The sequence below is a fragment of the Adiantum capillus-veneris genome, chromosome 29, assembly GCF_014529385.1.
Source record: "Adiantum capillus-veneris isolate H3 chromosome 29, ASM1452938v2, whole genome shotgun sequence".
In the NCBI taxonomy this organism is placed as follows: domain Eukaryota; kingdom Viridiplantae; phylum Streptophyta; class Polypodiopsida; order Polypodiales; family Pteridaceae; genus Adiantum; species Adiantum capillus-veneris.
The window spans coordinates 52,988,884-53,133,062 of NC_140959.1; the positions used below are offsets into that span (position 1 = coordinate 52,988,884).

The window sequence follows — 144,179 nt, forward strand, 5'->3', positions numbered from 1 at the left end:
TGTACGAGAAATCCCTTCCAAAGGTTTTGACACCCATTCCACATACACATAGACAGTAAAGCATCTAGACGTAGGTTTAGTGCTTAGTAGAGACTGGAGTCCGATACTAGCCAGTGATACTCCTTATGAGCAAAGAAAGCTGTGAGTGAGGTACAAGAGAGTATTTCATTCTTTGATTTTCCCATGCTTGGAAAGGACCGTTTCACCACACACTTAGCTTTCTTTTCTATATAGTTAAATTCATTTATGTTTGTGCATCTAATTCAATTTATAGGAGTAGGTTAACAATTTTCACCATCAAATTGGACCAAAAGGATCTGGAAAAAAATGTCAAAAAACCTTATTTTGGTGCCGAAGACCATAACTCTGAAAAGGTGAAAAATTTGATGGTCAGAGCCTCAAAGCTGAACCAAACCCAACAAAACTTGCAAAAAGGGGATATACAAGCTTGCTAGAGACAAACTGTGCATGATTTTTCCAGTTTGCTTGCCCAACATGGATCGCGATCCATGTACCTAAAATTGTTTTCTTTGCTTAGAACAGACTCTCAAGCATCAGAACCTTGAGTTTGGCCAGAAATAGAGTGCTAAAAGCTCATTTAAATCAAGAAATTGGGCTAAGCAGAGCAAAACCTTGAAAATTGAGAAAATTTGGGGAAACTGAACTTTTAATTGTCCACATCCAAAAAGGGGTAAGAATTGGGATCAACTAGAAGCAGGGAACCAGCAAGACAAAAAATCATGACCAGATGCTGCCCAACATGGATCGCGATCCATGTACCTGGTAGACATTTGCAAAGGAAATTTGACCTGTGTATTCCTCATTACTAAGGGAACAACTTTTCCAAAAGGAGCCACAACAAAAATGTGAAAAACCCTGATCAAAATACCAAAAAAGGAGTTGGTTGCAAAGAAACCGCAAAGCAGACACAAAATCTTGCTTTTGAATGGGAAAAAGTTGGTCAAATCCAAAAAGATTTGGGGAAGAGCATCACCATACCCTCTATTATAAACTTACAAAAGAATGTTGCCAAACATGGATCGCGATCCATGTACCTTTTTGGAATTTTGAGCTAATAGTTGAAGTTGGAAAAATGATAACATTTGAAGTACTTTCTCCCAAAGAACTCTTATAAAAAAACATCAAAAGGTGGACCAAAAGGGCAAAAAACGGATAAAGGGGAAAACCACTGGAATAGACCCTAAACTTAATTTTTGGTTGACCTAAAAAACTCCAACACACTCAAAAACCATATAGCTAGCATCAACAGACCAAGGACTAGCTGTGTGTCAAGTTTCAATACATTCTAACACTGAGGTACATGGATCGCAATCCATGTTCCTCTGACACAATTTGATACAAAGCTTGCACCATAGCTAGAGGACATCACAGGGAGTCTAGTGGCCCTTTCAAAACTAAATTTGGATATAAAAAAACCAGACCAAAAGCTCAATCTTGTCAAGAACTCTGACAAAGTGTCAGAATTGACCTAATTTCCAATCCAGAGGTCCATTTCCAAAAATTGTGATGCCATAGTACCTACTAATCATGTTGATCCTAATGGTAACAAGAAAAGTCAATTTGGCTTCCAAACATGGATCGCGATCCATGTTCCTCTCAGTCAGAATAAAAGCAGAATTGTAGCACACAGAGAGGTAGCCCACATAAACCTGGTGGCTTTTTCAAAATTGAAATTGGACTTGAATTGTTGATGTGTGAGAAAAATTGTGTGCTATTGAAAAACCTCGTAAATTTTGTCGACTGAAAGCTAGAACTAATAGGAACAGTTGTAAACTCACAGCTATCAAGAATTTTTTGACAGATTGCAGGTACTGAAGAATACTACCCATCAAGTAAGATCAAAGTGGGGAATTCAGACTAGCTAATGAGGCAACCCGGTTTGGATTTTGCAATACCAATTCTTCATGAATTTGCGATCAGGAAGATTGTACCAAATAGGAATCCCAACATTATAGACCAAGTGAGCAATCATTGAACTGAAGGTAGCGTAAATCAATGACCACTGCATCCTTTAGAACCCGTTGTAGAGGAAAGCCTTTCTGACACCTCGTCAAAAAGATCATACAGCTAATGGCTGAGGACTCCAACAAGTTGAACCCTCAATAAACAACCTCCATGGGGGCAGGTCCTTCTCAACCTACATCTAACGTAAAATTGTTGTACTTGAAGTTTCAATTTGAAAATCCACTTAAGGCCAAAATCTATAAGGATGGAATGGACCGCTATTGTGTTAAGTTGGAAAATAAGCCAAGCGAGTTCAGAGACCTTGTACATGTGGATTATAACGGGGATAGGTGTTTTGACAGAGAGGGAATGATATACTTAGTGGTTCACAACCCCTTTATTGTGGACAAATGGGGTATGACTGGCACCAAGGATAAGATAGATGAAGAGCTAGCAGATGAACCACCCAAAATGGACAACAAAATGTGGTGCTGAGACGCATCAATGAGACGGAGGAGCTTACTACAGAGAACACTTATGTGGGGCTATATAAATTCAATAATGGAGAACAAACACTCTGTTATAGATGTGATGAACCCCGCATCAAGGAACTGACGAACTACAAAAAATTGTACGTTTTCACGTACACAGAGGGGAGAAGTATTCAGGTGGTCATAATGGACAAGTATGGCCAAAAATACTCTCCTATGGATCGTAAGGAGCTAGAACACTATACATATTTTGGGGGACCACTCCACCAATACTATGTAAATCCAGAAGAAGTAAAAACCACGACTACTCATACGAGACCAGAAACTGAGCATGTAAGCCCAGTGAGAACCAGAGTGAAAGATTCTTTTGGACATGAACAAATTCCAAACACAAGGCCTATGGGATCAACGGGATCTAGGGCTTCTATGAACACACAGGGGCAATGCGACACCTAATGTGACTTACACCACTAAAATTCCTCTGACTATTACATGAGATTGACTTGATGAACGTATAGCGGATAGGATACGAATCCTAGTGTCGAGGGAAGATTATGAACCTAGAGAGACCACACCAGGAGGACCTGGGTTGCAGAGACCAGACGCATGCGACCATCTCAAGTGGAAAAATGTGTACCCAAAAAGTATAGTGGATCGGGAGATCCGTACACCCATGTTTCGATTTTCAAAAAAGTGTTGAGGGCGAAACAGGTAATTGATTTCCATACTCAATATGAAGATTTTGGATTGACTTTAGAAGGGACTGCTTTGACCTGGTTTCAACCTTTAAATAGTCTAGAAGTCCCAAGTATTGAGCAACTTCTTCAAGAATTCGTTGAGGAATTCTCAAAAAGAGAAATTAAGCATAATACTGTCTCCCAAATCTATGCATTTAGGCAAAAGAAAAAGGAAAAGGTGAAAGAAGCTTTGCTTCATTTCAAGAAATACATAGAAAGATACCCTGCTAGAGAACTACCTTAGGATGAGAGACTGTCAGTTCTTTTCATAGAAGGATTGCAAAATGACACTCTCAAAAAATACCTGCACTTAAAAGCATGTGTTACTTTTGAGCAAGTCACGAAAGAGGCGTTGTACCTAGTACACAATTGCAAGGCGTATGGAGAGGTGATAGACGACACAGATCAAGCAATGAGTAGCACCTCTTCAACTACTAGTGAATTCACAATGAAACTGGGTGGACAAAACCCAACTGTGTCGGACGTTGATCAAATGATCGAGGAAGTGATTAGAAGGATGAACCAAGGAAACAGGAAGAACCCAAACACACGTCAATCGCCCATTTCAAAATGTGACACTTGTGGAGAAAATCATCTAGCTCAGTGGTCCAACCTTCAACAGAGAATAGGAGTAAATGTACCGCGTAAACTGAAGTGGTGTGCAACTGAACAAAAATGGACAAACCATGAAACCCACGAATGTTTCTATAATAGAAACTATATTAGAGAGAGACAATACGGGCCATATGGAGGGTAGTAGTTGCCGCCCCTTCCAAGATACCAAGTAGGGCCAAATAACGCAATAAGGGCAGAAAAAACCTCAACCTGTGCTGGGACATCAACCTCCTTTTTCTCAACCTATAGAAGCACCTTCCGATCAGAGTATGGTCCAGGTTGTTTCATACCGAGAAGATTTAGACAATACCTATGAGAGGGGGTTTGACGGGAATGCATATTCTTTGGAAGGACAAATTCCATGGATGGTTCCTGAAGAGATGCCAGATCCCCCATACATAGAACAACCAACAAAAAATCATTACTTGGTCAATGAAAATATTCTTATGTTCATGGGAAACCAGAACTACAAACCTCGGGATATCCTCCTAGAACATGACAACTGATGGGGGCTCCACAAGCTTCTCCACCACTTGTAGGACCATGCTGTGAATGCAGCTGTGATCATTGGGCAATAATTTGTCAAAGGAGAACAAATCAAACTTTTTGGGTTTTGTAAAGGGTGTACAAATGACCATCTCATTCCAAAAATAACAAAGGGAAAGAAACCATGAACAAAATTGGAATTATGCCAAGCTCAAGTGGATCAGAAACAGAACCAACCATTCCGATCAACGCGATAACAGGAGCCCAAGCACATGAGGCTGCAACGAATGCCCTAGCCAGTCAAACTGTGCGCTCCTTGCCGCACTGTCGAAGCAAGGACCTTGCCTAACACTGTGTGCGAGCCACAGACGGCTCCAAGCACACAACTAGCTTAACTAGTAAGCTCAAAAGAGGGCAATGGTGTGTCACTCACGGCTCTATGCTCCTGCCGTGGAGGATTCCTCGCCGCGAAGAAGAAGGAGCCGCCGCTTCGCCGCGCTCAACCGCTTTGCTGCCGCCGTGCCGTTGTCGCAATGCTCGATCGCACACACACTCTCTCTCTCTCTCACATACACACACACACAAGGAGGTGAAGAAGAAGAAGATGGAGATGGAGATGGAGCAAGAGCACTCTTCTATTGCACAAATGAGAGAATAAGTGAATTTTAGGTTTAGTTGGCTTTTATATGAGCTCACCCCATTCACACTTGGGCGCCCATGCTTAGCCAACTAATCCCTTGAATGTCCCAGTTAGAGTGCACCTCTCATCGACGATCACTCTTACCCTTTTCCTATTGGTCCGACAAGCCCGGTACCTGACTCTACCAAATACATTATACACGTCCGTCGTAGGTGATGGGGTGTCCGTGAGCCGTGAGGGTTAACATGCCCCCCTTCTTGATGTAGATTCCGTCCTCGGAAGCTATTGAGTTGAAGCTCGTTCGTCGAGGTGGAAGATCATTTGAGATGAATGTCCTTAGCCTTCTTCAGTCACTACAAAATCAAACAACATTGGAATAGTAATTGCATTCTCATAAGTGATTAAAAAGCATATGCAGTTTTAGGTAGACAAATTGATTGGTAAAAGAATTTTGAACAATTTGTCAACAATAAGCATTAAATTGCAATGTAATCAAATGCATAAACAAATGTAAAGGTAAAAAATTAAACAAGTCTGGGGTCGCTAATTTAACGGTCGAAAGGCACTAGAGATCGACTATTAATACCATGGGTAAGCTTCTTAATTTTCTCTGGTTAATTAAGCTGTTTAATCGTGAGAGCCAAGTATTTCATGTTCGAGGGCTGACTAGAGGCTATACCTAGAGGACCTTGTAGTTAAGCTACGATAAAAGGAATTTCTCATGAAATCATCGCCTGACTGATTACCTTTTCTTTGACCCCCCAAAGTCTTTTCACAGTGATTCAATTTGATGTGTGTGCTTATTTTGTATGCCTTGGGTTTTTTGCTTTTCAAGGAAAAGCGCCCACACTGGGAACCTCTAGGGCTCTAGTACCATAGGCAATACATGTGAGTGAAGTACCAAATCAAGCTGAGATTTCTCTTCCACCTTAAGATTTTACATTGTGGCACTTTGATTTTTTGTTTGTTCATTTTCAGCATTTTAATTTTGTAACTTTGGGGGGTCATATAGCACTGATACACCTCCCTAGGCTCATCACACTAGTAAACTCCCTTTATAATACTTAAGCTAAAGGTCAATAGGGTCAAGCCCACTAGAAAGCCCTAGTACATTTCACACAATGCTGCCTAAATCGGATTAAGAACCTAAGTAACCATTGATTATTAGGAAGCATTCCCCATGGTATTAAGAGAAGATCTCTAACAACTAACTTGGTGAAACTAGCTTAGTCGGACTGCTTGATTTTTAAACCTAGACAAGTGATTATGACAAAAAATTACATTGAATTAAATGTTTGATACTAATCAAATGCGGTCAATATTAGGCTACCAATCACAATTAAAGAAGACAATCATAGATGCAAAAAAGATAAGGGGCAATGCTAATGGACAAGAAACACCTATTTGTGTCGATGGTCGCGCTTGATTTGAAGAGTGAGTCGAGATAAAGATTCCATGAAGGTCCAAATCCTATCAATAGAAACACGCTCCTGTACACACTAGGAAACAAAAGGAATACCTCCAGGAGGCACATTAGTGGGAAAAGGTACCAACACTTATTGAACACAACAAAAAACATAAGGAACTCTAACCTAATTATTTGCACTCCCCCTAGAGAGTCAAGGGAATAGGATATTGATATTGTCGAGATAAACAAAGTCATCATCCATGAGACCATACGTGCCATCCGTGTAGTCCTGTAAATTTTCTTCTTCATCATAGGTGCCCATGTTTACTAAGAAGGTCACTAGACGCCTATAGTCATCTTGGTCAAAAGGGTAGGCTTGTGCAATGGGAGAAACGCTCTCTACTAAGTATGGATCAGACGTGGTCAAGAGACGTATCAACCATTCTAACTCCTCAAAATTCCTCTCACATGCTAGCGTACCTATCAAATCACATTCACATGCAAGCATTGGAAAGACCATGTGAAATATTTGTGAAAAGTAACGAGGGTACCTCTCACCCAAGGCAGGAGTGGATGACTCTAGCGTACTAGCCATATCTGTACACGCAAATTGATGATGGTTAGAGTAAAAATATTACAAGGGTCGTGTTCTTGTGCATAATTTGTTTTTATGATTTTGTGTTATGGCTCTTTCTCTTTTACTTTTTTATCTCGTTTTTGTGAGTATAAGGCTTTATATATACATTCCCTAAGATTGGAGATTAAGAGGTCAGGGAGAAAGGTTGAGAGGGAAGCAAGTGAATAATGGATGTCCACAAACACTCCCCCCTTCCTTGGGTAGATCATACCGTTTGAAATGATGTCGTCACCCTTTGAAACCAGTTGTTCCAAGTTGTTATAGGTGAAGATTTTTGCCAGTAGTTTTCTATTACCTTAGGTGCCTCGTCGAGTTGCAAGGGTGGTAAGGTACTCTCCCAGGATCGAACTTGAAGTGGTTCATCAGGTGGTTCTTGAACACTGGGAGGTGTGGATTCTTTTGTAGCTTCATGGAGGTCCACTACTATAGATGGAGGCTGTGTAGAAGCTTTTACCTCTATGGATGAATTACATGAGGAGCTAGAAGCTTCATGGAACTCCCCCCTTCCTGAGCTAGGTGGAATAAATTGGTTTTTCCTTGGAGCTCAAACTAGCTCTGGACTAGGTGTGTAGCATTCTGTGATCTTTCCCTTCCCACGGTCTGCCATTGGCTTTAGCGTTACACTGTTTGACTCATATGGGTTTGTTGTCGATAGGGAAGGACACATTTTACGTTTAGGTACCCAAATTTGCTCATTTTCATCATAGTAGCCTTGTGCTTCTAATAGTCGTTTTGGAATCCATCGTGATTTGGTCTTGAATCTTCTAGAGCGTGCTCTTGGTTCTCTAGGGAAATTTTTTCTTGAAATGGATGGGAGGGTTGAGGTAGTTGGAAGTAAGGCCTTGGGGAACCATTGATATGTACTCTTAGGTCGTGCAGGTTGAGTACTTGCAATATTACTGCTTGCTGCAACTACAAGTGTTGAAGTGCTAGGTTCATGGGTAGTCGGCAAAGACGATTTAACCACCTTGGCTTGTGAATGTTGGCTATCTTTCAACTTTGCTAGAGTTTGCAGCGTAGGTGACTTTGCTTGAATGATAGGGGTAAGAGTCGGTGGTCGCGTCATGACACTACTAATATCCCAATCAATAGTGCATTTGGTTGCCAACATCCATGTGCGTCCCAGGTTTACGTTGCCTTCCATAGCTCCCGCGGGCATGACTAGAAACCTCTGCACTATGCTTCCATTGTCATAGACAACAGGGGTCTGAAGGACTCCAAGAATAGCATTTTTCTTTTTATTAATTTCCTTGACTTGCATCGTACTCGGGGATAGGGTCGGTTTCCCTAATTGACACCAAACTCCATATGATAACAAATTGTGTTTAGCTCCCGTATCTAATAAGGCATTGTATAGTACTTTCCCATAGGGGCTATTTAGCTCAATTGGGTATCATAGGGGTGGCTCAGATTCTAATGAGTCATCATCTGTGTCCTCGAAAAATGCTTGCGTGATTCCCAGATTAGCCTCTCGTCGGAGTCTAAGACATTGTTGTCGTTCTCGAGCCTCAACTCTTGCTTGGATTTTTCTAAGCTGTGCTTGTTCCTTGGCAGCCTTCTTTTGATGGATGGCTTGCAACTCTTCCTGGCTTAGAGGATCATAATATCTTTTGAATTTACTCCCATTAAGGAATCCAATGGTTTCAAATCCATCTAGAGTCTCCACACAAATGGTACCTTGCGGGGTAATTTCACACACTCGATATGGTCCCTTACCAGTGTCTTTCAATTTTTTCTTTTCATTACGTACCCCGTACATAAGAACTTTATCACCAACCTTGATGTATTTATCCTTTAAATGGCTATCAAACCACTTCTTTCTCCTATCCTTCTCCACTAGAGCATTTCGCACAGCTAATTTCCTCTCTTCATCTAGACTTTCCATGATATATAATCGCTCAACTAAGGGGTTACCATCCCAACCTTCTTGAGAAGCTACTCGAAGACTAAGAATGACAAACTCCCATGGAATAACTGCTTCTTGGCCATACACCATCTTAAACGGTGTGCAATTAATAGCAACTTTATACGCAGTACGATAAGCCCATAAAGCTGATGTAAGCTTTTGGTCCCAATCAGCGCGATGAGCCTCAACTGTCTTTGTCAAAATGGAGATGAGAGTTTTGTTGGTACTCTCAGCTTGGCCATTTGCTTGGGGATAATAGGGTGTAGACTTGTGGTGAGATATCATGAAGTTTGATGTGAGTTCTTTTATTACTTCGTTTATAAAATGAGTTCCATTGTCACTCACAAGTTCAAAGGGGCATTCAAAACGTGTGATAATGTTCTCAAAGAGGAACTTAGCTGTTGTTTTTGCATCTGCCTTTCGTGTTGCTTTTGCTTCAGCCCATTTGGTTACATAGCCGGTAGCCACAATGATATATCGTGATTGCGTGTTACGTGCAGCCGGACTAATCGGTCCTACAAAGTCTAAGCCCCACTTTTCAAATGGTTGGGTTACCTTGATGGGATGTAGAGGCATCCTATCACTTCTTTGTGGCTTCTTGAAGCGTTGGCATTCATCACATCCCTTTGCAAAAAGTGATGCATCCTTAAACAGAGTGGGCCACCAATAGCCTGACTGTAAGATCTTTCGGGCAGTCAACTTTCCTGAAAAGTGACCACCAGCTACGCCCATGTGTGCCTCTTGTAGAATATATAAATACTCATCCTCGCGGGCACAACGTCTAAGAACATCATCTTTTCCTCTCTATAGAGAGTTCCAACCAGTAAGAAATAGGGTTCGCATTCCTTGATTAATTTTCGAGCTATATCTTTTTGCAGCTCTTTGGGTGGAAAACCATTAACTAAGAAGTTAACAATATTTTCACTCCATTTAGGCATTGTCTCAACAATGAACAAAGGAGTATCAGGCAATTCATCATCAACCCCCGTAGGAGCTTCGCCATTAGGGATACGAGATAAATGATCTGCCATGACATGTTTTCTCCCAGGCCTCACAACAACGGTGAAGTCAAACTCAAGAAGAATTAACAACCATCGTGTAATTCGACCTGTGGAACACGGCTTGTTTACCAAATATAGCAATGCTTGATGATCCACATAAAACACAAACTTGGTAGCAAGCTGGTAATAGCGAAATTTCTTTACTGCGTAAATCATAGCTAGACCTTCACGCTCTGTAGTGTTAAGTATGGAGCCTGATTTACCCTTGTAATTTTCTGTGGTAAAAGCGCACATTTGTAAGGCCCCCATTATGAGGAGAAGCCATTGTATGTGAAGGAAAATCACTCACCGGAAACCAAAATTTTCATGGACATGAATCAGGGGCAACTTTAAAGGCCGGAAAGTGGCCGGAATATTCTTTTTCGCCGGAATATTATGGCTGGACGGCGGCCGAAAAGTGGTCGGAAAACAACCTGTCGGTTGGCCGGTGGCCGGTAGTCAATGGCCGATGGCCGGTGGTCGGAAGTCAATGGCCAGTGGCCGGTGGTCCGAAGTCAATGGCCGGTGGCCAGTGGCCGAATTCAAAAGCGGACTTGTCTTCTCAAGGGCGGCCACACATGGGCGGATTGGAGGGTCCGATTTGGACTTATTCGCACAAGGGCGGCTACACATGGCTGTCTCTCATAAGAGAGGGCAGCCCTTTTGGCCTATAAAAGGAGGCCATTTCTACACACATTTCATAGTGTGAAGTTGATGCAACAAGGTGAGTGTGAGGTGGTGAGAGTGAAGCAAGGTGGGAGCTCCATTAAGGGTATAATCCCTTTGTAAACTACTTCTTGTTTTGAAGTACTAAAGCCATTGAGTGGCTGCTTTCCCGTGGACGTAGCCCACATTGGGTGAACCACGTATATCGTGTGTACTCTCTCTTTCTCTCTCTCTCTCTACTCTATAATCTCGTGTATATAAATCTGTCTCTCTCCATTAAGTAATCTACTCAATTATCTATTTAGCTACGTCTTATTTCCTAACAACTGGTATCAGAGCAAGGTTTGCTCGTAGCTAAATTATCTCAATGAAAGGATTCCTTGAATTGAGTGGGAGTTATGGCGGAGGAAGGGAAGCTCAAGATTGAGAAGTTCAACAGAAAAAACTACCAACATTGGAAGATGCAGATAGAAGACTATCTCTACCAGAAGGACCTCTATTTGCCACTAGGCGGTCTTGCGAAGAAGCCCGCAACAATGGCAGATGAAGCATGGATTGTCCTTGATCGTAAGGCACTGGGAACAATCCGGTTAAGATTGGCGTCAACGGTGGCCTTCAATGTTTCGGAGATAAATACCACGGAGGACTTGATGAAGTCACTTGACGACTTCTACGAGAAACCATCGGCATCCAATAAGGTATTTCTTATGAAGCGCTTGTTCAATCTAAAGATGGCAGAGAATGGTTCAGTTGCAGAACACCTAAATGACTTTAACACAAACATAAGTCAACTTCGATCAGTGAAAATCAATTTCGATGACGAAGTGCGAGCTCTCCTTATACTATCATCTCTACCGGATAGTTGGGACAGCCTTGTGATGGCTGTAAGTAATTCTATCTCTGGCACAAATACTCTTAAGTTTGATGATGTTGTGGGTGTTCTCCTAAGCGAGGAAATGCGAAGGAGAAGCACAGGAGAATCATCAAGTGCTGCACTATCAGTGGAAACAAGAGGAAGGCTTAAGGAGAGGTTCAAAAACCAAAAGGGTCGTGATCGCTCAAGGCGGAGCAAGTCACGCACAAAGTCAGTTCTTGAATGTTGGAACTGCGGCAAGAAGGGCCACGTCAAGAAGGATTGCTGGTCCAAGAAGAAGAAGGAGACAGAGTCTCAAGACAACAAGCCAACATCGGAGGCCAATGTGGCAGGTAAAGTAGAGCAAGATGCTCTAATTCTCTCATTAGACAATGTGTCTAATTCCTGGATAGTAGATTCCGGGGCTTCATTCCATGCAACACCACACAAGCAACATTTCCAAGACTACACCAAAGGTAATTTTGGGTATGTATACTTGGGAGATGATGAAGCTTGTGAGATTGTCGGCAAAGGTACAGTTTCTGTCAAAACTGCTAATGGAAATGAATGGAAGCTTAAAGATGTTAGGCATGTTCCTTCTCTTCGCAAAAATTTGATCTCTACAGGACAATTGGACGATGAAGGTCACAACATTGCATTCGGAAACAAACGGTGGAAGATCTCAAAGGGATCTTTGGTGGTTGCCAAGGGTGAAAAAGTCGGTACACTTTACTTGTGTACTGTTAGCACGCAACCTTCAGCTTGTGCAGCAACTACACACTGGTTTGAAAGAAGTGGACTTAGAGTTCTATGAAAAAATAAAAAACTTGAGTTGGTTCATTCTGATGTTTGGGGTCCTGCAAGTACACCATCACTTGGTGGCTCATTGTACTATGTAACATTCATAGACGATGCGACTAGAAAAACATGGGTTTATGTCATGAAGAATAAATCCGATGTATTTTCCATATTTCAAAGGTGGAAAGCCTTTGTGGAGAATGAAACAGGTACCAAGGTTAAATGCCTCAGATCCGACAATGGAGGCGAATATTGCAGCCAAGCTTTTGAAAGCTTTTGTGCTAGCAATGGCATTCGGAGGCAAAGGACAACCCCAAGGACACCTCAACAAAATGGGATTTCGGAAAGGATGAACAGGACAATCATGGAACGAGCACGAAGCATGCGGCTACATGCAAGCCTACCGCTTGAGCTTTGGGCGAAAGCTATAAGTACGTCTGTGTACTTTAAAGTTGCCCCTGATTCATGTACTTATGGACATGAATCAGGGGCAACTTTAAAGGCCGGAAAGTGGCCGGAATATTCTTTTTCGTCGGAATATTATGGCTGGACGGCGGCCGGAAAGTGGTCGGAAAACAACCGGTCGGTTGGCCGGTGGCCGGTAGTCAATGGCCGATGGCCGATGGTCGGAAGTCAATGGCCAGTGGCCGGTGGTCCGAAGTCAATGGCCGGTGGCCGGTGGCCGAATTCAAAAGCAGACTTGTCTTCTCAAGGGCGGCCACACATGGGCGGATTGGAGGGTCCGATTTGGACTTATTCGCACAAGGGCAGCTACACATGGCTGTCTCTCATAAGAGAGGGCAGCCCTTTTGGCCTATAAAAGGAGGCCATTTCTACACACATTTCATAGTGTGAAGTTGATGCAACAAGGTGAGTGTGAGGTGGTGAGAGTGAAGCAAGGTGGGAGCTCCATTAAGGGTATAATCCCTTTGTAAACTACTTCTTGTTTTGAAGTACTAAAGCCATTGAGTGGCTGCTTTCCCGTGGACGTAGCCCACATTGGGTGAACCACGTATATCGTGTGTACTCTCTCTCTCTCTCTCTCTCTCTCTCTACTCTATAATCTCGTGTATATAAATATGTGTCTCTCCATTAAGTAATCTACTCATTTATCTATTTAGCTACGTCTTATTTGCTAACATGTAGTAGTGTAGTTCATCTCGGCATCATTTAATTGGCGACTTGCAAAGCTAATAAGGTAGTCCAATTTATGTTCTCCTGGTTGAGTTAGAACACACCCAATATCAAAATTTGATGCATCAATATGCACATGAAAAGATACATTCCAATCAGGTGTTCACAGGATTGGAGCACTTGTTAGGGCCTTCTTTAATAACTCATAAGATTGATGACATTCTTTCGTCCAGTGAAACTCGATAAGAAGCTTGTACAATGGACGCGCTATCTAGGCAAAGTTTAAAATAAACCTTCGATAATAACCAACATGGCCCATAAATCTTTGAACTCCTTTATAGTTCGTAGGTGGTGGCAAATCGGCAATGGCTTTAATCTTACTCTCATCTGTGGATATCCCGTTCTTGGACACTATATGCCCTAGAATGAATCCATGCTTAACCCAAAATTGGCATTTGAAAGGGTTCAATGAGATGCGATAAAATCTGCACCTTTCAAATATTTTTCGTAGATATAACAAATGCTTCTCCCAAGAAGAATAAACACAAAGGCCGTCTAGGAAATCTTCACAAAACTCCCTTAGAAATTCTTTAAACGCAGTGTTTATTAATCGTTGGAATGTAGCAGGGGCATTTGTTAAGCCAAAAGCCATAACACGAAATGCAAACACTCCAAACTCTGTGATAAAAGCAGTTTTAGCTTGGTCCTCTAATGCAATTGTGATTTGATTGTAACCAGAGTACCCATCTAAAAAGCTATAAGCTTCCTTGCCCGCAACTCTTTCAAGCACATGTTCTGAATATGGCAAGGGATAATGATCTCTCCTAGTGGCTGCATTAACTTTCTTGAGGTCCACGCACACTCTTAGTTTCCCATTCTTTTTTGGCACAATGACTATTGGAGAAACCCATTCTGAGTGCTCAATAGGGTATATGAATCCACATTGGATAAGTTTTTCAATCTCCTCTTGTACAATTTTGGCGTACTTAGGATTCATTGGATATGGTTGTTGCTGGACGGGTTTAGCAGTGTTGATCATGAGAATTGTATGTTGCACCACAGAAGGTGGAACGCCCTTCATGTCATGATATGTCCAAGCAAAGATATCCTTGTATTCCTTGAGGAGCTCCTTAAGTACAACCTCTTCAGTTTCGGTATGGTCTTGAGCAATAAATACTGGTTTAGACTCCTCACCTGGTTCTGCTAATTCTATCTATTTAACTACCGCTGGACCATCATAGATTCCACTGCTTCCGTTGGTAGGTATTCATTGGGCTTTGGCATACACAACCTTTCGCTCTCCCGTGGTATAAGATTTAAAATGTTCAAGAGCCGTATGTAAGTCAGCAGGCTCTTGTCCTGACGGAGACCTTTCTTTTAGTTCTGCCTCCTTTTGTTGTTGTGCTAACTCTCGGTTTTGACGTCTTCTTATAGTTCGACTCAATTTCGTCTCTGTAACCTCCAATTGAGCGAGGTCAATTTGTCGCGGGCTGCACCACATGACACTTTGGAGATGTTCACCCCAATTGTCTACTAGCCTTCGATGAGCATCACATGCCCCTAGATAGCTAAGCCATTCTGTAGTAGATCTTTCCTTGTTTATCCTAGCTCTCACATTTGCTCGATATCGTTGTCTCTTATATGACCTTTGTTTCTTGTTAAGGTTTTGATTTTGGTAAATGTTTGAACTCGACTCGCCTGATAGGTCTTCGCTTGTATCTTCTTCACTCTCATATAAATTACCATAGATGGTCGTACTAGGCCTTGAGTGTTCAGTTTCTATACTTGGTTCACTCGATGTTTCCTCAGATTCTGAATCCATTTCTTCCTGAGATTCCGTTTCCGATGTGTATTGGCCTGAAGCCTTTGAGGAATCATCAGTTTCACTCTCAGGTAGGTGTGCCTCTTTCTTATCATTGGATGTTACATGTGCTACACCTAACATGTTTACTGGTGCAATGTGTGGTATCTCTTCCCCATCTGGTGTTACCCAGGTTGTTCCTCTAGCTCCCCATGTATCTATAGTTGCCGCTAGGTGTACCCAATCGACATTTTCTGACTCAGCCATTCCGGGTAGGATATCCATATAAGGAGAGTTCTCCCCAATATCCGTGTCTTCGCTACACGTGTGATCGATTATCAATGATGAATTTATTTCCTAGAGGATGCGTTCGACCACTTAAAAGATCAACTCGAATGACAGAGTCTTGGAACTGTAAGTAGACGTGGTTTTTGGACCAGTCATGCACCATTTTTGCTTCCCTCATGAATGGACACCCTAAGATCATCTCAAATGACATAGGATGCTTGGAAAAATCCATAACAATGAAAGTCTGCCTTACCTTGTGTCCCAAGACCTTGATCCTGAGATCCTTTAGCATTCCAATAGGTGTTACAATAGATCCATTAGCCATTTTTACCACTACGCTTGTGGCTTCAAGGTGAGGTCGCCCCATAGACTCCCAACAACTCTTTGTCACCATGCTGACTCCCGCACCACCGTCAAGGAACCCCTTTACAGTTAATCCTTTAGTAGTGATTGGTAGAGTAGCATTAGATTCATCACCTTCAAAGTATTGCCCCAACTTGTTAACGGGTACTTCAATTACAGATTCATGTCCCGCTAGGTCAGATGGTGGTGCTAAATGTTCCTCATCATTCATTACCGAGTCAGGTTTGTTCATATGTGCAAACTGTGGTAATCCGGCCTGTAATTCTCCATTGAGGAAGGCTCGAAGAGCTGAGACTAGCTCGGGGTCTTTATATAGTTTGGACATGATGGTGGTTCTAACTTTTGAAGACATGAAATCCATCAATTTGGCAACATTTAATGGCATCTTGTGGGACGTAGGACCCTGACAAGAGAACGGTGAAGATGGAATCTCCACTTCCTCAAGGGGGTCGGGCATTCCCTCACCAAACATTCTCTCTAGTAGGAAAGGTGTGTGTCCACTTTCAGATGTCCTACCCTCACTCTCTTCCTGAATGATAATGGGTATAGCTAACGGACTGTAGTTCTTGTGAGGTTGAACTTGTGTGGGAAACACTGTGTCCGACATCTGGATATGTTTGGGTTCAGGTTCTAATGTTCGTTGAGTTTCTTCCACCAAACCCCTCAGTTTTTGGACTCATTCAATTTCCACTGTTGGGTTTGGATAGGTTCCAATCTTTCTCTTGCAATCCTCATTTTTTGTCTCTCGTGGCTTATCTTGGGGGTTTGCAACTGGGTGGTTTAACTTTGAATACTCTTTTGGTGTTCGTCGTAATTCCCTCTCGTGATCCTCCTCACTGGCTTTTTCCTTTGTAGTAACAGTTTTGGTCTCCGTGGTCTCTATCGAATCTGAGTCATCCTCAGGGTCATTCATATACACGGGATCCTCTCCTGTCCCTATGTTAGTCTTTGAACTAGGTTTTAAGCTAGAAGTATTAAGGGATTTCTTCTTCGTGTTTTCTTCTTTCTCGCTCGGCCAATGGATGCAGCATCTCTCTCTTCGAGGATGTAATTTTGCTTTTGGAGCATCGACCGTGTGAGTGCATTCACTGGTGCTATGTCTATAGTTGGTGGTGTCCCATCAACAATCTCTATTAAGTTCAATGGTGTGATTTTTGGCGCGTTTGGATTGTTAGGACACTATGCGATCAAATGATCTATGCCACAACGATTACAAATGAGTATTGGCATTGCCAATGCACTCTCTTGACTTGTTTGCATTAGTGCAGCATTCTTTTGCATTCTAATGGGGCACTCAGCTACTCGATGTGGTCCACCACATTCGTAGCACTGAAGAGGTGGTCTCCTAGCAAAACTATTAATGTTTTGGCCTCTTGCTGCTAGCGCAGTAGCTTGATATACCGGTTTGATTTGTCCCCAATGGTCTTCCATATAGTACATGGGACACTCCTCAAGCATGTCGACTCCATAGGTGATACTAGAGTCTATGTCCTCTTCGCAATCTACATAAGTACTAGATGACTCCCAACCTATTTGGTTCATAGGTGTAACTCTTGGATGAGGGGGTTGCGGTCCTAGCACTGGAGGTGGCAACGGTGTGGTTTGGACCACATTTTGGGTTCTAGGGACCATGTGCTGTAATGGCAACTGCTGCTCCATGGGTGGGGTAGGCATCAATGCAGGAACTCCATGTGAGTCTGCCCAAGCTATAGGCGGTCTATTTTCCATGATGCGTTTAAGCATTAGGCAATCCTTCGCTTGATAGCCATACCTACCACACGCGTTAAAAGTCCCGTTAAACTTTACTCTGAAAGTAGGGCATTCACTCGTAGTATGTGGGCCCAAGCAAATTGAGCACCATTGCTGCTCCCTTCTTGGATACATATGAGTGTTTTGTGGAGCACGATTACCCCTAAGGATTTCTTGGATGGCCTTGGTGAGATCTGCCAAAGTCATCTCAGATATCGTTTGCTCTTTCACGATTGGCTTTATCTTCATTGGCTCATGCCCTGACGCTTGCAAGCTACTAGACTTCGGCTCGGCGGACACTCTTTCTCCTGCAATCATTAAATTATCCTCCAATTGGATTGCATTCATGATGACTGCTTCCCAAGTAGTGATACCTCTAATGAATAGGCCATTATAGATACTTTCATGTCGTAGTCCCCTAATGAATCTATCGAGCAATTGGTTGTTGTTGAATCACTCGTTTGGATTGCATCGAGAATTCAAATTCTTTAGGCGACTAATGAAGTCTCTCACGGATTCACCTTCTTCTCGTTGGGCTTTCTGGAGCTGAGAGGCTACACCCCAAAGTACTCCCTCTCGTATGTATTCTTTTAAGAACAGTCTCCTAAGAGTAGAGTAGATTGTTTTCTCTTCTACTCTTAAGGTTCTATACCAATCTCCAGTCTTTCCGCTTAGGGTCAAACTCAAAGCCTTACACTTATGTAGCTCATTGTGCTCTTCCAAGGAATCGCACACATGTTCAAAGACTTCCATATGATTTCTAGCATCTCCGTCTCCATTGAATTTCTGTGTGAGCTTAGCTACTTGAACTGCCTTGCTCCTAGGCTCTGTATCAGGTGCACTACGCATGTTTTCCGCAATAGAGCGACCGATAGTTTGAGAAAATGCTGCCAAATCTCTTATTTGAGCAGGTATAATGGGTGTATGTGCTCCTGGAACCACATGTGAGATGGGAGTTGGCCTTGGCTTTGGCATACGCGCGGCTCTTGGGTCCCATATTTCGTATGGTGGTGTACCAGACGGTGGTCCAAAGTTTACAGGCGTGGCCCTAGGCATAGGGGGTGCCTGATATGGCATGTTATTATTAAATGGCATGGCTCCACTTGTATAAGAGCTTGGATAATGCCATTGTGGATTGTAAGCTCTTGGAATAATCGGAGGTGTAGGAGCTACATGAGGCTGAGGTACGACAGGTGCACATGATTGATACATACATGTAGGTATAGTTGGGGGCACTGTGCTACTAGGCATCGGCGCAGTATTAACAAATGAACTCCATGGTGTACTTCTTGTCACGCTCACCACTGGGATATGCATGGTAGCCGTAGTGTCATTAAGAGAAAGATGAGCTAGATCTGGGAAGGTAAATCTGCCACTTGTGGGCTCAGATTGTACTGAGGCTCCTAGCAAAACAACATATGGAGGATCGATGGGGCTCACTGAGGGAGTCTCCATTTGTGATAGGGTTGGTTGGTTGGCCTTTCCCGTATCCAAGAATCTCATTAGGCCTTTTGAAGGCATGTTGATCCCTGTGTTCTATCTTTCTAACTCAACAATCCTATGGAGGACATCACAGACTTTCTGTTGTTGCTCATCTATGCTAGTAGCACCCGATGTGGATTGTAGAACATCTAACCAACCCACATGATAGGTGTGTCCTGTGTACCGATCAGTTAAAGATTTCGCTTGTAGGTCATACTCCCAATTTTTGTCTTCCGTGACTGCTACCTTGGGAGCACTCGGTTGCTCGGCTGGCATGATTGTTGTCATAGGAGCCTTTGCTTTCAGGGCTCGACTTTGTTCTAGCCTTCGTAGGTTCTCAATTTCCCTCTCCCTTGTTGCCTGCATATAGTGTTCGATCTCTTGTACTTCGGCAAGACTCCTACCATCGGGTAGTAGAACCTCAGAGGGAGATAGTCCTAAAGGATCAGGAGGTGCAGTGGATGGAGCATTCACATGCACACTCTCAAGAAGCATAGGGTCTATTTTAGGCATGAATGACGAATTTACTTCCCCACTCCCTTCATTTATTTCATTAACCGCATGTTCGGAGCAAGTAGCTCTACTAAGGGTCTCTTTTAAGCGGCTAAACACGCTGGACCCGGGCCGTGGGCCCATGGCATGCATGTCTTGACTTGAACTATCAGGGTTTGGTGTAGGATACCCCTCCATGACTTCGTAGTCAGAGGAAGAATCACTAGACGCGATATGAGGATCTTGGGTCGCGCTACCTTGAGTCCCAGCCGAAGGTCCGGAACCTAGGGTGGAGGAATAATGGGTGCCCGCATAAATGGAGTCACTACCAATATGCTCGTGCTCTAACACTCGTCCAGAGCGTAGGTTCATATGACTTGGATCCCCTAGAAGTGTCAGTGAGTGCCCGTGAAGGCTGCTCACCTAGTATTTTTGGGTGTTTTGCAACCCAAGTCTTTTCTTATTTATTTATTTTTTGATTTTTTGGTCCTTTTTTTCTGACCCAACTATAGAATAGAACGTATGATAGCTCAAAACGAGCGTCTCGGTCAGAGGGACATGCCGTGTTTTGGAGCCCTCTGTTTGGTCACTTTATGCCCCCGAAATCCCTAAAACCGTCAATTTCTAGTAGGGAACTAGGCCCAAATTAGAAAGTCTAAGGGTGCAAGTGGGAAGAGAAGGGAGGAGAGTGGAGGACTTGCCCCACATGCTCTCATTCCTTCTTGAGGGGGTAGGGTATATATATAAGAGTGAGTCTAGTATATATCATAAGACTGAGGACTGAGGCCTGGGCATGGGCTTGGGCTTGGGCTTGGGCTTGGGCTTGGGAAAACAATCCCGATCAAAATTTTAGTGTAGCCCCCCAGTCACTCACGCTTAAATATTTTCAGTTTTTTTTTTTTACTTTTTTTTTTTTTTGAGGCGACGACCGCGCGGTTAGGTGACCCTTTCTTGGCCACACACACTGTCAACACCTACCTAACCTCTCTGTCAACAGCTCACAGCTCAGAGACAACTCACTACCTTATCTACTTACTAACAGTGCTATTAACCACTAACTAATCTACTAACTAATCTGTTAACCACTCTGCTAGCTGTTTACTGACAGTGGGCTAACTGTCCACCTACTTCCTCTCTCACTACCTTACTGTGCAAAGACTGTGTGCAAGAAAACCTTGACAGAAAACTGTGTACAGACTGTGTGCAAACAGAAATTGCTAACTGTCTACCTACTTATTCATTCACTGCGAACAAGCTAACGACTACTAATTGTGCAAAGACTGTGTGCAAACAGAAAACACAACATTATGCAGAAATCACAGAACTTGCAGACAATACAGAAATTAACAACCTGCAGAAAAATAACTCATTCCTCTTCCTCTTCCTCTTCTTTCCTACTACAAACAACTCATAGGAGAAGCACAAAGTACCTCTTGGGCTTAGTGCAGGGCGATTCCCTGGTAGCGGCGCCAAAAATGTGTGCTTCTTGCCGCACTGTCGAAGCAAGGGCCTTGCCTAACACTGTGTGCGAGCCACAGACGGCTCCAAGCACACAACTAGCTTAACTAGTAAGCTCAAAAGAGGGCAATGGTGTGTCACTCACCGCTCTATGCTCCTGCCGTGGAGGATTCCTTGCCGCGAAGAAGAAGAAGCCGCCGCTTCGCCGCGCTCAACCGCTTCGCCGCCACCGTGCCGTCGTCGCAATGCTCGATCGCACACTCTCTCTCTCTCTCTCTCTCTCTCTCTCTCTCTCTCTCTCTCTCTCTCTCTCTCTCACACACACACACACACACACACACACACACACACACACACACACACACACACACATACACACACACACACACACAAGGAGGTGAAGAAGAAGAAGATGGAGATGGAGATGGAGCAAGAGCACTCTTCTATTGCACAAATGAGAGAATAAGTGAATTTTAGGTTTAGTTGGCTTTTATATGAGCTCACCCCATTCACACTTGGGCGCCCATGATTAGCCAACTAATCCCTTGAATGTTCCAGTTAGACTGCGCCTCTCATCGGCGATCACTCTTACCCTTTTTCTATTGGTCCAACAAGCCCGATACCTGACTCTACCAAATACATAATACACGTCCGTCGTAGGTGATGGGGTGTCCGTGAGCCGTGAGGGTTAACACGAACAGAGAAAGAAAATTTGTGTGTCAGAACCCCTAGGAAATCCTGGAAGGCAAAACGAGACAAGATAAAAGCCAAGAGAGAGAAAGAAAAAACAGCTTTGGAAACCAAACTATAATAAACAGAGGAATAATTGAGGATGGAAAGAGATCTTAAGGAAAAAGACGATATAGCAAATCCATCAGCAATACCGTCGAGAGGATTTGTCTTGGTGGACAAGGTCTTTGAACCCTTGGACGTGATCTTAAAGGCTTGTGATGCTAGGTCAAAGCCTAACCAAACTCAAGAGGATAGGTGGATAATGTACCCTCACCCAGGGTATGAAAAAGAGAGGTTAAAGATGTGCAAGGAGCTCATCCAAGCCACTGAAGCGCTTATGGAACCACCAGTTCCAATTGCTCTAAGAACTGAGGTGTTAATCCACGAAAAAATTCAAGAGTTAAAGGAGCGTGGGATCGGGGATGGAGACCAAATAGATTCTGCAAAGCAAACGCCCTTAGATATGAGGATAGTAGCCAATATGATAGATGGAATGTACTCGCAAGCACCGCTGCCAATTCCTGAGGTGGAAGAACAATGGCCACAAGATTTGTCGGAACATATTAGAAACAGAAAAGATGAAAGCACAACGGTTTAGTCATCATCAATCACGGAGATCCACCTCAAGCATGAGCTCTACAAAAATGATATCCGATCAATATTGGAAGACAGAATACCTCAGTCATTGAAGACTTTAACTTCATTTATTGGCAACCATGGAACTAGATCAGAGGTAAAGAAAGTACCATCTCAATGGAAGGCTAATCCTAAGATTATGGATACCAAAACTCTTCATGAGCTGATGTCATCCCCTATCTTTTGTACGCTAACTCTATCAGAGTTACTACAGATAAGATCTCATCTTTGGACAGAGGTGGGCAAAAATTTGGAGAAAATAGGGCTGGTAATTCCGCCACCAAATGTTTCTCCAAAAACACTGAATACCCAAATCTCAAAACAAGCTAAACATGAGCTAGTGCCAATAAACAAAATACGAGATTATTGTGAAGGAGAAGAAGGAAATACTACCCTTCCCGTGGAGTACAAAGACGTGAAGTCGATATCAATATTAGATAGTGGAGCCAGAATAGCCATAGCAACCAAAGCAATGTGGGAAAAACGGAGAAAACCTGTGACCAAGAAGGAGAAATACCGGCTTGGCTACAAAACAAAGCTCACCACTCGATCAATGAAGCTTCTGAGGACGGTAGTTTAAAAAAAGAGGATTGCATTTGTGATAGGCCAACACAAGACGAGGCATATGTACTAGAGCCTTTTCCAAAAGAGATGTTTGAACCTTTTGGATGGCAGCAAATACTGACCACTCTTGATGTATGCGTGAATGAGGTGACCCTGACCAAATTTTGTGATGAGGAAGGGTATGATATCATTCCATTCTAGATGATAAGTGTCAGCATAAACCCAAAATTAGAATTGGAAGTCCCTGATAGGGAAGAAGTTGCAAATTGTAGACGCATAGTGGATGAGATCTCAGTACGGGACCTTGACCAAACGGATGAAGAAGTATTCCAAGACTCCACGGATAAGCTGTTAGAAGACAATGCAGACGAAGACTTTCTAGTAGCTCATATCGGAACATCAAATGGAAGGATCGACAAGTGATCTACTATGATTTTCAAAACCAAAATCCTCGAAGATAGCGTAGGTATTGGAATAAACGCATGAACAAACGAAACAAGACAGAAGAATACATAGTACCTCTGTTAATAGACAAAACACAGTACTTAAGGTTGGTTGAAGCAACTAATTGCCTTAAGGATGGGATATCAAAGAGGTACATGAAACCTGACTCAACCAAAACAAAAATGAAAAAGAAGAACGCACAAAAACCACAACGAAGAGTATTACCAAAAAAGCACCGAAATTATCCAAAACCGAGCTCAAAAACAAGTACAATGAATTGAAACGAGCTTTGAAGGAAACCAATGAGGAATCAAAGAATGATAAGTTTGATGCACCTTCCCACTACAAGAAGTACACTATTCAGGATAGAAAAATTGTGGCGCGGAGACCCAAACAAGCCTGGAACTTCATATGATGGGCCTGAGAAAGACAAATGCATAAACTTAGCAGAACTAGGCAAGGAACCTAAAGTGGCATACATTGCCACGGACCTCACCGAAGAAGAAGAGAAGCTTCTGATAAATACACTCATAAACGGTATAAAGATGTGTTTGCTTGGTCATACAAAGAACTAAAGGGAATAGATCCAGAGATCTATCAGCACACGATACCCCTTAAAAGTGATGCCAGACCATGCAGACAATGTCCTTATACATACAATGAGACTTTTGCCAAGAAAATTAAGGAAGAGATAGACAAACTGAAGAATGTGGAGTTTATCTATGAGATTGAACATATCGATTGGGTATCCCTGATTGTGGTAGTGCCAAAAAAAGAATGGAAAATTGTGTGTATGTATAAACCTCAAACAGGTAAATGCTGCTACCATCCAGGACAACTATCCACTACCAATAACGGATCATGTTATTGAGAGAGTAGCAAGGAAAGAGACCTATAGTTTTTTAGATGGGTTCTCTAGGTACAACCAGTTAACCATCAAAGCAAAAGATCAGCATAAGACATCTTTTGCAACAGAGTGGGGTATATTCGCATACAGGGTAATGCCTTTCGGCCTAGCCAATACACCTGCCACTTTTCAGAGACTAATGAGTCATGCATTCAAGGAATATCTCAGACAATTCCTGGAGATATACATGGATGATCTTTGTGTTCATTCTAACCTGAGAAGTGATCACATAACACATCTAGGAAAAGTCTTTGAAAAGTGAAAAACTTATCGCATTTGCTTAAACCCTAAAAAATATGTCTTCATGGTAAGACAAGGAAAAATTTTGGGCCACATTGTGTCCCAAAAATGGGATTTCCATTGATAAAAAAAGATACAAATAATTACAGCACTACCGAGACCAACAAAAATGAAAGAAGTGTAGGCATTTATGGGACATTGTGGGTACTACAGGTGCTTCATATACAGGTATGTTGTAATAGCTAAGCCGTTGTATGCCCTCATTGCTAAGTTTGATTGGACAGAAGAATGCGAGTAGGCTTTTAACAAATTGAAGCAGCTACTAATTTCTGTTCCAATTTTGCAAGCCCTTGACTGGAGCAAGATCTTTCACGTTCATGTTGACGCATCAGCCAGGAGAGAAGAAAATGGATTTTCCCATTTGCTACTCTAGTCGACAACTGAAGAACACAGAGAAAAATTGCACCACTACGGAAAGAGAAGGTCTAGGAATGATATATGCTATCAAAAAATTTAGACACTACCTTCTTGGAAACAAATTCGTTTTCTTCGTAGATCACCAAGCACTGTTATATGTGGAAAACAAACCTTGCAACACTGGAGAGAGAGAGAGAGAGAGAGAGAGAGAGAGATCACTCTAGAATCGCAATAGAGATGGATAGAAACAACAATATATCCATTACTTTTAGGGAAATCCTTGCCATAACAAATGCACACCACATAGACCACTTTCCAATAGCAAACATCAATCGCATAACCATGCCTTCTATGACAGTGTAGTCTTTTCAATTGTCTTTGTCATCGACTTGCTAGGCAAGTGAATGGATCACATAAAAGAGGCTTCGACATATTTTTGTATTATTAGAGTCCCCAATACATTCATTCCCTACTCGTATTGGAGGAGCTATAATTGGGAGGGAACCTATAATATTTTTTACCTCTTTTGAGGTGCCACTCATTTTCTTCACTCTAGGTGAAGGAATCTTTCTACACAAGCTACTATGGAGGAAGAACAATCTATGAGAGGAGATGAACCTTAGTTAAGACTCTAGATCTTTTGAGTCACCTTGCTAGACACCAAGATATTCTACCATCCAAGAGTCGCTTCATGTAAGCAAATGGCCTCATGCATGGATACCCGACACGTGAACCCAAGGGAGTCAACACATGGAAGAAAATGGTTTCTCAACTTTAACCATCACATTGCTTATTTGTATGCCTAGTATCATTAGAGGATCTCTTCGCATGCACAAAAACATGCTACCTTGATTGTGGAGACCTTTTGCCACCTTTTTGGAGTCACTTCTTGCAAGTGAATGATGCATGTGCCTTGCTCATGGATTCTTATTGCATACCCTCTTCAAATTTAAGAGAGTGGAGTAGATACATGAACAAGAAATTATAAGAAAGAGAGAGTGATAGATGAACATATATATTTTACTATCATCCTTGGAGGTCAAGCATGACCTATGGGAGCAAAGGTATATGTAATGTACCATGTGGGGGCCGTATAAGTGACTTTCTATATTCAAGGAACATGGTGATGAAAGTCACAATGGAGAACCCACACTATGGCTAGGAGAGGACAGTATGTGGATATAGGTCATGGCTAAAAAATATCAGGGAGGTAAATTTGGAAGTGACCAAAAGATGAGCACTCTAGTAGTGTGTGATATGTAGACTCTCAAACTTGCAATAAGCATAATGTCCATAGTCGATCGGAATCTTCTTCATTGGCCCAATGCCTCGTCTCGCATCAAAGGGAGTGTGAGCTAAGCAGAATGGCTATAGTGAGTATCGGCGAGATAAGGGGATAGCCTAGGCGATCAAGCATAGAAAACTTGCTATACCATGTAAGTTCATGGGAGAGGGTTTTTTCCTAAAAGTTAGATCAGCTTTTAAGTTATGGAAGGCCCCCAATCAATCTATATATATATATATATATATGTATGTATGTATGTATGTGAAGAGGAATGTATATTCTCACTACAAACTCTACCAATAACATATATCTCTTGAAATTTATAGATAAATACTTTGTTGAGTACATTACACGCCAACATTGCTAGCACTATATTTGTAGATCTCATTGTCAATTGAGAGATAAGCTTTGATAGAGTCCTACCGTATCGCTCGTTCGAGCAAGGAGAAAATCGAGCGAGCCATGTGTGTGTGTGTGTGTGTGTGTGTGTGAGAGAGAGAGAGAGAGAGAGAGAGAGAGAGAGAGAGAGAGAGAGAGATGCGACTAGTTGGATGAGTGGAAAAAGCGATCAAAAAACATAGAATATATTTGGGTGATTTCTATCATTATAATTGACCCAAAAGGAAAACATGCCTATTTGCGACGATAACGCTATATTTGGGTGATTTCTATCATTATAATTGACCCAAAAAAGTGCCCAAAATTGCAATTCTTTTATTTTGCAATGCATGAACTTTTGAGTTGATATGTCGCATTAAACTTTAATGGTTTTTTAAAAAGAATATAGTGATTAGTAACTATTTATATTGATGTTTTCCTAATCTTTATTCTTTTTTGACAATGGAGATCCGTTTTTAGTGCTTAGCATGTAATTTGTCACAAATTACCTCCTAAAAAAAGACAATTATGTCTAAAAATAATGAAGCAATTCATCTCCAAAACCTACATAACTAGCTCAAATTCTAGTTTAAGTATCTTGTATTGATAGACAATCAATCTTCTTATGAAAAGCTACAAATTTTTTAATCTTCGGATAAATTTACTCTCACAACCGGGGTATTTTGAGAATTTTGGAAAATTTGAAAGGCATTTTGGGAATTTATCACAAAGTAGGGGGTACCCAGCTGGGGAAAATCGGAAAATTGATAGAATCACGCGAGATCTATTTTGAAGCTGAATGAGAGGTGTCGAAGTTTGTAGACAAATGTCTGAGCGAGGGGGGAGATGCGAGGCGAATTTGGCTGCTCATGCTCCAGCCACATGCTGCAGGTGCTCTGCATTCTGTCGCGCAGGGAATTGGCAGCTATGGGAGCGCAGGAGGTTCATGCTATTTTTTATATGTAGGGAATTGTGCTCAACATCGCAACACCTATTGCATGCTATGTTGGCTACGAGAACATTGTGAGTTCGTACCATAATTATGTCGAGCATTCGAATTCCTCATCCGCCTTTTACTCTCTTGAGAGAGATCTCAACTCGGAACTGGAATCTGATGAGTATCCGATGAATATAATATCAGTGGAGCCAGTATGTACCATTGTGGCATTGGGAGTTTTTTTAATTTGAAAGGTAGTAGGTGGTTCAATTTTTTCTTTAAAAAATATGCATAATCTTTTACAGATTTCCTCTTTCTAGTCGTAGCGACTCTCTCTCTCTCTCTCTCTCCCTTTTTATTTTGGGAGGCGACTCGTTTGCAGACATGTGTGGTGTGAATTCTCTCGTTCTCTCTTTGTCGAATGCACAACACAGTTTTTGCAAATCGCATTTTTCCCTCTCTGTCGCATGCACAGAAGCCTGCGAAGGCCATTCTCTCTTTCCTTCCCTCAACGCTGTCGTGGTAGTGAAGGCCGTACTCTCTCTCTCAATTCTGTATGTGCGTGCATAGCGAAAGCACTCTCTTTAGGCAAGGTGTCTTGGAAGGAGAGTGGGGAAGAAATTGTGCACCAAGAGGAGAGGAGGAGAAGGGAGGTAGGGGAGGAGGGAGAAAGCGGAGGAAGAAGGGAGGCGGGCTCAGATCGAGCAGAGGAGGGGGGCGGGGTGAGGGGGAGGTAAAACGCGGAATATACCTATCTATTGATTTCTTTTAAAGAAGAGCAAATAATAGTAGCTATGTATTAGGAATTTCCACAAACTAAAGGGGTATTTTGGTAATTATCCCAAAAATGAACTGCCTGTAGCCATCCACGCTGGCGTGGATGGCTACAACTAGTTTCACGTTAGTGTTTTTTCTTGTCTACTGACATGCTACAAATCCATGCTACAGCGCAAAGGTGAAAGGCTGCTTCTGTCTCTCTCTCTCTCTCTCTCTCTCTCTCTCTCTCTCTCTCTCTCTCTCTCTCTCTCTCTCTCAAAGCTCGTGCCCTACTTTTCCCCTTCTCTTCGCGTTTTCCACAGTCCCCCCATGGGCGAGGGGCGGGGGGGGGGGGGGGGGGGGGGGGGGGGTTAGCCAAGCTTCGCCCTGCTCCTCCTGTCGATTCACAGCCTTTGAGTTAAGACTCGTTTTACTGGTTCGACCTACTGCGGCAACCAAGCCGACCCAACGATTTTCAGTTTTCTCCTGCCCCTCAAGAAACGCTCTCGAGTGCTTTGCCGACCACAAGAAGGAAGCTAAGCAGAACCTGGTTTCCTGCCGCCGCCGTGTTCTGGTTTGCGACCTCACACACGACAGTAAGCAGCTTGATTTTGTGAGCAATAGCCTTTGTTCCCACATTGATTGCAAACAACAGTAAGCAAATGGTTATGGTTTGTTGACCTCACAAACAACAGTAAGAAGGTTGATTCTGTGCAATATTGAGCAATATTAAGCAAGCAAATAGAGCCCCGGTTCGTGCATTGATTGCTCTGTTTTGCGACAGTGAGCATTTTTGCTCTGGTTTGCGACAGTAAGTAAACTAATGTTCTTACCAAAGCCCCCTCCAGCGAGAGAAAAGATGGCGACTAACAGCCCAAAAACACCAAGGAGAGCACATGCCAGCTTTGCCGCGGTCCGAGCAGCTCCGAGCAAAACCGATCGTATCCTTTTAGGTTTGGATGATGACAATGAGGACAACGAGAATGGCGAAGATCGAGCTGGGGTGTTTCTTCCAAGTTATGGGATTCTTGAGGAAACTGCCAAACTCATTCATCACTTGCCTAGCCAATATTTTGCAAGATGTTTTACGGCTCTCTGTGTGCGTCGCGATGAGGAGGAAGCCCTTGGGCTTGGGGGAGGTGTAGCCTGCTTACAAGGCTGAGTAGGATGGTAAGGAGAAGGAGCAAGAGGTGCATGCGAAGGCTGAGGAGGATGGTGCAACCTACGTGAGGAATCTGACATCTTTAAAGTATTAGCGGTATTTATTTAAAGAGAGAGCCAGTAGGTGAGCGAGAGCTTATGTAGCTTGCCTGCAGGCTTGCAACCTGCAGCTGGGATCCTCTCCTTGCTCATTGAGAAGATACTATAGTCGGTATATTTTCTCTCTCTCTCTCTCTCACTCACACACACACACACACACACACACACACACACACACACACACACACAGGGAGAGAGGGAGAAGAAGAAGAAGAAGAAGAAGAAGAAGAAGAAGGAGAGAATTTTAACTTTGTAGGAAACTATCCCAAGAGACCTTAAAGATCTATCCAGCGAGGAGAGTTGAACTCAAGACCTCTTATTCAAGAGGGAAATGGCATAACCAATCTACCACACTTCGGTGATAAAAAGATTATACCATTTTCCTCTTTATTAGCACACCCACACACACATGAATTTTAACATCGTAGGAAACTATCCCGAGTGACCTTAAAGATCTATCCAACGAGGAGAGTTGAACTCAAGACCTGTTATTCAAGAGGGAAATGGCATAACGAATCTACCACACTTGTGTGATAGAGAGGTTATACCATTCTAGTGGTCCCCATTGTCAAGCTGCATTCCACGTACTCTCTATCGATAGAATTAGGGCCAGGGTCTAAGTATGTGTCCATTTTAGAGAGAGAGAGAGAGAGAGAGAGAGAGAGAGAGAGAGCCGGGCAAATAGTGAGTGTCACCTCGCGTGAAGTCCATGGTTTCTCTCAAGTTGCAGAACTGCCTGTAGCCAGCATTCTCAAATGTGTAATGGCCCAATCCCAATGAGGTCAATGAGATTTCCTTGGCCAATTCACTTTCAGTATGGCAGGACATCACCAAGATCATCAAAGATGGTTTTTTAATTTGGAATCTAGCCAATATTTACTATAAGCCAAGGATGAAGTGTGGTTCCATCCAAGGTCTTGTGGTTGAGATGCATGCGTGTTCTACGTTGACTTCTTTGTGGAGAGTATCCACACGTCAAAGGCTAAAAAGTCACGCAAGAATACATTTTCAAATCAATTTGAATATCAAAGAGCCCAAGGAAAGGCTATTTGTTAGAGGAAGGGTGCAAAAAGGGAAGAGCTATTGGTGTTGAAGCTGTTCTAGTTATAGTCGCGTTTAGCAAGACCACAAAGATATCCAAGAACTAAGCGATATTTTTTAGGACTTGAATTTTGTAGGGACCTAACATTCATACTCGCATGTGTCTATCATCAATGCAAATGACATTTGAATCTTTGACTTTGGGGGGGGGGGGGGGGAGGAGAGAGAGAGAGAGAGAGAGAGAGAGAGAGAGAGAGAGAGAGACATGGATATTAATCAATTGACACACCAAAAGATTTATCTAGTTTTTGGACAGTTCTTCAAAACCATTACATGACTTTTGGTTTTTGGAAGTTGACCATAGATGGCCTATGGGAGACCATGTATATTTCCGTCCATTGACATTTTGGAAGCACAAGTGATGTTTGGAGGCCGTAACATAGATGATGGAGAAGATGCATATGTGAAGTTAAAAATTGTAAAAATGTACTTTTGAATATGCTTTCTTGCTTGATCATGAGTTGCATCAATTTTACAACATGGATATGTTCAAGGTGCTTTACTAGATGTCGCTCGATTTTGTATTAGCTCGGAAACACTTGCTCGGAGTTTGGGATTCCTCGCTTTGATATTATAAGACCTATGCACTTTTCACATAAATCAACTCAAGTTTATACATACTCACACTCTACCATCCTAGTGTAAATGATTAATAATTCTTGATTTTTGGTTTCTCTTATGTTGTTAGGGTTATTTGAGGCTTGAAAATAAAGAGAATACCATCACGTATAGTGATAAGATTAATGCATAAAAAACACAACTACACAACAAATTTAGCCATAGTGTGTTTTTAAAAACCCATGCAAAACCTTATCTATAAGATAGAGGTATAATAACTTTTTTCACTAGAGCTCTTATGATCATAAGAAGGGAGGTCATAATTACCATACACTAATCATAAAAATAAGGGGTATTCTAAGACACTCTACTCACATGTTTCTTGTCCTTTCCTATAAGGAGTGGATCCCCAAGGATTGGGGATCCTCGAGGATGGGATATGCTTAAACATATAAGGATAGGTACAATTTCCTCTTTTGGTGAGAACCATGGTTTTGTACTCGGGAGCAATATGGGTGGTATACTCTATGAAGCATGACCATCAAATTCTTCCCAAGACTTAATTCATCAGCATTGTAGAAAATCTTCATTCACTTGGGAGTCTATTGAGGCATCATGTAGCAAGTGTAATCCGTCCCATCTTTTGAACCACTTCTTTATGTCTTGTATCCATCTCATTCTTGCAATCTTGCTTTATGGTGTTTTGAATTTTTTTTCTTGCTTCCCATGCAATTGTAGGAAGTCAATTTGATGCCTCTTTCTCATGTACTCCACAACCCTCTCCATGCCCATAACCTCAATTGGAAGACATCTAGACTCAAGAAGTAGGAGCATATATAGTGTTTGTGTCTTAACTTGGAGAAAGTTTGTAAGAAAGCACATTTGGACATTGTCAAGAGTCTTTCCAAGTAGAATTCGAGGTGTTCCCATCCACGCTTCAAAAGAACTAGTGTCACCAATGTGTCAAAAAGGAATATTTTGAGAACTCATCATTAAACATCCCTCACATTATATGTGTTATCTCATGCATAGTACTCTATCTCCTAAATTCCAAACGGTGCATCATACATTCATGCCACTTGTGATTGGTGTTGAGATGTGGAGCTCTACACCTTGAGCTGGCATCCACTACGGGTCTTGGCCGCTTACGGCATTTACTCACTGGCGCGTTAGGTGACCGACACGGAGGATCTCTGCCAGTGATTCTACAGTTGGACTACACTTATAGTGCCAGCCTAGTACGCTTCTAGCGAGTTCACACTTAGTGACCGCATGTACATATGTGCTACTTTTCAGCTTTAGCACTTAGTCATTTTGTACTCTCTTTTCTGTAAAGAAGAAGAAGAAGCTTTCCATCTCTGTGTGCTTTGTGCTTGTCTTGTGTAGCTCTCTTGCACAAGTTTCTGAACAGGTCTCCAAAGTGCAGTATACAGAGATTTACTGTACAAGTACAGTGGTTGTGAAACGCTTGATTGTGGACACTCGTTGAGTGTAGAAAGCGTTACAAGAACCACGATAGCAGGTTCAACAGATTTGCAGGTTTTTGCAGATTGCAGCTATTTTGTCTTAGTGCTTCAAGATGTCTGACGGTTTCAGTCAGATTGTTACTGAGAAGCTTGAGAAAAATAACTACCCTGCATGGAAGTTCAGAATAACAAATTTCCTAAAAGGAAAAGGTTATTGGGACTATGTAGAAGGAGACAATGAAAAGGAACCAGAGATTCCCGAGGCAAATGCTACAGTAGAACAAAGGAAAGCTTTGAGGGACTGGCAACAAGGCCAGAGCAAAGTGATGTATTGGATGTCTATGAGCATCACAGATGGCATGATGGGCTATCTACAGGATGCTAAAACCCCCGCCATTGCATGGAGAAACTTAAGCAGAGTGTTCGAGGTGAACACCAAGGCCAGGAAGCTTCAACTAAAGTCGGAGCTAAATCGGGTTAAGAGGAACAACCTCTCAATCAATGATTATGCCTTGAAGATCAAGAGTATCATTGAGGCTCTTGGATCTATTAAAGTCTCAGTGGAAGACGATGACATTGTCCGTGCATGCTTGGATGGTCTAGGAGATGAGTATGTACATTTTAGGTCTTCCATGAATACAAGAGACGACATCCCCGTGTTCCAAGATTTGATTTCTATGCTTATTCTTGAGGAGAATAACCTTGACACATCTTCTTCTCATGGCAGAAATAATTCTGAACAGGCCTTCTATTCTAACTCTAACAGAGGTAGAGGTAGAGGTCATGGTCGAGGCCCAAGGGGTTGCAGGGGCCAATTTCTGGAAGGTCAATCAAATCAAAACAATACAGGTGGCAGGGGAAACCAGTCTCAAGGCAGGGGGAGTCAAAGAGGTCGTGGTGCAGGATCAAGCAGGCAGCAACATACTCCAGATAGTAGAGAATGTTGGACTTGTGGTGAAAGAGGTCACATGTCACGTGACTGTCCAAAGGGAAAAGCAAGTAGAAAGAGAGAACAGGGCAACTATGCATCTACTAGCAGAGATGCAGATGACAGCAAAAACGAGCGCATGTTTGTTATGCAGCATGTAATGAATACAATGACTGCAGAGAATTCCACCCAAGATGATGTTTGGTATGTGGATTCAGGTGCCTCTAATCACATGACGTCTCGTGGAGAGTGGTTTAGAGATATGCGCAAACCAGATGTGTCAGGCTATGTGCAGACAGGAGATGACACAGCTCACCCCATTGCTCATGTAGGGGACATACCTCTAAATACGAAGAGTGGGAAATCAAAGTACTTAGCAGATGTACTTCATGTCCCAAACATTACAAAGAATCTTGTTTCTGTTGGACAAATGGTTGAGCAGGGTTTGCAGGTTCGCTTCAATCCAAATGGCTGTTATATAGAAGATTTCCAGAATGGCTGTAAGCTGATCACAGAGGGAAAATGTGTGGGCAGAATGTTTACGCTGAATGTAGACATGCCTGAGGTAAAAGCTACATTATTTGCACAGGGCACAGGTGTTGTTGCTGATGTTGACATTTGGCACAAACGCATTGGCCATGTCAATGAGCAGAGATTGCGCAGCATGCAATCAAAACAGATTGTAAAAGGCTTGCCCAAATTCAAGGTGGATGGTATGCATAAAGTGTGTGCAGCATGCCAGTTTGGAAAACAGTCAAAGGGTTCATTTCCACATGAGCGCAATGTATGTAAAAGGCCACTTGAGGTGGTGCACACAGATGTTTGGGGTCCAACTGATACTGCAAGTATACATGGTTGCAGGTATTATGTCTCTTTCATTGATGACCATACAAGGAAAGTATGGATCTACTTCATGCGTAACAAAAGTGAAGTGTTTGGTCACTTTCAAGACTTCAAAGTCATGATTGAGAAGGAGACAGATATGCAAATCAAGACATTGAGGTCAGATGGAGGGGGAGAGTACTTCTCCAATGATTTTTCAGATTTTCTGCGAATGCATGGTATACACATGTAGTTTACATGCAGATATACTCCACAGCAGAATGGGGTCGCAGAAAGGAAAAACAGGCACATTGCAGAGGTTGCACGTGCATTGATGAATGAGAAGAACATGCCTCATCATTTCTGGGCTGAAGCTGTAAATACAGCTGTGTACATTATGAACAGGACACCTACAGCTGCGGTGCATGATGTAACACCTGAGGAAAAGTTTACAGGTACAAAGCCTGATTTGGCACACTTGAAAGTGTTTGGTTGCATAGCTTACGTGCATGTACCAGATGAGTTGCGTAGGAAATTGGATCCTAAAGCAGAGAAATGTATTCTTGTGGGATATTATCTTGAACAAAAGGGGTACAGGTGCTACAATCCTACTACACGAGAATTACGAGTGAGCAGAGATGTAGTCTTTGATGAGATGAGCAACTGGTACAGTAATGCACATGGCACTATTGGGGCTGATGTAAAAGATGATGTGGTTGTACAAAATGTGAGGCCACAGTCACAGGTTTTGAGTGGACCACAAGAGTCCTCTTCTCGTGGCTCTCTTGAGAAACCATGGAATGGTAGACTACGTACGCAGGTTACTCCACCAACAGGTACAGGGAATGTATCACGAAAAGGAAAGGAAAAGGTTGATGAACCTCCCTTTATGGTTGATGCATCATCAGGTTTTTCACATGTAGACATGGATTCAGATGGTTCTGAACAAAGTCTTGATGAGGAATTTGGAATTCCGGCTGTCAGGACACCTGGTGTAAGGAAAGTACAAGAAGATGCTAGAGGGCAAAGGAGTGACCAAGGACCGCGCAGATCTAATAGAGTCAGAAATCCAGTTCAGAAATTGACTTATGATGGGTATCTAGCGCATCACCAAGCCTACATGGCTAAGGTGATACAGGATGTGGAGCCCACATGTTTTGAGGATGTAGTTGGAAATGTGCATTGGGATGATGCAATGAATGAAGAGATGGCTGCATTGGAAGCAAATGACACATGGGAGTTGGTGCCATTGCCAAGTGGCAAGAAAGCTATTGGCTGTAAATGGGTGTATAAAACCAAGCATAAGGCTGATGGTAACATTGAGCGTCACAAGGCAAGGCTGGTCGCAAAGGGTTATGCACAGACGTATGGCATAGACTATGAGGAGACCTTTGCTCCAGTGGCAAAGATGACGACTGTGAGAGCTGTCATAGCAGTGGCTGCATCTAGAGGATGGATTATGCATCAAATGGATGTAAAGAATGCCTTCTTGAATGGTGAGTTGCAAGAGGAAGTGTATATGGATCAGCCACCTGGTTATGTCGATCCAGGTTACCCAGATTATGTATGCAGACTTCTCAAAGCTTTGTATGGTTTGAAGCAGGGCTCTAGAGCATGGTATGACAGGATTGCCAAGTATCTTGTCAGTATTGGTTTAAGGAGAGCTCATGCTGATCATTCACTCTATGTACGTGAGAGTGATGTGGGGATTGTGGTCATTACCATATATGTAGATGACCTTATTATTGTTGGTGACAATGCTATGGAGATTGACCATGTGAAGGGTCTTCTCAAACAGGAGTTTGAAATGAAAGATTTGAGCGAGTTGCGCTACTTTCTTGGCATTGAGGTGATCAGGACTCCAGAGGGTGTATGGCTGTCACAGAGACAATATGCTTTGGACATGTTGTCAAAGTATGGTATGGCTGATTGTAAGCCGATTTCCATTCCCTTGGATGTGAATGCAAAGCTGAGTGCAGAGAAGGGTGATGTTGTTGAGGATGTCAATATGTATAGGAAGATGGTGGGTAGTCTAATCTACTTGACTATCACAAGGCCAGACTTGAGCTACACAATAGGCTTGGAGAGTCAGTTCATGCAGCTTCCGAGGAAGCCACATTTGGATGGAGTACGACGCACACTTAGGTATGTGCAAGGGACTCTTGACTACGCATTGTTCTATGCAGCAGATGCACCATTAGCATTGTATGGGTATACTGATGCAGATTGGGCAGGTAGCATTGTTGATAGGAGATCTACGAGTGGCTTCATGTTCTCTTTTGGGAGTACTGCTGTTACTTGGAGCAGCAAAAAGCAGCCTACGGTTGCTTTATCGAGCACAGAGGTCGAGTACAGAGGTGCAGCAGTTGCGGCGTGCGAGGTAGCTTGGCTACGCACATTACTTGAGGACTTGGGAGTGCAGGTGGACCAGCAGATTGTCATTCATTGTGACAACCTCAGCAGCATGCAGTTGGCTAGGAACCCAGTGTTCCATGCTAGGACCAAACACATAGAGGTCCATTACCACTACGTTCGAGAGCGAGTGTTGGCGGGCGACATCGACTTGGTCTACGTCAGCACAGAGGAGCAGATAGCGGATATCTTTACCAAGGCCCTCGGAGCTGAGAAGCTTCGACGTTTCCGGACTATGCTTGGACTCTGCAACATGCAGAGCTCGAGGGGGAGTGTTGAGATGTCGAGCTCTACACCTTGAGCTGGCATCCACTACGGGTCTTGGCCGCTTACGGCATTTACTCACTGGCGCGTTAGGTGACCGACACGGAGGATCTCTGCCAGTGATTCTACAGCTGGACTACACTTATAGTGCCAGCCTAGTACGCTTCTAGCGAGTTCACATTTAGTGACCGCATGTACATATGTGCTACTTTTCAGCTTTAGCACTTAGTCATTTTGTACTCTCTTTTCTGTAAAGAAGAAGAAGAAGCTTTCCATCTCTGTGTGCTTTGTGCTTGTCTTGTGTAGCTCTCTTGCATCATCATTCTTTACAATTGGTTGCAACCTCAAGGCCAATTTACTTAAATCTCTCGACCACTTAAAGTGTCTTATTGATGCACACAATGCATGACTTCTCCTTATGGTTGGTTTTCACAAGCATAAGCTTTGTTTTTTAATTTTCCACAATTACTTGCTATGCAAGAAAAAACTCTCAAGGGAAACTACAAGCTTTTTGGCATCCTATAAAGTATGTACTAGAAGTACTAGATCATTCACATACAATGAAAAAATCATGATTGTTGCATTGAAAGTAAAAACTTCTTCAATGGATTCTTATTGTTGTATAAACTCAAATACCATTTGTTCCAATTGATCAATGCATAGCCCAAAGAAAGTAGGTGACAATGGACATCCTTGTTTAAACCCAATTGTGCTTGCACAAAAATTCAAAAATTCCTAATTGACATATCACCTTCTCATGGATGCAAGAAACCACACCTAAGGGCAAAGGTGTAGGGGGCAATGCCAAAGTACTGGTTGTGAGGTAAAGGACTTTCAAATATAGGGGCTAAGGGCTCCCTATAAGAGGGTTGGTTGGGTGGAGAAGACACAACATAGTTCCCTAGGTTCTTTCAGTGGTATCTAGGCTCATTGGAGTCTTCCATTAAGTGTGGAAAGGACCACCAGTGCTATTTTTTGAACCAATAAATTAACTTTCAGTAAAAACCTATGGTGGGAGAGCTCCCATGGAAGGCACGTTTCCAAACATCAACCAGCATTGATTACAATGGGTGTACGGTTGAATGGGTTTGCCCCAATCATTAGGAAGGGAATGGGGTCTAAGGGGGCCTCTTTATTTGCCATGAGATTATAAAGGAGATTATGGAAGGGGCAAATGGGTGGATGCCATGTGGACTGAAATAGTGGGTATGGCAGGGCCTAAAAGTAAGTGGTCAAACTTGTACTCTTTTATAAAATACAAAGAGAAAATCTCTAATAAATTCAAAAAAGTGAACTTTTCTCTAAATAGTTGAGTAAAAATCAATCCTTTCTCTCTCTACTGGTTGTCAGTCCCTCCCCCCCTCTCTCCTAAAAGGGGTCCCCTCCAAAAACGTGTTGATCATTCCCTCCCTCTCTCTCTCTACTATAGCATCTCTCACTTCTCTTCACTTAACCTTGTTTCTCTTTCCTTCCTTTTAGTTTTCCGTCCCAAAAGCTCTATAGCAGAAGTTTGAACCTCATTTCCCTCCTCAAGCTTATTGCATTCTTCAGGGCTGCATTCTCCTCAGACTGAAGTTCTCCATTACTCCATGGGCTTCACTAAACACCTCTAGCTAAAGCTGAAGTCTACAGCATATCCTTCTGCTACATCATCCCTCTTTCTTTCCTCAACGGGTTTCTTGCTCCTTCTCCATTAAGCTCTCTAGAGAGGATCTATTTCCCTCTCAAGCTTTGCAACATTTCTTCCACATTAAGACAACAAGCAGGTGGAACAATATAGAAGTAAGTGGAATCCTTCACCTTTGTGTACCATCAAAATTCTTGCTCTTTATACAGCTGAGAACATGGATGTGCAATGTCTAATCATAAGTGTTTGTGTGCAGGTTGTGCCACTATTTCCCATGGAATCATCAGGTACTCGACGACCTAGGAGTGTCATTGACTCCATTTCATGCAGCAATGTACAAGACAACAATGGATATTGGGTGACGATGGAGTTAAAATGAATGATGTGGGTGACAATGTTGCCCAGCTCAAGAGGTACACACAAGGTCTCAAGGAGACACATGGCTTCTCGAGCACACCATTGGAAGGGAAGAATCATGGAGTTCAAGCAAACACAAGACGGCAAGAGGCTTACGAAGGTGCAGCATGTGTATGTTGCTTCACAACTGAAGCTAGAGACAACAGTGGCTCCATTGAGGTTTCCTGCAAATTGTAATTTTCACTCCTCTTGCAAGTTTTTTGGTTATCTATTTAGTATTTCTACCTTGTGTGTTGCTTTTGATGACTGTAAGATTTCCATTGCTTTTTGTTCATGTTTACAAATGTTTTTCCATTCGATGTTGTAGAGTGGGAGCCAATAGAGTCCTTCACTGGAACTTTTGAGGCCATCCACTCTGAGCTTGGCAAATTGCTCTATGTTGGTTGTCAGTCCTCTGAGCTTGCCTCACGTGAAATTTTTTTCTATGATCATACTTATGTCACACCTAGGAGAAATGGATATGGTAATCTATCTCTGGTTCACTCGCCAACCTTGAAGAGTTTGGAATGACCTAAGCCAGACAGTGCCTTGATTGTAGCAACCAAAAGGAAAATCGAGGTGGATGTGCAAGCAGCAATGAAGTTCACCTATGGTTCCCATAAAGCCACAGTAACATGGTTTATGTCTCTTCATGTGTTTGTGTTTATATTTCGACTTCAGAGTGTTCATAGGACACCAACAATGTGGACTTGCAAAGGGGGAAGTGCGATCAATGGGTTTCTTGCAGCTGGATGGGAAACTAAGGTGGTCAACCACTAGGGAGATAGAATCAAGTGCTCCGTAGTTGCTGACAAGGTGGTGTTCAAATACCATATTGCAAAGCAAATCTTGTCAATGGTCTTTCCCTATAGAAGATGGAAGCTGACGATGGGAGAATGGGAGGCACTAGACTCTGAGGTTGCGTCTAGAGAATCAATTGACCTGCAAATACATCTCCACAACGATGCAATACACCACATTACAGTGAACAATGGCTGGTATCTTAGTCACCTTCGTGAGTATCTTAATCTCAAATATACCTTGCCCAAACAATATCTCTTTGTAATCAATGAAAAGATTGTTCGCTCCAGGAAAGAGAAGAGCGTTCTGTGTGAGAACATTCCGTTTCCGTGATGTATTTTTGTAAAAGCTTGTAACTGACATGGATTTTGTCCACAATAATACATACGGTGTTTTGAATCTCGTTTCTACACATACTTGTTCATTCTCAGCTTGTTCAAGTTTTCGATTGAAACGTGCAGTTTATTTGTTGTGGGGCACAAATGTTTTCCGTGTTGGTGTCTTTCAATGCTTTGTCGCATGATTTTGTTTAAAATAAAAGTTTTAAGTTATTTGGACATTAATTTAAGTGCTTTTAAAAAAGTGACTTTGGGTATATAAGTGACTTTATAGTTTTTAAACTTCATTTCTCACATTCATAAAACTCTAGCTCTAACCTCTCTTCTCATCTTCTTCGCGAACGAACCCATGGCAACGTCTACTGATGCACTTCTCACACAATTAGAAAGGGTAGGACTTGGAGATCAAGCACATGAACTACTCAGTGTGTTTGAGGGGACAATTGACATTCAGGCCACTGCCAACCTTCATGCAAAGGTATTCAGAAGCTTTCTTGACTACATGGCGGAGCACATGGAGGAATATGCCATAATCTTTGAGGGATCCGACACGGCATGGTTGCCAGTGGATTTCTTGAAGCATCTCTATGCGGCTGACAAAAACTTCCGGTTTCGCTTGTTGGAGTCTTACCACGCACCGAGCGAGTTTTTCTGAGCAAAAACAAACCCGAGCAAGTGCTTGTATGCTATATACTCGATTTTATCATCAAGAAAATATTTATTGTTTGTTATATACTGATGCACTAAAACAAAAAGAGTTTTCAATGGATAGACTACCTCCTAAATTCCAAAAAATCAAAGTTTACTTTAAGAAAAAGTAACACAATATTTGAAAATATTATCTTTTGGCTCAATCTCTATTTATCTAACTGTAATCTCCTCTGCTTCTACTCTTCTTTGGCTTGAATTTTTCTCGCTTGGGCTTCACATGTTTGAGCATGAAGTAAGCTTGCTAGACTAATAAGAGCTCTAGTCATCCTATGTTTCTTTCTGTAAGGTAAGTGCTCCCTTGTCTCGTACTTTGGTTCTTGATTGTCATTTATACTTGAGAGCATGTGCATCCTTCCTCCTCTTGACCACATCAATTTGATAACAATCATCCCTTCCATGTCTTCTTGCCCTATCCATACTACAAGGTTGTGATCTTCATACAAGGGCACTCTTTTTACATGACACATGTCCGACAAACACCAATATTTATGAAAGACTTATTTTGTTACAATAAAATCATATTTTTATTTAATTGACCAATATATGCCCTTTTTAATCAATTTACAAAAACAACAATCAAAATTAATAGAGTTCTATGCCTTAAATTTTCTAGACATCATCATTATTGAAAAAAGTTAGTTAGAAAAAAAAAATATTGAGGATCTTTTTACCATGTGACAACTTCAAAGCTTCAATTGAACAAGTTCTTTCACAAAGATTGAAGATGCTGCTCCTTTCAATTTTGAATCATTGTTTGAAAAAATGTGACAGATGTCAAGAAGGCCATATCATCCACCACACAATGAGCACATCATTGTCGGAATATGCTTTACATCTTTGGTCATGTGGAATATTCATGCTACCACCAATTATAAGAGGCAAATTTGACTCCAATTCATGAAGATCAAAACCATGCCATACCCTAAAAGGTGGTACTAGAGCCTTCTTCAAATCTGGAAAGATAGTTTCAACAAGAGGGAAGGTCGTTGCAGTGACTTTACATACTAATTTGTTTGCAGCAAATTCAGTCTGTTTTAAGCTTATGTCTGCTCAAGATAAGGTGGTTTCCATTAGAAAGAACAATTCTAAGTGAGAGAAGATGCTTAGATCTCTCTCTCTCTCTCTCATGAGAAAAAATATCACTATCATTAAAAACGAGGCCTTAAGTGTATTTTTAAGGGCTAAAATAAAAAATTCCAGGCTAGTTTTGAGGATGGCATTGAAGGAAACTGGCTAAATTTGGAGGATTTTAGTGTAAAACTCAGTAAAAATCCAAAGTTTTTTGTTAAGATATTCAATGTTTTTTTTCCATTGGTTCCTACAAAAGGTTTTGGTGAACACTTCCTCGTAACATCCTCTCTCTATCTCTCTCTCTCTCTCTCTCTCTCTCTCTCTCTCTCTCTCTCTCTCTCTCTCTCTCTCTCTCAGTCAAGAGGATAGAAGATCCTTGGAATACCATTACTTTTCAAGTCATAACCAAAACTCCTATAAACTATTTTAGTATTTAGATCTCCACTCACAATTTTAATTGGTCTTGATCTTTCAATCATTTAAATTGTCATACTAGAAGGTGGATATTTACAGCATGACTCCATCAATGCTGATAACTAGCGTGTCGTACGTATATGGCACATAAAAAAGAAGCTAAACTATAAACCATGAGATAATTGCTCGACCTAAAACACCAGTCAGCAGGAAACATGGGCATGTTTTTTCTCCCCATGCAACAGTTTAAGTCTTCTGGTGAAAATTGGCTTCGACAAAGCAGACATCCCCATCAAACGAGAGTTTTAGCATGGTTAATAATCGATCTACTTGCAAGACAGTGAGGCAATCCCTAAAATTCTCCATTGCATGTACATCATTCCGCACAATTGCTTTGGTATGATCAACAAACTTTTGGAGGCACAATTGCTTCATAGAGCCAGGTACGTTTATGACAGTGAGTTTGTCCTACCGCATAACATGTTTAACAAGCCAATCTAAGGCATCACATGAGATAGCATAGAGCAAAGGAGAAAGTGTGGACCCTTGTCTTATGGATTTATGCAATGGAAAAACATCTGTAAGATTACCATTAGCTGAAATTCTAGCTGATGCATTCCCAAAAAGAATGTAAAAAGGAATCTGTCCAAACCCATATCATATAGACTTTGAAGTATGAACTCCCATTCAATTCTATCATAGGGCTTATCATACGCTCTGTGGCCGATTGATTGTGGGAAGATCTTCTAGAAGAGAGTTTTTTGCAATTTTGCAGTGTAGTGATTAGCATCATATCTTATAAGCAATGATTTATTATGCTCTTAAAATGTTGCACGTTGGTGCTAGTACTACTACTTGTAGTCAGTTGAGATATTGGCGGCTGCAGGAATCATATCATAGTAGTGGAAGCTGCTCATAGTGGAGGCTGCTACTCATGCCTCCTGCTTCTTCCAATATCGGATGGCCAATTAGCTCTCGCTTCCTAATTGCACCTGCATGACTTACGACTTGACTTCCGCTGCAATGTTGTTGCATCTCCTTGGAGCTACGTCACATTAACCAACTCTTGCAAACACAGTACTCTGCGTTGGATCGGTCATGAGAGATATTTCTGTTTGTCTGCAAATTGTTCCGAAATGCTTGCCTTATGAGATTTTCAAATAGATTATCAACAAATCTGGGACGAGGAGTGTGACTGAAGCCAAAGGCTCATCAGACCATGACTTGCACTAGTGGCAATATTCCCCAATGCCTTTCCCTCGACATTGAGCTGTTTGCCAGTAATCCCCTCATACACTCTGCTAAAAGTGCAAGCAGCTATAAGCTGCACTGAAGCCGCGGGCTTAATTACTTGAGGATTATAACCATCATAAGCTTTTCTACCCTCATGTCCACTTTGACGTTTGTTTCTTTGCCCTCTGCCGTCTGCATCGCCAACAACATGATAGCATCATGGCGATTTCTCAGTACTACTTTGGGCCTCTCTCTCTCTCTCTCTCTCTCTCTCTCTCTCTCTCTCTCTCTCTCTCTCTCTCTCTCTCTCTCTCTCTCTCTCTCTCTCTCTCTCTCTCTCTCTCTCTCTCTCTCTCTCTCTCTCTCTCTCTCTCTTATTTTCGAGAAATTTGGGCTTTCAACTCCACATTCTGTGGAAGATTGTAGCCACAGAAATCATAACACAAAAGAAAATTCCGTTTACGTGTCAAAAAAGTACAGGTCAGTTACAACAATCATCTGTCGTGTCTCAAACGGCAGCAAAAAGGCTTAATCTCTTTGTTGTGCCTTGAGAACATCAACTCCTAAAAGGCCAAGAACAGCTCCTAGCTTGTTCCTAAGCAACAAGAGTACTTGCTGTAGCACACTCATATTTCCAGTTGGGAGGAAGCTTCTTGATTTTCTTGTAGTAGCGAGCCAACCTATGAACTCGGCTCTCAACCAGAATCAACCTAAATTTAGAGTCCTTATCCTTGCGATTCCTTTCCAGATGCTTTCTCACTGCAACCGCCTTTTTTATCAAATGGTACAAATCTTCAGGGACTCAGGGCCCAAACCGTGCCCTTTCAGAATTTGCAGGACCTTGTTGCCAGTTACACTCTTAACCTGGCCAATTCCATGAGAGTCTCTCAAAATAACACCAATTTGAGATGGAGTTAAACCCTTCTTCGTAAGCTTGCAAATATGATCCTCAACCTCTTGATTGGAGATCTTCAGCCAGCTAGGGGGAGTCCTCTTGTATGGTAGGGCAGATGAGGACATACCCATCCCACGACTGTGCATACGCCCCATGATCGGCAAGCTTGTTGAAGCAGGCCAGCAGGGGTGATAGAAACTCTACCTGCAACAAAAATCACCCGCCAAAGATCTGGGTGCAAAACTCTCTCTCTCTCTCTCTCTCTCTCTCTCTCTCTCTCTCTCTCTCTCTCTCTCTCTCTCTCTCTCTCTCTCTCTCTCTCTCTCTCTCTCTCTCTCTCTCTGAGTCAAAAAACTCTCTCTCTTAGTGAAAAAGAAACTCTCTCAAAGAGCGCGTGCTCTTTCAGAGATTTTCTTTTTCACTAAGAGAGAGAGGCATGTCGCATCGCCGTCATCATTACCTTGCAGATTGGTTGTTGGACGGGAAGCGACTCACACACCCATGAAGTGCATGCAAACACTACCTAGATCAACATAATGTCAATCGAGGACACAAATGACACGATAGGCACACGGAGGAAATCTCTTTAGCTTGTCAGGCTGAGACCATCCTACACATACAACACTATGGAAGGCTAACTACCACAATCAACAACCTCACTGCTCTCAACTACACCACCTAGCCACATACACACATACGGAAGGTAACTCACCTAATCATGCCAGATTCGTACGAACCTTAAGGAACACCATCCCTTCACTAGGATACACCTGTCCCTAAGCTTCTACACTCAAAACCCTCACTCTAAACCCATCTGCGGAAAACGTGTAGGATGACAGAGCTGAATTTTGAAAGTTCCCGAAACTGAAATTTATGAGTACCTATGCGTAGCTTATGTCTCCACGATTCTATAGACTACTAGCACGCAGAAAACAGACATCGTTTGATACACTTACGGCCACAAATAGCTCGTAGATGCGCTGACGTGTGCGCTTCGTCTTGCGTGGAATGCTTGACGTTGTCGCGTAGCTCTCCTCAAGCCTACAGCAATGGTGTAGTCGGATCTCCAATGTGTTGAGTGAGCTGGGCGTAGCGAGAGGATGAACCTCACGCTCACTCTCTTTCTCTCTCACACACAGTAGACGGCAACGCTCAGTTTTGATTATGATAAAAAGTCCTTTTCTTACAAAATGACCTAGGTACCTTATATACTAAGGCTACCTTAGGTTTAACCAAAAATGGGGTTGAAAGGGTCAAATGGCTTTGTATTTACAATCTAGAAGTGCTATTGCACCCCGGCTTCTGAAACTAGAATAACTACTCATTACAAATGACATTTATAGCCATAATCCGCAGCATTTCATAACTCCTAAAAGATAAGACTTTGGTACAAAACTTGAGTTATGTTGTGTTGTTGACCCAACGGTCAACATTCCCCCTTTCGCGTTCATGTCGTCCCCGACATGACCTGATTGTCGATGGTGATGTGGTCTTTGTTGTCGTTTTTTTGTTGTCAAGAAAGTATAGACTATAGCCTTTGCAGTAGCTTGTCTTGTTCGTCCAATCCGATGTACATAGTCTTCACATGATTCAGGAAAATCATAATTGATGATGAATTTTATGTCTTTCACATCCACGCTACGAGCTGCAGCATCTGTTTCTGTCATTATAGGTCTACTGCCAGATCTAAATTAAAAAAGAACCCAATGTTGTTTAACTTGACTCTTACCATCATGGATAGAGAAAGCTCCATCCATCACTTGCTCCAACAAATCTGTCAATTTGGAGTGTTTGTGATTCTCAGAAACAACTTCTACAATCTGTAGAATTGAGTGATTGGCTTTCTGATCTTGTGGGCCAATGAAAACTTTGTAAGGATTTTGTACGAATTGTATGGCTAAACCCTTAACTTATTTAGGCCAAGTTGCACTCCAATGCAAAGTCTGTCTGTCATGCCGATTCCAGGACTTAATTATTCTAATTTGAGGTTCAAAATCCTGCCAAGCATTCGATGCGCATTATCAAGGACAAGCTTTTGAGATCCTCTGATTACCCTTATGTCTGCTCCGTGTCATTGAGGACTTCTTTGTTCTTGAGTTATCATGTTATCAAGGACAAGCTTTTGAGATCCTCTGATTACCCTTATGTCTGCTCCGTGTCATTGAGGACTTCTTTGTTCTTGAGTTATCATGTTGTTAGTGTTGTCTGCAGCTTTGTCATTGTAGGCCATTCTTCGACTCGCCATTGAGGAGAAGTATGCTATGATCTGAAATTGGTGCTCCAATTCATTTGTCAATTGATTTGAGTAGCATTTCCTTATTGTTGATGTAGAAGGAATATGTACAAGAGGATGGTGATAGGTGTCTTTAGATTAGGGTCTAAAACCTGGATGACCAAAGGAAAAAAACCAGGTGGGAAAAAAATGCCTTTGGTATATGCTCTTATTGGAGTTGAGAAATTGAACGTGAAGTACATGTTCATGAAAGGTGATTGCTTGGGTGAAACACAGAAAGAGTGCCTGATGCAAGTGCCAAGTATGGGACACTCAATATGCATATGAGAAATTTGTCAACAAAAGCATGCAATGTGAAAGAAGGAGATGATGGGTGTTTCAAGGAATAAATGTAGCACATGTGACATCAAAAGATGTCTCAATAGCTTCCACCTTTCCAAGAAGGGTTTTCGATGTAGAAGTTTCTCCACTCGTATCTCACTATGCTTAGTATGTGAGTGTCTTTTGGACCTTCTCCTTCACTTCACCAGACTTAAGTACTTAGACTTCGACTCTTTTGCCCACCTATACCAGCATGAGCGACACAACGTAAATATGCTCAACTCTTCCAGCTTGAGCAGTACCTAGAATAGCTAAGACGCTTAGACCACAGAGAATATTACTTGAAGCTTTGGGACTAACACCTCACTCATTTTGTGGCTTAGCTACTCGACTTGTATGACTTGTCGGTTGCATGTTGACACTGCTTTGTGACAAGTTCTTCGGCTGTTGTAGTGGTTGCTGAGACATACTTCGTGAAGTTTCATCGTTTTCCTGTACCTTCTTCTCTTTGTAGTGCTCAGGCCTCTCGTCAGTCTTTTCTTCATGATGATTATGGATTTTTTAAAATTTTTTTCTTAATAATAAACAAAGAAAATCTTTAAACAACTCAACAAAAGACTATATGGATTTTGTCCCCATACTCTTTTGTAACACTACTATGAGGGCATATACTCTAAATTTCATCAAAAATTTATCACAATAAAACGCAAAAATTCAATGCCTCTCACAAAACATTGCCCTCTAATAGTCATAATGTTAGGTCCGCATTCAGAATGCCTCCCCCCTTCCTATTTGGAGTCATCCTTTACGATAGGGTATCGCAAAGGGTATGTGTTGTGCTTGGGCAATTAAAAGTTGTGTCTATGCAGGCCTTGTAATGTAGCCCTATTATGCATACACAGTCAATGCATGGAAAAGATTTATGTTGTGCAAGATGTGGGTATAAGAAATTTGCTTATTGGCATTTGTTGGAAAGGCTTCCTATGTAATGGTCTTTGAAGCTCCTGTATCGTTGCTTGATTGAAGCGACTTGCTCTCTTCTAACTATACTGCAATCGTAGGAAGAATTGTAAGAATTCAAGCGGCGATGCACTGACAGCAGTTTTGTTGTTCTTCTTTGGGACCCATTTCTTTGCGATTATTGGCTGTTTTGTTGCTGACGCTCGTTTGGGAACCCATACTTGCCCGTGCTTCATTTGTGTTTGAAGAGACTTCTTTGGGATCCACCTTTTTGTTGTGTGAGTCGACAGTGGTCTTTGCTTCAGCCCTTGTATGCTTGGTTGGGGAAGGGATTTAGGCTTTGAAAGTTGATATTGTGGTTGTTTTGGAATCCAAATGAATTCTTGACTTTTTTGTGCTTGAATCAACTTCTTTGGAGCCCAAACCTGAGTTGTGAAAGCTTGGGACTTTGTGATATTCTTACCCGTTCGTGCACGCTTTCCTTGTTTTTGTTTTGATGTTGGATCTTGTGATTTGTCATTAGAGATCTTTGTCTTCTTGAAATATATCTGTTTTTGGCCGATCTGGCTTTTTGGTATCCAGATTTGTCGAGCTTTTTGGCTTTGACTTGTTGTCCTGTTCTTTTGACCTGTCATGGTTGTTGTTGAAGGGGTTGGTGATAGTGATGGCCAGAGTTGATGATAGGGGATGTCGTAAGATTCATCACTACCGCTACTATCCTCAGCAAGGTTGACTTCTTGTACTTTCCCTTGATTTTTTGGCTGGTAGTGGAAAGTTACTGTCTATTTGCTCGTGGGTGGTAGTTTCTTGGAGGACTTTTCTAGCCCATTGATTAGAGAATTGTTAGCTCGTTGCTCTGGTCGTATTAGGAGCCATGTATGAGGATGTTTGTGGTGGTTGCATCCTTATTAGGAGCCATGTATGAGGATGTTTGTGGTGGTTGTGTCTTCACCGAGGACTTTGGAATCCACTTTTGATGCACTTTACTTGTGTAGTGATGACATTGATTCCCGGGTCCTTGATCTTCTGGAAGCTCGAAGTGTTCTACAGAGTCATCGCTACACAAGTAAAGTCTTCTTCATCTTTTGATTCTCCACATTTCTTTGTTTGCTCCTTATTTCGAGAGCTTGTTGATGTCTGGTTCTCTTCGTTTTCCTAGATTACACTCACTGCAAAATAAGGAACGACATCATAGCCATTTTCATCACAAAACTTTGTTGTGGGAGCATCCTCCACGGTGCACACGTCTAGAGTAGCCAAGATGTGTTCCCATCCAAAAGGCTCTAACTCTTCTTCAGGAAATGGTTCTGGAATATAGTCCATATCCTCTATAACACGCTTTAGCATACATTCCTCACATTTCAAGCTACCACATTGTGAAGCTCCACACATCCACAGTTCTTTAGGCTTACCTAACCAAGCTGGAAGTTTTGATCCTGCTACTGTGGCGGAATCAAACTCCTCAACCGGTGTTCTCGTCACATCCCTATAGCTATGGTCCCTCAAGTTTATCTTTGTTATGGTTCCATATGCCTCAGGTATATATGGTCATAACCCCAATCTTGGACCATTTTCAATTGTCGCATGAATGGTCTTCCCAGAATGATGTCATAGTTGTTCTTCTTGCCAAAGTCAACAACAGCAAAAGTGTGTTCATATTCAATGCCACAAGAAGTAGCAAGTACTTTTTCTAGCAGTCCTAGGGGCTTTTCCTTGTGTCCGTCTGCAAGCTGCAGGGTCATTCGTGTGGATCTCAAGGCAGGTTTTCCCCACTTTTTCCAAACCTCTTTGGTTTCAATGGCCACACCAGCTCCACTGTCAAGGATTGCCATGGTTTTTACACCATTGAATTCCAAAGGAAGGGTGGTGTTTCCATCTTCTCCCTCATAATACTCGCCCACCTTGTTTAATGGCACTGGCCTAGTATTTAGTTGAGGCATTTCAAGCTCTTTGATGCGTTCCTCGATTTGAGTCATTGGGGGTTTTACACCAAATTTCTCTAGACATTTACCCACATTAGCCCACATGTTTGGTCTTATTCTGAGCAACTCGGCTAACATTATTGCACAGGTGACTGGGGTAGATAGAATATCTACTAGCCCCTTTGAATCGATGGCCTTGTTGGGAGACAGTCGTTGTGATGGGACTGCAACCACATCTGACTTGGTCTCGTACTCTCCCATGTAGGACGGTAGTGTTCTTAGCGAATGGGGTTGACTATCCATAGATTGTACAGATCCTTTTTCGCCCCAATAAGATCTCACATCTAGATTCATTTGAGATCCAGTCTCAAATTCCTCTATTGGTGGTAGAAACACTCCTCGTTCATCACCAGTATTGTCTACTCGTCTTCTTAGGTCATCGGCTTCATTAGCCTCTCTCACTTGTTTCCACAATTCGTCAAGACCATCTACCTCTTTACAATCCTCAGGTATAGCTTGGTGAAATCCCTCGGAAGAGTTATCCGTGGTATTCAGTACTATCCTTGGTTCTAATGCTGGGTCTTTGAGGTTTGGTATGTGCTCATGACTAGAATCTGGCTCTTTTAGTTCTTGGTTTGGTGGGATTACTTGTGTAGGCATGACACGGATCACATCCTCAGGTTTTGCAACTGTTGGTTCTAGTAAATCTTGGGCTGTTTGAATCATTTTCTGGCACAATTCAAACTTTTGCTTTTCTAGTTCTGCATCGGGATATGTCATCCACCTATGTTCTTGGGTTTGCTTGTTTTTGAGCCTCACATCATAGGCTTTCAAGAGGGCATCTAATGTCTCATTAACCTTCTCTACCAACACAGATCCTCCTTAACTAGCACTTCTCGGTTTCTCATCCGTGGATGGTTCTTCTAGAGGTTTAACCATCTGTGTAAGAGAAGGTGCCTCCTTTTCCTCATGTTGTTTTATCTTCTCCTGAGCTTCGGTAAGCTTCTCAGCTAGGGATTTTTGCTCTCGTTCCCTACATGCTTTCATCCTAGTCTTTCTAGCTTTCCAACTATTTCGTTTGCTCTTGGTTTTCTGACTAGGTGCGTCTGTCTTTGGTCCATCATCTGTCTTTGGACTCATGTCACTTTCCATGTTCTTTGTCTCTGGATTCTCATCAGCTTTCTTTTGAGCTTGTGCTCTCGTAACTACTTGAACTGGTACAACATTTTCATTTTCTGAGCTACTAGGTAGCTGAACAATCCTTGATACATTTGTCGTGATTTTCCTGATTTTGTTTGGTTTTTTCGGGAAATCGGGAATCAAGTGAGTGATGCCACACTCAAGACAATAGGCATTTACTTCAATGATCTCCGTATGAGGACATTGTTTGACCAAGTGGTTGTCACGACTTTTGTGACAATCCGTCTCTGGTTGAGGAGATTCTTTTAGCATTTCCTCTTGGCTATAAGCAATTTTTGACCTAAAGAAGCCGCTATTTGCAATGAATCACAATGTCCTTTCGTCCATTTCATACCTTCTTTCTTTCGACTGATACCTAGGAGGTGGAGGTTGTACCGGCCTCACCACTCCAAGTGTTTCTCTCACATTTTGTTGCTCCGAAGGGTAGTACTCACTTTGGTTGCTATACCACATTGTAGCCGGTACTGGCGTTGGTTTATTTGATGCTTCCATCATTGGCATGTATCTCATGTCTAACTGCATTCTAGCACCTGGCAGCGGAGGTTGTTGTCCTAAGATAAGATGTGGCCTTAAAACTCCTACTGGTCTTGGCGCATTCCCCGTAATGTATCTAGGTGGAGTAGGTGCTTCTGGAACAGGTTATACATACCTTTCCCTAGCATTTTCCATGCTATAATAGCACTCTTCCCCCGTATGGTTCGTCCATTTTCTCTCAATTTCACACCACTTCGGCTCTCCCGAATCAGACCTTACAAGAGGAATCAACCTCTTGACCAAGTCGTCGATAAGCTTTTCTTGATCAATAGGTGTCGTTGGCTTGGCAATGGACTTACTTATCTGTGAAACACTGTGCTGAGAGGATGTGTCATCTCCTTGAATCTTTAAGTCCTTTTCTTTGTATGCCTCACAGTTATCCACTAGATAAAGAGATTCTTTGATCAACTCGTTTAGCGTCATCCTCCTAATCATATGCAGATCCTTCTAAAGGCCCTCATCTCTCATTCCCTGAATAAAGATCAGCATCAGTCGTGCTTGCGTAGGTAATTCCGCTCTCGGACAGAGCTTAACATATCTCTTGAGCCGTAATGATGCTTTGCGTACTGATTCATCCTCTTTCTGTTTGAATCTATGGATTTGCGAGACCGTGTCGTGAGCAATGCCTTTTGGCGAGAATTCTTCAATAAACTCCTCAAATGGCTCATCTAGGGTCTCAAAATCCCATTTTTCCACCGAGGCAAACCATGTATCTGTATCATCTTCTAGAGTCAATCCAAATCCCGCAAACTGTGTCGCAAAATCTGAAACTTCTTCTGTTCTAATCACTCTTCTAAAAGCCGTTACGTGATCTCTCGGATCTTTATCTCCGGAGTATTTTCTGTTTACCCATTTCTGGACTTGGGATGGTCTAACTCGTTGATTGTCTACAACTCTAACCAGAGACTCTCCCAATCCTTCTCTCGTTATCGCTCTTGAAGGGAATCCTGGTGGCTCTCTTCCTGGAATTCCTATAGGAATTCTCATGTTTGGTGGAGGCATTTGTGGTCCTTCATTGACCAAATATCCACCTCTTTCTAGTACAGTCTATGGATTTGTGCTTTCTACAACTGTGTATTCTCGTCCATACTTGTCGACAACTATAGATCTCCATTGACAGTCGACTCCGTATGTGTAAACATATAAGAGCTTGTAATCCGTTATCTCTTCTATGTATGGATCTGAGCACCTATAAAGATTGACCTCATTGTCGTCAATGTATCTATATAGTCCTTCACTCTCATGACCTATCATCCAAACTCTCTCGACAAGATGGATCTTTATCAATTGCAAGTTTGGAAGATCCATTGTGGGAGGATATTCCTCTATCGTCGGGATCTCCAAGCTTGTGTAAGCTGCGTTTGAATCTAGGGTAGACATGATTTCTTGGCTTAAGATCTTTTTCTTGGTTCAAGTAGACTAAGTCCACTGTGTTCAAGTGCTTTGGTTCGGGAAAAGTCGAAACTATGTCCAAAACCGCAACTGTTTCGTCACAATTCTCGCAAATTGTCGCTTTCAGACACCCCTAACTTGCGGATGTATTTTGAGGCCTTAAACGATGTTTTTTTCAAAGTTGAACTAAATGGTTGCCATTGGCATTTAGTTCAAGTTTTGCTCTAAGATCTGTAGAGTCGCTCTTAGGCTACGTTTTGATATAAAAACTTTTCCGATTCGATACCGTTTGTGAAAGTTATGGCCAAAACAGTGAATTGCAGTTTAGAATGGTCAAAAATGAAAAGAAGATTTGGGATCTCTATGACACTGTGAACACTCCTGTATGGTCAAAATTACAGCTGGAACCTAAAACTAGCCTAGAGACATCCTATGCGTAGGATGTCTATATGCTCATAATTTAACAAAATTTGGTCCAGAGACTCCCCTTAAGTCTAGCAACACAATGGTATGCTCAGAATTTCATTTGGACCTAAGAAGGTCCTTGAGACATCCTACGCGTAGGATGTCTTTTTGCTCAGAATGATTTGAAATTTTCACCCTAGCTTCTCCTTGATGTGCTGATCAAAGTGGTGTGCTCATAGGTTGGTTTGGAGTCCTAAATCAAGCTGGAGACATGCTACGCGTAGGATGTCTAACTGCTCAGATTTTGTCCAAACTTGATCCCAAGATTCTCCTAGTGCTCAGCAACCCAATGGTATGCTTAGAATTTGAATTTGGATGCCAATAGGTCAAGATTTGGGCTGCATAAGCTTCTAGTACACTCCAATGTCTGACAATTCTTGTCTTTGCTTGGTAGATAGGCCAAACAAGGTCCAAATTCACTTTTGAAAAAAGTTCTGGAATCCTTGAGACACTGGGAAACTCCCTATATGGCCAAAGTATAATTTTGACCACTTTATGACCCTGGAGACATCCTACGCGTAGGATGTCTTTTTGCTCTGTTTCAGCTCAAACTTGCACTGTAGCTTCGCCTTGATGTGCTAGACTCACAGCTATTTTTACTTTTTGATTCTGACACCTATAGGCTAGTCAAATGATCAAGAATCTGTTCCAAAATCCTGATGTATGTTCTGATGAATTCCCAAGTCAAATCAACTCCAAATTGGACTAAATTTGACTAGGAGGCTTGCCTAAGGCTATACAACAGCATGGTATGGTCACAGTTTGAATTTGGCCTCTAAATCATGCCTTAGACATCCTACGCGTAGGATGTCTAACTGCTTAGAATTGCTCCAAATTTGAACCACAGACTCTCCTTAAGGTGCTGATCACAGTGATATGCTCAAAATTAAGTTTGGAGTGCCTTTTTGGCCTGTTTGACCCCAGACTTGTTGGTCTGTTTGACCCCAGACTTGACCCAAAGCTTCCCCTTGATGTCAGCAACCCAATGGTATGCTCAAATTTTGGTTTGGATTTCAAAAGACCCCAAATTTTAGCTGTTCTTGCCTTTTTCAGTCAAAAGTGCTAAAGTCTGTTCAATCTTCCTTTCACTGACCCAAATGAGATGAAATTTATCACATGCACTCAATACAACATTTAGAACATGCCTATGGAGTCATCCTATGGTTTGGTCTCAAAATTAGGCCTTGGACACAATTTGGGTAGAATGTCTGGCAATTCTCGTCTTTTGGCTTTGATTTGTCAAAATTTGGTCAAATTTTCACTTTCAAGGTGAAAATAGGGTAAAACCTACCTTCTGAACACACTGATCAACTTAGAATTTCAAAATTTCCACCGGATCACCCTGTAGACATCCTACGCGTAGGATGTCTACTGCTTAAGTGTCCCTGATGCTTCCTTATGCTCTCAATAAGTGCAAGTATGCTTCACAATTGCAAAAACATGCAAAAATCACTCAATTTAAGCCTTTTTTGAAATTTTACGTTCTCTGACTCTGCCTTTTGGCTTTTGGTCAACAAAAATAGAGAAAAACACCCAAGTCAATATGTTACTAGGGTAAAACCTACCCTCTGAACCCACTGGTGCAGTCAGAATTTTCAAATTTGGTCTCCAGAACCCCCTTGAGACATCCTACGCGTAGGATGTCTATGTTTACAGAATTGCAGGTTTTCTTCACAGAACCCTTGCAAATGCTCTTTTATATGCACAGCATCAGTTAGTCATACAAAAATGTCCACAAAAGCTTGTTTAATGCATTTTTACCCTCAAAAGCACACTTTTCCCTGATTTCAAATGCAATCAAGCACTTTAGTAAATAATTCAGTGTTGAATAGCTCTAGATCAGAATCAGATCACTTACCTAAAGCTACTCCTACAAATCATATGGGGTTTTGCATCTATGAGTAGAAAAACGCTTCACTACCACACATGGACTAGTAAACGCTTTTATCACCTCACAAATCACTCGACCACCAACAACTACTCTAATCCACAGATCCCAACTAAACCTATCTAGTCGCAGACCCTCGGCAAGACACACGCTTCCTGGCTATCCACTTAATCGCGGAATATCCTCTTTCGGATCCACTTAAGAAAAACGCTTTCTTCAGCCGAAACTAAATCAAGCAACCATCACATGAGTGTTAGTAGGAAACCTACTTAGGTCCTTGTGTCCCCAGTAGCGGCGCCAATGTTGGGCAGGAAGCGACTCACACACACATGAAATGCATGCAAACACTACCTAGATCAACATAATGTCAATCGAGGACACAGATGACACAATAGGCACACGGAGGAAATCTCTTTAGCTTGTCAGGCTGAGGCCATCCTACACATACAACACTCTGGAAGGCTAACTAAACCACAATCAAGAACCTCACTGCTCTCAACTACACCACCTAGCCACATACACACATACGGAAGGTAACTCACCTAATCATGCCAGATTCGTACGAACCTTAAGGAACACCATCCCCTCACTAGGATACACATGTCCCTAAGCTTCTATACTCAAAACCCTCACTCTAAACCCATCTGCGGAAAACGTGTAGGATGACAGAGCTGAATTTTGAAAGTGCCCGAAATTGAAATTTATGAGTACCTATGCGTAGTTTATGTCTCCACGATTCTATAGACTACTAGCACGCAGAAAACAGACATCGTTTGATACACTTACGGCCACAAATAGCTCGTAGATGCGTCGGCATGTGTGCTTCGTCTCGCGTGGAATGCTTGGCGTTGTCACGTAGCTCTCCTCAAGCCTACAGCAATGGTGTAGTCGGATCTCCAATGTGTTGAGCGAGCTGGGCGTAGCGAGAGGATGAAGCTCACGCTCACTCTCTTTCTCTCTCACACACAGTAGACGGCAGCGCTCAATTTTGATTATGGTAAAAAGTCCTTTTCTTACAAAATGACCTAGGTACCTTATATACTAAGGCTACCTTAGGTTTAACCAAAAATGGGGTTGAAAGGGTCAAATGGCTTTGTGTTTACAATCTGGAAGTGCCATTGCACCCCGGCTTCTGAAACTAGAATAACTACTCATTACAAATTACATTTATAGCCATAATCCGCAGCATTTCATAACTCGCAAAAGATAAGACTTTGGTACGAAACTTGAGTTATGTTGTGTTGTTGACCCAGCGGTCAACATTGGCCCTACACATGTTTTCAAAGGACTAGGATTGCGCGTCTGGCTGGTGCTGGAGCCATACTACTGATCAACATGCATGGAGTGGTCGGAACTTCCACAATGGCAACTTCATTCGTTGGGACCTCTTGCAGCTGCAGGCCTTCATCCCAGGTCCTCTCTCGCAATTACAAGTCTGCAACTCTTCAACCAGGCAATGGAAGCTTGCGCAGGGCTTTCGGCATAAGATAGCTGGAGCTACAATCTTGGGCATGATAACGTCATCCTTCAGTTCCTTGCCACGGGAGACTTTTTCTTCTTAAGCATCCAGCTTAGCATCCACTTTAAGCATCCAGCTTAGCATGAATCTCTATGTTTACAGGGCAAGGGAAGATGAGTGGGGGATGGAGTGGATGGGTGCACCACCTGCAGCAGTTTTAGTAGGACACTCATCTTTCAAGGTAGTGCCGCTTCGATCGGTAGAAAAGTTGCTAGTGGGTGGTGGAGATATATTGGCATAAGGGCGTATAAGTGCCCATTATTGCAATGTATGAGCTAAAAGAGATGAATTCCGGTGGTGGCAATGGAGGAGTAGCGCTAGATTGGTCGTGGGCTCCAATAGCATCCCGACTGGATGCTGGTCATGTGGCATTGGAATGGAGCGAGTTGTGCAGAGAGGAGATCACTATATTGGATGCGGAAGTGAGGAGGCTATTGACAGGCAAGCCTAGAAGGAAATGGTATGTGAGCTTGTTTCATGAAAGGGAGGGGAAGAAGAAGAAGAAGACCGTACCCTTCGTCACATTAGGGTTTCGTGAGAGTGGGCACTGGAGGAGGGTGATGAGCAGCACAATCAGGTTGTCCTGATTGTGATGAGCAGCACAATCAGGACAGCCCACAATGTTGTTAGAGAAAGGGAGCTGGCTAACGGCGAGGTGAAAGGCTCTAGATAAAAATCGGCCTGGTAGCCGATGTGTAGGTGGGCGAAATTGGTTGCGGCCAGTCACGGCACTTTTTGAGGGCGCAGCAGAACTCAGTGCGCTATCATGCACCAGCTGCTGCAAGATCTCTGTATGCAGCATAACTGTATCGCATTCGTCCGCATAGGCCGACGTCCTAAGCTCAACCCTGCGTGTGCATGCCGCGTTAACCAGTTTTGGTCAACTATTGGCAGCCAGTTCGCACTGACTGGCAACCGGCTGGCTTTGTCACGATGGCAAGCAAGCCGATACTGGCAGTGCTCCTCAGCCAGGTCGACAGCAAGCAACTAGGATAGAGAAGTGATCAAGCCTGTAGTTTCACCTAGCGTAGGTGGAACTGCTGGCTTGATCACACACACACACACACACACACACTTTTTAGTGCGTGCATAGGCTCAGGGCCCAATTAGCAATCAATAGACTTGGCAAGCAGCCATGGATAACTTGACACACTTGCCGTCGACTGCCAATAGCTTCCATGGCACTGAGCTGAGCGGCTCAGATAGTGGCCATGGCAGCAATCTGATTGTTGGCCCGCTTTTTGTAGTGTTGTTGGACGTCTTGAGCATAGTGGCAGGATTCAATGGCCACGTCTAAGAAAAAGGCACCATGGAGAAAGGTATCTGAGTTGCATTCCTTATAAGGCTTAAGCGTTTGCGAGCCATGGGTCGGAGCATCAATCAATTGAAGAGATCCTGAATGGAGCAATGGGAGTTGGAGGAATTTGAAGCATCTGAGCTCTTTATGTGTGGGGATTCGCTCCTGACTACCATGTGCGCGCCCGTAATTTATGAAAGATTACCTTAAGAAACCTTGCCACTGTTGCGCGCCAATGTCCACGTGGCAAGCCATTTGTGACTGTTGAGGTAGTGGTCTTCTTGCCCGCGGCCTGACGCGATCACTGCACAAGCACTGCTCATTGGATTCCATGTGGGCTGCTCACTCGATTCCACCTCTATGGCTGTCGGGAGCTGGCTGTAGCCCTTGCAGGTATTTGCTGCCACATGGCAACATACCCTCTCATTTTAATATAGATATATAAGATGTGCCTTTTCTATTTATTTTGTGTAGCTTTGCTATTTATTAGCCTTGAGTTCCACGTGTATAGGGAGGCCATTTTAGACCTTCACTATCGGCCTTGTTATCAAATTGCACTTAGCTTGTTGGTGACATAAGCAAGAGCTGCGAGGGAGCACTCTGCTCAGAGGCTTGCTCCATGCGAGGTGCAAGGAGAAAGGAGGCCCAGGTTGGTCGAATGCTCACATGGAGTTGCTAAGAGTGCTACTCTTCTTAGTGGTTTTGTCGTGCGGAGGTGGGTATCAATGTCTGGCTCAATCCCAATGAGGTCAACAAAATCTCTCATATGGCCAATTTGGGGAAAAATATCAGAAAGTTGGTCAAAGATGGCTTTGTGATTCGAAAACCGACCAAGATACACTCGCGGGCAAGAGCAAAGCATGCTTTGGAGGCTAAAAGGAAAGGCCGTCATTCAGGATATGATAAGAGGCGGGGTACTAGGGAGGCCACGCTACCCTCTAAAGTTCTCTGGTTGAGGCGGATGCGAGTGCTTCGTCCGTTGCTAAGAAAGTACTAGGAGGCTAAGAATATTGACAAGCATATGTACCATGGTATGTATATGAAGGTCAAGGGTAACATGTTCAAAAATAAGCGCGTGCTCATGGAGAGTATTCACAAGTTTAAAGCTGAGAAGGCTCATGAAATGACACTGTTTAGTCAGTTTGAAGCCCGTAGAGTTAAGGGAAAAGCTATTAGGGAGTGAAAAATGCCAAGAGGGAAGAGCACTTGGCACAGGTATTTAGTACTGAAGCATCCTTGCAGCTACCCCTAAGGCCACCAAGAAGTCCAAGAAGTGAGTGGCATAGCAAGATTTAGCTAAAAGCTATGACTCGATAGTACTTAAATAGAAACATTGGACCTTTGAGCTTGTGTAATGAAATACAGTTTTTGCTTTACTCTTGAAAGCATGACTATTACAAGCCTAAATGGGTTTGCATTTTGCAATTTTTCCCCATCTCTTTCTTTGACTATTTGTTATTGTTGCCGAGACTGTTACTATGTCTTTTATGTTGTTTTTAAAGGGAGAAAGAAGAAGAAGAAGAGATTTTTAACTTCGTAAAAAACTATCCCAAGAGACCTTAAAGATCTAGCCGACAAGGAGAGAGAGAAGTGCGATTTAGCAGTTGCGCGCCTCTCCGAAGGTCTTCTTTTGTTGCCTCTGCCCGTCCACGCTGGCGTGAGCTCTTTTAGAGACTTTTTCTTTTTTAGAGATTGAGAGAGAGCGAGGAGAGAGAAAGAGAGGCGGAGGGGTTGAAAAAGAAAACCTAGGTTCAGTGTAATCACATCTGCAAATTTTGAGATTTATCTCTAAATTTTAAACTTGAAAGTGAGAAAACCTACAAAATATAGAGAAATTTAGCGTCATATGGTGTAAAAATCTTCAAATTTAGTCTCATAGGTAGGTTTGTCAAGTTTTCAGAACAAAGTTTTTTTCGAGCACTGGTCCCTGCCCGTACGTGAAAGAGTTCGCGTGTCTTTGAAAGATATTTTTAAAAGGGTTTTGTTTATATCTTCTTGCCTCATCTATTGTGAGTTTCCTATGATTCCTTCAAAACCAAATTTTTCAATGATTAGGGACCCTGAGATTTACCTTTCCTAGCCAGCACAATTGTCTCAATGTGGCGCAATGTTGTTTGTTGTAGCACAACCAACCTCCCAGTTACCCCTTTGAGGGGGTTACCTGATGGTGTGCTAGGGATCGATGCTTGGGCCACACCATCTTGCAAGAGGACAGATGCATGCGTAATGCTAGACTACCATCCATTTGAATTTCCATGAGGCATTGATGGATGTACAACTCCCAAACAATAGATAGAGTACAAACAAAAATGGAGGGCTAAGCCGCATTAGGAAAATAATTCCAAAGGAGTACAATGAGAATCATACACCATGTCTCTAAGAAGTGTATTCAGCATAGAGGCATCACGCGTTGGCTGAGTAATTTGGGACAAGGCATGACAAACAACTCACTAGACTAGGAACTTTGAGCTGTGCTCATATAAACATGGAAAATTTAAGAGAAGGTTTTTACTCTAAATTTTTGTAAAGCTTGTAGGTTTATTCACCTTCTACTTTGAATTTTGAAGATAAATCTCAAAATTTGTAGGTGGAAGTACACTAAACTTAGGTTTCTATTGATATGAGTAGGTGAAAGAGAACTAGCATGTGGACAAATTTGTCATAAGAAAAGTGTTCATAGCTTTATCAACCTTGCGTACTCTTCTATCAAAGCACTTTTTATAGTCCCCCACCATTACCACCTCCCTTGACATGTTTGTCGCCACCACCTTTGGAAACACCACTAACTCCCACTCCCTCCCCCGATGAAAGGCTACCTATGATGGTGTGATCCAAACTTTAATATATACCATGATGTGGATTTTCTCAAAAGAATAGCCTCATTGCAATAATAGGATTATTTTCAAGTTTCCACCATTTTCTCTAAAGTAACTTAAAATGCATAGTATGTTATCATACATCAACCCACAATAACTTAAGGTAGAGCAAGAGAGAGGAGAAGAAGAAGAAGAAAATGTGAAGAGAAGCTCAAGCTCCCAGACTCTTCTTATTCATGAGATTTATTCAAGTGGAAACAACCTTACTCTTTTAGTGTAAGTCTCATAGTCCTACATGTAAGGAGGTAGGAATATGAGATTTATATCCATTGGAATCATGGTGCCACTATTTCCAACAAGGATCAATGGTGGTAGAAATGAGCTTCTAATATCCTAGGGCAACTAGTTTTAAGAAGAGGAGTATCAACATGCCATTGTATGGGTTCCAATTGTTCTAGCCCATCAATGGAAACATTATACCAAATCCTTGTTCAAGGGTTTTTTTCTGTAGAACATTTGTGGTTATTTATCATTATAATTAGGTGTAATCTTGTTTTAGTTTTTTTTTTTGTGATTGAAGTCACCTAACAAATCTTGTTTGGTTTTTTTTTTGTATAGTGTGCCTTGGCCACTCTTGCTCGTTTTAGGGATTTCTCGGAAAATCTCGCTCGAGATTTGAGATTCCTCCGCTAGTTGAGGTTTATTAAAGGCCTCACGGAACGGGACTTCAAGACAGAGGATGAGGATGATCTCATGGATTTGGGCATGGGGTGCATAGGCACCCAATTTATTTCATGGGACATGGTTCTAACATTACTTGTGCTTGAGGGCATGGACAAGGAAAAATCAAAGGAAAAGGTCAACCAAATACCTCCTGTGACCATTGTGGAGGAATCAAATGAAGTTATCGAAGAGATAGATGAGCAGGCTGAAGCATCTATGGCACTCATACTCATGCAAGATCCCAGCACCACTGAGGAGGAAGATAGAATGATTGAGGGAGATGAGGTGTTGGAAGAGATCCCGGACCTCCAAATTCTCACTTTGCATCCAGTGGTGGTGGATGATCGTCAGTTTCTGTTCCTTGACGACATTGCCAAAACGTTAGAACTCATAGAAGATGAGTCACTTGCAGTGCTTGCTATCTATGCGGGCATAAAGGATCCCAGTGGGAAGGAAGATAAAGTCAATTTTCAAATTGATTTTGAAGACCAAGATCTCTCAGCAAGCCTCTGCTTCCTCCCTAGTGAAAACGAACAACAGTTGGTGCAAGCAGTAGCAAGTACACTAGTATAAATAAAATCATGTGCCTCTTTCTATGAAAGCGTACCAAAGAGCGCATTTCATCCACACAAACCACTAATTGCAATTGGTAGAGATGATCCATCTAGCATTGATCTTACAAAGAAAAATCTTGAAGAGAGGGATGAAGAAATTGAGGTAAATAAATCTAAACCTGGTAGAATTTCTAGTATTCCTTACTACAAGTGTTAATATCAATTAAAATGCTTTGCAGACGGCTTATCATGTTGATCAGTTCGCAATGCGTACTGGAGGTTCGCGCAACGTCTCCACGGGTAGAGATAGTTCTCTTTGGCACTACCTGAGCCATCTGGGGCCATCGATTCTTAGTGTTGCTCACACAGAGTTCTCCAAGAATGGTTCTGCAGAGCTACTAAAGTGTAAAGAATTAAGTGGCATACTCGCTGAAGATTCTCTCACCTTAAACGCTCATAAATGTATATTAGTGGATCGAGAGGCAGCAATGTATGCCTTTACAGGCAAACACCCAGGCTCGGTCCTCTCCCACTGTGCCTGGAGCCTAGGTCAAGGGTTGACAAACCTAGAGGAAATTGTAAAATCCCTTGGTGTCAAGTCAGCCATTCGCCCATTACCCAAAGACGTAATTCGTAGAAACACCAATCGACCATGATGTAATATTCGAATCAATAAAGAATAAATGTTTTTGTCAATGATTTTTGTCACCATTCAGTACTTTTTTTTTAATTCATATTGTCTAATAATTTTGATTTTCGCCCGCCGAGGCACACACGTGCACAGAACCTCAAACATGCAGGCACCGGGCGGCCGGGAGGAGCATCTCGGAGATAATTTTGCGAAACAAGGCGATGGGGGGGACGTACGGGCTCAAGAAGGGCATGTGACGCATCGGCGGCGCCGGGCGGGGTCAGAGGGTGCAAAAAAAAGCCCTTGTGCGCGCCACGGTGCGCAACGAGCAATTATGCCAGTCCCCACCCGGCGTCGCCGATGCATCACATGCCCTTCTTGAGCCCGTACGTCCCCCCCGTCGCCCTGTTTTGCAAAATTATCTCCAAGACGCTCCTCCCGGCCGCCCGGTGCCTGCATGTTTGAGGTTCTGTGCACCTGTGTGCCTCAGCGGCCGGGCGAAAATGGAGCCATGGTGGTTAACTTTAATTAAACATATCCAACAATTCAAATACATATAAAAAACAATGTACAAATTAAAATTGAAGAATTGCTCGGAATGGTAGAAATTCGCCAGTTGATATTATAGAGAAAGATTACAAATCTCATGAAGAAAGAGTACATGGCATAAACTACATCTTATTAAGGCATCCTTCATTTCTTAAATTTAGTGCTAAGGCTAAATGCGTATTTTTTAAAGTTACACGCTTTGCATGCACCATACAGGAGACGCCATCTTGAAAAAGCTGCACCAAAATGACTTCAGCGGCATTCTGTAAGGCCAGTAAAGATGCACGTTGTATTCTTGTAACGGAATCACTGTATTCATCTATCATCTCTCTCACCACCCGAGAGAAGGCTGCTTTGGGTATGATTGGCTCAGTGCTCGTTTGGTATTTCCTGATCTCACGCAGAGCCACTGTGCCTGGTGTCCATCTCCGCTTTTTCTGTGTTGTTGTTGGTGGTGGAGGAGCCGCCTGCCTAGCCCATCGAGGAGGATCATCTTTGTATTTTTTCCTCCTCTCCTCTTGGGTTTGCTGCTCTTCTGGTGTCACCTTGTCCCTTTTTCTTTTTGCACATTTCTTGGCTCTCTGAGGGATTTTTGAAGGCTTTGAGCTCCCAGCCTTTGCTTGTTGGGTGGCTTGAGCTCTATCTTCTACCGCCTTCTTCTCTGCCTCTGCTCGTGCTTGTAAGTTGGCCAAATGAGCGCTCTCGGCCTCAGCTCTTTGCCTTTCCTCCTGCTCTCTCTGTCTTCTCTGCTCTTCTTGTGTTGCTAGGGCTTTCTTTTCAACTGCCTCTTTCTTTTCCCTCTCCATTTGTCTTTTCCTCCTCTTGGCCTCTTTTTCTTTAGATATCGGGTCGCCTAGTATTACCTTGATTACCCTTTATTTGATTCGCGGTGGAAACTTTCGCGGCGTAGTATGTGGGGTGGCCTGAGCACCAGCGGTTGTGGCAGGAGGCAATGTAGGTGGATTTTGAAGCGGACCTAGATATACATGTTTTGTTTCTTGTGTTGCTCTGCGAAGAGGTGAAATCGGTGGGGATCTGGAAGAGGTGTGCGAGTGGCATGGGTTAAATCATCAAGACCTCCAAATATGTGTCGCATGTTTCTTTGATCATCTGGATTTGATGTTGGGGAGGTTCTTGGATGTTTGGAGCAGGCTGAGGCACTGGGTTATCCACTTATGGTCGAGGATGTGGATTTGAAGCCGTGGATTCTGCATGGACTTCCGGCTGCGGATTTTCTGCAGTGTGAGTGGTTGTGGTGGTATTGTGCATAGTGCCAGCCTGCTTGTGTGAATCGTCCATGTGGTGCAAGATGTGAGTGCGTGTGTGTTTGTGCTCAAGTGGATCTTCTAGAATGTGCAAACAAGAAATGAACTTCAAGTTGTGAGTTTTGACTTATATAGTACTAATTTTTTTATAAAAAAACTTAAAACTCAATAATACCATTAAAAATCCAAAATAACTCCAAAATTGTCGAAATTTGTTACAGGAAACCACTGATTGGGCATCAACAAATCATGTGGCATTACAATGTAAGCTTAATATGGGAATGGTCAGTGTCAGAAATATATTGATTTTCCACCCAACGTCTGCCATTTTGTCGCCTTATCGCCAACCACCGTCGAAATCGATCTTTTGCACTAGAAGCATGATATGATTGCGATCGCCTCACGCTAACCACTTTCTCTATTCTGCGTTTCAAGCTTCTTTGCACTCTAGTCTTCTTCCTTTATCTTCCCGCTAAAACTCTGTAGAACCAATTGAACATTTTGTGCAGGGCATTGCTCTTTTTCCTCCCACCTCCATGCCTTGTATTTTTAAAATACACTGCTTTTGCTTGATAGTGTGAGCGCTCCATTCCTTGGCTAATCCAGATGTCCAATGTCATAAAATCTAATATCTAACCAACCCAAATGATTTTCTCATATTAAATTGATCACTTAATGTGGGAGAATAAACGGGAACAAGTGTTAAGATATAGATATGTGCTTATAGATCTATCTCAACATGGGGCCAATAGTAAAGGGGCCCAAATGGGAGATGATCTATCAAGAGCAAGGCTAACCAATGGAGCATAAGACCTTAGGGTTAGCTTCATTGAAGACCTCCAATAATGTGTGTAAAAGTCCTTTGACCTTAGGTAAGCTAGGGTTGAGCTTGAGGTGGGAACCCGGCCCAAGCTCGAGGTGCTTGACCTGCTTGAGGTGCTTGTCGTGCTTGAGGTGTTTGTCCTGCTTGAGGTGCTTGATTAAGGTGCTTGAGGTGCTTGAATTACTCCATGCTTGAGGTGCTTGACTTGCCGCTTGATTAAGGTGCTTGAGGTGCCTTGACATGCTTGCCTGAGATGCTTGTGGGAATACCCCCTAGTCCAAGTGCTTTGTCATGCTTGATGACTAAGGTGCTTGAGCTCCTAAAGTCAAAATCATCCCTACAAGAGGGGGGGCGAGCCCTTTTCCTAGGGATTAGAGAGAGAACACACACTCACACTCACAAGGGAAGCCCCAGCTTGAAGAGGCAGCAAGGACACATGTCAGGTCCCTACCCATGTTACCTTCATGTGTTGCTTGAAGCCTATTGGCTAGGCTTCAAAGGGGTCCAATGATAAATTACTTGAATTATGTAATTGTTTTTGCATTTATCAAATCCTCTCTCTCAAAGGGGAAAGGGGGACACTTGTCCCAAGGCTATCCCTGTTGCTTGTAATGGCTTCTGCTTGTGATTGGCTAGGCCTGGAGGGGTCCAATGAGCTTCAAGCATGAGCTACAAGGGGGGTTCGACCCAAGCAAGCTAGGGGGATGCTTAGGGGGTATACTCACCAACACACACTCACAAGCACTCTCATTGTGTGCTATGCAAAGTGGAAGAGCTCCCTCTCCAAGCAATTAAAGGTTGAGAGCCTACACCAACACTCTTGGCTATGGAGTGCAAATCCAACCAAGAGCCATGCTTCAATGCTTAAGCTTGCCATCTCCTTCTTCTTCATTACTATGCTATTATGTATGCTAGCAACAAGAGTATGATAAGTGAGGAGCTAATTCTTTCTCCTACGAAATGTTTCTTCTTCCTCTTCCCTACCCTCATTCCCTACTAGCTCTCTCCACCTTCGAAGGTGTTTGAGGTCTTGGGACTGAGGCTTGGTATAGTTAAAGCTTTCTTCAAGTTTAGGTTATGCTATGATGGTGATTGTCTCTCTCTTGCAAAAGTATTGTCTATGCCAAGTTAACTAATTGCTATAATTATGTTGCTATCTTCAATTATGTCTACCCGCTATGCTCACAAAATCATTTCTTGAAAGAACTCTCATTAAATTCCGCTACTCTCAAATTGAATAGGCAAATTCCATTACACCCAATGAGCCGAATGTGTCGAGAAAAAATGAGCTATGAGAAAAAAGAATATGCTGCAAAAATATAAACCTTTAGTTCAAACACTGATGTTTTTTTTTATCCAAAGACAAAGTGTTCAACCCACCATGTTATGTGTTATGTGTGTCTCCCCCCAGGCATCCACCATTTGCGCTGTGAAACTATTGATTACAAACTTTAAAGTGGATATCTCAGCAGAAGTTAGATTTGCCTTTTCAAGCAAACGAAAAATATCATCTACAGACTTCCACACACGAGCACGCTTAATTCCTAGGGCTGCTTCGTTACCTCTGTAGGTGGTAATGTCACACACCTTTTTCCACAATTGAAACTCATTGGGACTTTGAGAGTTAGAATAGTCTGAAAGCATATGCCTAGCTTTACTACCACCCATACATATTTTATTAGGACGATCCTATGTACTTCCAGATGCCTTCCTATCCTTTGATAGCTCTACTGCACCGCCATGAAGGCCAACGCTTGATAGAATAGATTCAAGTTCTCTGATACACTCTTCCCTTCTTTTTGCAGGCTCCATATTCCAAGCATAATTAATATGGAGCATTAGCAACTTGTCAAGAATTCATAGACGGGCATGAAGAGTGCACACATGCACATTTATCAGAGGAATCGATAGAATAGGATCCCAATTTGGATCATCCATGTCTCGATTAGGGGGTACACCCTGGTAACAACTGAGGATACCTTGAAACCATTGTTGGAGTGCTTTACCCACTGTTTGTGTAGTGGTCACACCTTTTGCAGAATTGACTGCAGCTTTGCCACCCTTACCCTTACCCTTACCCTTACTTTTCGCAGAGTTGACTGTAGCTTTGCCACCCTAACCCTTACCCTTGCCCTCAGTTCCTAATGAGACTTTACTATGGCAGTAATAAATGCATGGAAAGAGGGTCATTGCATCTTGCTTGCATCCTAACATACACTTGAGAGTTTTCAAGTCTCCTGCCAAATGCCACTCCACTTGGAACGTACCCAGACCTGAAACCTGCAATCGTTGTCCTTCTTGTTGTTGTTGAATGACGTCAACGATTGGGGTGTGATTAAAATACCATTTGAGAGACTCATGTGTCTCATGTGGGAGATGAAAATCTGCCAACCACCAAATATTCTTCACTGATTGAACAGCTAAACAGGTGTTTCCCTTCTCGCTGGCATTTAGCTCAACATCAACGCCCACCAAGGCATTGTTCATAAGTGTAACGCTTACCCTTTCGAGCCGTTAACCTTTGACAATCTGTCACTCATCAAGTTTCATGACAAATATAACTTTGCCATCACACTCTTTCTGTGTCAACCCATAAAATCTGATCATTGACTCCTGGAGCTTCAACAAGTCAACATAGACATTATTGAACTCGTTGTAACGAAAAGATTTGTTCTCTTCTAGTGGCAGGACATCCTCCACATATTGAAATCCACCCAACAAGCTTGCAACATCATTATTGGCGCACCTTTTTGCGACGCTAACACTGTAAGGCATTGGCAGCAACCTAAACAAACCTTTTTCTCTGTGACCTAGTGTGACAAGCCTATACAAAGCTTCATAGGCCTTGAAACTTATTCCTGCACTGTCACACACCTCCATCATCTCCTGAGGTGAAACAATGTTCTTCAACTCACTGAAATACTTCTTGCGCAAAACTTGAGCAATGCCAACATTGGATGGCTCATCCAATAGCTCCACCAACTGCTTTGGTTTGATGATATGCTGTAGCAGAGTATGTACGATCGTTTCAGCATTGGACTCGATTCCCATCATCATCCGAGTCAAGTTCCTACATATTGAAATAATATTACAGCAACCTACAAAAAATGTACGAAATTAGATGCTTGCATTTGTATTCCTACCAAGTTTGACAGATACGTTTCTTTCGAGCTCCACCGCTTGAAGATAGCATAGACATCGCATGTCTCTTGCGCTTGCGAATGTGATAGCCCAATAGAATGTGTGTGAGATGATCGATTCGCCAACGCATATTACGTGCAGTGTGTTGTAGCTAAACATAATTGTCTAGACGACGCTCTTGCTCCACTTTTTGATGCTCTGCCTTTGTAGTAAGCTTTGACATCTCGTCATTAAGCTGCTTCGTCTTCTCATTGGATTCCTCTCTGACTTGTTGAATGTCTTTCACGTACTTCTCTTGCAATGAAGAATAGGCATCACAGAGATGTTTTTTTGCTTCCCTTTCATTGAAAAAAGATGAATGTAATCTCCAGCAGTAGCCAAACAATCCGTCTCTCCCATCTCCAATAAATCGCAGTAGCTGAGTGACATTACGGAAAGGCGGTGATGCATTGGTCATTGGATCACAAGGGTAAATATGGCCATCAACCCATAAGTTGATTGCCTTGCATCCATGGTTCCGTAGCTGGTCTCCAGCATTGGGATTAGATGTGCCAAGTCGCACAGTTGCATACTCCTGCTCTAAATCAGTGTTTAATCGATATCGTTTTGATTTGTTAGTAATGTCTTGCAGTGGTGGGGGATTGAAGGACATTGTGTTAGTTAATCAAGCAAATTAGTGAGAATGTGTAATGGTGACTGCTACAAGCAGGTGAAGGTGGCTATGGAGGAAAGAAGTGGAGAGGACTCAGAGTTAAGAGAAAAATATTATGTTGTGAAGGGAAGAAAGATAGGGAGTGCAGCCCAATCTCTTCTGAATTTGAATTGTTGATCATGACTGTAGGGAGACAAATGCTGCAGCACACAAAGGTAATGGAGTTTTCCATTGCACTCAGCTGGAGCTAGAGTGGGAGAAGCATGAGAGAGAGAGAGAGAATAAAGGAAGAGAGAGTGGGAGAGAGGACAGATCTGCAACCTTGGAGGATCTGCACTTTTTCAAAAAGAGACAGCCAAGAATGTTCCTTAATGATTGGAAGAGGAAGTGACATGAGAGAAAAGGGAGAGAGAGAGAGAGAGAGAGAGAGAGAGAGAGAGAGAGAGAGAGAGTTAGCTCACGTTTTAGAGAGAGAATGTGAAAAATCTGCTTTTTCTAGCGGGGGGGCTAAAAAGTGCCTCCTTTAATAAGTTCTAAGTGAGAGAGAGTGTTTTATATGTTAGAGAGAGAAGAGGGGTGGGAAAAAGACATTTGAAAATTCATTTATCCCCCTCTCTTTTGGGTTACTAAATAAACTATTTTCAAATTCAAAATATGGAAATGGCTTTTTAAAAAATCTCAGCATAGGCCTTTTTGCCCTCTCTTTTAGGCTTGGTCAAACTTGGCTGAAGATTTAAGCATTCCCTTAAACTGCCAAATAAAGAGGCCCTCCTATATCCCATTCACTTCCTAATGTGGGTTTTGTGCTTCATCACCATCACCCCCCCCCCCCCCCCCCCCCCCCCCCCCCCCCCCCCTCAGGGCCTGTAGAACATGGTGCAAGTCATACTTTCCCTTTGTGTGCTACTTGGAAACTTAGTGTCATAGCCATGGCTTCCTTTCTAATTCTTATGATGTTCTTCTTCATTCTTGGAGAAAATGATAATATCATCAAAGGACATGCCCACAAACTCTCTCTAATCTCAAAAGATCCTATCCACCATCCTATTACATGTTGCAGGAGTATTTATGAGATCAAAACGCATTACCAAATATTCAAAGGATTTCCTAAACATGGTCTTTTATAAATCTCCAGGAGCAATCATGATCTAATGATAGCCACTTTTAAGATCGATTCTGTTGAAACAAGTAGAACTTTATAATTTGCCAAGTATATCATTGATCGTGGGTATTGGATACATGTTCTTCATGGTGATCTTATTGGGAGCCCTTTAGTTGATGCACATTCTCCAATATCCATTTTTCTTTAACACAAGTAGCACTAGAGAGAAAATAGGTAAAGAACTAGTTGGATCAAACTGTTCTTTAAAGGTATTTCACTTGGCTCAAAAGTTCTTTATTTTGAGTTGTGCTCACTCTATAAGGTAGTTAGTTCAATAGAGAACTTCCTGATATCAAATCAATGGTATGACCTTTTGGCCTTTCAAGAGGTAACTCACTACGTGAATATTTCTTTTCACTCTGACTCTAATGCTAACATATGATTTTGTATTTTCTTCCAAGTTATTCAAAAAGATAGAGTAAAAACAGACATGATTTTAGTGAATTGGAAATGGCCATAGCTGATACAAGTGGGAGTGACTCACCTTTTAACTCTACATCCAGAATTGCATCTGCTCCTTACTATTATTCAAGTGAATTTTCCTAGCCTAATAGTCCAGTACAACATTGTTCTTGTTGTTTTGGCATCTCCAAGAGTATATCACATTCTTTCAGAGGCATGTTGTGGATGCCCTTATGCCCTAAGTAACCCTAGCAATGCATCAAATTTTTTGCAAAGTCAGGCATCAAGATGACTTTATGTGTAGGCATTGCTAACATCCATGGCCCCATCTCTTCAGGTTTAATTCCGAAGCGACCCACCATCTTTGGGGAAATAAAGTTGGCCTTGGCTACCAAAGAAGATTAGAGCTTCCTAATCTCCTACTTTGTCCCACATTTTGTAGAGCTCTATACTCATCCTTGTGATCTATAGGCATCCGGATGAAATCCAGTGTAAGTCTTGCCAAGCGTTTCTTTCTTTTGATGCGAGCTCATTTGAGCTCATCCAAGATCCCTTTCTTCTTCCTTGTGCCCTGCTCATCGCTTGCACGCCATCTCTTATTGGTTTTTCTCCCCTTTCTCTTAAGTGGCCGCCCACTTAAGAGTGGGCGGCCACCTTCCATTGGCTTGGGCGGGCGGCTTTTGGGCCTCATTGGGCGGGCATTTCTCCTTAGTGGGTGGCCTTAAGCTTCAATTGGGCACCACATTTGGTATACATCTCGGCCAGGGCACTGCATTTAACATGCACATCAACCAAAACATTTCCTAGCATGGCATCTTTTCACCGCAGATCTTGACTGGCAATATTATCGTGAATTTTATTGTACATGCCTTTAAGACGTCCGTATAGGTGACTGCATGTACCGGAAGGTATTCCCTTTGCACTCGGTGAAAATAGATCAGAGCTCCTTGCCACAGCCGTTTTGGGCATTCCCCGCACCCAATGTGCCCCGAGAGGCACCGTTTTAAATTCTTCTTGCCACTACCATCTGTGGCCCACTAACTGAGGCTGCCAAATCTGTCAAAATCCATCAGGTACCTCATCATTGGTCATCATCACCGACTTTTAGTATTAATATCTTTTAGCTCCGGACTCTGATTGGCAAGTTGTAAACTCCTATAGACTTCTCAAGCTACATAGAATGCATGCAAACCTTGTTGAGACTATAAAAATTCCCTGATGGCACACCTATCGAACGGACCAGTGTAGTGAAGAACCGGCCCCCGGTGAATCTTTAACGGCCAATATCTTGGCAATCGAAACTCTGATCACTAATCTAAAAGGACCAATGCACTCCACAAAGTGAGCACTTCAGGCCCATGCATTCATTTATTTATGTCCCCTCAGTTGTAGGTGTCGGATCTGGTATGGATCTGCACTTGACTCAAACTTCAAACTTCCATAACTTTTTTACCGTAGCTCCAATTGACAAGCCGTAAAGACGGTCCGATAGACCACTTCAAGCACTACAGTTTTATACCATAAACTCCCATTTTTAGTCACCTCAGATATACCCACTTAGCATAAAAAACATAAGATATGGCCCCTTAAAGCTACATCTGGCATACATTAAGCATTAAACTTGGCCTGTTATCAAGCCATGATCACTGCTCAACAAATGTGCAGGCTTCAAAGAAGCTTAGCTTGCATTTCTTTACTCGCTTTCCCATCATGGAAGCGGAGCGGCACAACATCCATCCCCTCCCAACATTCAAGCAGAGTGGCTCACCTATTGCTTTGAGATGAATCTTGTTGCTTTCCAAAAGACCACATTTTTCTTCAAAGCTTCATCAAAATCTTCACAGTCTTTGCGTTCATGATCTTTACTATCACACCACATGCAGTGGTCATCCCAATCCTTGCGTGGAGGTCGTTGCCTGGGCTCTGAAGTGGAACCCTTGGTACCTACCCCTTCAAGATTAATTGCTTTCAAATTTAGATTTAACTCTTGTATACCTTTGATCAGCTCGTCAAGAACAAGCTCCTCTAATTTTTGTTTCTCAGAGGAGGCTGAGTTTTCCTTAATTTCTTCATCCATTGTCTCCATAGGATCAACCACAATCAGCTAATCCACCCTCATCTGCCGCTTGACAATCATGTTAATTGCTTTAGAAACTAGCTTCCAATCAGATGTTAAACCCAATTCACCTGTTGAATCCTCAAGTAGCTGCACCAAGCTCTTTTGAAGCCGTGGGTCAGCAGCTTGGACAAATAACTCTACCCGTTCTGGCTTCAATGACAGCTGCTCTCCTATAGACTACTCAAATTTCTTTTCAAATTCTCGTAACAACTCTCTTGCAGATAAATCCTTGTTTTTTTTCTGGATCCACTTCATAAAACTCTGCTTAGTTAAGTGAAAACCTTCAATTGTTTCATGATCATCAATTTATTATCCTCCATGGATTGCTTATAAACTTTGCAATATTTTGAAACGTCTCGACCTTCGAACCGCTGCAATTTTTTTGTTACTGCTTGTCGAGCTTTTCTTATCCGCTTATGCAAATTCAATTACTATTGCGCAGTATGTTGCTGCATGTAGGAAGAAAATTGCTGCATCATCTGTTGCACCACCGTCTCTTGTGGTGTAGTCAGCTTCCTCTGCTAAATTTTCCCACCCCGGCTCAGTTTCACATCGGGTTCACCAAAGATGTTAGGGATAATGGGTTCGCAAGGTGAGCCACGTCAGCACAAAGCTACTTGTTGTGGGAAATAAGAGAGACAAGATGCACAACACAAAGCAAAGGACACCGATGACATCGTAAATGCCTACAGTTGACAACCTAAACGTTTTAAGATGTTAATAATTAGCCAAAGTGGAATTCAATTACAAATGTTTGCCATTAATGGCACTGATAGAATTAAGAGAGTTTAATGCTCTCCAATCAGACCAAGACTGCAGATTTTTCACTTATGCCTACCATTAGAGCCTTTTGAAGCTAATTAGGAAGGAAGCATCTGGTAAAAATTCCTTGCCTGGCGTCCTTGTAATCCCCAAATATGGTAGAGAGAGGTTATCCTCTCTCCCTTTTCTTGCTGCTTAACCTCAGACTCCTATCCCTTGCTTGCCGGTTACGACATCTCAGCTTGCTTTCCCTTTGTTGCTTTTGCTTGTTACCTTGCCAAGCTTCTTTCCCTACTGAGCTCCAACTCTTTACCTTGCTAAGATTCGACTCCCTTTTTTTCTTTGCTAAGCCGAGTTCTGACTCTTGCCAAGCTCCTTCTTTGCCTTGCCGAGATCCGACTCACCTTCACCAAGCCGAGCTCCCTTCCTTCTTTCTTGCTTACCTTATCTTGCCAAGCTCCGACTCTGGTCTCTTGCCGAGCTCTCCTCGTTCGCCAAGCTAAGCTCCCGTTACCTTCTTCTCCTCCATCCTCGCTTCACCTAGGTCGAGAGCCAGAGAGAGGGATGAGTGAGAGCACGAGAGAGAGAGAGAGAGAGAGAGAGAGAGAGAGAGAGAGAGAGAGAGCGCCGCTTCCTTGCCTTCCCTCAATACCCTTCTCCCCCCCCTTGGCGGCCTCCTTTTTGCCTTGCCAAGGTCCGACTCACCGTCACCAAGCCGAGCTCCTTTCTCTTTTGCCACTTGTCTTGCTCAGCTCCGACTTCCTTGCTTAGCTCTCGTTCAATTTCCTTATCTCCCCTCTTTTTTTGACACCTCATATCTCCCTCACTACCTCCTTAAGCTTACCCTTTTTTAAGCCTTTAGCAACAATGGTGCTGTCGTTGCTAAGGCGGGTGAACCAAAAATGATGACATTTCCGATGCAAGCTCATCCCAGCCACCCCCCAACCAGCGCGATCCCTTTCTTCTTCACTGCGCCCTGCTCGTCGCCTGCACGCCATCTCCCATTGGTTTTTCTCCCCTTCACACTATATTTTCCACTTAAGAGTGGGCGACCACCTTCCATTGGCTTGGGCGGGCGGCTTTTGGGCCTCATTGGGCGGGCATTTCTCCTTAGTGGGCGGTCTTAAGCTTCAATTGGGCACCACATTTGGTATACATCTCAACCAAGGCACTGCATTTAACACGCATATCGACCAAATCATTGCCTAGCATGACATCTTTTCACAACAGATCTCGACTGACAATATTATCGTGAATATTGTACATGCCTTTAAGACGGCGTATAGGTGACTGCATTTATCAGAAGGTATTCCCTTCGCACTCGGTGAAAATAGCTCAGAGCTCCTTGCCACAGCCATGTTGGCCATTCCCCCCACCCAATGTGTCCCAAGAGGTACCATTTTAAATTCTTCTTGCCACTACCATATGTGGCCCACTAACTGAGGCTACCAAATCTGTCAAAAACCATCTGGTACCTCATCATTGGTCGTCGTCACCGAATTCCAGCATTAATATCTTTCAACTCCGGACTCCGATTGGCAAGTTGTAGATTTCTATAGACTTCTCAAGCTGCATAGGATGCATGCAAACCTTGCTGAGGCTGTAAAATTCTCGGATGGCACACCGATCGAACGGACAAGACTGGTGAAGAATTGGCCCCAGGTGAATCTTTAACATCTAATAACTTGGAAACCAAAACTCTGATCACTAATCTGAAAAGACCAACACGCTTTGCAAAGTGAGAACTTCAGGCCCATGCATTCATTCATTTCATTTTTGTCCCCTCAACTGTAGGTGCCCGATCCGGTATGGATCTGCAATTGACTCAAACTTCAAACCGCCATAACTTTTTCATCGTAGCTCCAATCGATGAGCCATAAAGACAGGCCAATAGAGCACTTCAAGCATTAAAATTTTATACCATAAACTCCCATTTTTAGTCACCTTAGACATACCCACTTTTAGCATTAAAAACATAAGTTATGGCCCCTTAAAGCCACTCTGGCGTACATTAAGCATTAAACTTGGCCTATTAACAAGCCTTGATCACTACTCAACAAATGTGTAGGCTTCAAAGAAGCTTAGCTTGCATTTCTTTGCTCTTTTCCCCATCATAGAAGCGGAGCAACACGACACCGATCTGACTTGAGTTTCATCCAATTGCTCTAGTGTGTCTAGTCTCTCCAACAACTCATGTCTCATCCATCCGAATTGTGTTGTAACTCGTAGTGTTTTAATTAAGAATTCCATGGGTAGAATTGCATTAATCATGAACACAAGGTTAAAGGAGTCATCCCAATGGAAGTTTTAAAAGCTACTCTGTAAGCCCATAATGGAGTGTGTAGATTTTGGTCCCAATCATTTCTTGAATCACTGACTATTTTGGTGAGCACCGTGCACAAAATTTTGTTGGTGCTCTTGGCTTGTCCGCTATCTTGTGGGTGATAGCGGGTGCTGATTTTCGATGGATCACCATAAATTCGTTAAGTAAGATTTCAATCATGTTGTTCAGGAAGTGTGTTCCCCTATCGCTCACTATTTCATGGGTAGACCATATCTTGTAAAAATATGTTCAAAAAGGAATCGAGCCATAGTCCATGCATCTTCTTTCTGTGTTGCCTTCGCTTCTGCCCATTTGGTCATATAATTGGTTGCAACTATGATATCTTGTGCGTGCAACCTATGTGCAGGCGGCATTATGGGGCCAATAAAGTCGATGCCCAATTTTGCAAAAGCATGTACGCCCATCATTGGCCTTAATGGAATTTCATCTCTTCATAGGAGTGGCTTTGTGCGTTGACATTCATTACATCGTTTGACATAGGCCTCTGCATCCCCAAACAGGGTTGGCCACCATATGCCTGAGTGAAGTACTAGCTTTGTCGTTTTATCAGCAGAGAAATCTCCCCCTGGCTAGCCTGAGTGAGCTTATTCTAGGATAACATAATATTCGCTTTCCATTGCACACAAGCGTAGTTGTTTGTCCTTGCCCCACCTATACAGTTGGTTTGCGATTAGCAGATAATGTTTTGCTTCTTCTTCTACATTTCTCATTCTAGCCTTGCCCCATCCCTCTAGGAAGGTCTTGTTTCTTAAGTACTCAGTTATGTGAGTACTCCATTTGGGTGCTTGTGCTACTCGAAACAGGGTGGCATGTTCCACTAGAGTTTGTTTTATACAGAGATCACATGATTTTACATAAGTATGGATGATGTGGTTCCATGTTTTTCCAGTAGACTCCTAGTCTCTTTAGCCTTTGGTATGATTGTGTTCCCCCATTGTGAAACCTCATATGTTGTATGTGAGACTTTTTGAGGTAGTTTTTGTATTCTTCTAGGTGTACACATAGTCTCAAAATCCCATCCTTATTGTGCTCGTACAATCGTCCTGCTAAAAGTTGGAGATTTCTTGTTCGATGGATTATTGATGGTTGTCTTTCCACCTGTAATGATCCAATCATGAGTACAGGGATGACCTCTTTACTCCACCTTGGAACCATTTCAATTTTAAACAAGTACGAATCTAGAAGATCATCATCAATACCTTCAGGTGCTTTCCCATGGAAAAGTCTCAAAAGTGATCTGCTCGTGTGTGTGTGTGTGTGTGTGTGTGTGTGTGTGTGTGTGTGTGTGTGTGTGTGTGTGTGTGTGTGTGTGTGTGTGTGTGTGTGTGTGTGTGTGTGTGATCTGCTCGTGTGTGTGTGTGTGTGCGTGTGTAGTCCCCTTTTTTACGACTACTGTGAAGTCAAACTCAAGCAACAATATAAACCAATGCTCTCTCTCTCTCTCTCTCTCTCTCTCTCTCTCTCTCTCTCTCTCTCTCTCTCTCTCTCTCTCTCTCTCTCTCTCTCTCTCTCTCTCTCTCTCTCTCTCTCTCTCTCTCTCTCTCTCTCTCTCTCTCTCTCTCTCTCTCTCTCGTTAGGTTTCAAGCCTCATAGTCGATTATGGCCTGGCGCCTGCCCACTTAAAATCTTATTGGTTATAATGTCAATAAGGAGATAGAGAGAGTTACTCTCTAAAAGATCCACAAAGCTATTGTGTACTGCTCATCTCCTTCCCTCTCTTGCACACTCCGCATCTACTCCCACAAGTGGTATCATAGCCCAGACATCTCAACCCCAAGACCCTGCTACATCCACGCGTACAGGACTCCCAATCGGAAAGGAATCTTGTGAGCTTGGGAGCTCTGCTGAGAGTCGTGTAAGGTAGAGCAAGGCATGTCTTGCAAAATCTGCAGGAAGTGAAGTTGCAGTGGGAGCAGCCGAGAATAAAGTTCCTCCTCATGTTCCCCTCATGGTGTTCCTGAAGCCTATTAGTTGGCCACCTAAGGGGTCCAATGATAATTTAGGAGATTTAGTTAATTGTCTTTGCATTTATCAAGTCCTCTCTCTCAAAAGGGAAAGGGGGACACTTGTCCCAAGGATACCCTTGTTGCTTGTAATGCCTCCTGCTTGTGATTGGCTATGCCTCGAGGGATCCCAATGAGCTTCAAGAATTTATCAAGTCCTCTCTCTCTAAAGGGAAAGGGGGACACATGTCCCAAGGATACCCTTGTTGCTTGTAATGCCTCTTGCTTGTGATTGGCTATGCCTAGAGGGGTCCCAATGAGCTTCAAGCATGAGCTACAAGGGGGGGGTCGACCAAAGCTAGCTAGGGGGTTTCTTAGGGGGTATACTCTCCCACACACACTCACACACACTCTCATTATGCATTGTGCAAAGTGCAAGATCTCCCTCTCCTTCTCCAAGCAAGTAGAGGTTGAGAACCTACACTAACACTCTTGGCTATGGAGTGCAAATCCAACCAAGAGCCATGCTTCAATGATTAAGCTTACCATCTTCATTACTATGCTATTTTGTATGATAGCAAGAAGAGTTATGATAAGTGAGGAACTAATTCTTTCTCCTATGAAATGTTTCCTCTTCCTCTTCCCTACCCTCATTCCCTTCTAGCTCTCTCCACCTTCGAAGGTGTTTGAGGTCTTGGGACTGAGGCTTGGGATAGTTAAAGCTTTCTTTAAGTTTTATGTTATTCTTGTGAATCATGAAGCTTTCCATCTTCATTGCATCACCTAGGTCACAAGGAACACAAAAGATTGTAGTGTAACAAGTCTCTCTTAATGGGAGAAATCATAATACAAATGCCTATTGGAGGGGGGACCGGCTCCACATAAATCTGGTCCTTAACTGTTGTCATGTTCTCTAAATTCTCTCTCTTGAAAAAGTATTGTTCATGCCAAGTTAACTAGTTGCTATGATTATGTTGTTATCTTCAACTATGTTCAACCGCTATGCTCACAAAGTAATTTCTTAAAAGTATTCTCATTAATTTTTGCTACTCTCAAGTTAATAGGCCAACTCCATTACATTGGTATCATAGCATTTGGTTTCTCTTTTCTTGCTTAAGAAGAGAGGTCCTTAAGTAGCCTATAAATGGTTGATGTTATTAATTATATTAGGGTAAGTGGAACTCAGATCTATTATCGGTTTTGTTGAGCCCACTATGTGGGATATGGTGCACACCTCGGGAGCTTTGGACTTAATAATGGAGTCTTTTTAGACTTGCCTACGGCTTTATCATTATTGAGCCATAAGAAGTCCAAAAGGAGCTAGCCCTCGGCAACTCTGCTATGTTAGACCTACTCCAATACTCTTTATAACTAACCACTTCGAGCCGTGGGTGTAGATACTTAAGAGCCACTTTTCAAAGGCTAAGAGGAGTGGCAACTAAAGTTTTTAATTGCCAAAGCATACACTAAGTACATACATAAATTCTGTTAACATGGCTGACAATAATCAAGAGAGCAGAATGAACATTGATAGCTTTGATTTTGCACATGAAGGTGCTAATGATGATGCCCCCATGTTTGTCAATTATCTCGTTACTAGGTTGCAGCAAGCTATGGGCAATCCTGCTTTGCAAGCCAAAGCTACACAACAAATTCGCACTTATGGGATTTCCCTTCCTCTCCAAGAAGAGAGAGATCTTAGGAGGCCTCTTGAAGAGACCCCCAAAATAAGACTCTCTCCCATTCCAGAGGAGGAATCTAAAGAGCAAGAAAGCAATGAAACTTTAAGTTCCTCTGAAGGTCTGGATCCACGAAAACGGCGATCTAGATGATCACCCACTTCTCCCAAGAGGAAAAGATCAACACAGAGTCCTTCTCCTCGTCATTCCAAAAGGGAAGAGAGGAAACAAAGGAAGAAAATGGCTAGAAAGAGGTCACCCTCTTCTCCTTCTTCTTCACCTTCTCCTCTTTGGATGAAAGCTATGGCTATTCTCCTAGAGAATACAAGAGGGGAGGACATCGCAAATCATACCCTGCATGGAGAAGGTCACAAAAGCTAAATAAGTTCAAGGAAGGAGGAAAGAGTATGCCTTTTCTCACCTATGATGGCACCTTTGGTGTTATCGACAAAGTGTTGGCCTTCATCCAGCAATTTGATGTGGCCTTTGGAGACGAGGGCTTCACGAAGTCCTCCAAGCTACACCATGTGAACTTTCAAAAATCAGTTCGTCAATGGTGGGCTAGCCTTCGTGGCAATGGTGAAGCCCCAAAGACATGGAAAACTCTACGAGTTTCCATCATGAAGCAATTCCTTGCAAGCGAGGCAAAGGACAAAGTGCTTACCGAATGGTGCAGCTTGAAGCTTGTCTCTCATGAGTCTATCCACAAGTATGTAGACAAGTTTTGGGATTTACATCTCAAGGCTACTATCTTTCAAAAGATAGACTTTGCCAAAAAAGGCAGCAATTCTGTGCGGGATTACTTGAAGAGATGGCTGAATACATCAACTCTCAATGGCCTGGTTCTATTAGCGAAGTAATTCATCACACTATGGTTGCTCCACGCATCAATTTCCATCAAGGGGCTAGATGGAATATCAAGCCCATGGAAAAGAAAGACAAAAATGATGCAAAGGGGAAAACCAGTGCTCAAAATTCTTCCCAAGGCACTTCCAACAACAACGAAAACAATTGGTCCAAGGAGAAGGGAGTTTACAAGGGCAAAAACAAACTCTCCCTTGAAGAGCTTGAAGCATTTCGCAAGGATTATGAGTGTTTCAAGTGTGGGGAGCCAGGACATGGCTATCGTTCTTGCCCCAAAAGGAATGCTCGCAATGAGACCCCTAGGGCTTCCACCATCGAATCTCCAAAAGAGGATGTTCATTGCAAAGGATCATCACTTTCCTATGCTTGGGGAAAGGTAAGAGAACATGATGCCTTCATCTTGTTTGACCCTGGCTCTACTCACAACTTCATATCAATGGAGTTGGGCCTCCGTTACTCCCTTGATTGGGAAGTTGAGGCTTCATGTCGACAAAGAAGACTTTTTCATCTCTCCTCTCCAGCAACATGAGGATGATATCCTAGGGGCACCATGGTTTGATCGCATGGCTGCCAATATGAAGTTCCCTGAAAGGAGAATCTACTTCACCTATAGGGGAAAGAACATGTATATAGATTCTAGTGAGCATGGTCCCACTATTCCACTTGTAAATCCTCCTGCTTTTGATAAGTCAATGAAGAGCTCAGTTTCGTACATGATTTTTGTCAAAGAGTCTCTAAAAGATCCTAATGTTTCATCAAATGTAAATGGTAGGAATCAAGAAGAGTTAGCCTTGTCTAATTTTCTAAAAGGATTCCAAGATGTTTTCATCGATGATATCCCTATGGACTTACCTCCAAAACAAGGGGATGATGACCATCGTATTGAGCTCCTTCTAGGAAGCTCACCGCCTAACAAGCCTCCTTATCGAGTCTTTGAAGCTCAACAAGAGGAGATCATGAGGCAAGTATAGGAATTGTTCGACAAAGGGATAGTGAGTCCTAGTTCCTCTCCAGTCCTTTTAGAGCAAAAGAAAGATGGTACATACCGTATGTGTGTGGGCTATCGAGCACTAGACCATATCCTATTAAAAACAGATTTCCCATGCCTTGGGTAGAAGATCTGTTTGATAAGCTACAAGGCTCTACCTACTTCAGTAGGATTGACCTTAAAAGTGGCTACCATCAAATAAGGATAGTGGATGAAGATATCTTAAAGACCGTGTTTCGCACAACGTTTGATCTTTATGAATATCTAGTCATGCCTTTTGGCTTGACTAATGCAGCTATGTTCAATCGTCTAATGGAGAAAAATTTTAGACCTTACCGCAAATTCACTGGAGTGTTCTTTGGTGATATCATCATCTACTCCAAGTCTTTGGAGGAACATAAGAAACATCTACAAGTGATTTTTCAAGCATTGAGGGAGAATAAGCTTTTACTCAACCAAAAGAAAAGCGATTTTTTCCTTCAAGAGATTCAATACCTAGGTCATATTACCTCTCAAGATGGTATCCATATGGATCCATCAAAGCTAGAGGTAATAAAAGCATGGCCTAATCCAAGGAATCTACATGAGCTAAGAAGCTTTATTGGTATGTGCGCATACGATAGACACTTCATAGCAAAATTGTCTCAAATAGCAGGACCACTACATGACTTAACTAAGAAGAACGTTAAGTATGTATGGACTGCTAAGGAGAAAAATGCTTTTGATAAGCTCAAGGAGAAGCTTACCTCCCAACTAGTCCTGATGCTTCCGGATCTCTCAAAGCCATTTGAGGTCCAATATTATGCTTGTGGTGATTTCCTTGGAGCAGTTTTGCTTCAAGAAGGGCATGCCATAGCATATGAGAGTCGAAGGCTCAATACGGATGAACGAGTCTTGGGCATTTATGAGAAAGAGATTTTAGTTGTTCTACATGACCTAGACACATGGAAGCACTACCTATTGGGGACTCCATTTATCCTACAAACTGACCATCAAAGTCTCAAGTATTTCATGACGCAAACCAAGCTTTCCGACAAAGAAATGAGGTGGGCAAAATTTTCTTTCGCAATTTAATTTCCATATTGCTCACATTGCCGATGCACTTTCACTACGACCAAAAGTTAATGCTGTGTCTATAGCTACTCACAATGATCTATCCTCTATGATAGATGAGTATGCTACTGACCCTGACTTTAGAGACATAATGTCAGCCGTTGCTTTGGTGAAGAAAGAGGAACCATTCACCTTGTAGGATGGTTATCTTCTCCACGGCAAACAACAGGCTATGTGTTACCCATTCCCTTTGTGAGAAAGTTATGTATGAATCCCATGCTCCTCCCTATGCGGGGCATAGAGGTATTCAACCTACTCTTCAAGGAGTAGAGACATATTTCTATTGGCCTACCATGAAAGTGGACATACAAGAGTATGTTTCAAAATGAGTAGTATGCCAAAAGACCAAATATGATAGAGGGAAGCAACCTGGATTACTCCAGCCATTGCCTATCCCAAATTCACCATGGGAGAGTATATCCATGGATTGCATCCTTGGATTGCCCAAGTCTATCCATGGGAATACAGGAATATGGACAATAGTCGACAGGTTTAGCAAGCAAGCACACTTTATTCCTGTTAAAAAGACTATTAAGGCACACCAAATGGCAATTCTCTTCATATCACAGATTTTTAAACACCATGGATTACCAACATCCATCATGTTAGATAGAGATCCTATAATGACCAATAATTTTTGGAAAGGTATCTTTGAAAATCTAGGAACAAGATTGAATTTCTCTTTGGCCTATCATCCACAAATGGATGGCCAAAGTGAGATAGCCAATCTTACAATACTCGATCTACTCAAGACTTATGTTACCAAAGTAGATTAACACTCACAAAGGGAAAAGTACTTACCACTTGTAGAGTATGCCTACAATAATATTGTACATACTTCTACGGGAAAAGCACCTTTTGAGATCATTGAGGGAAGACCTAAAAGTCCCTTAGTACTCAAAGTACATGGGAAGATCTTCGCCGCCCGCTGATGAGTATAGCCGTGACCTACAAGAATCTTTTCAAAAGATTAAGGAGGATATATCCATATCTTAACAAAGGCAAAAAGCTATTGCTGACAAGCACAGAAGGGCCTTAACATTCAAAGAAAATGATTGGGTATTGCTTAAGTTTCCTAAGGCTCGATGAAGGCAAACCACGGGAAAAAATACTACGGGCCATCAAAAGTATTATGCTAAGCTAGCAAAAAGATACTATGGTCCTTTCCAAATCTTGAATCCCATCAATGAGACGGCTTACCAACTCAAGCTGCCCAACTATTGGCTCATACACAATGCCTTTCATGTGAGCCTACTTAAGGCCTACAAAGGAGAGCCACCAAGTGAACCATTTATTGAAGACCCTCCCGAAGTTAAAGACCAAGAAGAGGTGCTACAACCCAAAGCTATCCTTCGGCATGAAGACAAGGTACTACGACATGGTAAGATTATCCGACGGTATCTAATTAAGTTCAAAAATTATCCTTTTGAAGATACTAGATGGATGCAAGGAATACAGCTTAAGGATAGTATGAACCTTGTCAATGCTTACAATGCTACATTAGAGTAAGAAAATGTACAAATTTCTTTTAAATGACCCATGTTTTGTCTTATAAGACTAGTTCTCTTTTTAATTGTGCACAAATTTAAATAGTATGCATGCTTAGAATCATGTTTGTGATGACGACGTCTCTCAAACACACCTCAAGCTCAGCCCTAGCTTACCTAAGGTCAAAGGACTCTACACTAACTATTGGAGGTCTTCTATGAATCTAACCCTAAGGTCTTATGCTCCATTGGTTAGCCTTGCTCTTTGATAGACCATCTCTCATTTGGGCCCCTTTACCATTGGCCCCGTGTTGAGATAGATCTATAAGCACATGTCTATATCTTAACCCTTGTTCCCGTTTATTTTCCCACATTAAATGATCAACAAATCATTTGGGTTCGTTAGATATTAGATTTTATGATATTACCTCTCTCTTGAAATCATAGTTGTCCTCGACTATGAGGTAGAGATAAAGCCTTAGTCATTAGTCAATCTTACTTAGCGGGTAGAGGATCCCTTTTTACCCTACGACATCTTTTCAAGATGGATGACTAATCCATTTGGTGCTTGGGAGACATAGCTACCGCAAGCATGTCTACTCTTTAGTCCATTTCATTCTCCCAAAGTAAATTAAGTGACAAATTCTACTTGACCCGGACCAAGCTTGAGGTCTTGAGGTGGGAGCCTGGCCTAAGCTTAAGGTGCTTGAGGTGCTTGAGGTGGCTGATGACTGAGATGCTTGTAATGATTAAGGTGCTTGAGGTGCTTGTCATGCTTGAGATGCTAGGGTTGTACTTGAGGTGAGAACCCCGACCAAGCTTAAAGTGCTTATAGGCCAAGCTTGTGGTGGGAACTGGGCCTAAGCTTGAGGGGCTTGAGGTTTCAAAATTCAAAGATCCAATCCTTACAAGGAGGGGCCAAGCCCTACATGAGGGGGGATGAGAGAGAACACACACACACACTCACACAAGGCATGCCTAGTACAAAGAAAGCAAAGGGGACACTTGTCAAGTTCCTCCTCATGTTGCCCTCATGGTGTGCCTGAAGCCTATTGGTTGGCCACCCAAGGGGTCCAATGATAATTTAAGAGGTTTAATTAATTGTCTTTGCATTTATCAAGTCCTCTCTCTCAAAAGGGAAAGGGGGACACTTGTCCCAAGGCTACCCTTGTTGCTTGTAATGCCTCCTGCTTGTGATTGGCTAGGCCTGGAGGGGTCCAATGAGCTTCAAGCATGAGCTACAAGGGGGAGTCGACCAAAGAAAGTTAGAAGGTTTCTTAGGGGGTATACTCTCCCACACACACTCTCATCATGCATTGTGCAAAGTGCAAGACCTCCCTCTCCTTCTCCAAGCAAGTAGAGGTTGAGAGCCTACACCAACACTCTTGGCTATGGAGTGCAAATCCAACCAAGATCCATGCTTCAATGCTTAAGCTTTCCATCTTCTCCATCTTCATTACTATGTTATTATGTATGCTAGCAAGAAGAGTTATGATAAGTGAGGAACTAATTCTTTCTCCTATGAAATGTTTCTTCTTCCTCTTCCCTACCCTCATTCCCTGCTAGCTCTCTCCACCTTGGAAGGTGTTTGAGGTCTTGGGACTGAGGCTTGGGATAGTTAAAGCTTTTTTAAAAGTTTATGTTATGCTTGTGATGCATGAAGCTTTCCATCTTCGTTGCATCACCTAGGTCACAAGGAACACAAAGATTGTATTGTAACAAGTCTCTCTTGAGAAATTATAATACAAATGCCTATTGGAGGGGGGACCGGCTCCACATAAATCCGGTCCTCAATTGTTGTCATGTTCTCTAAATTCTCTTTCTTGCAAAAGTATTGTTCATGCCAAGTTAACTAATTGCTATGATTATGTTGTTAGCTTCAACTATGTTCAACCGCTATGCTCACAAAGTGATTTCTTAAAAGTATTTTCATTAGTTTCCGCTACTCTCAAGTTAATAGGCCAATTCCATTACAGAGAGAATCGACGAGCTTGGGTGAAGCTAAGGTAATCAAGGAAGGGAATAGAGCCATTTCATATGTAGATTGAATCGAGTTATACAGGAATTAGCAAATAGGAATTAGCAAAACAAGAAATCAAAACCTAGCATTGCAAGCAAAGATCTATGAGCAGTAGTAGCAAGAGCGAATCGGTAGCTTGAAGCCTTGGCTTGAATCAAAAGCGAGACAGTCGAAGGCAAGCGTGGACGGCAATGTTGAAAGGAGCTCACGAAGTGCAAGTGAATCGCTTAGTAGATCTCAGAAGATCTGTGAGAAGGTGAAAGCAATTGAAGAATCCGAGCAAGGAGAAGCACACACACAAACAACCTGTCGTCAGTCAATAGTCTACAACCATTTCGATAGTTTGCGGTTAAAAAAAAAGAATTTTATTTTCTTTTACAATCCACTTATACTTTGTGCACAAGGGCTTGCTCCCACCAAAGTCCTTGACGCCTCGAATCTGACATCCCGAACCCCCGCTCACACACGCCCATGTGAGAGAGCAGAGTTGTGTGTGAGACAGCTTGCGAGATAGATAGAGAGAGAGAGAGAGAGAGAGAGAGAGAGAGAGAGAGAGAGAGAGAGAGAGAAACTTCCTCAGTGTGATCGAGAGAGAGAGAGAGAGAGGGAGCGAAAGAGTGGTTGTGTGTGTGTGTGGGCATCTCCGGCTCCAGCATCTCCATTGACACCACTCTTGACCATCAAGCAAGAAAGAGCATGGCTTCATTTGTGGCATCAAAGACTCCCGTTCGGCGGTGGGAGACGGCCTTTTGATTATTTCTCTTCAACATTCAAGGAGCAAGAGCTTCTCTCAGACAATTGTTTCTTGGCTTCGACACTCTTCCCGACATCGGCAAGTGCTTCCGTTCGGTGACGGAAGGTGGCATCGACTTCATTTTCCATGACAATCTACCAACGACCTTTTCTTGGCATGCATGGGTGAGGTACCTATGTCATAGAGGAGTGACTCCTGACACCTGCATCAAGCGCTTTTTTGTCCGACGATGGAAATCAAAACTGACATTCCCGGTCTACACCGACATGTAGGTTTACAGGGGGTTTTTGAGCCCACTTATAGCAGTTTCTCCATGATTTTAGGCACAACACCTTTCATGCAATTTTGGCATTCATTTTGACAGCAGTTTCTCTGCATACAGATGCATGTTTTTTTTTAGCACACCTAGTGTTATTGAGCTCTTTTGAGAGCAGATATCCCCGCAGGGATCCTTTTTACTGCATGTAGTAGCTCTTGGTGCCTGTTCGTGCACAATCACTCAAGTACGTTGAGTTGCGGTTATTGCCTATTGTACTTTGTGTGGAGCCATTTTTTGGCAGTTTTCCTGACCGTTTCTGAGACTAGGATTGGGAGAGCCCTTTTTGAGACTGTCGCCAGTTGTTTTGTGTCTGCTTTAGCTTTTAAAGGGTCGTTGCGTGAGGTTCTCTTTGAGCTGGGATGTTCTCAAATGTTGAGATACCTTCAGTGATGCAGGTAGCTGGAGTTCCCCTCTTACAGCCATATGATATGTATCTGGATGGTTTTTGTTGCTTTTGACACCGAGTTGCCGGTCACACAGCATTGGTTTTGAGGAGTTTATGCCCAATGGTTGTTTTGAGAAGTTTATGCGCTTACTTTTGTACTAACGGGTTTGAGATTTTGCTCCCGTATAAAGGAGACTTTATCGGAATTATTTTGCGATTCCATTTTATGCGTTCTTGGCACATTTGGATGTTCTTACAGAGTGATTTTACTACTTTTGGTTTGAGTTTCTACTCATATTATATGGGAAACTCTGCCAAAATTATCCTAGGAAATTTCCATAAAGATTTTGGCGACATTCTCTTGAGTCATGGCTGCGGGTAGTGATTTCGAAGAGTGCTACATCAAAAAGTTTGATGGCACAAACTTAGCTATTTGACTGTAGCACATGCAAGATGTTTTGATCAACAAATGCTTGATAGCACTCTTGCGTGAAAGAAGAGAGAATGCGTACACTTATGAATAGTGGGAATACTTGAATGAGTGTGCCATGGAAACCATTTGCCTGCACCTTGGTGAATTCATTTACTTTAATATAATGGATAAGACCAATGCCAAAGATTTATGGAATGCTCCATGTGTAGCATGGGATGGCAACAATGCCTTGAACAAGGTTTTCTTGATAAAGAAGCTTATGTGCATGGATATGAAAGAAGGTACTAATGTTATTTCTCACTTGAACGAGTTCAACAACATCTTTTCACAAATTACTTCAAAAGGTCTCAATTTCAATGATGAAATGAAGGCCATTTTCTTGCTATGTTAGCTACCATCGTCATGGGATACCTTCAACACAGCCATACAAAATTCTGCACCCAATGGAAAGCTAGTTTTCAGTGATGTTGCTAGTGTGTTGCTCACTGAGGATATTCGACATCAATCTCTTGATGCGAGTGGGCATGGTGATGTGTATATGGCTAGTGGCAGCCGTGACAAGGAAAGGCAACGTGGTCGTAGCCGCGTCGCTGTGACAAGGAAAGGCATCATGGTTGTAGCCGTAGTCGTTCTCAAGATCACAAGCAAGGTTGTACCAAGAGTCACGACAAAAACATGAGAAATGTTGAGAGTGTTACTACTGCCATAAAAAGGGACACTTGAAAGAAATATTGCCGCACATTGCAATGTGACAAGGGCAAAGAGAAAGCAAAGTGTGACAAACCTAAAAGCAGCAAGAAAATTGAAGAAATTAATGTGGTTAAGTCCCCAGCCATTGAGACAGTTTCTAACATGCCAAATAATGTCTTGATTTTCACATCGGATTTGAGTCCTGATGCATTGTTGGCTCTTAATGAGTGTTATGCACAGAATTGGATTGTGGACTCAGATTCTAGCTTTCACATGACTCCTCACAAGGAGTGGTTTTCTACATACATTGCCACACATGGCACAGTGAAGCTAGGCAATTCTTATGAGCTTGGTATATGAGGTGTGGGTAGCATCAAGGTTTTTATGCGTAATGGCACTGAGTTTATGTTGCACAATGTCATACATGTACCCAAATTGACAAAGAGTTTGGACAGCTAGATGATTTGGGTTACACTACCATATTTGTTCATGGTTCTTGGATCATCAAGAAGGGGAATCTAGTCATGCTTAAAGGCCAAAAGTTTGGCTCATTGTACTCACTTTATGTCTCTTCCGTGAAAGAAGCCGAGCTACCGTCTACAGAGTTGTGGCATAGCCAGCTAGGTCATATGAGTCAGAAGGGAATAAAAGTCTTGCATCATTTTGGTTATATCCTTGTGTTAAACTACTCTAGCTTCTCTTTATGTGAGCATTGCATCTACGGCTAACAAACTGTTGGAATTAGGGTTGCAGGGAAATGCACATAGCTTGGAGAAGACGAAGGAAGATCAAGGCCCACAATAGAGAGTGTATTACTTAGTGTGCAATGGAAAGATAGATAGCCCTAGAGTGATGGGCGTATATACATTGCACGGGGGGAAAAACCTCCTAAAGAGGGAAAAAATGCCTCGGCGGTCCTAAGTGTGTTCACACACATCAGTACCACATGTATATGGTAACAAATTCCCCCTGTAGTGATGCGATGAACGAGAGCTGGCACATGAGTAAAGGGAAGTGCCATACCCTGAGGACATGATCATTCCACAAAAGGGAGTAATCCCAAAGCTTTGCGGAAAGCTTTGAACTTCTCATGAGACAATGCCTTTGTGAAAAGATCTGAAAGGTTATCCTGTGTTGGCACATAAGCCAATCTGATCTCTCCTGTTGAGAGCCTCTCCCTGACATAGTGGTAATGCACCTCAATGTGCTTTGTGCGAGCATGAAAAATTGGGTTCCTCGCACTGCCAATGTGCTCTGACTGTCAGTGTAGATAGTGTTGGAAATGTTCTGTCCAACACCCAAATTAGCCATAAGGCGTCTGTGAGCCATACACACTCAACCATAGATGTGAAGACTGCCCTGTATCAGCCTCACAACTCGAAGTGGCCACAATAGGTTGCTTCTTGCTCAGCCATGATATACATGAACTACCAAGCATGAAACAGAAACCACTTGTGGACACTCACGTGTCAAAACAACCAGCCCAATCTGAGTCTGAAATAGCATGTAAGTCTGGCGGCCATGATCCCCCTTGGGATAAAACAAGCCAAGATGTAAAGTGCCACTCAAGTAACGGAAAATCATCTTGACAGCCTACCAATGCTTAGACCCTTGGCTATGCATAAATCTGCTAGCTTGTGAGACTGCAAACTAAATATCCAACCTCATGTTGCATAAATAAATGAGGCAGCCGACAACAGTTTGGTAAAGAGTGACATCAACGGGATCATCAGCATCATGTAGACTCAACTTCAAACCTGTTTCCATGGGAGTGGCAATATGTTTGCAGTCCTCAAGTCCAAACTTACATAGCAATGTCTCTATGTAACTTTTCTGACACAAGGCAATATGACCATCACACTACTTAAACTGTATGCCCAAGTAATGATGCAACAACCCCAAATCTTTCATCTTGAAAGTAGCATTCAAATCAGCCTTAAATTCAGCAATATGTGTCTCATTGGGGCCAATGATCATCAAATCATCCACATAAAGAACAACAATGAGAAGTACATTGCCCTCATGCTTGACATACAATGTGCTTTCTGTTGGACTGTTACAAAAGCCTCGTTTGACCAAATGAGTGTCACCTTTCTCATACCAATCACGAGGAGATTTCTTCAACCCATACAAAGCCTTCTTACATCTGCACATTTTGTCCTCTTTTCATTTCTTGACAAAACCACGAGGCTGTGTTTCATAAACTTCCTCAAATATGTCACCATTCAAGAAATTAGTAACAATGTCTGACTGATGTACATCCGAACCAAAATGAGTTGCCAATGCACATAGAAAATGAACAGTAGTCATACGACAAGTGGGAGCAAAAGTTTCTTCATAATCTATGACTTTTTGTTGTGCATAGCCTGTTGCAACAAGTCGAGCCTTATGGCGATCAACCTCACCATCCGGATTGCATTTCAACTTGTAAACCCACTTTGTACGAATAGCCTTTTTGCTAGGAGGCAAATCACATAAAGTCCATGTGTCATTTTCTATAAGTGCATCATATTCTAATTGCATGGCAGCCATCCAATTGTCTAAATTCTATGCTTCATCAAAAGACAGAGGTTCCTCAACATCATGTAAGCTAGACACAGCCAAAGCATAACAATCTGATGCATAAGAGGCATGGTGAGAACCTGAACGAGTACGATTAGACAAAGGTGCATCCAATTTACTATCACGCAAAGTGTGCACCAGCCATTTTGGCATAATTCTAGCCTGCTCATTTTCAGCCCTTTCCTCATCAAGTATATCATGACATCTACATCAGTAATAGGCTGATTTGTAACATTTTCAAAAACCCCCATAGGCTGTACATTTGCCTCATTGGAATTTACATTCGTACTTCCACCACTGAAAAGAGGCAACAACGTGTCATAAATCTCTTGTGAGCTTACATTACTGTCTGTAGTACATGACAACAAAGGCTGAACAAAATCTTCCGCAAACACAACATCACGTGAGACCAAAATACGGTTTGTTTGCAGATGGTAAAACATGTAACCTTTGCTTTTGGCACTATAACCAACAAAAATACATTTGACAGTCTTATCATCCAATTTTCTGCGTTGCGCTTGTGCCACTAAACCATAAGCCAAACAACCAAAAACACGCATGTGCTCAATAGATGGCTTTGCTTTCTATCATGCCATGCTTCATATGGAGTCATAGACTACAACACTTTTGTAGGACACCTGTTGAGTACATAAGTGGCACACATGAAGCCTTGAGCCAAAACGAATGCGGTAAATCTTGACTCTTGATCATACATCTTGCCATTTTTGTAAGAGACCTGTTTTTCCTCTCAGCAACACCATTTTGCTGAGGTGTATACGGCATTGTACATAAGTGTTTTATCCCACAACTAGCCAAAAATGCATTAAATTCATGAGACATATACTCCCCCCCTCGATCGAAAAGGAGGGTGCCCATAGTACATTTTGAGACATTTTCAGCCATAGCAAGAAATTGCTTGACGCACATGAACACTTCGGACTTAGCTTTCAACAGATATACTCATGCATGCCTGGAGTAGTCATCAATGAAATTCACGAAGTACAAGTAATTTCCCAAGGACAGATTTTGCATAGGCCCACAAACATCACTATGCACAAGTTGCAATCTGCATGTAGCACGAACTGACCCATCCTTTGGAAACTTATCACGTTGCATTTTACCCAAAATATAGTCTTCACAAACATGTTTGACGGGTGCTTCAAGAGGCGGCAAAGAAACAACCATATCAGATTTCTGCAAACTCAGCAAACTGGAGAAATTCAGATGCCCAAAACGTGCATGCCATAGTTTTGCATCTGAAATAGTCCTTGAATCAGCAAACTACATTTGCAAAATTTTGTCCATACTTGTCATAAAAAGTGAGCTTATACATCCCACAACACAAAAGGCCAAATGCAACAATTTCATCACCAAAAATGAGATCATGAACTGTACATTTGTCATCCACAAATTTGACTACAAGTCCAAGTCTAGCAAGTGCAGATATAGACAAAATATTCTTCTTGATCCCAGGTACATAAAGTGCATCAACAAGTGTGAAAGAATTGCCATTTGCAGCAGTAAGCACAATCTTTCCAACTCCTTGAACCGAATAAGAGGCATTGTTGGCACAAGTAACTGAATTCCCATAAGGGACAGGCTCGAGAGAGGTGAACAAATCACGATGTGAGGTAATGTGCTTTGCAGCACCACTGTCAAAATACCACATATGTGAATCTACAGCAACTGATATGCATGCATCATGGAAAACAGAATTATAGGTACACTCTGCACTAAAAGCCCATTCTGCACAACATCAACATCAGATCCTCCTTTCACAAAAGACGCAACAATAGCTGCATTTGTAGTGGAACCAACATTTGCAGTGGAACCACCCTCTTTCATCTTTGCCTCTTTGGCCTTCAACTTAGGACACTGCTTGATCAAGTGATCAGTAGCTTTACAATAATGGCATCGCATCTTCTTTTTTCCCTTATCACCAAAATTTCCATACGAATTGCTATCAGCAGAAGCATTAGGAATAGGTGATTTTCCACTGGCAGAAGAACCATAAGAAGTGGCTACATTGCTGTTACGAGCAATACAAGCCTGTTCAACTTCACGTTGTCTAGTCCTGTTCTTTTTGGAAAGTGACCCTTGCAACAACAATGTGCACAATGCATCAAACTTGACAAGTTCAGGATTTCCTTGGGTCATAAGTCTCCAAGTACTAGTAAAAGTCTGGTAAGAGTCTGGCAAGGTATCAACAACAGTCTGCACAAGGGAATTGTCTGAAATGACTTCACCTGCAGAAATAAGTTGCTCATTGATATCCTTGACACCAGCAAGGAAAGTTCCATATCATCTTCCTCATGCATAATCTTCGACTCCAGCTCTTTACGCAGCAATGCAATTTTTGCCTCATTGCAGCTTGCATAAAGACCAGCCAAAATATTTCAAGACTGTTTTGCAGATTTCGCTGAACAAATGTGAGGAGTAATGGTGCTCTTCACAGACAACACAATCAATGCATGAGCCTACACATCCTTTATATCTCAACGAGCTTGTTCTATCGTAGGAAAAACAACTCTAACAACAGCAATCCTTGCAGCAAGACCTGCAACATCCTCAACATCTCCTACATCCTCAGAACCAGGACGTACATCAATGCCCTGTACAATATTCCTTACACCCTTTGACACAAGAACATGTTGTATCATGTAAGCCCACATAGGGTAATTGTCCCCATCCAATCTGTCCTCAGCACCAAACATCTTGAACACATCCGTGTTGTTGTCAACCATGGAAAATGCTTGTACATGATATGAAAACTGCCCAAAGTGAGGAGAAACTGAGTGAGATCAACCCGTGCTATATAGCACAATCTGCATTAGACTGAGTGTATGGGACCTATTCTGCAGTAGTTGGCACTGACAAGAATTCTGCACAAAATGACAAAATAGCATGTGCAATATTGCCTATAGTGGAAATGGAGGCAGAAATGAGCCTGAATAAAAAATCTAAGTAGACGTGTGTTGGAGCTCACTGAAATTAGATAAAGTGAGCAGGCGTGTGCTGGAGCTGCTAGCAACTAAGCTCGAGAGGATGCAACCTGCTTTGATACCAATTGTTGGAATTAGGGTTGCAGGGAAATGCACACAGCTTGGAGAAGATGAAGGAAGCTCAAGGCACACAATAGAGAGTGTATTACTTAGTGTGCAGTGGAAAGACAGATAGCCCTAAAGTGACGGGCTTTATAAGACTAGGGGTGCTAGACCTTGAGATCCTCCTCCCAACCTCCCATTATATAGGCAGGCTCCTAGCCTCTTGCCCTAGATGGATCCCCTATCCACATTGTCTAGCCCGACCGCCTGGCCGTAATCCGTGAGCCCCTGGCCTTGCCCTACGGGACCATTGTCCTGACATTACTCCCCCCTTAAAGAAGAGTTTTTGTCCTCCAAAACAAAAGTGGGAAACTTCTTCTTAAGAGCACTAATGTTTTCCCAAGTGGCACCTTCTTCAAATCGATCTTTCCACATGATTAAAGCTTGTCGACGTACATGATGACGCGTATGTAAATAATGATAGTCAAGAATTCGTTCAGATTCATGCGGTGGGGTAGGAGGTTCAACGAAATCGACCAGAATCTGCTGGTCAATGACATTGTCATCCTGTTTTAGGGCTTGACTACTCCCCTGTTCATACTCAAGAGCATGACATAGACAACATACTTATCATCCGATGACATGACTAACCCGTAGGTGCACGTAGGCAATCTCATTAGCTTGTCAGGCTGAGACCAATCTACACATACGCACTTTTATGATGCATCAATCATTAACTCTGGTAGAATGCAACCCACTCTATCCCTAAACGCTCATAACACCATTTACACTTCCAATGAACTCGAAATCGCATCAAACTTACTAGGCACCATCCTCTCACTAGGATATACTTACCTATAAGTCTAATCTCACCAGATTTGAACCCTAGTTATCTCGAATACAGTCGCGATAGACTAACAGGTCATAATCCAAAAGTGGGCAAAACTTAAGTTTATGAGTATCTATGTGTAGCTAATCTCTTTCTCATTCCATAAAGCACCTGATTGTTGAAAACAGACACTGTTTGTGCTACTTACAAGCAAAACAAGCTCGAGGAAGGATCGATAGTAAACAGCTCGAAAATGTGAATGCGTGGCGTGGACGCATAGCTCTCGGAGAGACTACCGTGATGGTGTAGTCACGTCGTGAATCCGGTGAGGGAGAAGCGCGTAGCGAAGAGGATAAGACTCTCTCTCTCTCTCTCTCTCTCTCTCTCTCTCTCTCTCTCTCTCTCTCTCTCTCTCTCTCTCTCTCTCTCTCTCTCTCTCTCTCTCTCTCTCTCTCTCTCTCTCTCTCTCTCTCTCTCTCTCTCTCTCTGGCTCGTACGACACAGAATTAATATTCAAAATGTTGTTTAAAAATGGTTCTAAGGTGACTTTTATACTTTAGTCACCTTAGATCAAAAATGTACATGGGGTTCTCTTACTCATTATTACAAAGTGTGAACAAATATGAGTCCTGACTAACTGATTAATCTTTACATAACCCAGATGAATGGATCAAAATGATAAGACTTCTTTGACATAAAATGGGAATTTGATATACTTTACAAGATGGGCTCATTACAACAGTTGGACAAATGGGGCTCCAACACTCCCCCCCTCCTAATTCATGTCTACCACGACATGATCGTCTTTGTCTTCATTGTCGTTGTCGTCTTTCTTGGTTGATTTGATGTAGAAACGCATCATATCGCATAGACTCGCTTGCCATTAATGGGCCAAAAAATTTTGACTTGTACATGAAGAAGCCTGTGTAAAATGCTTCTTTGAAGGTTTGGAGATGGTAGCTTGGTAGAAACATTAGCCGTCTGAAATAGGCATACAATACTGGCTCTGTAGGTGGCCCACTTAGATCGTATGACAACTCTGAGATGCTTCTTTCGGTATTCATATACTCTGATGTCCAGCTTTCTGAAAAGACTGTGAGACAGGCCAAAAAGGTTCGAGCTATTTTACATAGCATCTTGCAGGATAGGTCGGGAGAGCCTCCGAATTATGCGATGGCGCCCTGAAGGGTTTTCACCATGTAAGAACCGGATATTCTCTCACCCTCTGCTAGCCCTGGCAATACTGGATAATTTAGCCATGTTGGATTTCTGCTCTATAGTGCTTTATGTTGGCTGTAGGTGTATGTTCGGAGAGTTGGGCAAAAAGTTCTGTCATTCCTCAGCTCAGGCGGTGCGTTGACTAAGTGGATCAGGTTATTAGGATGATCCAAGAGCCATTGACGCCTCCACTTTGGCTGGATGTCTACTATTCTGTTTTGCTGTTCCCGATCCTGTACTTCTCCTTCGAACACTGGCACTTGTGCTTCTTTTTCGAGCTGCCGTTGATGTGTTAGAGTTTTGTATTTCAGCAGAGCATATGGTAACATAGGGGCATTCCATTCCTTCCGTAGCTCTGCTGCTGTTTTGCCTAATCTGGAAAGCCCTTGTAGAATCTCCTTTTCTAGTTGCATTGCCTTGTACCATATCATCTCTGATTGTTTTTCCATCTGCTCAACCAGCCTCTGCTCTTCCAATCTCGTGACTAACTCTTCTTCTATTTCTTGGTCTTTGGAGCCAGTTTGATCATTCTGTGTATCTGGGGCCTCTTGTTCATCTGATTCTTCCTCGTACTCATCTTGACCCCCATATACTTCGGCGAGTCCAGCCAAATTCGTTGTTGCTTGCTCCAGGTGCACTCGTACCTGTCCTTGGTGTTGCCTTGCAGTTTGTAGACTTGCGATTTGCGCAGCCATTGTTTTACTATTGATTTGTAGAGCTTGAAATTCCATTTCTTTTTTAGCGGCAGACTCCTCTAACTGTTTTAACCTAATGTGCAAGTTTTCATTTTCTTCCCTAAGTGATTTGGAAACAATGCTTTCCATTTCACTGTCAGGAGCTGGTCCTTGTTGCTGTTCACTTTGTAAGTCTGAAATTTGCCTTTGTAGTTGATTTTATGCTCTAAGCGCACTTTCGGCTATCATTAAGTGCTGTTTTCTTTCCAACTCCAGCTCCCTCCTTAGTGCAGCCACTTCTTCTTCTGGGTGGACTACCGGTGTTGTTGGTAGCGACGTTTTTTGCTGCTTAGCTCGTTTGATTTCCCTTGCTTGTATATTTGTTACTGCTCTCAAATCTTTGACTTCAATTTGTAAGTCATCGATGACGACTTGCAAACTTTTGACTGTCTCCAGCGCATCTTGCTTTTCTTTTTCCAACTTATGGATGTGTTCATCTCTGTCACAAACATCTTCAAGGAATACGTTGATTGTATCTTCGCAAATGGCATTGAAGTCTTCAGACTCCTATAAATTGTCTTTGAGGAGATTTACTGTGATTTTGAGCCCCAAGATCTCAGCATCTCTGATGTTGATCAGCTTTAGAGTGTCCTCCCTTTGCTCCTGCAGTCTTTGAACTTCTCCATGGATTTATTGTAACCTCATTTTGTTGGACCTATTCTGATCAGCTAGCCATTGACTGTGCAGTCTTGTTCGGTTTAGTATTTTCTCCATTGACTGCAAATCTTCATCTATAGTAGCTTCCAGCTCAATTTCTTGAGAGGAGGAAGCTTTATCTTTTGTCTAATCCACCTCCTTTTGCTTGCCTTTATCACTTTGTGATATGGTTCCAGTGTTTGGGCGACCATCTGTTCTTTCTTCTTCTTCTTCTTCTTCTTCTTCTTCACTGGTTGGTGTATGAACTCTCTCATCACGATGTGAGCTTTCTGAATGCAAAGTAGAGTCAGCAGGTGGGGTAGATTTCCTCTCACTTGTGTCTGGCCTTGGAGATGGCGGTGGTGTTTCCTGATCTCGTGAAGTTGGCCTCAACTGATCTCTCAAAGTTTGGAGATCCTCCTCTTCTAGTAGCAATTCTGGTTCGTCCCTAGCATTTCTTTCTTGGATGTACCTCTCGAACCAGTCCAACTCAAAAGCTGGGTTGTTTCTATTCTTCGTTCTCAGTGTGTAAGTGCTACTAGAAGGTTTCCAAGTGGCACCTACATCGCCTCGTAGAGATATCTCTAGAGCAAATCCTTCTAGCATCCTTTCCATTTTTGCTATCTTCTGCAACCTGGTGTTGTTTTCCATTTCCGCTTTCCGCTTCTTTAGTCGGGCATCTTCCTCTTTAGTTCTTCTTTCTTCTTCCATCTTTTCTTGTGTACTTCTTGTTACTCTTTCCAGCACGCGTCCTCCAATGGTGTTAATAGAGGCCGGTACTTTCCCTTGTGATCTGTCTTCGATATTCTCTCTTAATACCAGTCAGTCGTTCTGATGAGGGGCAGGTGGCAACTGATCTACCGCGCCTATGGCCTGGTATATTACTCTGGTTAGGACTTCTCCTCCTGCAATGTAATTTGGTATGTCCTGCCTTAGCTTTGTCATTTCTTCAAATAGATATGACGCGTGATCTATATAGAACTCATGGGTCATTTCCATAGCCCATGTCAGTGTGGTTGAGATGCTCCCGTGTGGTGTAGTGTATCTTGGCGGTCTTTTGCTGTAGCTCAACAAACACTGACTGTAGATCTGTGTCAGTTCTCTTACTTCCGGGTTTGCTATGAGTTCGAAAGAAGGTAGTTTGGACTTTTGCAAGTAGACTGTGAGGTTTTTCCTTCTTTCTCTCATGTTGGCTCCTTGATCGGACAACTTCAATGCCTCTTTGATGATCTCTTTGGTGATCTGGATCTCCATCACTTCATTATCTATGCCTGCCACTCTGCAAGTTCCATCTTCTTGGATAGTCTCAATTAGATGTTGTACCCTTTTGAAATCTATCCCTACTAATGGTAGTGATACAAAGTTCCACAAGCCAACTTTTTTGAGCCATGACCTTTGCGGTGATCTTTTCAAGTAATTTTCTGCCTCCTTAGGGATCATCACTGTATCCACTAAATTTCTTTTGTCATCCACATATGAACCTTGATAGATCTGAAAGGCTGCTGCCTGTTGCACGTCTGCAGGTATCCAGGTGGCTGCTGGCTTTAGGAAAGTGGGTAGAAGTGCATAGGGTACTGCACCTTCCGTTGCCAGGTTCTTGCCTTTTCTTTTTCCCGGAGAAGCATCCATAGATCCTGTATTCACAATTAACAGTTAATGCACAAACATAGTACTGCTCTTCTAAATTGATTACCACTTAATCATGCATCTAGATGAGCCTTCTTAGTCCCAAGATTAGTTAAGGTAAAATGTTAGCAGATAGACAAGCTCTTCCATTGTGCGACTCTGGCGGCTTCAAATTAATGTTGTTGGTGAAGGAGAACAAGTCCAAATGCCTTGAAATTTTGTGTGGTGTATGTTCACAGGGCATGTAAGGTCACTCTATTAGCCCAAACTGAAAATCTTTTCATTTGCAACTTTTTCTCTGTCTATCTCGATAGACTAGCCTTTTTTTGACAAGGGTCCTACTTTGCAGTTTTGCCTCCACCAATTGGTTTCTCATACCTTGCACATGATCTGATCCCATTTTCACCTCAAATGAATGTCAAGTGACCCCTTTTTGGATCAACTCCCATTTTTCCAGATTCCTTCTAAGGAGATGTTGGTCTATCTCCTTCATTTTGTGTTGTTTTGGGCTCAAACTTAGTGGGTAGCTCACTTGCATCATGTTGAAGCCAATTGTTAATTCCAATTTTTGATAAGATGGCCTAGTATCCCTCTGCTTAGTCTATCGCGATAGACTGGTACTTAATGTCAATTTGTCATTTTTTGTCTCTGTGATCATCTGTCTGCCTTCTCCCAGTTGATATAAGGTTTCTTGACCCCTCACATGTGAATTTTAGATGTCTGCCCTTGAGATGTCCTGTTCTGACTCTGAGTTGTCATCATGTCTTTCTCAGCTTGCCATAGGAGTCCATCCTGTCACCAAATTTGGTGTACTACCTTCATGTGCTGCCCCAAGTCTATTTTGTAAAATCTTGAAAAGTCTTTCCCCCAATTATTGGTGTAGCAAGTCTATCGTGATAGACTAAGTTATTTGGCCAAAACTGATCCCTCTTGCACTTTGATTTGATAATGGTGGTTAATATTCCTTGTTAGCACCCCTCATGAAGCCAAAGTCAAAATTTCCTTGTCTAATTGTAAATTCAAGTCTATCGCGATAGACTAGTACTTGGTCATTTTTACCAGTTTTTTTTTATGTTAGTTGACCACAATGGTGTTAATAGGCCCTCCTAGACACACACATCAAGTTTTAATCAATTTAGAAGAGTGTACTCCCTGTTTGCAACACTTAGCTGTTCCTGGAGTCGTAGTAGACCACTTAGGTGATGGTCGTCGTTCCTTTTGGTCATTGTATGACTCCGGTTGTCTTTTATTTCCTTTTGACCTTTGATCCAAGCAGTCAGTTGTTGTTTTGGTGTTTACAACACCAAGAACGACCATTTGGACATCTTTATGGCATGTTGCTGGCATTTGCCCTAGTGGAAGAGCTTTTTTCCTGAGTGGACACATTCCATCTCGTAGTTGACCTCTTTTGGATGTACCTTGTTAAATTTGGTGTTATTTTGTCACTTGGTTGGCCCGTTAGAGTATCGTGACGCTTTGTGCGGTTTTCGTCAGATAGGGACTTTAGGCTCCGTTTTGACGAACTTTTTCATGGTCTAATCCTTCAGTCGGTTTGTCGAGGTTATTGGCTTGCTGTCTATGAGTTTTGGCTCATTTCCGATCACCTTGGTTCAGTTGCCCTTTTGCAGGTCCTGTGAAATTAGGGTTTTCTGAGCGGATTCATTCGCGCTTTCCAAGGTCATAGGCTCGATCCCTAAGTTATAGGCATTGTGCCTTTCAATTTTGGTTCCATTTGGTGGCCTCTAGGTCTCCCTAACAACCGGTCTTGTGTATGTGTGCACAAGTTGTGATTGTGATGCCGACGAGGTTTTGCGACTAACTGAAGTAAACAACACTTAGAGTCAGTGTTGACGAGCGTACCTCTCATATCTAATGTCGATCTAGTGATCGTGTGCGATGGATGAGCTTCTGGAAGTCTCAACTGCTATAGGGAGCTCTCTCTCTCACTATGGAAAATGACTCAAATGAGAGATTTCTAGCCTAGCCTCTCTATATGTAATCGAGACTCCGACACCAAATTTTCCCATCTTTTATCTGTGGCCATAACTTTTTGCGAGATGCGGTTTAGGCTCGCAAATTTCCTGATTTGGACTTCGGTTGCTCCAGTTTTATCATTTTTGTAGATTTCTCTTGTTGAAGGTCCCTTCATGACGGTGGTCATTTTTCCCTGTCACCTTTGCAGTCCCTATTTTTTGTGTGTCTTCTTTACCTTGCTCCGATTAGGCGTCTCTTCTTTTGTGTTTCCATCTGGATTACGGATATTTTTCGATAATTTTTGCTAGAAAATGGCTAAAATAAAGCAAATAAATCCGAAAATAGAAATTCTAACCTATAAAAATACCAATGAAAAGAAAAACACTTTGTAGATCACTTTTCTCTCGTCTATGTACATTCTCGCTCATTATCGTCAACCTTGGCCTATTTTTTGTTGTTTTTAGACATTTTTTGGCCAGATTTGACTCTCTTTATAGTCTATACACATCCCTAGGGGCTCATGAATGATGATTTGGTCCCCAATTCTGATTAATTACGAGGGAATATTCTTTTTTCCAAAATCACACAATAAAACGCAAAAATGGTTGAAAAATTGCTCACAAACATTGCCCTCTAATATATGACATGAGTCTGACATGAGTCCGCATTTAGAATGCCTCCCCCCCTCCTAGTTGGAGTCCTCCCGGACAACAGGGTATCGTCAAGGGTATGTGCTATGCATGGGTGTGAACTCGTGCTAATGCAAGCCTTGTAATATAGCCCTATATGCATGTGCAGTCAATGCATGTAGAAAGAATTTATGCAGTGTAAGAGGAAGGTATAAGCGATTCGCTTATTGGCATTTGTCATTGAGGCTTCCTGTGGTAGCTTGAGTTGGCTGGCAGATTTTCTTTACGAGTAGTTGTAAATCTGCCACTCTTTGTTTGATTGTTTTCCACTGGTTTTGAATTGGCGTATGTGGTTTCTTTGAAGTCGATATTGTCATATCTGGTGGAACATTCTTTTTTTCTGCTTTGATGACTTGGGTCTTATAGATCCTTGTAGTTTTTGTTGTTGATTCTGTTTGTTTCCTCGTGCTATTTGCATGATGTGGCTTCACCTTGACAGTTGTAGATAACTCCTCGATTGTCATCTTTGGCCTCCCTTCTTGTGTTGTTGGCCCGTTTTGAATTGGCAATTTTGGCCGCCATCCCAATATAATCCGTTGCGTATTCGACAGATTGACTATGGTTCTTTGAAGTTTTGTTGGCTTTCAGTGTTTTGTCTGTTCTTCTCACCCCTTTTTTATAGGAATTAGGCTGTCGTGCCTTATCCAAACTTTGTATTTCCTCTTTTGATGTAATTGTGCCTCGGTTAGCTCTGTACGACGTACCCAAACTTGCCTAGTTCACTGCATGGTTGTTGATTTTTTATAAGACGTTGCTGGACTTGTAAACTATGTTTGTTGTTGGGCAGATCTTTGCGGCTGTATTGACTTTTTTTTCCTCCTCGACATGTATTGGTTATATGATAAGAAGGGTTCTGGAAAGTTTTCATTTCTGAACAGTGCTTCATTAGTATCCAAATCAATGAATACCCTGTTAGCTTTCATCCATGACACTGCTAAGATACACGGCATTGCTGATCTACTTGGTGGCAGTACATGGAATTTTGTAGTGTACGGGTGTGCCTGCACTGTGATTGGTATTACAATAGACCACAACATGGTCACCTCATCACCCGATGCTACTTTCAACCGGTGTGTCTCTGGGATCGTCCTCATTTGTCCAAGTTTCTGAAAGAGCTCAAAGCTGATGACACTCATTTTTGCTCCAGTGTCAAGCAATGCATAGATTTCAACTTGTTTTGTGCCTGCATAAGCTTTTATGTAAGGACTACACCACGTATCTTCCAAGTCATCAATGATGCTATCTTCCTGAGCCCTAAGGTCTGTCATGGTCTTTTCTAATTCGTTGCTTTGTATATCCGCTTCGATTGTTTGGGATGTTGAAAGAGGATATTCATCAGTCATCATTGGGGTGACCATGTTTATTGTCCTGAGAAACTGCTTTCGTTTAGCAATCTGTTCCTTTGCTTCTTGTTGTGCCTGGTCCTGAATTCTTTGTTGTTCCTGTCTATAGGTTTTTCCATAATGCAGTTGAAACAACATTTCCGGTGTTAAAGGTAGATGATATTTTTTTAAACGACACCCACTAATCCAGTTCGGCATTTCTTTTCTATCTAGTGTCGACAGTTTTACTGCTCCGCTGGACGATATTTCTTGGATCAAATAAGGCCCCATTCCCCTTTTCTTTAGCTTTTTGGCATGTTGTTTAAGGGTGTATACTAAGACATAGTCGTTCGTTTTAAAGTCCTTGTTCTTGACATGTTTGTCAAAAAACTCTTTCTATTGTCTTTTTTTTGCATATATGGCGGCTACAGCATTGAGTTGTAACTCGTCTAATTTTTCAAGGTCCTCTAACCGTTCTGAAAGTTCATGCCCCGTCCAGTCCAATTGTGTGGCTACCCTTAGTGTGGGGATCAAAAAGTCAATAGGCAATATTGCATTTAACCCATATAACATATTAAATGGTGTAGCATTGAGTGTTGTTTTATATGCAACTCGATAAGCCCACAATGCTGAATAGAGCATCTGATCCCAATCTGTTCTTGTTTCACTAACCAGTTTCGTAAGAACTGTGCACAATATTTTGTTGGTTGCTTCCGCTTGGCCATTGGCTTGTGGATGATAGGGTGCAGATTTGAGATGAATTACCATAAACTCATTTAAGAGATGTTGGATAACTTCATTTACAAAGTGTGTCCCTCTATCACTCACCAGCTCGATTGGAAGGCCATAACATGTAAACACATATTCATTTAAGAATTGTGCCGTGGTTCTAGCGTCTGCTTTTGTTGTGGCTTTTGCTTCCACCCATTTGGTCATGTAATCCGTGGCCACTATGATATATTATGCTTGTGAACGATACGCTGGTGGAGTGATTGGACCAACAAAGTCCAATCCCCATTTAGCGAATGCTCGAGCACTCATCATTGGTCTTAAAGGCATTTCGTCTCTTTTAACTGGTACCTTAGTGAGTTGACATTCATCACACCTTTTCACGAATTCTACTGCATCTTGAATCATGGTCGGCCACCATATACCTGCAACCATAATGATTTTTACGGTTCTCTCTGCTAAAAAATGACCTCCTGCTATGCCTGCATGAGCTTGTTCCAATAATGGAAAGTAGTCATTTTCATGAGGAACTAACCTCAGCTGGTCATCAATTCCTCTTTTATACAATTGGTCACTAATGAGGGTATACCTATTCGCTTCGATTTGTAAAGCCTTTTGTCTGGATTTGGACCAATCTCCTGGCAGCTCTTTATTAGTCAAATATTCCACAATAGCATGACTCCATGCGGGTGCTAATGTCACTTGGTATAATGTGGCATAATCCACAGTGATATTGGATGTGCAAAAGTCGCATTTCTTGATGTAATTAGCTACATTGCCTGCCATTCCTGGCCAATACACTCCAAGTCTTCTTAATTGTTCATACATCATCTGATTTCCTCTATGGAATCCCCCTGTTTGTGTATGGGCCTCCTCTAGATACACTTCGTACTCCTCTTGGCCTATACACAACCTTAGAATTTCATCGTTTCCATGATGGTACATTCTTCCCGCAAGCATTGTGTAATTTCGTGCTTGTCTGACGTCTTCCACCGTGTGTTTGTCGTCAAGATTCATTCCATATGCCAGCAACAAAATAATTTTCTCTGACCATTTCGGTACCATCTCTATATTAAACAGGTATGCGTCTGGGAGATCATCATCTACCCCGGTAGCTTTTTCGCCATGTAGTAATCGAGAAAGGTGGTCTGCTCTTTGATGAGTTTTTCCTTTCTTAACTACTACCGTAAAATCAAACTCCAGGAACACAATGAACCATCTTACAATTCGTCCTGTGTTACAAGGTTTGTTTACTAAGTACAAGAGTGCCTGATGATCCACAAAGAATGTGAATTTGTTAGCGAGTAAGTAATGCCGAAATTTCTTTACCGCATATATCATACCCAATCCTTCTCTTTCAGTGGTAGTATAATTCTTTTCTGCACTGTTGAGTTGTCTACTAGCATAACTGATTGGAAAATCGTCTTACCCTCATCTGGTTGTGCTAATATACAGCCTATTGCAAATGCCGAAGCATCTACATGTACATGGAAGATCTTTGACCAATCTGGTGCTTTTAGAATTGGTGCAGATACCAGTGCCTCTTTTAGTTTCTGGAATGACTCCTCACATTCATTGGTCCAAATGAAGAGCGTGATTAAACTATACAAGGGTTTTGTTATTACAGCGTAGATGTAGATAAAACGTCGGTAGTATCCACAATGTCCCATAAATGATTGTACCTCTCGTACAGTGTTTGGTCTTGGCAATTCTATGATCACCTTTACCTTGTCTTCATCAGTGGTAATTCCATTAGCCGACACTATGTGGCCTAAGATTTTACCTTGTCGTACCATGAATACACATTTTTCTGGGTTGAGGCAAATCCTATACGTTTTGCATTTTTTGAATACCTTTCTAAGATGATCTATATGGTCTTCTCTCAATAGAGAATAGACACACAAGTCGTCCATGTAAATATCCAAGAATTTTTTCAAGTATTCTTTAAAAGCGTGTGTCATTAATCTCTGAAATGTGGTTGGAGCATTGGTCAAGCCAAATGGCATTACCCTAAATGCATATATGCCCCATTCTATTGCAAACGCTGTTTTGTATTGATCTTCTAGTTTGACCCCCAATTGGTTATAACCAGAGAATCCGTCCATAAAGCTATAGGCTTGCTTGCCTGCTACTCGTTCCAGGACGTGTTCAGTGATAGGAAGAGGGTAGTTGTCCCTAATTGTTGATGCGTTTACCTTCTTGAGATTCACACACACTCGTAATTTCCCATTTTTCTTGGGTACCACCACTATCGGGGACACCCAGTCCGTGTGCTCTATCTCATAAATAAATTCAACCTCCATAAGTTTGTCTATCTCCTCTTTTATCCTTTTGGCGAATGTCACATTATACGTGTATGGAAGTTGTTTGCTTGGATTTGCATCAGACTTCAGAGGAATTGAATGTTCACAAATGTTAGGATCCACTCCCTTCAAATCTTTGTACGACCATGCAAATACATCTCGAAATTCCTTAAGTGTTTTGATCAGTAAGTCCTCTTCTTCTCGACCTAGATCTGTGGCAATGTAAGTGTTAGGAAATACGATGTAGCTAAATAGATAATTGAGTAGATTACTTAATGGAGAGAGACAGATTTATATACACGAGATTATAGAGTAGAGAGAGAGAGTACACACGATATACGTGGTTCACCCAATGTGGGCTACGTCCACGGGAAAGCAGCCACTCAATGGCTTTAGTACTTCAAAACAAGAAGTAGTTTACAAAGGGATTATACCCTTAATGGAGCTCTCGCCTTGCTTCACTCTCACCACCTCACACTCACCTTGTTGCATCAACTTCACACTATGAAATGTGTGTAGAAATGGCCTCCTTTTATAGGCCAAAAGGGTTGCCCTCTCTTATGAGAGACAGCCATGTGTAGCCGCCCTTGTGCGAATAAGTCCAAATCGGACCCTCCAATCCGCCCATGTGTGGCCGCCCTTGAGAAGACAAGTCCGCTTTTGAATTTGGCCACCGGCCATTGAATTCGGCCACCGGCCACCGGCCATTGACTTCCGACCACTGGCCATTGAATTCGGCCACCGGCCACCGGCCATTGACTTCCGACCACCAGCCATCGGCCATTGACTACCGGCCACCGGCCAACCGACCGGTTGTTTTCCGACCACTTTTCGGCCGCCGTCCGGCCATAATATTCTGGCGAAAAAAAAGTCTCGGGGGCCTCCACCCCCGAGGCCTTTAAAGTTGCCCCTGATTCTTGTCTGTGAAAATTTTGGTTTCCGGTGAGTGATTTTCCTTCACGCACGATGGCTTCTCCTCATAATGGGGGCCTTATAAATGTACGCTTTTACCACAGAAAATTACAAGGGTAAATCAAGCTCCATACTTAACAGTAAGCAGGTCGAGGATTTTCTCCTAGCTCTGCTAAGTCTATTTTCTTGGCGTTCTCTGGCCCATCGTAGAACTCGTTTGATTTAGGCTCCCTCATTGGTTGCTGAACCACCAATCTTCTTTCCTGAATGGTGTACTTATAATAGTGAGGAGGTACATCTATCTTTTTACTCCCATCACTAGTGTTCGTTCCATCGCTACTTTCCATTTCAGTTGTCCATACATTTTTAATTTTTTGTTTCAACTCATTGTATCTCGTTTTCCGTTCAATTTTTGTCATAATTGGACTACCACAAACATTCAGTTTTTCTATTGCAACTCTTTTTTTTGCTTTGCTGGTTTTCTTAGGTTTCAACAGTCTGGACTTAAATCCTGAGTCTTTAACAACCTTAAGAAATCTTCCTGACACTTTATCCTTAGCACAATCAACAGCATGAATGTTCATAAGGAAATGTGTCTTACACTTAAACTCCAGCATGGGTCTCAGCTTAGTTGGTGGACTGATATGGTGTCGTTTACTCTTGTATCTTTTTTGGCGTCTCTCACTTTGGTTTGGGAAATTCTAGAAGACGTCATTGTATTGATCTTGATTGTCGTCTCCCTCTGTATTTTTCGACTTCTCGTCATCCGCGTTATCCTTGTTTTCACTTTGATAAGAAGAATCATAAAATTCTTCTCCCTCCTGCTTGATTTCTTTAGTGGGGATGTCCACATAGCCCACTATCTTAAGCTCAAGTTTCGTTTCTGTTTTATTGATCCTCATATTCTCAGTATCTCCATCGTTCTCGTCCTCCTCCACAATTTTGCTCAACATGTAGTATGGTATGATATCGTAGCCATTCTCATCACAAAATTTGGTGGGAGTGACTTCATTGACGCATACATCCAATGTAGCCAAAATTTGAGACCATTCTAGGGGTTCGAGCTTCTCTTCAGGAAAAGGTTCTCGTATATATGAATCGTCTTCCAAGACCCTCTCTAGTTTCCTTTCATTGTGGTCAAATTCACTACATTGAGATGCCCCACACATCCATATCTCCTTTTTCTTACAAAGCCACGCTGGGACTTTTGATCCACTAATGGTGGCTGAGTCAAATTCTTCCACAGGGGTTCTCGTGACATCATGGTAGCTATGATTTTTCATGTTTACGCGTGTAGTAGTTTCAGCATGTCTTAGATACAAATAATCATACCGCCAGTCCTGCACCATTTTGAGTTGCCTCATGAACAGCCTACCAAGGATAATTTCATAGTTGTTCTTCTTGCCGAAATCTACTATGGCAAAGGTATGTTCGTACTCTATGCCACAGGAAGATACCACAGTTGCCTCAAGAAATCCTATAGGCCTTTCTATGTGCCCATCCGTCAGTTGCAATTTCATTCTAGTTATTCGTATTGCTGGTTTTCCCCATTTTTCCCATAGCATTTTGGTCGCAATGGCAATGCCAGCTCCACTATCAAGTATTGCCTTAGTCTCTATGCCGTTATACTCAATTGGTAGGGTTGTGTTGCCATCTTCACCTTCACAATACTCTCCTACCTTGTTGAGTGGCACTGGTCTAGTGTTGACTCTCTTCGGTTCTGTGTCATTAAGCTCGGTTTCGAAGAACTTAAGAGGTCTCCTTATGCCAAATTTTTCAATACATTTGCCCACTTCCGTCCACATGCTTGGCCTAATTTTTAACAATTCTGCCAATGTGATTGTACACTTGACCGGAGTGGGACAAGTCTGTCAGGATTTTAGTGTCCAATTGATTTGACCCGCCTATTCTTTGAGAAGGTACTCTTCGAATTTCTGACCTTGCCTCATAGTCCCCCATATATGATGGCAAAGTTCTGAGTGATTATGGTTTGCTATCTTCGGATGCAACTGAACCATTATCCCCTTGAAATGATTTAACGTCTAAATCCCATGGAGGCTTATTCAAGTTCAACTCCGAGAAAGGCGCCGACTCGACTGGTTTTGTCTCATATTTTTCTTGAGCTTTTCGCATCGTTTCCCATAGCTCTTCAGGCCAATTTTCTTCCACAATAGGGGAATATGGTGTAAGATCTTTCAGTGATTCATCAGTGCTATTAGGCACGTCTCTTGCATCCTCTACATCCGGCAAGGATTTAACGTTTTCTATCTTGTCGGATATCCTTTGTTCGGTTTTGTGAGGTGTTTCATTGTTTGGTGGTTTGATTACTCTATCTCCCGCTTCCATAGGTGGAGGCTCCAGTAAAGCTTGTGCAGTTTCAATCAGCTGTTTGCACATCTCTAGTCTCTGTTTTCCTATCTCTGGATATGGATATGTCATCCACCTTTGCTCTAGAGTCTGTCTGTTCTTCAATCTTGCTTCGTATGCTTGCAAGATTGCATCTAAGGGTTCATTGATCTTATCTACCAATACCGACCCTCCTGAGCTTGCACTTCTTGGTCCCTCCGTTGATTTTAGAGAGTCGGACTCTCTTTGCTATTTAAGGTGCTCTCGAGCTATCGTTAGCTTAGCTTCTACATCTTTTTGTTTTCGCTCACGTCTAGCTTTCATTTTCGCTCTTCGTTCTTTCCAAGGATTATCACAACTCACGCTAGACTTGTCAGTCTTGATTTCTTCTTGATTTTCAGCGTTACTCTTGGGCTGATTGTCATTTTTCCTTGTTTGGGCTCTCGTCAAGACCTTAACAGAAATCGGACTTTCGTTTTCTGACCCTCCACTGGAAGGCAGCGCTCCCAGCATATTCAAGGTATTTTTTGCTCCTTTGCTCGGGTTTTTAGGGCAATCAGGGATCAAGTGAGTAATTCTACACTCCGTGCAATATGCATTGACCCTAATGATTTCATCATGAGGGCAGTCCCTCAGCTAATGGTCTCCACCACACTTGTAGCATGGTCCTTTAGGCTGTTGAGGTGCTCCTGGAGCTCCTCTTTGTTGGTGTGCAATTCTTTGCCCGCTCATGTCTCCGTTGTCTATGAACAACAGTGTTCTTTCATCCATGCTATATCGTCCTTCTCCCGCTGCCTGTGCAGCAGTTGGTGGTCCTGTATTTCCTATCATGCTCCATGGTTCTGGTGTGGAGGGTTCTTCCGGTGGATAATAGACAGAGCTCGCTGCATATCCATTAGGCTCGTCGTAGTATGCGTGCATAGGTACCAAATCCTTCTCATCCGACTCAGTTACTGTGGGTGTGTATCTTATGCCGACTGGTCGTAATCCTGGTAGGGGTGGTTGTTGTCCCAACACTGGTTGTGGTCTTTCTACACCTACAGGTCCTGGTAGGTTGCCTGTCTGATATCTAGGCATCGGTGGGATTTGAGGGGATGTCGCCTGAGCTTGCGGAGCATATGGTCGTTCTCTCACATATCCCTTGTTATAATAACACTCCTTCGTCCCATGGTTTGTCCATTTTTGTTCAATCGCACACCATTTTGGTTGTTTAGCTTGTGGTTTGGAATACAAGTTAATATTTTTAAGCACTTCCTCTACAAGCTGCTCTTGGCTCACCGCTACTTCTCCTTTCAGTGTTGTCTTAGCAGACTTGCTTCCACTTTGTTGCGAGGAAGAATCATCGTCAAGATCCTTGAACTCACCTTCCTTGTAGACCGCACAATTGTCCACAAGGTATAGAGCTTCCTTGGTTAAATCGTTCAACGTCGTGCTCCTTTTCATATGTAAGTCCTTTTGAAGATCTGCATTCCTTAGTCCTTGAATAAATATAAGCATAAGTCTGGACTGAGTTGGCAGTTCTTCCACGGGGCAGAACTTAACATATCTTTTTAGTCGGAGGGCTGCCTTTCACACAGACTCTCCATCTTTCTGTTTGAATTTATGGATTTGTGAGACTGTATTATGAGCTATTCCCCTTTGTGAGAATTCCTCGATAAACTCGTCAAACACTTCCTCCATAGACTCAAAGTCCCTTCGCTCCACCGAGTCAAACCATGTAGCAGCATCATCCTCTAAGGTTAAACCGAATCCTACAAATTGGGTAGGAAAGTCTAACACCTCTTCAGCTCTAATTACGCGCACAAAGGCTGCTACATGATCTCTCGGATCCCTGCTTCCCGTATATTTCTTGTTTACCCATTTTTGCACTTGAGAAGGTCTAATTCTACGATGGTCTACAAATCTCATCTTGGGATCTCCCCATCCTAGTCGATGTACCTCCTCTGGTGTTCTGTAGTGGCCAGGTTCCTCTCCCAATGGTGCTCCTAATCCATAATTTCTAATAGTTCTCGCGAGAGATGGTTCATCTCTCCGAACTCGTTCTCGGGGTGTTCTTCCAGGCTCAGTTGACCCCTGAGTCTTTGGCTTACTCTCTCCTTGATACTGTGCATAGAGTGGTGGTTCTTGTAAATCCCTTAACCCTCGTGCGGTTTGATAACCCTCTCGGGTTCGGTCTTGTTCTAATGTAGCACTCTGTCGAAGCCATGCCTGCAATGATGGCTGAGTAGCTGGTTGATCCTGGTAGTTGGACGTCGGTTGTCGGGTAGAATGTGAGGTAGTGTCATACTCTTCTGAAAAGGGATTTGTCGACTTGCTAGGGGTGTAGGTGGCTCTTGGTACTTCGTTAGGGCCATAGGTTGATGCTCCCGGAACTGTTGCCTTTTCAACCTCTTCTGGGAGAATACGTTTGTATTCTCTCCCATATCTGTCAACAAAAACAATATCCTTCCCCATAGCAGTTTCATAAGAAAATAAGTAAAGAACCTTGTCTTTGCTTAATTCGTTTGGGTAGGGTTCCTTGCATCGAAAGTAAGAGACTATTCCCTCGCTTTCATGCTTGTAAATCCCTACATTCTCATTATAGGTTGGGACCCTGGTTGTTTTCTTATCATACATAAAAAGCGCTCCAGGTCGATCAATGTTAGGAGGCGGTTCTTGGGTTTCTGAAACCATTTTCCCTTTTGCCACGTTATCCCTATATCTGTTGTAATCCTCAGGGTTACTCACTATCAGATAGTGGTTCCCCTTTTCGTCTCGGAATCTGTCTCCGTCATCATAGACTCGAATTATCTCTAGTCTCTGAGACGGTCTTTCTTCAATACAAATACACTTGCGTCCCCCATAGTCAGAATAAACTAAGGCTCCCCTCGAGTTAATTCCTTCCAAGAAGATTATAGTGAACTTGGTTTCGTTTAAAGGATGTAGGGAGGTGCTCCCCCCTGGCATTGGTCCTTCACCGTTGAAACCTCCTGGCTGTTGACTCCCCATCATGAAGAAGGACTTTCCCAACAAAGTGTGAGTATCACTACCCTCTTCAATGATTGGCGCTAATGGGTCTAGTCTCGTCTGAGTTACACTCTCTTCGGTGGACGTGGTGCTTACTTGACTTTTGACACTTTTAGCTCCCGACTTAACAAAGGCTCCTGAACTTAAATACATAAGAATGAAAGTTGGGTTGCAAACTTAAAGCTTACCTGGACTCCTTCTTCCTGTGTGGCTTTGTGATGATCTCCTTCTAGGATCTACACAAGGATGGTTAGTCTGTTCACAAGGGTTTTCCCTGAATTACCAAAAAATCTTTCAAGTATATACAGCAACCACTTAGTCAGTCTTCTGGTGGTCCAATTTCAAATATGAAATGATGGTTGGGATCTATATAGAGAGTATGTCCTAGCAGTATAGTCACAAATTTCAAAATGTGTCTGAATCACTACTTTCTTAGTCTATCGTGATAGACTGACAATTTTCTCAGCACAAGTCAATTCAAAATTGTGACTTTACCCTTGAGTTCCAGTTACCCTCTATAGCATATCCCTCAAGTTTTATGAAGTTTGGACACTTGGGTTGGGTTTTGGTCCCATTTTAGTATTTCAGTCAGAGCTTGATTCTCTATCTGAACCTCAGATTGACCTTCAGTGATCTAAATGCCTTGAATTTTGGTGTGTCTGTTATATAGGCCCTGTTAAAGCTCTCCCTAGGGGAAATTTGAAAGAAAAGTTCCCCATCAGCAGTTTCCCTGGTCTATCGCGATAGACTTGGCATTTTCTCCTTTTTTAGCATTTTTCTCAAGTTTTCTCCATAGTTGGTTCAGCCTCCCCTTGTGTAGTGCATTGACCAATTTTGGCACTGTTTGGACATTTGGTCAAAGACTTCTTGCCCTTGTCTCTGAATTCAGACTCTAAACACCAGTTTTAAAGTTTTGTGGTCAAGATGGTGTTCAATTTCACTCAATTTTTGTGAGTACCCTTGTATTGATGTGTTAAACCTGTGGTATAAAGGTTTTTTCCTTGTTGCTAGTCAATCACCACCTTCATCAGTCTATCGCGATAGACTAGGCAGAGAGCAATGGGGATTTAATTTTTTGTCTGTTTTTGCATAGTCTTGTTCCCTGTGCCCATATAAGTCTATCCCCCAAGTTTTATGAAGTTTGGACTTATTTTGACCTCAAACTCAAGCACTTCACAAATTTCACTTTTCTCTGACAATTCACAACTCCATTGCCCTTGAAGTGATGCAAATTTGATGACACTTCATCTTAAACTTGTGAACATCAGTCGTACCTCATGGCACAGCCAGTTTACCCTAGGCTAATGGTTATATCTCCTCTTGGCCTCTTTAGGTTCACTTAGTGTTTCCTTATGACAATCACCTGTTTCTTTTTTGTTGGTTTTGGTCGCAATTTTTATGTTTTCTCGAGTGTTGGATCACAAATTTCAATGTCGACTTTTTTCACCCCCTTCAAGGGTATATGGGGTGGGTTTTGCTTTCAAGGCAAGCAAACAACCTTATTGTTTCTTCTTTTTTGTTTGTTTTTTGCGTTTTTACAGCGTTTTTCTACTCTATTTCTTCACAAGTATAACAAGCACTCAAAACCAAAAACCATAACTCCACATTATCCTACTTAACTAAATCTAACTAGTCGCAGACCCTCGGCAAGACACAGGCTTCCTCGCTATCCACTAGACCTCAGGATACTCTATCCTGGATCTTGTTCTAAAAGTTTAAGCCCTCTCTAGTCAAAACTAAAGTAAGCTAACCATCACACGAGTGGCGTAGATCTCCCTACTTAAGGTCTTGTGTCCCCGGCAGCGGCGCCAATGTTTTAGGGCTTGACTACTCCCCTGTTCATACTCAAGAGCATGACACAGACAACATACTTATCATCTGATGATACGACTAACCCGTAGGTGCACGTAGGCAATCTCGTTAGCTTGTCAGGCTGAGACCAATCTACACATACGCACTTTTATGATGCATCAATCATTAACTCTGGTAGAATGCAACCCACTCTATCCCTAAACTCTCATAACACCATTTACACTTCCAATGAACTCGGAATCACATCAAACTTACTAGGCACCATCCTCTCACTAGGATATACTTACCTATAAGTCTAATCTCACCAGATTTGAACCCTAGTTATCTCAAATAGAGTCGCGATAGACTAACATGTCATAATTCAAAAGTGGACGAAACTTAAGTTTATGAGTATCTATGTGTAGCTAATCTCTTTCTCATTCCATAAAGCACTTGATTTTTGAAAACAGACACTGTTTATGCTACTTACAAGCAAAACAAGCTCGAGGAAGGATCGATCGTGAACAGCTCGAAAATGTGAATGCGTGGCATGGGCGCGTAGCTCTCGGAGAGACTACCGCGATGGTATAGTCACGCCGTGCATCCGGTGAGGGAGAAGCGCGTAGCGAAGAGGATAAGAACACTCACTCCCTCTCTCTCTCTCTCTCTCTCTCTCTCCCTCTCTTTGGCTTGTACGACACAGAATTGATATTCAAAATGTTGTTTAAAAATGGTTCTAAGGTGACTTTTATACTTTAGTCACCTTAGCTCAAAAATGTACATGGGGTTCTCTTACTCATTATTACAAAGTGTGAACAAATCTGAGTCCTGACTAACTGATTAATCTTTACATAACCCAGACGAATCGATCAAAATGATAAGACATCTTGGACATAAAATGGGAATTTGATATGCTTTACAAGATGGGCTCATTACAACAGTTGGACAAATGGGGCTCCAACACATCCCCATGTAATCACTTATGTAAACGGCTTACATGAAATACGGGATGGACACAAGAATGTGTAGGTAACGATAGTTTGTAGGCACGATCACCAACTAGCTTAAGTATTTTGAAAGGCCCACAATATCTTGGAGATAATTTAGGTGATGGCTCAGCTTTCACACTTTTTTAATACTCTGGCACACGCAAAAATACTTCTTCCCCTTCCTCAAAGGTAACTTACTGACGTTTCTCATCAGCGTACTTCTTATACGGATCCTGCACTTACGAGACATTCTGACGAGCGAGTTTCAGTATATCCATATGGTCTTGGAAAAAATCCTTAACCTGCTGGATTTTTTCAGTTGCCAACCCCACCATAATGGGTGACCTAGGTTGAATACATTGAGGCGGTCCGAGGCGGGCAACAAGAAGAGTGGACTCTAAGCACTTTTCTAGGCTCCCGTACTGCTCAATTGGGTTGGGGTTGGAAAAAACAGCAAACGCACACACAAACCCGCAACCTAACCCTACACAAATTTGGGGCACCACCTAGTTTTGGATGCGAACTAGGACGCATAGAGAGAGAGAGAGAGAGAGAGAGAGAGAGAGAGAGAGAGAGAGAGAGAGAGAGAGAGATAGTGCTTAAGCTTCTTTGAAATGTTCAACAGTGATCAAGCAAACACAATTATATATGTAAGAAAAAGAGGGAAGGAGGAAGGGGTGATTGTTGCACTAATACCTTCTTACAAATCTGTCATGACCAATGAAAGTGAGATTAGTATTTGTTCAACATAGCTTGAGTAAATTACATGTCCACAACACATCACAAGAAAAGCCACCCCAATCACTGTCTTAAAGCCAAGGGAGTCCTCTCCACCCTGTCGCCCTCTTACAGTATGTGGGATTTATGGCTAAATTGATGACAACACCCAGAGACAAGCTATCAAGAACTTTAAAAAAAACACCAAGACACTTACACATCATTGTTGTCTATTACTTTACGTTGGAAGAGAGACAAAGTATCCAAGCTTACTCCAAATCCACCCTCCTTGATTCAGCAAATGTTGGGCTTACACTAGTAGGAGAAATGATAGATTTCCTACTCTTAATTGAATGATCACTCTCTCTTACAATGGCATAGAGTTCCCTTGCTAATCACCCCTAATACAACACATGCATATGCATAAGACAATGAGCTTTCACTCAAGAGCTCCTTCTAGAGAGGTTGAGCTTGGATTCTCAAGCTATAGCATAGTGCTCTTGCTTATGGCTCCCCTTTTTGTGCTAGCTACACCCTCCTTTTATAGCAATTTTGAGGGCTAGGGTTACTCCTCTAACCATGGTTGGGTTAGATTTTCAGCACTTACCTATTTTCTTTTGCTTGGAATTATCAAGAAGTTGGTGGGGATAGATGAAGAAGAGAGAGAGGAGAGAAGTGGAGGTGATAGGATTTTTCATAGTAGGTTAGTGTTAGTAAATTAGTAGAGTTAGTATTTTTATTAATTTACAAATGGAATTGGATATTTACAATGGAAGTATCCATATAGGATACAAATAAGGAAGAAAAAACTCTTAATAGGTAAGAAAATATGGATTTCTTACAATGTTGATGCTCCAAGTGTCTTGAGTAGGGTCAATTTTGACGCTTGTTGATGGTCCACTAGCTTTGACGGTACGTTTTTTCTCCACTCTTGACCTTCCTTGGAAGCCAAGGTAAGTGAACATGAGTAATCAATCACCATGATGCTGCTGTCTTTCAAGAGAAGAGGCTGAATTTTGTGGTTTTTTTCATAGATATGGGTAATATGGATGAGGAAAAATTAGACTAGGTGGTCAATTTTGGAATGGAAGTGTGAAGAAGTTAACCAAGTGCTAGAGGATATGCTACGCGTATAAGTTAGCAAGAAAGAAACAGACTGGGAAGAATATCTACCTCTTCTTGAGTTTGCTTACAACAGTGCTAAGCATGTCACGATTGGATTTAGTCCTTTCATGCTCATGTATGGTTTTCAACCTAGGTCACCAGTTATAGTGGGGTTGGCAACCGAAAAAATCCAACAGGTTAAGGATTTTCTCCAAGACCATATGGATATGCTGAAACTCGCTCGTCAGAATGTCCCGTAAGTGCAAGATCCGTATAAGAAGTACACTGATGAGAAACGTCGGTAAGTTACCTTTGAGGAAGGGGAAGAAGTATTTTTGCGTGTGCCAGAGCATTTTGAAAGTGTGAAAATTGAGCCATCACCTAAATTATCTCCAAGATATTATGGGCCTTTCAAAATACTTAAGCTAGTTGGTGATCGTGCCTACAAACTATCGTTACCTACACATTCTTGTGTCCATCCCATATTTCATGTAAGCCATTTACGTAAGTGATTACATGGGGATGACAATGTCATTGACCAGCAGATTCTGGTCGATTTCGTTGAACCTCCTACCCCACTGCATGAATCTAAACAAATTCTTGACTATCATTATTTACATACGCGTCATCATGTATGTCGACAAGCTTTAATCAAGAGAAAGATCGATTTGAAGAAGGCGCCACTTGGGAAAACATTAGTGCTCTTAAGAAGAAGTTTCCCACTTTTGTTTTGGAGGACAAAAACTCTCCTTCAAGGGGGGAATAATGTCAAGACACTGGTCCCGTAGGGCAAGGCTAGGGGGTCACGGAATACGGCCAGGCGGCTGGGCTAGAAAATGTGGACAGGGGATCCGTTTAGGGCAAGAGGCTAGGAGCCTGCCTATATAATGGGAGGTTGGGAGGAGGATCTCAAGGTATACCAACCAAGTCAACGATTAAGACTCCAAAATTAGTGCTAAGCACATCATGACAGGATTTAGTCCTTTCATGCTCATGTTGATAGCCGTTTTTTGGCTTTCCATTATTGCCATAGTAAGCTACCTCATCCTATCAAATCACTCAAACATTTTGGTTATCCCTACCATTTCACTGTATATAGGTGTGTGTGAGTTAGGGGACTTTTCCCATATCTTCTTAAAAAACCCTTAATTAACTAGTCACTGGGCTAGTTGAGCCAAAAAAAAAAGAGTATATTATGGCCCATTTGTGTGTAAATATTTCTTTGTATATAGGGCTAAATGAAAGGATTTTTCATAATTATTTTGGTATTTATTTAAATATTTCTACCTATGGTGTGTTATTTATGCTATGTACATTGACTCACCATTACCATATTTTTTCTTACCATTTTGCATACTCTTTATTCCATATAAAAATAATTTCATGCAAGCTTCTCTTATTTTTGGTGTAACTCCATCCCAAAAAAAAAAAAAAACCTAGTTCTATTTATGTGTATATTTTTTCACTATTGTGATTTTTTCCTTCCTACATCTATTTTCTATTACTCTCATAAATTAGACCACCAAAAATATTCATCTTTTTTTGGTGGACTTATAATGAGAGAGATTTATTTTGACCCCTTTATATTTTTTCCACCTATATTATTTATATTTGACATGTACATATTTTTTTAGACCCCTCAATATTTGATTTTCTTAGTTGTACTATTCACGTATATCATGATCTCAACAATATCTTCAATTATAGACCTACCAAATAAGGTCAAGGGTATGTGGAATGCATGCATACACCATGGCGGGCTCACTCTTGGAGCTATTCAAGAGAATCATCCAAAGAAGGACCTCACAAGGATTTTGTGCAGTGGAAAAAAGCAGTTGGTTTTGCTGAATTTTTAAAGATCACATGCTCCTTGAATTTGAAAAGGTGATACAAATAAAATTTGTAGCTCGTGAGATAAAATTTCACCTCAAATTTTTTCATATTTTTTTGAGCTACGAGCTGTGAGCTATGATTTTATTGGTTGATCCCAGTTTGCCCATGCTATGCAGCCACACTCCCTCTTCCACTTTATCATTTTCCTCTTTCACACACACTTCTCCACTCATCATCCCCACCTCTCTCACCACTCCTCTCTGCACCCTACTCACCTTCTTCTCAACCTTGAAGAATAAGAGAAACCATGGTGAACTCATGTCTCCTACACACACTTCCATTCCAAAATTGACCACCTACTCTCATTTTTCCTCATCCATATTACCCATATCTATGAAAAAAACCACAAAATTCAGCCTCTTTTCTTGAAAGACAGCATCATGGTGATTGATTACTCATGTTCACTTACCTTGGCTTCCAAGGAAGGTCAAGAGTGGAGAAAAAACGTACCATCAAAGCTAGTGGACCTTCAACAAGCGTCAAAATTGACCCTACTCAAGACACTTGGAGCATCAACATTGTAAGAAATCCATATTTTCTTACCTATTAAGAGTTTTTTCTTCCTTATTTGTATCCTATATGGATACTTCCATTGTAAAGATCCAATTCCATTTGTAAATTAATAAAAATACTAACTCTACTAATTTACTAACACTAACCTACTATGAAAAATCCTATCACCTCCACTTCTCTCCTCTCTCTCTTCTTCATCTATCTCCACCAACTTCTTGATAATTCCAAGCAAAAGAAAATAGATAAGTGCTGAAAATCTAACCCAACCATGGTTAGAGGAGTAACCCTAGCCCTCAAAATTGCTATAAAAGGAGGGTGTAGCTAGCACAAAAAGGGGAGCCATAAGCAAGAGCACTATGCTATAGCTTGAGAATCCAAGCTCAACCTCTCTAGAAGGAGCTCTTGAGTGGAAGCTCATTGTCTTGTGCATATACATGTGTTGTATTAGGGGTGATTAGCAAGGGAACTCTATGCCATTGTAAGAGAGAGTGATCATTCAATTAAGAGTAGGAAATCTATCATTTCTCCTACTAGTGTAAGCCCAACATTTGCTGAATCAAGGAGGGTGGATTTGGAGTAAGCTTGGATACTTTGTCTCTCTTCCAACGTAAAGTAATGGACAACAATGATGTGTAAGTGTCTTGGTGTTTTTTTTAAAGTTCTTGAGAGCTTGTCTCTGGGTGTTGTCATCAATTTAGCCATAAATCCCACATACTGTAAGAGGGCGACAGGGTGGAGAGGACTCCCCTGGCTTTAAGACAGTGATTGGGGTGGCTTTTCTTGTGATGTGTTGTGGTGTAATTTACTCAAGCTATGTTGAACAAATACTAATCTCACTTTCATTGGTCATGACAGATTTGTAAGAAAGTATTAGTGCAGCAATCACCCCCTCCCCCTTCCCTCTTTTTCTTACATATATAATTGTGTTTGATTGATCACTGTTGAACATTTCAAAGTAGCCCGAGCACTATCTCTCTCTCTTTCTACGCATCCTAGTTCGCATCCAAAACTAGGTGGTGCCCCAAATTTGTGTAGGGTTAGGTTGCGGGGTTGTGTGTGCGTTTGCTGTTTTTTCCAACCCCAACCCAATTGAGCAGCACGGGAGCCTAGAAAAGTGCTTAGAGGTCACTCTTCTTGTTGCCCGCCCCGGACCGCCTCAAATTGGTGCCCCCACTGAGGAATGACTTTGTGCTTATTGTTGTTGTATTAATGCTTGAATTTTAGCATAATCAAGAAGATTATATGAATCATGAAAACTTGTATGATTGAGTTTAATTTCAATGCAACAAAAATTGATCTAGAATATGGTTTGGATTAACATAACATAAGAAAGGAAAAAAATATTTTCACATAAGAATCTAGAATTCGTGTTGAAAGACCTTTCAAAACATTGTGTAGTTAGTTGATGTCATGAGAGAAAATGATTGTTTGGAACTAATCTTTGTGTGGTTCTAGCATTGAGAGACTATGACACGCTATACCTTTGATGATATCCCAATCTTTTTCGGAAATCTAGAAGAAGATGTTGATCATTTTCTTGCTGATTTTAGAATGGTTTTTCGTATCCTTGGTAAAAGGGATGACATTGAAAAAGGGGATTTTCTATTGCTATGCCTTAGAGGCAACGCTGAGCAATGGTTTAGTAGTATGTCTTCTCAGATTGAAGATGACTATACCCAAATTTCCAAAGCTTTGAATAGCAGATTCTCTAAATTTCCAACAACGGAGAAAGCATGGGCTTCATTAGGGAGACTTCAACAACATGGTGAAGACTACTATGCTTATGAGGATATTTTTTCTCGTCAATGGGGAGGATATGGGTTTAGTTCTACATTTCCAGATTATGTAAAAATAGAGTAATTTATTTCGGGTTTGTTTCCTTTCCTAAAGACTAAGGTTACTTGTAGTGGACCCTCTACCTTTGAAGAAGCGGTCACTATTGCCCGAAGGAAGTTTCACAAGTACTTCTACATCAAAAATGGTTTCCATCATGCTCGAAGAACCAACCATCATGAAAGTGTTTCTATCAAGGAGTCATCTCCTTTGCCATACTTCTCTCCTTCTACTCCGACAAATGTTGAAGAAGTTACTTACATGCCAATTGATTATTTAAGTGCTAAAGTGTGTGGCCAAGATTCAAATGTGGAATCTCTTTCTTCTACCCTTATCACAAGCATGCAAAAATCGACACAAGATATCTCAAATGGCATTGATGATTCAATAATGGATACATCCAACCTTTTGGTGGAGGATCAATTTCTAGTCCGAGCAAACGAAGTCTTTGTGCAACATGACTCTATGGAGAATGAAGACCTTGAAGGTAACCTTGATCTTATGGAATGTGTTAGGAAATAAGAAGTAGCTAAATAAATTTTTGAGTAGATTACTTAATGGAGAGAGATAGATTTCACACACAAGAGATTATAGAGTAGAGAGAGAGAGAGTACACACGATATACGTGGTTCACCCAATGTGGGCTACGTCCACGGGAAAGCAGCCACTCAATGGCTTTAGCACTTCAAAAGAAGAAGTAGTTTACAAAGGGATTAAACCCTTGATAGAGCTCCCGCCTTGCTTCACTCTCACCACCTCACACTCACCTTGTTGCATCAACTTCACACTATGAAATGTGTGTAGAAATGGCCTCCTTTTATAGGCCAAAAGGGCTGCCCTCTCTTATGAGAGACAGCCATGTGTAGCCGCCCTTGTGCGAATAAGTCCAAATCGGACCCTCCAATCCGCCCATGTGTGGCCGCCCTTGAGAAGACAAGTCCGCTTTTGAATTCGGCCACCAGCCACTGGCCATTGACTTTCGACCACCGGCCATCGGCCATTGACTACCGGCCATCGACCAACCGACCGGTTGTTTTTCGACCACTTTCCGACCGCCGTCCGGCCATAATATTCTGGCGAAAAAAAATAGTCTCGAGGGCCTCCGCCCCCGAGGCCTCTAAAGTTGCCCTTGATTCTTGTCCGTGAAAATTTTGGTTTCTGGTGAGTGATTTTCTTTCACGCACGATGGCTTCTCCTCATAATGGGGGCCTTACAAATGTGCTCTTTTACCACAGAAAATTACAAGGGTAAATCAGGCTCCATACTTAACAGAATGTTCTAAGAGTGTATCTTGTCTAAAAGAAGAGAGTGAAGAAGAAGATGAAATCATAGGTGGGAAGATCATAGACCACATTGATCATAAAGAGATGATTGTGTACATGGAATGCCAACTCCAAAACAAAGTAGAAGAGTGTGAGTTGAATCCATGTGAGGATAATCTTCAAGAAGTGTTTGAGGATGTTGAAAAGCATTGGTATGACCCATGTATATTAAGCATGGAGGAACCTATCATGCAAGAAGCCAAAGTTTTCACAAAATCAAACAGTAATCCATCAACCTTTGAGGTGGTACAATGTGAGGAGTTACAACCTTGCCAAAGGGGGGGCTTAGAAGGGGATGCAGAACATGGGAGAGTAGTAAAAAATAAAATCATAAAAGGAAACTATCAGAAGGGTATCATTCTCTTGAATGGTGTTTTAGTGGGTGGCTCTTCATTCATGGGACAATCTCTTAGTAAGAAAATCCAAACTTTTGAAGCCCCAATCATCTTCACATTGGGTTTCACCTCTTCAAAGTCAACTTCTCCTCTCTTCACATATACCTTTCATCGGGGGCACCATACCTTCTTAAGTGGAAGAGGACATGAATACTTGGTGATGAAAAGATGTTTCCAAACCTTCTACATTTGGTTCTTTGGTGTATGGAGGTCACACATTGTGATTCTTCTGGTCTTCATCATAGATGAAAAACTTTTGGATTGCTACATATGAATATTTCATCAATCAGTACCAAAATCTATTCTCTTCCAATGTGTTGGAAGCAATAGAAACCTTCGTCTATTATCTACTTATGTGGTAAACTATTTGCAATATCTTCCAATAGAGGTTGGAAGAATGAAGCAAGCTTTCATAAATCACGAAGGTCATAGAATTTTGACTTCATGAGCCTACCCAGGTTGAATGAATTTTATGAGCTACAGTTCAGGAATTTGCTCATACAAGCTCTTGAAGATCGTAGCAGATACATCAACTTTACACAGGAGGAAGAGCAACCAATCTTTTATATCACATTCATAGTGATAGATGCAATGATGAACAACAATAAAATCTACAAGTTTCTTCAACCGAAATCAGTAAGTGATTCCATACCATATATCTCTCTTTGGGAAAGATATTTCAAGATCTTTGATCCTGGGGGGTGCTTATGGAAACTTTCTCAATGGAGGAGGTTTACTCAGTCACTTCATTACATCCTGCTATTGGCTCTGAGAACCTTTCATATCACACAAGGTTTTTTAATCATACAACAAAGGTTCTTCAAAGATGAGAGCAGACAAAGACAGACGTTACACAATCTACATGTTGTATGGTCGGATAAATGGTACATGAATGTACCATTATCTAAGGGGGGGGCTAATGATAGCCGTTTTTCGGCTTTCCATTATTGCCATAGTAAGCTACCTCACCCTATCAAATCACTTAAACATTTTGGTTATCCCTACCATTTCACTGTATATAGGTGTGTGTGAGTTAGGGGACTTTTTCCATATCTTCTTAAAAAACCCTTAATTAACTAGTCATTGGGCTAGTTGAGCCAAAAAAAAAAAAAGTATATTATGGCCCATTTGTGTGTAAATATTTCTTTGTATATAGGGCTAAATAAAAGGATTTTTCATAATTATTTTGGTATTTATTTAAATATTTCTACCTATGGTGTGTTATTTATGCTATGTACATTGACTCACCATTACCATATTTTTTCTTACCATTTTGCATACTCTTTATTCCATATAAAAATAATTTCATGCAAGCTTCTCTTATTTTTGGTGTAACTCCATCCCAAAAAAAAAAAAAAACTAGTTCTATTTATGTGTATATTTTTTCACTATTGTGATTTTTTCCTTCCTACATCTATTCTCTATTACTCTCATAAATTAGACCACCAAAAATATTCATCTTTTTATGGTAGACTTATAATGAGAGAGATTTATTTTGACCCCTTTATATTTTTTCCACCTATATTATTTATATTTGACATGTACATATTTTTTTAGACCCCTCAATATTTGATTTTCTTAGTTGTACTATTCACGTATATCATGATCTCAACAATATCTTCAATTATAGACCTACCAAATAAGGTCAAGGGTATGTGGAATGCATGCATACACCATGGCGGGCTCACTCTTGGAGCTATTCAAGAGAATCATCCGACCTCACAAGGATTTTGTGCAGTGGAAAAAAATAGTCGGTTTTGCTGAATTTTGATAGATCACATGCTCCTTGAATTTGAAAAGGTGATACAAATAAAAGTTGTAGCTCGTGAGCTGAAATTTCACCTCAAATTTTTTCATATTTTTTTGAGCTACGAGCTGTGAGCTATGATTTTATTGGTGGATCCCAGTTTGCCCATGCTATGCAGCCACACTCCCTCTTCCACTTTATCATTTTCCTTTTTCACACACACTTCTCCACTCATCATCCCCACCTCTCTCACCACTTCTCTCTTCACCCTACTCACCTTCTTCTCAACCTTGGCGAATAAGAGAAACCATGGTGAACTCATGTCTCTAACCATCCGTTTTGGGATGATCAGCTGTATTGAGGTTGAGTTGTGTACCCAATCGTTTAAACACATCCCTCCAAAAATGAATGTTAAACTTGGGATCACAATCACTCACAATGTTACTTGGCAAAACCATACAACTTGTACAGATTGTCCACAAATAATTTAGCTAATTTTTGAGTCTTAATCGTCGACTTGATTGGAATAAACTTGCATAGTTTAGTCAACCGGTCTACGGACACCCATACTGAGTCATGACCTCATACAGTGGTTGGTAAACCCACAACAAAATCTGTTGGACGGATACGCCGTGACGGACGTCAGTATAGCGAGAACTCACCTAGCATGTAATGTCAGCTAAGGACGAAGCTCGACCCGCAGGCACGTGGAAGCAAGCATAAGGTGTCAATCTACACTCGACCGACTCCTAACTAATCCTACAGAGGTCTCTACCAATTGTCTAAGTCACAGCCTTCAAGAGTGCATAAGAGGAAACTTCCTACAACGCTGTCTAGAGCCGAACACCCATCAAACAATTTCGAAATGCCATAGAACTTGAAGGAGACCCTACTAATACCAATAGGTCGCTCTCCCTAAGGTCTATGAACCAAAATCCCGACCCAAAACACCTCGTGCAGAAACACGTAGGATGTCTGGCCGAAATCTGCAGGTCTTCATTTTCCAAATCTAAAGTGCCTAATGTGTAGTTCTACTCAATGTGAACGCATGATATGATGCAATGCCAAATCGGACAACGTATACTCACCCAAACACCCGATGAAGCTCGTAGAAGGAGCTCGCAAAATCGGACCGTACGTGCACAATGTAAATATCGGCGCGTAGCTCTTGTCGGGGGCAACACGCTGCACTTCTTTGCACTCGATTCCGACCACCGAAGCACACGTAGCGTCAAGATGAAGCTCACACTCTCTCTCTCGTACACAGTATGCTCACTCACAGACTTCAAACTTGTCTTTAAAATGACAAAAAAGGTCTTTCATTAAGGTCAAAAAGTGGTATATATACCTTACAATTTCTCAAACCCTAAAGTTCCAAAATCAACCATCTACTCAATCTAACTATCAAAACTGGGATACAATCTGGAAACTTCTGTAAGTCCCAATAATTACAAGGTGAAAAATCAGGTTTTCCTCAATGAATGAATAATTACAAAAAATAATAATCCTCCGAGTAGTTACTGCCGTGGGGTGTGTCCAGCTTCTAACACTCCCCCCCTCCTTGCTCATGTCGTCCCCGACATGGCCTTGATCTGCTACTTCATCTTATCGTTTCCCGTATCTTTAGCAATGATTCGTACCTGGCGTGTAGGTTCAGCATTGTTGGGTCAAAAATGTCCGTATTTATGGTGAAGAACCCTGTATAGAATGCTTCTTCAAAAGCCTGGAGGTGATAGGATGGTAGAAACATGATCCTTTGATACAACGCATGTATCGCCTCCTTGGAAGGCTGACCTGACAGATCATAAGCGCATCTGTATGTATCTTGGAAGAAGAATATGCTATCGGTCACCTGGCCTGGCTTGAAGGTCTCGAACACTGCTAAGATGGTTCTACAGATTTTCCTCATCATAATGCATGTAAGGTCAGGTGAGCCAGTGAACAACTTTATGGTGCTCGTTAGGGTTTTCACCATGTATTGGACACTTATTCTCTCACCTGCCTTCAAGCCCGGCAGCTTTGGGTAGTTCAGCCAAGTGGGTTGGATTTTTTGCAGAATTTCTTGTGCCTTCCACGTCCTAACCCTTGGTAGAGGACAAAAGTTGAGGTTGTCTCTGATATTTTTAGGTGCCTCTACCAAGTGGATTAGGTATTGTGGGTACTTTGTAAGCCAAGCCTTCCTCCACTTTGGTTGAGAATCCACAATAAGCTTAACTCCTTTTGGCTTTGAGGTGTCTGCATTGTAGAGAGGTACAGCTAGCTCTTCTCTGATCCGCTTGTTTATTGTAGTTGCCTCATATTTCAGCAATGGATATGGGAGAGAGGGTTGAAGCCACTCGCGCTTGAGATTGCTGGCATCGATCTTCTGAATGGTTATAGATTTGAAGACCCTCTGCTCCCACTCTAAGGCTTCCTTCGTGGTTTCTCTGAGCTCTTCCTCTATTGCCTTACGCAATTTTTCCTCCTCTTCTTGTGTTAGATCCTGTGGCTCTTGAGAGGATCCTGATATGATTTCCTCTTGCATAGGTGTGTCCACAGGATCTGCCACATTTTCGAGGTCGATGCCCTCATTGGCGGCTGGCCCTGAGCTTTTTGCCTCTCCTCCTTGTTGGCCTTTCAACTCCTCAATTTTCCTGAGGAGTGTTTGCTTTTCCACTTCAGCTTGTCCGCCCATATTTGTTGGGGTTAAGGCCTATGTGCCTTGACCGATCGCCCAGGTCATTGGCGCCCGCCCACTGTTACCCTATACTTATAGTGAGTATACTGTATAGGGGGAGCTGCCACTTCACAGTCTCCCCACCCACATCGTGTGTGTGTCTCCTTCTCTCTCTCTCACTCTTCGTTTGTGGTGCTCCCCGATCCCCTTCAATTGGTATCAGAGCTATGGTGACAGCGAAGAGCACGACGACTTTGAGAGCGTCGAGGCGATAGCTCGCTCTCTCTCGACGGTGGAGAGATTAAGAAAGCTTGGAAGCTTTGTGAGAATGCAATGGGAGCTTGTGAGCTCAGTTGAGAGTGATGTATGCTCTTGTGGAAGCTCAGAAAGGAGTGTGGAAGATTGTGTGTAAGGTGCTGCCCTAAAACTGTGTGGACAACAGCACAACTTTCAAATTCGTTTTTCTCCTTGTAGAATGCCCATCCGTTTCGACGTGGTCTACAACTTTGCAGAAGAAACTTTTTGCAAATTCCTCACCGTTTTGCTGATATTCAGCTCAGACTGACTGTATACAGAAATTCCAGATTTTCTGTTGTCGCATTGTGTGCGAGTTTGATGCACTTTTGGAAGCACGGGAGATGCTTGAAGTTGAGTGCATAAATTCTGAGCTGAAGATGCAATTGCAGCTTGTGTTAAGCTTGTGGTTTGAGGGTTTTTGGTAGACTTGGGCAACGAAGTACGGAGGCGTTTACACACCACCGAAGCGGTCTCTTGAGAGACGCAGTTTTTTGGAGCACACAGCTGGAGCTTCTTTCACTAGTTTTCACAGGATACTTTGGCAGTGATTTTGTGCTTGGATTCATGGTCTTTGCGGATGGTTTACATATGGTTATGGCACATGGTTGATGCCCATTATATATGCATTTTGGCGAGCACTTTCAAGTGCCGGTAAGCTCTCTTGAGAGCATTGTTTTCGCATTGATCAAGTTTTCGGATTGCAAATCTTTTGGTGTTTGCTTATGCACAGTCACTCCGTTGATGTACGTTCAGTGCGGATTGCCATTGTATGTGAAAATGTGGAGCCATTTTGGCATTTCTACTCATTGGCATTGAGTAGTGTTATGGTTTATGGTAGAGATTGTACTTGAGTTTTTGCTCAGTTTTCAGGGGAAATTCTGTCCGATTTTTCCCAGATTCTCGCCATAGTTTGTGATCGAGTGTTTACTCTCACTTTGACAGGTTTTGTCAGTTTGGACACAGTTTTGTGTTTTTTGTATCCACTCTCGCAAGAGTGAGGAGTTGTGTATCTTTCTTTGCTTGAGAGAGTGGTTTGCTCTCGGGTGGGAGTGTCTTGTGATCTCGAGCATTGTTTGCCATAGTTTTGCAGAGCTTATGCATGTATGTTGAGTGTATTTTGATGCGCATTGATTGCTCATTGTATTGAGCTTGCAGGACAATGGTTATTTTGTGTTGATAGCCATTGTGCGTCAAAACTCTGGCGAAATTTTCCTAGGAGTTTTATGCGTATCATTTATGCGATCTAGGTAGAGATTGTAGGTTGCACTCAGCATTTGCGTGCGGTGTTCTCTGCAGGTGGGAGATTTGTGCATGTGTATGCATTGATACCGCACAGTGTGGGCTTCGTGATTAGCTCACAGATTGCAGTGTGATACTAGAGCATGCGAGGCTTGTATTGACATTGCGGGAGCTCTATTTTGGAGTGTGTCTCACAGGTTTTACATTGTGTTTCTGGCCATATTTGTAGACAGTTTCCAGGTGTTGTTGGTGAGGTGGTTTTGCTTTCTAGTTTGCTACATTGTGCTCATGGCAGAGACAGGTGATCGCTCAGATTATGATCTCTCCGAAATGTGCATGTTTGATGCGTCAGACTTTGCAGCATGGAGAGAGTGTATGCTTGATGCATTGACACAGCGAGGGTTGCATTGACCATTGAGTGGTGATGCAGGTAGACCTTCAACCATGTTTGACGATCAGTGGCAGGAGCTAGAGGAGATGGCACTATCTACACTCTCTTTGCACCTTGCAGAATCTGTATATGCTCTTGTTATGTATGAGACTACTTCGAGAGCACTTTGGCGCAGATTACATGATATGTATGATAGATCTGAGTCATCAAGGACTCGTGTGAGACATGTACATTCACGAGTACGCCGACAGGTGATATGTTGGTATTGTGGTCATTCTAGACACGTTAGAAGGCGTTGTTTTCGTCGTATGCGACATTGTAGGAGACATGGCAGTCTCAGAGATGTATGTAGTGATGCCATGAACTCAGTTGCTTTGACAGTTGAGGCAGATGTAGTATCAGATTATACTAGTGACGGGGATGTCACTTTTACCTCGAGCTATGCACAAGATGCTATACATGTGGATAGTGCACTCCCTTCACAGTGGTTGCTAGACGCAGATGCTATGTTTCATGTCACGCCGCATCGTGAATGGTTTTGTAGCTATTCTAGCGGGATGCTTGGCAGTGTACGTTTGACCGATAGATCGGTGCATGCGATAGCAGGTGCAGGAGATGTGAGACTGTCATTACCGAGTGGTGCATCTTACTTGTTACGACATGTGCGCTATGTACCAGATTTGACAGTGAGTTTGATCTCGATTGGTCAGCTTAGAGATTGTGGGTGTGAGATTTCGCTACGAGAGCGAGATTTTGTGATGCATTTGGGTTCGCTAGTGATTGCGAGAGGTGCCAGGAGTGGTACAGGTTATCCATTGCATGTGGATCACGGGAGAGACGGTGTTGTCTCTCTGATCATGCAGCCAGGTAGAGAGCGAGAGAGTAGGCGAGTCTCTTTTGCTTGTGGGTTGCAGGGTGCTTTGCATGGAGTGCAGAGTAGTGAGCTCGTTGTGCACACAGTTGGGGCATGACTTGAGCAGTCACACAGAGAGGTGACAGAGTCAGACATGCATGCTTTGCTAGTGACTGAGCAAAGCAGAGAGTCAGTTGTGCAAGATACTTCTATGCAGGATAGACAGGTAGAGCGGTCTTGCTCTAGTGAGTCACGACAGGAGGACGTTGTGCAAGAGTCTATGCATGTGGAGTTAGAGCATGAGAGCTCTAGTGAGTCACAGCAGATTGAGTGGTCATGTTTGCAATGGATGATTGCAGAGGAGGCTGAGATGTTAGCGATTATCCAGTCATTCCTTTCTATGCTCGACAGTGAGCACGGGGATATAGTTGTGCAGCATATGTCTTCCAGCAAACACCTAGAGCAGGTGGTTTGCTCTAAGGTTGCACGACAGGTTGATGCGTCTTTTGCGGACAATCAAGAGATGAATGTGGCTGACGCGCCTTGTCAGTCAGAGATGCCTATTGCCAGGGATATATATGTTGATGCATGCTCCGTAGAGCTAGCAGGGCCCGCTAGCATTGCATCGGCATTCGGTGGTCTCATGTATGAGATGTTGATCTTGAGACCGGATATCACAACTGCAGTGGGAGCATTTGCAGTTGGGGTTGTCAGTCGTTTGTTGACTGATGATGGCATAGTGCACGAGAGAGATATGCAGGTATTGCGTACATACTTGCAGTACGTGTGCGGTACGTCTCGTGGTGTATGGACTTACACGGGAGCAGGACAGCCGGATGCACACGATCACAGCCAGCCAGTGGGCATCGGTTGAGAGCGGTTTTCTCTCACCTTTTGTAGTCTTTAGACTAGGTTCCCTTGCTTAAAGGCACAGTCACCTTTAAGTGGGAGGTTGTTGGGGTATAGGCGCCTGTGCCTTGCCCGGCGGCCCAGAGTCTGGGCGCCCACTGACTTGTATACCTTATGCATAGCATAAGTGTATAGGGGGCTACTCACTCTTTGAGTCTCCCCACCCATATCTGTGTGTCGTGTGTCTCCTTCTCTCTCTCACTCTCCGTCTGTGGTGCTCTCCGATCCCCTTCAATATTCACAAGGAGGTCATTAATTTCGGCGTTTATTCTTTCCGCCTCCTCATGCTTTCCACTTCTTCTTGCAGGGCTTTTTGACCCTCTTCCATTCTAGTTTGCATGACTATAGAACCTTCATCCATCATCAATCTCTGCTTTTTCTTGAGAGTTAGTTCTTTCTGAAGTTCTTGCATTTGCTCTTCGTAGAGTTGACTCTCAGAAATGATTTGAGTCGAGCTCGTAGCTCTGACTCTAGCAGGTGATGCTCGCTGCCTCTGGATGGTTTGATCTTTGACTTTTAGTTGGTCCTTGAGCTCAAGGACTTCATCCAGGCTTGCTTCTTGTTCTATCTCTGCTCTTTCCTTGGCATTCCTCATGGCCTCTACTTCTTTCGTTTCTTCTGCCAGTTGTAGTGTCAGATTATCTCTTTCTTTCTCGGCATCTCGCAATGACTTGCTGAGCTACTGACACTCTTCTTCAGTTGCTTGTATTCTTTTTGCTGCTTCCTGATTTGCTTCTTCCATTGCTTGGCAGTTTTGTAGAGCCCTTGCCAAGCTGGCCTGTAGGTCGGCTTCTCGCTCCTTTTGCCCTTGGCTTTGTGCCTGCAGAGAATGTACTTCCATTTTGATCTTTTCTTCAGTGGCTTTGAGAGTTGTCATTTCTTTCTCTGAAGCCATGGATTGTTCCCTCAATCCTTCTAGCTTTGTCATCACCACCTCCCAGTCATTGGAGGGCGGGTGCAGGTCTACCGTGTCTGTAGCAATTTCTTTTAGCTCCACTAGCCTGATGCCTTGCATCTGTTCTTTAGGCCGTGTCCTCGCCAAGTCTAATGAGACTATGGCAGCTTCTTCCTTTGGATAACCTGCAGCTAGCAGGTCCAAAAATGCATAGTAAGCCTCATCTAATCTTTTTTTCTCAGTTTCAAGCTTGGACTCTTCTTTTGCCTCAGGTTCTTGTCTTTGCTCTTAATCTTCTGCTTGCCTTTCTTCTTGTCTGTCGTCAGCCTCCTTATCTTCCTGTGGAGGGCTGCTAGGAGGTGGTGAGGGCGGTGGTGATGGCTGTGGCTGGGTTTAGGGCTATCTGGTAAAGATGAAAGTTTTCCCATTAAGTCCCTGTTTGCTTTTGTTTTTCTTTCTCTTTCCTGGCTCTCTTGCTCATCTAGCAGTTTCTGCCTTACCTGCTGTACTTCCTCCTCTGTGAAAGGGACATGAGGGATGTTTTCTGCTGCAGCATCAAGAATCTCGAAATTCTTGATATAATCTTCAAATCGGTCCCTTTGCAATCTTCTGGACGATCTGGATATAGACTCTAGAGATGGCTTCCAGAGTTTGCTTAAGTCACCCTTGAGGGATCTCTCTGCTGGAAAACTCTCCATCAGCCTCTCTAGTCTTGCCGCTTTCTGAGACCTTGTTTCTTTGGCCGGCACTTGAGCAAACTCCTTCTTTCCTTTCTTCTACTCGGGTTGCTCCTCTTCAACTGGCTCTAGCCGTCTTTTCAATCTCGTAGCCACCCTTGGTGCCCTTTGTGGCTCATCTTCCTTGTCTTCTTTTACTCTCAGCCAATCATTCTGAGATGGGGGGTCAGGCCACCTTCCTTTAGCGTGTAGTTTCCCATAAACCACCTTGGTGATCAGTTCTCCTGGCACTATATAGGTTGGATTTTTGTTGCCCATCTTTACTAAGCTGTCATGTATATATGCCGCATAGTTGATTATCTTTGGCCCAAGTGAAAGTTGTGGCAATTGCACCTGGCGGCATCCTGTACTTCTGTGGCCTCTTCGTGCACATGTGGAAGTACTGGTTGTATAATTGGCTCATTGCATTTTCAGGCCCATCATAAGATTCTTGGTTGGTTCTTTCCCTGACTGGTGGTGTCATTATGATTTTTCTGTCCTGGATAGTAAATTTCCGATAGTGTGATGGTACATTTATGTTCCCCTTTTCTGACTCCCCTTTACCATCACTATCTTCTTCAGTAGTCCATATCTCTCTCAAAGACCGTTTCAGTTCTTGGTATTTCTGTTTACTCTCTAGTTTGGTCCACTCTTGGTCTTTTGTTGTTTCTTTTTTTTATTTTTGAGATTTTTGTGAGTTTGTTTCAGTTTTAGCTTTTCGTACCTGTTTTATTTCCTCTCGCGTTCTTTCTTTTTGATTTTTTTAGAATCTTTTTGATATTTGATCTTTTACACAATCCTCTGCTTTTACAAGCATCAAATAGTGAGTTTTACCTTTTATCCTGGACATCAGGTTCTCTCTCGCCTTGTTTCCTGCTCGTTTTCTCCTATAGCGTTCTTGGCGTCTAGGGTGTTAATTAGCAAAATCATAAAATTTGATATTCTCGGTTTCATTTCCATGCTCACTTGAGGTGTCTGAACACTCATTATCTGCATCATCATTTACTTTCAAATGTTCAGTGGAGTTGTGAAACTCTTCTTGTTCTGGAGGTTCTACTGTCTCTTTTTCTGGTATAACGCTTACCATGTAATAGGGTAACACATCATAGCCATCCTTATCGCAAAATTTTGTTGTTGGACTGTTGGTAATGGTACAGACATCCAATGTTGCTAGTATGTGTTCCCATTCTAGAGGTTCCAAGGCATCTTCAGGGAAAGGTTCCGGAATATACTCCTTATCCCCTATTGCTCTTTCTAAGACGCATTCCTCTCTTCTTAAGATTCCACAATGTGAAGCTCCGCACATCCATAGCTCTTTTGGTTGCCCTAACCATGCTGGTAGTTCTGATCCTGCTACTGTAGCCGAATCAAACTCTTCCACAGGTGTTTGGTTCACATCTTTGTAACTATGGTCTTTCAAGTGTATTTTAGTTGTTGTCTCGCCATGTCTGAGGTATATGTGGTCATAACCCCAATCTTGGACCATCTTCAATTGTCGCATTAATGGTCGTCCCAGATTATCTCATAATTGTTCTTTTTGTCGAAATCGACTATTGCAAATGTATACTCATACTCGATTCCGCACGAAGTGACAATCACTTTTTCTAAGAGTCCTAGAGGCTTCTCCATGAACCCATCTGCCAATTGCAGTTTCATTCTGGTAGCTCTCAAAGATGGTTTTCCCCATTTTTTCCAGATTTCCTTGGTGGCGATAGCAACTCCCGCTCCACTGTCAAGAATAACTTTGGAAACTACTCCTTGGAATTCTACCTGTAGCGTGGTGTTTCTGTCTTCTCCCTCGCAATATTCTCCAACCTTATTCAATGGTACTGGCCTAGTGTTTAGTTGAGGCCTATCCAACTCTCTGATCCCTTCTTGTAGCTTCAAGGTGGGGTCTTTCACTCCAAATTTTTCTAGGCATTTTCCTACTGTGGTCCACATGTTTGGCCTTAACCTTAGGAGTTCTGCTAACGTGATTGTGCATGCCAGCGGAGTGGATAACAACTCAATCAATCCTTGTGAATCCATCACCTTGTTAGAAGAAAGTCTTTGAGATGGGATTTCTCTCACTTTCGACTTAGCTTCATACTCTCCTAGGTAAGAGGGTAAAGTTCTCAACGAGTCTAGTTGGCTGTGCCCCGAACTAATTGATCCTTGGTCTCCCCCTTGTGAGTGTATCTCAAAGTTCATTTGCGACCTTGCCTCAAATTCTTCAATAGGAGGTAAGATCACATTCTTTTCTTTTCTTGCGCTATTCATGTGGTTACTCATCATGTTAGCCTCGTTGGCCTCTCGGATTTGCTTCCACAGATCGTCTAGACCGTTACAGTCCTTACCCATTTCTGTCAATATTTTAGGCTGGAACCCGTCACTTGCCCCATCGGTGGTATTTGGCACTATGATAGGCTCTCCTCTGAACTCATAGGCATTAGTGAGTCTTTCCTTTATTTCCACATGTTTCTCTAAAGTTGGTTGGATAGGGGTTTGAGCTGGTGCCTCATTCCAATTTGCAGGTTTACCCAACGAGTCTTCCATCAATGATTGAGCCGTTTCGATCATCTTTTTACACATATCCAACCTCTGTTTTTCTATTTCTGCATATGGATAAGTCATCCACCTTTGCTCCTGGGTTTGGTTCTTTTTAAGTCGAGCTTCATAAGCTTTTAGAAGCGCATCCAACTACTCATTTACCTTGTCTGCCAGTACAGATCCTCCTGATCCTGCACTCTTGGGCTCTGCTATTTCCTTAGGTGCTATGGTTGTTGTGGTGTGTGAGCTTAAGCTAGCTAGATCCTCTAACCGCTCCAATCTGTCCTTTGTATGTTTCAACTCCTTGGATAGGGCTGTTTGCTCTCGTTCTTTCCTGGCTTTCCTATGCGCCTTTCTAGCTTTCCAAGTGCTTCTCTGATTTTTTGTCTCTGAACTTTGGGCATCGGTTTTTGGTTCTTCAACTATGGGTTCATTCGTCCTTCTTTGGGCTTGGGCTCGTGTGACCGCCTGAATTCATTTTCCGATCCTCCACTGGAAGGTACTGCTTCTAACATGTTCAAGGTGGTTTTTGCTCCTTTGCTCGGGTTTTTAGGGCAATCGGGAATCAAATGAGTAATTCCACATTCTGGGCAATACGCATTGACTCTAATGATTTCATCATGAGGATAGTCTCTCAACCAATGGTCTCCACCACACTTGTAGCAAGGTCCCTTGGGTTGTTGAGGTGCTCCTTGAGCACCTCTTTGTTGGTAAGCATGCCTCTGGCCGCCCATGCCTCCATTGGCTATGAACATCAGTGTTCGTTCATCTAGGCTATATCTTCCTTCTCCTGCTGCCTGTGTAGCAGTTGGTGGTCCTTGATTTCCTATCATGCTCCATGGTTCTGGTGTCGAGGGTTCTTCCAGTGGATAATAGACAGGGTTTTCCGCATATCCATTGGGATCTTCATAATATGCATGCATAGGCACCAAAGCCTTTGTTGGGGTATATGCGTCTGTGCCTTGATCGGTTACTGGTTTTGTGACCGTTTTACTGACGAAACTCTGGCGAAATTTTCCCAGGTGCGTATCATTTATGAGATCTAGGTAGAGATTGCGGGTTGCACTCAGCATTTGCGTGCGGTGTTCTCTGCAGGTGGGAGATTTGTGCGTGTGTATGCATCGACACCGCACAGTGTGGGCTTGGTGATTAGCTCACAGATTGCAGTGTGATACTAGAGCAGGTGAGACTTGTATTGACATTGCGGGAGCTCTATTTTGGAGTGTGTCTCACAGGTTTTACATTGTGTTTCTGGCCATATTTGTAGACAGTTTCCAAGTGTTGTTGGTGAGGTGGTTTTTCTTTCTAGTTTGCTACATTGTGCTCATGGCAGAGACAGGTGATCGCTCAAATTATGATCTCTCCGAAATGTGCATGTTTGATGCGTCAGACTTTGCAGCATGGAGAGAGTGTATGCTTGATGCATTGACACAGCGAGGGTTGCATCGACCATTGAGTGGTGATGCAGGTAGACCTTCAAACATGTCTGACAATCAGTGGCAGGAGCTAGAGGAGATGGCACTATCTACACTCTCTTTGCACCTTGCGGAATCTGTATATGCTCTTGTTATGTATGAGACTACTTCGAGAGCACTTTGGCGCAGATTACATGATATGTATGATAGATCTGAGTCATCAAGGACTCGTGTGAGACATGTACATTCACGAGTACGCCGACAGGTGATATGTTGGTATTGTGGTCATTCTAGACACGTTAGAAGGCGTTGTTTTCGTCGTATGCGACATTGTAGGAGACATGGCAGTCTCAGAGATGTATGTAGTGATGCCATGAACTCAGTTGCTTTGACAGTTGAGGCAGATGTAGTATCAGATTATACTAGTGACGGGGATGTCACTTTTACCTCGAGCTATGCACAAGATGCTATACATGTGGATAGTGCACTCCCTTCGCAGTGGTTGCTAGACGCAGATGCTATGTTTCATGTCACGCCGCATCGTGAATGGTTTTGTAGCTATTCTAGCGGGATGCTTGGCAGTGTACGTTTGACCGATAGCTCGGTGCATGCGATAGCAGGTGCAGGAGATGTGAGACTGTCATTACCGAGTGGTGCATCTTACTTGTTACGACATGTGCGCTATGTACCAGATTTGACAGTGAGTTTGATCTCGATTGGTCAGCTTAGAGATTGTGGGTGTGAGATTTCGCTACGAGAGCGAGATTTTGTGATGCATTTGGGTTCGCTAGTGATTGCGAGAGGTGCCAGGAATGGTACAGGTTACCCATTGCATGTGGATCACGGGAGAGACGGTGTTGTCTCTCTGATCATGCAGCCAGGTAGAGAGCGAGAGAGTAGGCGAGTCTCTTTTGCTTGTGGGTTGCAGGGTGCTTTGCATGGAGTGCAGAGTAGTGAGCTCGTTGTGCACACAGTTGGGGCACGACTTGAGCAGTCACACAGAGAGGTGACAGAGTCAGACATGCATGCTTTGCTAGTGACTGAGCAAAGCAGAGAGTCAGTTGTGCAAGATACTTCTATGCAGGATAGACAGGTAGAGCGGTCTTGCTCTAGTGAGTCACGACAGGAGGACGTTGTGCAAGAGTCTATGCATGTGGAGTTAGAGCATGAGAGCTCTAGTGAGTCACAGCAGATTGAGTGGTCATGTTTGCAGTGGATGATTGCAGAGGAGGCTGAGATGTCAACGATTATGCAGTCATTCCTTTCTATGCTCGACAGTGAACATGTGGATATAGTTGTGCAGGATATGTCTTCCAGCAGACACCTAGAGCAGCTGGTGTGCTCTGAGGTTGCACGACAGGTTGATGCGTCTTTTGTGGACAGTCAGGAGATGCATGTGGCTGACACGCCTTGTCAGTCAAAGATGCCTATTGCCAGGGATATATATGTTGATGCATGCTCCGTAGAGCTAGCAGAGCCCGCTAGCATTGCATCGGCATTCGGTGGTCTCATGTATGAGATGTTGATCTTGAGACCGGATATCACAACTGCAGTGGGAGCATTTGCAATTGGGGTTGTCAATCGTTTGTTGACTGATGAAGGCATAGTGCACGAGGGAGATATGCAGGTATTGTGTACATACTTGCTGTACGTGTGCAGTACGTCTGGTGGTGTATGGACTTACACGGGAGTAGGACAGCCGGATGCACACGATCACAGCCAGCCAGTGGGCATCGGTTGAGAGCGGTTTTCTCTCACCTTTTGTAGTCTTTAGACTAGGTTCCCTTGCTTAAAGGCACAGTCACCTTTAAGTGGGAGGTTGTTGGGGTATAGGCGTCTGTGCTTTGCCCGGGCGCCCAGAGTCTGGGCGCCCACTGACTTGTATACCTTATACATAGCATAAGTGTATAGGGGGCTGCTCACTCTTTGTGTCTCCCCATCCATATCTGTGTGTCATGTGTCTCCTTCTCTTTCTCACTCTCTGTCTGTGGTGCTCCTTGATCCCCTTCAGCCTTATCCTCTGATTCAGTTACTGTCGGTGTGTATCTTATACCAACTGGTCGTAATCCTGGTAGGGGTGGTTGTTGCCCCAACACCGGTTGTGGTCTTTCTACACCTACAGGTCCTGGTAAGTTGCCTGCTTGATATCTAGGCATCGGTGGAACTTGAGGGGAATCTAATGGAGCTTGGGGAGCGTAAGGTCTCTCTCTCACATATCCCTTGTTATAATAACATTCCTCGGTCCCATGGTTTGTCCATTTTTGTTCAATAGCACACCACTTGGGCTGTTTAGCCTAGGGTTTGGCGTACAGGTTGATCTTTTTTAGCACTTCATCTACAAGCTGCTCCTGGTTTACCGCGACTTCTCCTTTCGGTGCTGTCTTAGAAGACTTGCTTCCACTTTGCTGTGAAGACGAATCGTCATCAAGGTCCTTGAACTCCCCTTCTTTGTAGACTGCACAATTGTCCACGAGGTACAGAGCCTCCTTGGTCAACTCATTCAACGTCGTGCTCCTCTTCATATGTAAGTCTTTCTGCATTCCTTAGTCCTTGGATGAATATCAGCATAAGTCTGGACTGAGTTGGCAGTTCTTCAACAGGACAGAACTTAACATATCTTTTTAGTCTTAGGGCTGCCTTTCGTACAGATTCTCCATCTTTATGTTTGAATTTATGGATCTGTGAGACGGTATTATGAGCTATTCCCCTTTGTGAGAATTCCTCGATAAACTCGTCAAAAACTTCCTCCATTGACTCAAAGTCTCTACGCTCTACAGAGTCGAACCAAGTGGCAGCATCATCCTCTAGGGTTAGTCCAAACCCTGCAAATTGGGTAGGAAAATCTAACACCTCTTCAGCTCTAATTACACGCACAAAGGCTGCTACATGATCTCTTGGGTCTCTGCTTCCTCTGTATTTCTTGTTTACCCATTTTTTCACTTGAGAAGGTCTAATTCTTCGATGGTCTACAAACCTCATCATTGGATCACCCCGTCCTAGTCGGTATACCTCCTCAGGACTTCTGTAATAGGCTGGTTCCTCTCCCAATGGTGCTCCTAGGCCATAATTTCTAACGGTTCTCGCTGGAGGTGGTTCTTCTCTTTGTACTCTCTCTATGGGTGGTCCTCCAGGCTCTGTTGACCCTTGAGTCTTTGGCTTACTCTCTGCCTGATACCTTGAATAGAGTGGTGGTTCTTGCAAATCCTGGAGCCCTCGTGCGGCTTGATAACCCTCTCGGTTTTGATCTGATTCCATTGTTGCACTCTGTCGAAGCCATGCCTGCAATGATGGTTGGTTTGCTGGTTGGTCTTGGTTGTTGAATGCTTGCGGTCGGGTGGAATGTGAGGTTGCATCATACTCATCTGAAAAAGGATTCGTTGACTTGCTTGGGGTGTAGGTGGCTCTTGGCACTTCCTCAGGGGCATATGCTGATGCTCCTGGACCTGTTGCCCTCTCTACCTCCTCTGGGAGAATACGTTGGTATTCTCTCCCGTATCTATCAACAAAAACTATGCCCTTCCCCGTAGCAGTTTCGTAAGAGAATAAGTAAAGAACCTTGTCTTTGCTTAATGCGTTTACGTATGGTTCTTTGCTGCGAAAGTAAGAGACTATACCCTCACTCTCATGCTTGTAGATTCCCACGTTCTCGTTATAAGTTGGAACCCTGGTTGTTTTCTTATCATACATAAAAATAGCTCCGAGTCGATCAATGTTTGGTGGCGGTTCTTGAGCTTCTGAAACCATTTTCCCTTTTGCCACGTTATCTCCATATCTGTTGTAATCTTCAGGGTTACTAAATATTAAATAGTGGTTCCCCTTTTCGTCTCGGAATCTATCTCCATCATCATACACTCGGATTATCTCCAATCTTTGAGCTGGCCTCTCTTCGATACAAATGCACTTGCGGCCTCGATAATCAAAATAGACTAGGGCTCCTCTTGAGTTTGTTCCCTCTAAGAAGATCACCGTGAGCTTGGAATCATTCAAAGGATTTTGGGAGGTGCTTCCTCCTCGCATAGGCCCATCATAGGTGAAACCTCCTGGCTGTTGACTACCCATCATGAAGAAATATTTTTCTGACGAAGTGTCAGTATCACTACCTTCCTCAATAATCGGTGCTAGCGGATCTAGCCTTGCCTGAGTTACACTCTCTTCGGTGGACACTAAGCTATCTCGGTCACCTGCCACCTTATGGTCTCTAACAATGTATTTTCCTGATCTTAAATTCATCAAACTTATCAATGCAATTTATCACAAATCCAACCACTCACCTGGCAAAGGGTCAGTTTCTGCACAACTTCTTGCTTTGTTGCTGAATATACCTGTACACAAGCGTTTTAATTTCGGTAATTGAATCAAAGCATTTATCTGCTAGAGGTTATCTTAGTAATGATTGGTATAACTAGAGAGTTATTCTCAACCACTACTGTATTTTATACACTCCTGATGTTCTGGATTAGGTTTGCTAATCTGAAACAGTACTACCCTCCGATGTTGGTCAATTTACGCGAAAAAGTCTGAATTCAGTCTTTGCTTCGTCAGATGGGCAAACAAGGTCCAAATTCACTTCTGAAAGAAGTTCTGGAATCCCTAAGCCAAATAGAATCTCACTGTCTATGCCATGTCAAATTTTCTTTGCAGTATGTCCCAATAGACATCCTACCCGTAGGATGTCTCTTGCTGTGTTTTGCCTGGATTTTTGCACTGTTGTTTCCCCTTGTTGTGCTGAGCCTACAGCTGCTTTTAGTTTTTGATTTGGACTCCTATGAGCTGGTCAATGAGTCAGAAATCTGTTCCGACAACCTGTTGCTGATATTGATCAGTCTAATCAACTCCAATTTGGACCAAAATTGACTAGGAGGCTTGCCTTAGGCTATATAACACCTTACTATGCTCAAAGTCAAAGTCTGGCTTCATTTTCTTACATTAGACATCCTACGCGTAGGATGTCTTTTTCATTAGAATGGCTTCAAACTCAAAGCACAGGCTCCCCTTGAGTTGTTGATCACTTTGGTATACTCAAAATTCAGTTTGGAGTCCAAAATCACACAAAAGACATCCTACGCGTAGGATGTCTATTTGGCCTATTTGACCCCAGACTTGTCCCACAGCTTCCTCTTGATGTCAGTAACCCAGTGGTATGCTTAGATTTTGGTTTGGATGTCAAAAGTCCCAAATTTCAGCTGTTCTTGCCTTTTTCACTCAAAAGTGCTAAAGTCCGCTTTGAACCCAATTTTCTCACCCAAATGAGGTGAAACCCCTTTCAGTCACTCCATATATCATGCAAGACATGCTCATGCAGCCTTCTTATGGTTTTGGTCTCAAAATAATGTTTTGGCACTATTTGGGTAGGATATCTGGCAATTTCAGTCTATTTGGCCTTATCTTGTCAAGATATGGTCAAATTTCCACTTTCTACCTGAAATAAGGGTAAACCCTACCTTCTGAACACACTGGTCAACTCAAAATCCCAAAATTCCTCACAGATTAGCCTGTAGACATCCTACGCGTAGGATGTCTCCTGGCTTAAAATTAAATTTTTTTCTGACAGGAATGCTCTTGATGCTCTGTAGATCTATAAGAAACACTCACAGTAACTTTTGGACTTCAATTAGGCTTTCAAACACACTTTTGCGTCTTTTTGCGTCTTTTACAAACCGTTATTGACTTTACCAAGCAAGTGTACATGCATGAAATGCTCTAGATCTTGAATCATGATGTCCTACTTACTCTACTCCTACCTATCATGTGAAATGGTGATAATGGTGTTTTTGGTTGCTTTTTGGCCTCTCCGGACTCTCAAGCTCTCCTCTCACCGCTTCTGCCACTCCAACTCTTACCCTAGAACTCGACTACCACCTAAAACTACCTAAGTCTACCTCATCTACCTAAGTCGAAGGATCTAGGCCAGACACACACTTCCTAGACTCCCTCTAAGACCTAGAGAGTCCTCCACCCTCTGATCCTATCTAAATGTAAAGCGAGACTCTTGGCAAGCCAAAAATCTCAATCCTCAAGGATTAGTCTCGGTCACCTACCTAAGGTTTTCGTCCCCGGCAGCGGCGCCAATGTTGGACGGATACGACGCGACGGATGTCAGCACAGCGAGAACTCACCTAACATGTAATGTCAGCTAAGGACGAAGCTCGACCCGCAGGCGCATGGAAGCAAGCATAAGGTGTCAACCTACACTCGACCGACTCCTAACTAATTCCTACAGAGGTCTCTACCAATTGTCTAAGTCACAGCCTTCAAGAGTGCATAAGAGGAAACTTCCTACAACGCTGTCTAGAGCCGAACACCCATCAAACAATCTCGAAACGCCATAGAACTTGAAGGAGACCCTACTAATACCAATAGGTCGCTCTCCCTAAGGTCTATGAACCAAAATCCCGACCCAAAACACCTGGTGCAGAAACACGTAGGATGTCTAGCCGAAATCTGCAGGTCTTTGTTTCCAAAATCTAAAGTGCCTAATGTGTAGTTCTACTCAATGTGAACACGTGGATATGCTGCAATACAAAATCGAACAACGTATACTCACCCAAACATCCGATGAAGCTCGTAGAAGGAGCTCGCAAAACCGGACCGTACGTGCGCAATGTAGATATCGACGCGTAGCTCTCGTCGGGGGCAACACGCTGCACTTCTCCGCACTCAATTCTGACCACCGGAGTAGACGTAGCGTCAAGATGAAGCTCACACTCTCTCTCTCATACACAGTACGCTCACTCACAGAATTCAAACTTGTCTTTAAAATGACAAAAAAGGTCTTTCATTAAGGTCAAAAAGTGGTATATATACCTTACAATTTCTCAAATCCTAAAGTTCCAAAATCAACCATCTACTCAATCTAACTATCAAAACTGGGATACAATCTGGAAACGTCTGTAAGTCCCAATAATTACAAGGTGAAAAATCAGGTTTTCCTCAATGAATGAATAATTACAAAAAATAATAATCCTCCGAGTAGTTACTGTCATGGGGTGTGTCCAGCTTATAACAAAATCCATAGAGATACTTTTCCATTTTCTATTGGGAATCTCCAAAGCATGTAAGAGTACTCCTACCTTCAGGCGATCTACTGTGTTAAC

At 42.5% G+C, this 144,179-nt stretch overlaps 1 protein-coding gene and 2 pseudogenes across 1 annotated transcript; 1 reads left to right on the top strand and 2 right to left on the bottom strand.

Moving 5' to 3' along the window:
• Positions 1–44,248: 44,248 nt before the first annotated feature.
• On the bottom strand, positions 44,249–44,757 carry LOC147419195 (small ribosomal subunit protein uS15 pseudogene; annotated as a pseudogene).
• Positions 44,758–57,299: 12,542 nt separating this feature from the next.
• On the top strand, positions 57,300–59,585 carry LOC147419196 (uncharacterized; annotated as a pseudogene).
• Positions 59,586–73,155: 13,570 nt separating this feature from the next.
• Positions 73,156–112,548, bottom strand: LOC147419197 (uncharacterized). Its single transcript, XM_086505785.1, has 3 exons — positions 111,536–112,548; positions 75,523–75,644; positions 73,156–73,340 (listed from the first exon to the last, which is right to left on the bottom strand). Exons 1-3 carry the CDS (start codon positions 112,546–112,548, stop codon positions 73,156–73,158), a joined length of 1,320 nt encoding a protein of 439 aa, XP_086361911.1.
• Between the last annotated feature and the right edge of the window lie 31,631 nt (positions 112,549–144,179).

Coding starts and splice junctions, on each gene's coding strand:
- LOC147419197 (XM_086505785.1), bottom strand. CDS start 112,548: ATGGTTTCAGAAACCCAAGAACCGCCTCCTAACATTGATCGACCTGGA. Junction 75,645..111,535: donor ATGGAGGAAGTGTTTGACGA/GTTTATCGAGGA, acceptor TGGTCTTTTCAG/ATTAGTGATCAGAGTTTTGG. Junction 73,341..75,522: donor AATTTTACAGCCTCAGCAAG/GTTTGCATGCAT, acceptor AGTAGTCTATAG/GAGAGCAGCTGTCATTGAAG.